The sequence below is a fragment of the Lontra canadensis genome, unplaced genomic scaffold, assembly GCF_010015895.1.
Source record: "Lontra canadensis isolate GAN:19392208 unplaced genomic scaffold, GSC_riverotter_1.0 scaffold122, whole genome shotgun sequence".
NCBI lineage: Eukaryota > Metazoa > Chordata > Mammalia > Carnivora > Mustelidae > Lontra > Lontra canadensis.
Genome location: NW_022631116.1, coordinates 3,327,688 through 3,470,794, shown reverse-complemented (window position 1 = coordinate 3,470,794; position 143,107 = coordinate 3,327,688). Strand labels below are relative to the sequence as shown.

The 143,107-nt window shown below is 45.4% G+C and overlaps 2 protein-coding genes and 1 non-coding gene across 5 annotated transcripts in view; all 3 read left to right on the top strand.

Annotated features, from left to right (window-relative positions):
* Positions 1–2,342, top strand: part of RNF112 (ring finger protein 112) — a 5,074-nt gene extending 2,732 nt beyond the window's left edge. For both annotated transcript variants that reach the window (XM_032841319.1, XM_032841317.1), the window contains 8 exons: positions 269–319; positions 643–699; positions 794–868; positions 993–1,110; positions 1,257–1,423; positions 1,519–1,572; positions 1,682–1,756; positions 1,840–2,342. In XM_032841319.1, the coding sequence (XP_032697210.1) occupies positions 269–319; positions 643–699; positions 794–868; positions 993–1,110; positions 1,257–1,423; positions 1,519–1,572; positions 1,682–1,756; positions 1,840–2,310 (1,068 nt within the window). In that variant the 3' untranslated portion in view covers positions 2,311–2,342. The remainder of the gene's footprint in view (positions 1–268; positions 320–642; positions 700–793; positions 869–992; positions 1,111–1,256; positions 1,424–1,518; positions 1,573–1,681; positions 1,757–1,839) is intronic.
* An 81,866-nt stretch (positions 2,343–84,208) lies between these two features.
* TRNAW-CCA lies at positions 84,209–84,280 on the top strand. The gene has a single exon. It is a non-coding gene; the product is annotated as a tRNA-Trp (tRNA).
* A 7,178-nt stretch (positions 84,281–91,458) lies between these two features.
* Positions 91,459–141,484, top strand: LOC116857337 (multidrug and toxin extrusion protein 1-like). Of its 2 annotated transcripts, XM_032841321.1 has the most exons (17): positions 91,459–91,535; positions 112,695–112,796; positions 113,465–113,533; positions 114,420–114,568; positions 115,414–115,456; positions 116,980–117,024; positions 119,989–120,086; positions 120,411–120,508; positions 120,617–120,730; positions 120,815–120,882; positions 124,667–124,775; positions 124,899–124,974; positions 128,425–128,494; positions 128,972–129,104; positions 137,768–137,862; positions 138,562–138,631; positions 141,216–141,484. In XM_032841321.1, exons 2-17 carry the CDS (start codon positions 112,710–112,712, stop codon positions 141,437–141,439), a joined length of 1,548 nt encoding a protein of 515 aa, XP_032697212.1. In that variant the 5' UTR covers positions 91,459–91,535; positions 112,695–112,709; the 3' UTR covers positions 141,440–141,484. The 2 variants fall into 2 exon arrangements, with proteins under 2 accessions (XP_032697212.1, XP_032697213.1); XM_032841322.1 differs by lacking the exons at positions 91,459–91,535; positions 114,420–114,568 and having other exon boundaries at positions 112,709–112,796.
* The last annotated feature ends 1,623 nt before the right edge of the window (positions 141,485–143,107 follow it).

Here is a 143,107-nt window from a genome sequence, read left to right as displayed (position 1 = left end):
TTGCCCCTGCAAGGGAGAGATGCCCCCAGTCCGGAAGTTCAAAAAGGAAGTCAAAGGTACAGCAGGGGCAGCAGGATCATTCCCGGGGCCTGCCTTCCAGTCCCTGGTCCCTTAGGACCAGCCCAGGCCCTGCAGGCTGCAGAGGTCCCTAGGCAGGTGTCTCCCGGGTCCCAGCCCCACGGTCGGCCTGCGAGCTCCTTCCTCACCGGGGTCTTCCCAGTATCTCTTTGCCTTTGCAGACCCTCTTCCATCTTGTTCTCGGTTCCAGATCCTCAACACCTCCCCAGAGCTGAAGGATACAGACCTGGAATATTTGGAGGTGAGGAGGAAATCTGGTCCTGGGCTGCTGCTGCATCCCTGCCCCGACCATAAGGCCGGGGCCTGGACCAGCTGTCCTGGGGTGCTCTTCACTTCCGGCCTAGGAGTTCGTGACCCGGAGCTGGGCTGGGGTTGCTGGAGGGCAGAGGGTGAAGCACAAGAGCCTGGTTGGGAGAGGCACGAGAGTCCCAGAGCTGGGAGTGTGGGGGATGGGGAGGGTGTCAGGGTGGGGGTGGGGATGCGGGTCCCCCAGTGGGCCCAGAGGGGAGGGAGCCATAGTCCTCAGGGTGACCCCAGCCATGACCCTTGGTGCCTCATCCCCAGATGTTTGTCCATGTGGCCGAGGTGATGGGCAGGCATTATGGGATGGTGCCAATCCAGGTGAGACACCCATTTCTGAACTTGTCACCCCAGACCCTAACCACCCCCTCCCCCCGCCCACTGGCTGCTGGTGTCAGGACTCATTCTCTTCCAGCACCTAGATCTCTTAGTGCGTGACTCATCCCACTCCAACAAGGCCGGGCTGGGCTGCGTGGGTGACATCATCCAGGTGAGGGGTGCAGGAGGGGAAGGAAGGGGGACGGAAGAATGCGGCAGAAGGGGAGGGGCGGGGGGAGGAGGCCAAGAGCAGGAGCCTGGTCCCTAGCTCAGAGGTCTCCGCATCCGTCTCTCAGAAATCCTCTGGCAAGTACCCCAAGGTTCAGGAGCTGCTCCAAGGGAGGCGAGCCCGCTGTTACCTCCTGCCCACTCTGGGGCGGCAGTGGGCCAGCAAAGGCCACGGAAGCCCCGGCGGTGAGTGTCCCCGGGAGCCCTCCTCCAGGCCACCCCCTGGCCCCTGGCCCCAGCGAGCTTCTCCCTCCCTCTGACACCCTTTCTCCTCCCAAAGCCCGGTCCTGCCCAGCCCTGGGTGTCCTCAGCATGAGGAATCTCTTCCTCAGACACAGATGACGATTTGGGCCACCTCTGTGCCTACGTGGCGGATGTGCTGAGCGCAGCCCCCCAGCACGCCAAGAGCCGCTGCCAGGGCTACTGGAGCGAGGGCCGCCCGGTGGCCAGGGGGGACAGACGCCTGCTCACGGGGCAGCAGTTAGCTCAGGAAATCAAGGTGCGCCCCCCACTCCCCCACCATCCCCGCCCCAGGCCCCAGAGAGCCCGAGGACCCCCCTGCCCGCCCTGACCCCTCCCCTGATGTCCCCGCAGAACCTCTCCGGCTGGATGGGGAGGACCGGGCCCGGGTTTGCCTCCGCAGACGAGGTACAGGGGGCAGGGGTGGGGAGGGTGGAGAGTCTGGGGGGGGCGTCCCTGGGATGCAGCCTAGGGCAGGAGCGGGAGGAGGGAGGCAGCCTGGCTTTGCCGTGGACAGATGGCCGCCCAGCTGCACGACTTGAGGACAGTGGAAGCTGCCAAGAAGGAGTTCGAGGAGTACGTGCGGCAGCAGGTGAGCCGCGGCCCCCGCGCGGGAGGCCAGGCCCAGGGGCTACCGGGTGGGCGGTCAGCGCGCTTCCTGTCTCCCCGCTGTAGGACGTGGCCACCAAGCGCATTTTCTCCGCGCTCCGGGTGCTGCCCGACACCATGCGCAACCTCCTGGCCGCGCAGAAGGATGCCATCCTGGCCCGCCACGGGGCCGCCCTGCTGTGCAAGGGCAGAGAGCAGACCCTGGACGCCCTGGAGGCCGAGCTGCAGGCCGAGGCCAAGGTCTTCATGGACTCGTACACCATGCGCTTCTGTGGCCACCTGGCCGCCGTGGGGGGCGCCGTCGGGGCCGGGCTAATGGGCCTGGCGGGTGGCGTGGTGGGCGCGGGCATGGCCGCGGCTGCGCTGGCTGCCGAGGCCGGGATGGTGGCGGCTGGAGCCGCGGTGGGGGCCACGGGGGCCGCCGTGGTCGGGGGCGGCGTGGGCGCTGGCCTGGCTGCCACCGTGGGCTGCATGGAGAAGGAGGAGGACGACAGGGTGCAGGAAGGGGACCGAGAGCCCCTGCTGCAGGAAGAGTGAGGGCGCCCAGGAGGCCGAAGGGGGGGAGAGAGGCCCGGGGGGGGGGGGAGGGGGGGGGGGGAGGGGGGGGGTGGGGGGTGGTGCGGAGGGCCCACCCCGCCGTGTGCCGCACTGTCCCGTTGGAAAGCCCAGTGTCTGGGTGGCTGGCTGAGCTGGACAATCGAGGTGGCTCCAGGATCCCTGGAGAGCCCGCCCGGGCCCAGGAGGTGGTGTGTGGGGGCAAGGAATAGAGTACAGGACCTGTTTCTGGTGGCAGACCATCAACCTGCCGCGTTCCCAGGTCCGCTGGGCCCCAGTGTCTCCCACCAAGAGTGAGGCTCCACGCTCCCCCCTGGCTTATTCCCCCCTGATGACCCCGGACTGTAGGAAGGCTGAGAAGGTGCCCTTCTGGAAGTCTCCCCTGGGGAGAGAGGATTCAGCCCTTTACAGATGGGAGAAGTCCCAGGTGGAGTGACTTTGGTGCTCAGGCTCCGAGCACAAAGGAGGGGCTGGGGGGAGAAAGAGAAGGAGGGGCCACCGGGCAAAACCAAAGAATCCAGGTATGGTGGACAGGGGCCTGAACTCCAGAGTGGAGCTGCTTGATCTGACGACACTTCCCCAAGCTGTCCCAGGAGGATAATGGTGGCCTCCCCCCACCCTCTGCCTCCCCACGAAGGCTACCTGTGCACTTCGAATGGGGGTCCCTGCAGCCGTCCCCTCATGGTTGTGTCCTTTGTCGAGCCTGCTCAGACAGCAGAGTGCCCAGGTTCTTTCTGGAATGCCATCCACGCCATGCGTTAGATGCCAAAGAAAAACACCAGTTGTTGCACTCTGAGCTAAACCAGGCAGCGCTCCCGTCTGAAGTCCCATAAGGGACAGCAAAGGGAACACTTTCCACCCTGGACAAGAGCACGCCCTCTTTCCCAAACCCGTGTCTGCAGGAGACCTGGGTGCAGCCCCCCACAGGAACCCAGAGGGCCCAGCGCCCTTCCATGGGACAGGGAAGTCCTGCTGGAAGACTTCTAGGCTATTACCCTGTAAAGTATTCGTGGGTGCGTTATATGAAAAATAAAATGTGTTTGCTTGAGCCTCAGCTTCCCAGTAAATTATTGACACAGGACTTGAATTTAGCCTCCAGAGGGCTTTGGGGCACAGGGGTCGGGGAGGTAAATAAAGGTGCTCCACTGTGGGGACGTGTGGCCAGGAAGACGGAGGCTAAAATTCAAAAGACTGGGAGCTGAACATTCAAAGCCCCACATGGGGGTTGTGGGAGGGCTCAGGTCAAAGGCCAAGGGCACAGCGATCTTCCACTAGGACTAGGAGGTCCTGCTCCCCTCGTCTCTCCTGCTGCAGATGACCCTGCAAACAGACTGTCACCTGAAATCTATCCTGGCAGGAGCGAGTGGGGGCATAGCTGGGGTTGTCCTTGCTAAAGCCTTGGAGGAAGGAGGAGCCCAGGCCCACCTCTGCGGGGCTCAGCCAGCCAGGCGTTCACCTGCTGCTTCTCCTCTGCCTCAGTTCCCCATCTCAGAATTAGAGCAGGGCCACTGTGTCCAAACCCTGCCTTTTCCCGATGCAAACCCCGAGAGGGGAGTCAGCTAATGCTCCCCACCTGGCCTGAGGCGGAAGCCAGGGAGCTCCAAACTCCCAAGCACGCAGCTGGTGTCCCCCACACACGTCAGAAGAGAGATGTTTCTTTTAAGGTCAGACGTGCTGAAATCAAGATGCTCTTTTTTGGTGATTTCTCCCCCTACTTCTCCCGTTCAGCTCTGGGAAACAGTGTTGTGGGGACTGAGGCAGAAGGACATGGTCTGGGACACATGGCCCAGCAGGAGAAGCTTCAGTTAGGAAACTGGGGACAAAATAATGACACAAAGAAATCCCAAGGCCCGGGTTGGGGACAGGTGGGTGAAGACAGAGTTCTGAGGGTGATTCTAACTTCTGCGGAAAGAGCCAGAGGTAGGGGTAGGGTCCAGACTTTGTCCGGTGTATGCCGAGAAAGGTTTCCTGGATTGGTCCCCTCCATCATGTGGTGGGCCCATGAGCTACAAACCCCCCCAGACTTTGGCGCTGCCAGTCTTAGACCTTTGTGGGGGCCTCCAAAGAGTCCCTGAGGGAGGGTTTTGTCTAGCTAGACTCCCACCTAACAGCGCTGGAAGGAGCTGCCCTGGGCTACTTCACCCTGATCTTTGAATGGAAGTCAGCTGTCAGCCAAGTTGGGGAAGGGCTCGGCAGAAGCGAGATGAGTCACGTTATGTAGTATTTGTCTTGTGCCTTTTAGTTTCAAAGCGTCTTCCTAAACCTCACCTTCCTTAAGTCTTGAAACCATTTCATACCGCCCATAGCGTACCCATTCCTACGGAAGCTCAAAGACATGGCCACTCAGACGTAAGCCAAGACTTGAACCCAAGGCTTCTGAGGTCCGGTTCCTTGCTTAGGTGAGCCCTCACCCCACAGGTCTCTCCGGACTCCATGACCAGGCCACTGGGTCCCAAACCCAATTAGGGGGCTTCCTGGGTTTCCAACATCTGTTCTGGAATTCACAAGAGCCCACATGACTCTGTGCTCAAGGTCCTGATGGGGTACTAAAGCCTGGCTGATTTCTATGACCTGTTGAAAGTCACGGACACCAAGATTCTCAGGTGAAAAGTTTCTGGGTTAGAGATCTGGGGATTTGGCTCGAAGTTCCTGCTTTGGAGGCCAGTCCCAATGTTGGAGATGGCCTTTTTAAATCCTGCTGCGGACTGAACACCACCCCCATTCTATTCATATGTCAAAATCCTAATCCACCATGTAATGGTATTAGGAGGTGGGACATTTGGGAGGCAATGGGGTCATGAGGCTGGAGCCCTCACAAATGGAATTAGTGCCCTTGGAGAAGAGTCCCAGAGAGATCACTAGTCCCTCAGCACCAGGTGGTAGCCAGCCATCTATGAACCAGGAAGTAGGCTCTCACCGGCCACCACACCAAATCTGCTGGCCTCATGAGGTTGAACTTCTGAACCTCCAGAACAGTGTGATATAAATATTTGTTGTCTGCAAGCTAGCTGGTCTTTGGGGTTTTGTTGTAGTAGCCTCTTGATGGCGTGGAGCGGGAGTGCCTAGTTCCCTGGACTTGCGCTAAACCATGCCCTGGGCAAGGAAGAAACTTCTCCTGCATTAAGGGAATGAGATACATGGGTTTATGTATTACTGTATCAGAGCCTATCCTAACCCTAATTCACGTGGAAATTTGCTCCTTGAAATGGGGTAAAAACCTGAAATATCGTGGGCTGGTGGTGGGCGGTGAGGAAACACACGGCTGGCTCCATTTTATGTCCATGTTATGTAACACAGAAGGCAGACTCTTGCACTGTTGAGGAAAACACTTTTGATTCTTTTTTTTTTTAAACATATAATGTATTATTTGCTTCAGGGGTTCAGGTCTGTGAGTCATCAGGCTTACAAAATTCACAGCACTCCCCATAGGACATACCCTCCCCAACATCCATAACCCAGCCACCCTACTCCTCCCCCTCCGACCTGCAACCCTCAGTTTGTTTCCTGAGATTAAGACTCTCTTACGGTTTGTCTCCCTCTTGATCCCTTCTTGTTTCATTTTTTCCCTCCCTACCCCCCTACTCCCTACCCCTACTCCCTCCTTATCCCTACTCCCACCATGACTCTGAAATTCCTCATATCAGAGAGATCATATGATAATTGTCTTTCCCCTGATTGACTTATTTTGCTTAGTGTAATACCCTCTAGTTCCATCCACGTCATGGCAAATGGCAAGATTTCTGGGTTTCTTTGATGGCTGCATAGTATTCCATTGTATTTATACACCACATCTTCTTTATCCATTTATCTATTGATGGACATCTAGATTCTTTCCATAGTTTGGCTGTTGTAGACATTGCTGCTATAAACATTCAGGTGCATGTGCCCCTTTGGATCACTACATTTGTGTCTTTAGGGTAAATACCTGGTAGTGCGGTTGCTGGGTCATAGGGTAGCCCTATTTTCAACTTTTTGAGGAACCTCCATACCACTGTTTTCCAGAGTGGCTGTGCCAGCTTGCATTCCCACCAACACTGTAGGAGGGTCCCCCTTTCTCCACATCCTCACCAACTTCTGCCATTTTCTAACTTGTTAATTATAGCCACTCTGACTGGTGTGAGGTGGTATCTCACAGTGGTTTTGATTTGTATTTCCCTGATGCTGAGTGATGTTGAGCATTTTTCATGTGTCTGTTGGCCATTTGGATGTCTGCATTGCAGAAATGTCTTTTCTTGTCCTCTGCCCATTTCTTGATTGGATTATTTGTTCTTTGGGTGTTGAGTTTGATAAGTTTCTGTATAGATTTTGGATACTAGCCCATTACAGATAAAGGCATTCAGATATGTCATTTGCAAATATCTTCTCCCATTCTTTGGAATTGTTGGTTTTGTTGACTGTTTCCTTTGCTGTCCAAAAGCTTTTGATCTTGATGAAGTCCCAATAGTTCATTTTTGCCCTTGCTTCGCTTGCCTTTGGCGATGTTTCTAGGAAGAAGTTGCTGTGGCTGAGGTCGAAGAGGTTGCTGCCTGTGTCCTCCTCAAGGATTTTGATGGATTCCTGTCTCACATTGAGGTCTTTCATCCATTTTGAGTCTATTTTTGTGTGTGGTATAAGGAAATGGTCCAGTTTCATTCTTCTACATGTGGCAGTCCAGTTTTCCCAACACTGTTTGTTGAAGAGACTGTCTTTTTTTTCCATTGAACATTCTTTCCTCCTTTGTCAAAGATTAGTTGACCATAGAGTTGAGGGTCCATTTCTGGGCTCTCTATTCTGTTCCATTTATCTATGTGCCAGTACTATACTGTCTTGGTGATTACAGACTTGTCATAGAGCTTGAAGTCTGGAATTGTGATGGCGCCAACTTTGGTTTTCTTTTTCAACATTCCTCTGGCTATTCAGGGTCTTTTCTGGTTCCGTACAAATTTTAGTATTATTTGTTCCAGCTCTGTGAAAAAAGTTGATGGTATTTTGTTAAGGATTGCTTTGAATGTGTCGATTGCTCTAGGTAGCATAGACATTTTCACAATATTTGTTCTTCCAATCCATGAGCATGGAACATTTTAAAAAAGATTTATTTATTTATTTATTTATTTTACAGAGAGAGAGAGAGATAGATCACAAGTAGGCAGAGAGGCAGGCAGAGGAGGAGGGGGAAGTAGGTTCCCTGCTGAGCAGAGTGCCCAACGTGGGGCATGATCCCAGGACCCTGAGATCATGACCTGAGCTGAAGGCAGAGGCTTAAACACTGAGCCACCCAAGCACCCAGCATGGAACATTTTTCATTTCTTTGTGTCTTCCTCAGTTTCTTTCATGAGTGTTCTGAAGTTTGCCATGTATAGATCCCTTACCTCTTTGGTTAGGTTTTTTCCTAGGTATCTTATGGTTTTGGGTGCAATTGTAAATGGGATTGACTCCTTAATTTCTCTTTCTTCTGTCTTGCTGTTGGTGTGTAGAAATGCAATTGATTTCTGGGCATTGATTTTATATCCTGACACCTTACTGAATTCCTGTATGAGTTCTAGCAACTTTGGAGTGGAATATTTTGGGTTTTCCACATAAAGTATTATATCATCTGCAAAGAGTGAGAGTTTGACTTCTTCTTTGCCGATTCAGATCCCTTTTATTTCTTTTTGTTATCTGATTGCTGAGGCTAGGACTTCTAGTACTATGTTGAATAGCAGTGGTGATAATGGACATCCCTGCCGTGTCTGACCTTAGCAGAAAAGTTCTCAGTTTTTCTCCATAAAGAATGATATTCACTGTGGGTTTTTCACAGATGGCTTTGATCATATTGAGGTATGTACCATCTATCCCTACACTGTGAAGTTTTGACCAAGAAAGAATGCTGTACTTTGTCAAATGCTTTTTCAGCATCTACTGAGAGTATCATACAGTTCTTGTTCTTTCTTTTATTAATGTATTGTATCACATTGATTGATTTGCAAATGTTGAACCAACCTTGCAACCCAGGAATAAATCCCAGTTGGTCATGGTGAATAATCCCTTTAATGTACTGTTGGATCCTATTGACTAGTATTGTGGTGAGAATTTTTGCATCCATGTTCATCGAGAATATTGGTCTGTAATTCTCCTTTTTGATGGGGACCTTTTGTCTGGTTTTGGGATCAAGGTAATGCTGGCCTCATAAAAATTAGTTTGGAAGTTTTCCTTCCATTTCTATTTTTTGGAACAGTTTCAGGAGAATAGGTATTAATTTCTTTTTTAAATGTTTGGCAGAATTCCCCTGGAAAGCCATCTGGCCTTGGGCTCTTGTTTTTTGGGAGATTTTTGATGACTGTTTCAATCCCTTAATGGTTATGGGTCTGTTCAGGTTTTCTCTTTCTTCCTGGTTCAATTTTGGTAGTTTTTATGTCTCTAGGAATGCATCCATTTCTTCCAGATTGTCAAATTTGCTGGTGTATAGTTGCTTATAATATGTTCTTATAATTGTTTGTATTTCTTTGGTGTTGGATGTGTTCTCTCCTATTTCATTCATGATTTTATTCATTTGGGTCCTTTCTCTTTAGTTTTTGATAAGTCTGGCTAAGGGTTTATCAATCTTATTTATTCTTTCAAAGAACCAGCTCCTAGATTCATTGATTTGTTCTACTGTTCTTTTGGGTTTTAGTTCATTGATTTCTGCTATGATCTTCATTATGTCTCTTCTCCCACTGGGCTTAGGCTTTATTTGCTTTTCTCTCTTCAGCTCCTTTAGGTGTAGGTTTAGGTAGTATACTTGAGACCTTTCTTGTTTCTTGAGAAAGACTTGTATTGCTATATACTTTCCTCTCATGACTGCCTTTGCCATGTCCCAAAGATTTTGAACAGTTGTGTTTTCATTTTCTTTTGTTTCCATGAATTTTTAAAATTCTTCTTTAATTTCCTGGTTGACCCATTCATTCTTTAGTAGGATGCTCTTTAGCCACCATGTATTTGAGTTCTTTCCAATTTTCCTTTTGTGGTTGAGTTCTAGTTTCAAAACAGTGTGGTCTGAAAATATGCAGGGAATGATCCCAATCTTTTGGTACCAGTTGAGACCTGATTTGTGACCCAGGATGTGATCTATCCTGGAGAATGTTCCATGTGTACTAGAGGTTAATATGTATTTTGTTGCTTTGGGATGGAATGTTCTAAATATATCTGTGAAGTCCATCTGGTCCAGTATGTCATTTAAAGCCTTTATTTCCTTGTTGATCTTTTACTTAGATGATCTGTCCAGGTGTTAAAGTCCCCTACTATTATTGCATTATTGTCAGTGTGTTTCTTTGATTTTGTTATTAATTGTTTTATATAATTGGCTGCTCCCATGTTAGGGGCATAGATATTAAAAATTGTTAGATCTTGTTGGACAGACCCTTTAAGTATGATACAGTGTCCTTCCTCATCTCTTATTACAGTCTTTGGCTTAAAATCTAATTTATCTGATATAAGGATTGCCAGCCCAGCTTTCTTTTGATGTCCATTAGCATGGTAAATTGTTTTCCACCCCTCCCCCCCATTTTAAATCTGGAGGTGTCTTTGGGTCTAAAATGAATTTCTTGCAAACAGTATATCAGTGAGTCTTGGTTTTTAATCCATTCTGATACCCTGTGTCTTTTGATTAGGGCATTTAGCCCATTTACATTCAGGGTAACTATTGAAAGATATGAATTGAGTGCCATTGTATGGCCTGTAAGGTGAATGTTATTGAATATTGTCTCTGTTCCTTTCTGGTCTATTATTTCCAGGCTCTCTCTTTGCTTAGAGGACCCCTTTCAATATTTTCTGTAGGGCAAATTCTTTTAGTTTTTTGTTGTCCTGGAAGCTTTTTATCTCTCCTTGTATTTTCAATGACAGCCTGCCTACCTGGATATAGTAGGCTGCATATTTTTCTCGTTTAGTGCTCTGAATATATCATGCCAGTCCCTTCTGGCCTGCCAGGTCTCTGTGCATAGGTCTGCTGCCAGTCTAATATTTCTACTGTTGTATGTTACTGACCTCTTGTCCCGAGCTGCTTTCAGGATTTTCTCTTTGTCACTGAGACTTATAAGTTTTACTATTAGATGACAGGTTGTGGACCCATTTTTATTGATTTTGAGAGAGTTTCTCTGTACCTCCTGGATTTTGATGCTTGTTCCCATTGCCAAATTAGGGAAATTCTCTGCTATAATTTGCTCCAATATACCTTCTGCCCCTCTCTCTCTTTCTTCTTCTTGTGGGATCCCAGTTATTCTAATATTGTTTCATCTTATGGTGTCACTTATATTTCAAATTCTCCCCATGGTCCAATAGTTGTTTGTCTCTCTTTTGCTGAGCTTCTTTCTTTTCATTATTTGGTCTTCTCTGTCACTAATTCTCTCTTCTGTCTCATTTATCCCAGCAGTAAGAGCCTCCATTTTTAATTCCACCTCATCAATAGCTTTTTAAAATTTCAACTTCATTAGATTTTAGTTCTTTTATTTCTCCAGAAAGGGTTTTTATTTTTCCAGAAAGGGACTCTTTAGTATCTTCCATGCTTTTTTTGAGCCCAGCCAGCACCTTGATAATCATCATTCTGAACTCCAGTTCTGACATATTACTACTGTCTGTATTGATTAGGTCCCTAGCCGTTGGTACTGCCACTTTTTCTTTCTTTCTTTCTTTCTTTCTTTCTTTCTTTCTTTCTTTCTTTCTTTCTTTTTTGTGGTGAATTTTTACACCTTGTAATTTTATCCAGATAAGAATAGATTAATGAGAGAACAAAATAATAAAAGGTAGCAACGACCACAGAAAAATATACACTAACCAAATCAGAAGAGACCAGAAACCAGGGGACAGGGGAAGAAGAAAGGAGGAAAAAAAGAAAATAGAACAGAGCCATACACTTGATTTTGGGTGTATTTTGGTCTGTTAGAAGAAACTGCCTCCCAAAATTAAAAAAAAAAAGAAAAACATATATATAGTATATGTATAGTATATATATACTATATAGACTATATATGTGTATATGTATATGTGTGTGTGTGTGTGTAAGAAAAACATATATATACCAAAATAAGGGTGAACATGATGAAGGGATAGAATATGACTGTAAAGGTGAAAATTTAAAAAGATTCTAAAAAAGGAATTGATAAGATAAGAAGTTGGTTGAAAAAAGAGAAAAAAAAGAAGAAAAAAGAGGAAAGAATGTGAACAGGCTGGAAACTAGAACAAAGTCATGTGTTAGATTTAGGGTATATTTTGATTAGAAGAAACTGTATCCTACAATTTTAAAGGAAGAAAAACCTATATGTATACAAAAAAATAAGGTTTAATACAATAAAGGGACAGAATAGGACTATAACAATGAAAATTTAAAAAGATTTTTAAAAAGGTAGTGATAAGATAAAAGTTTTTAAAAACTAGAAAAGAGGAAAATTTTTAAAAAATAAAATAAGAGGGGCGCCTGGGTGGCTCAGTGGGTTAAGTCTCTGCCTTTGGCTCAGGTCATGATCTCATGGTCCTGGGATGGAGCTCTGCATCAGGGCTTTATTCTCCCTCTTCCTCTGCCTGCCTCTCTGCCTACTTGTGATCTCTCTCTGTCAAATAAATAAGATCTTTTAAAAAATAGAATAAGAAAAAATGAAATTTAAAAATTTTAACTTTGAAAGACTGAAGAATCGTGAGAAAAAAGCCATGAATTCTATGTGTTGCTTTCCCCTAGCTCTGGAGTCCCACAGTTCTCATTGATCAGTGAACTTGGTCTTGGTTGGATCTTCTTGCTGATCTTCTGGGGGAGGGGTCCATTGCCGTGATTCTCAAATGTCTTTGCCCAAGGTGGAATTGCCCCGCCCTTGCCAGGGGTCAGGCTAAGGAATCTACTTGGGTTCACTCTTGGAGCTTTTGTTCCCTGAATGCTTTCTGTAGACCTCTGGAGGACGGAATGAAAATGGCGGCCTCCCAGTCTCCGGCCCAGAGGATCTGAGAGCGTGGGGCCCCACTCTTCAGTGCACCCTTGGAGAAAAGCTGTCAATCCCTCCCATCTCCCTGGTCTCCACTGCACTCTGAGCTCACCTGGCCTGTGACTGAGCATTTCTACCTCTGGCGCACACACCCCATTTGGAGTTTCCAAACCCAGCAGATTCCTACAGCACACTCTTCCTGAGGAAGAAGTAGGGGGTCTCTCCAGATCTGCCACTTGTGGAGTCCCTGCCGGGAGAGTAGTGGCCCAATTGCACCTCAGGCACAGTTTAAGGTAACCCTGAGCTGAGAGCTTACTCCTCAGCTCCGTCTCTGCTGCAGGCTTCCCCGCTTTTATACCTGGGGCTCTGCCATACTCAGATATCCCCAGTCTTCCTGTGACCCCGTGGGTCCTGAGACCACACTGTCCCCACAAGGGCTCCACCCCCCGCCTAGCCTCTGGAGAGACTTCCCTCAGTGGAACAGGCTTCTAAAAGTTTTGATTTTGTGCCATGGTGCTCTACTGCTTGCCGGGAGCCAGCCCCTCCCCTTGCGGTCTATCTTCCCGATTGTTGCCTTGGATTCACTTCTCTGCACGTCCTACCTTCCAGAAAGTGGTCAATTTTCTGTTCCTAGAATTGCTGCTCTTCTTCTCTTCGATCTCCTTGTGCACTTGCTAGACTCAACTCCACTCCTCCTCCTTCAACCCCATGGTGGCAGTCCAGCTGGGGAGTGATAGCATAAAAACAGTTTTTTTTTTAAGATTTTATTTATTTATTTGGGAGAGAGAGAGCACAGAGGAAGAGGGAGAGGGAGAAGCAGACTACCCTCCAAGTAGGGAGCCTGATGTGGGGCTCAATCCCAGGACCCTGGGATCATGACCTGAGCTAAAGGCAGATGACCAAATGACTGAGCCTCCCCAGGGGTCCATGAGGAAAACATTTTTTAAAAATAAAATCTGTAACCCAGAAAACCTTCCCTACTAATGTTGAAAGGAATAGTTTTATTACTGAATAAGAGTTAACTCAGAGGGGCACCTGGGTGACTCAGTGGGTTAAGCCTCTGCCTTTGGCTCAGGTCCTGATCTCAGGGTCATGGGATCGGGAGCCCCACATCGGGCTCTTTGCTCAGTGGGGAGCCTGCTTCCCACCCCCCCTGCCTGCCTCTCTGCCTACTTGTGATCTCTCTCTGTCAAGTAAATAAATAAAATCATTTTTAAAAAGAATTAACTCAGATGGGGCTCTGTCAAGGTCACCTGTTAGTTAACTCATAAAATTATTAAGACAGAAAAGAAATCCCACTACTTTCATGTAGCCAAGCAGATACTACTGACCCTCTGTGCATATTCTCAATTATGAGCACTTGTCAGGCGAGAGGACTCATCAGTCCCACTCACTGCACGTGCTTTCAAATTCATTCGGCATTAATTGGGTGAATGATCACTCTGGGGACATTGGGGTGGCCATCTGTGCTAGTTAATGGCCTCTTTCTGAAGGAAAAATGAAAATTCTTGTACCTCTATGATGAGTAGATAGTCAGGGTGCCTCGGCTGGATTCCCATGGTGACAAGGAGATGGGGCACCGTCTTCCTTGATGTTGACATTGAAAAGACAAGGCTCCCAGGCCCTGCTAAAAAATCTTCCTGGGTTTTAATTCTGGTAAGAGGTTTATTTAACCTTTAATAAGATTTGCATGCATATCAAAAGGACAAATACAAATACAAGTTTGATTGAGGAAAGGTTCTAAGAAGAGGAGGGGAAGAAAAGATCTCTTTCCTTTTGGAAAGGAAATTCAATCTTTTATTCACCCTTGCAATTTTCCCCTTTTGTCACTATTTTAACATAACACTATAATTTCCGATGATCTCAATTGCTGCTTCTACCCTTCTCTTTCTCTTGGCATTTTGCAGTCATTGAAATAATCAGTGATTCTGTGGTAAACTGCAAAGCAAATTATCAGTATTATCAGAATCATACTGGGATGAATTAGAAAATTTAGTACAATATGGACTTGCAGAAAAAGTCATCAGATATGTATACAAAAAATGGTCATATTTATTTAAAGCAAATTCTTGATTATGTAAGGGAGGAAAAAATATCTTTTCCTTTCACTTGTTAAAAATAGGACTATAGGTGCACCTGGGTGGCTCAGTTGGTTAAGGGTCTGACTCTTGATTTTGGCTGAGGTCTTGATCTCAGGGTCATGAGATCGAGGCCTGCATTGGACCCCACGATGAGTGTGGAGTCTGCTTAAGATTCTCTCTCCCTCTGTCTGCCCCCCGCCCAGGTTGCACACACTGTCTCTCCCTCTCTCTAAAAACAAGAACATTAACAACAACAACAAAAAACATTAAAAACAAGACAACAGGTGCAAAATGGAGTTGCTTATGCTAAGCCCATGTTACCAAACTGAAACTTAATTAGAATTTCAGCTCTTCTAGAAATTGAACCTTAAACCATTCAGGAATTACTTGATCGGTAACTAGTTAGGCCATCTGCCCCTTGGCAATCCCCTAAAGGAAAATGACCTTCCAATAACAACCTGCTTTTCTGCCTGGTATAACTTCCTTGTTCCTGCTTCCTTCTGCCTATAAAAGTCTTGTGTTTCATACAGCTCCTTGGAGCTCCTTCTGTCTGCTAGATTGGATGCCGCTCAATTTATGAATCTTCAAATAAAGCCAATTAGATCTTAAAAATTTAGTCAGTTGAATTTTTTTTAAATGTCCTTTTCTAAATTCTTGGCTAGGGCCCTGATAGCAAAAGACAGATTAATAAGAGAAACGCATACAAATTTATTTAATATAAGTTTCATGTGGCATGAGAGTCTTCACAAGGAAATGAAGACTGGAGGGAGTGGTTATGCCTGAGTGTTTTTAATGTTAGGTTTGATGAACAGTGGAAAGTTCTGGAAAAGTATGATAGAATGGGAAACTAAGGAAGGCCTGTTCATTCCGGTTCCTCTCCCTCTCCCTTTCCCTTCATCTTCGTAAGGGTGCTCCTTTCCTTTGGGTATAAGGAGGGTGCCTCTCACATGAGAGTTTCATGTCCTGTTTTAGGGGAAGGTCATAAAGCCCCTTCTGAATCTGCCATTTCTCAAATTCCTTCGGCTTCAAATCCTCTATATGCAAAGTTTCCATTTTATGGAAGGGTGGAGGAAGGGGGTAGGGGAGATCAAACCCCATTGATAAGTGATATGCAAAAATTCTCCCTCAGCATACATTAATTTTATAAACTGCCTCTTGATTTTATTATTTGCTCTCTCACAGGATTAACTATTTGGGTATTATTTTGTAGTTGCTCATCAAGTCTTATCCCATCTTAGTGGAAGGTATAGCATAACTCCAGAGCCTGATAATGGTGGGAATGCAAGTTGGTACAGCCACTTTGGAAAACAGTGTGGAGATTCCTTAAGAAATTAAAAATAAAGCTTCCCTATGACCCTGCAATTGCATTATTGTGTATTTATCCCAAAGATACAGATGTAGTGAAAAGAAGGGCCATCTCTATCCCAATGTTCATAGCAGCAATGGCCATGGTCGCCAAACTGTGGAAAGAACCAAGATGCCCTTCAACGGATGAATGGATAAGGAAGATGTGGTCCATATACACAATGGAGTATTATGCCTCCATCAGAAAGGATGAATACCCAACTTTTATATCAACATGGATAGGACTGGAAGAGAGTATGCTGAGTGAAATAAGTCAAGCAGAGAGAGTCAATTATCATATGGTTTCGCTTATTGGTGGAGCATAAGAAATAACACAGAGGACATGGGGAGATGGAGAGGGGAAGGGAGTTGAGGGAAATTGGAGGGGGAAACGAACCATGAGAGACTATGGACTCTGCAAAACAATCTGAGGGTTTTGAAGGGGCGGAGGGTGGGAGGTTGAGTGACCCTGTTAGAGGGTATTACGGAGAGCACGTATTGCATGGAACACTGGGTGTGGTACATAACCACTGAATCCTGGTACACTGAAAAGAAATTTTAAAAATTAAAAATTAAAAAAAAGATTTTATTTATTTATTTGACAGAAAGAGAGATCACAAGTAGGGATAGAGCCAGGCAGAGAGGGGGAAGCAGGCTCCATGCTAAGCAGAGAGCCAGATGCAGGGCTCTATCCCAGGACCCTGAGATGACCACCTGAGCCGAAGGCAGAGGCCCAACCTACTGAGCCACCCAGGTACCCCTGATAATCTAAAATTTTAAGAGTTTTTCTGGTAAGGCCAGTACCTTTGTCCTGAGTTGCCATCAATTGCATGAGTAAACTCACTCTTAGATAATTTGGGTCCTTCGGTAATTTTTCTATCATCCTAAACAATATTTCTTTCTTGTTTTATTAACATATAATGTATTATTTGTTTCAGGGGTACAGGTCTGTGATTCATCAGTCTTACATAATTCACAGTGCTCAACATAGCACATACCCTCCCCCATATCCATCACCCAGCCACCCTATCCCTCCCCACCCCCAGCAACCTCAGTTTGTTTCCTGAGATGAAGAGTCTCTTATGGTTTGTCTCCCTCTCTGGTTTCATCTAGTTTCATTTTTCCCTCCTTTCCCCTAGGATCCTCTGTCTTGTTTCTTAAATTCCTCCTATCAGTGAGATCGTATAATAACTGTATTTCTCTGATTGGCTTATTTCACTTAGTATGATATCCTCTAATTCTATCCATGTCATTGAAAATAGCAAGATTTTAGTTTTTTGATGACTGTATAGTATTCCACTGTATATATACACCACATCTTCTTTATCCATTCATCTGTTGATGGACATCTAGGCTCTGTCCATAGTTTGGCCATTACTAAAAAATATTTCTTTACACAAGATGTCACGATGCCCATGGCCAGTTCTAGTAGTGAAGACTTCTTATGAGGGACCCTTGGAATAGTATAGACTCAGTTTGCAGTGTGTACTGTCTGTGGCTTTAGGTGTTCTAAGTCTCAAGGACAAATTGTTCGCATCAGTCCAAGTCAATATATATTATGATAGCAGGTCTGTCCTGCTGAGCCAGTGGTGGTGTCTCAGAGCAGGTCATAGTTAACCATTAAGCTGCTTTTTCACTCAGCACCTCTGAGAACTTTGTGGTGAGTTTTTCTTCCAGCATTAAATTATTCCCAACGGTCTAATTCCAAATGTCCCCCATTTCTATTGCAATCATATTACATGTTTTTGTAATTGTCCTGAAGCACTGAGTTTATTGGTCAAAGTATTAACATCAAAAAGCATTAGCTAGACCTTGCCTGTTTTATTTCCCCAAAGATTGTATCTAATAGGTTTCTTTGTGTCCTTGGATGGACCCCTTAATAAGTAAATTCCATAAAGGGGGCACCTGGGGGGTGCAAATCCAGTTGTAAAGACTATAAGCCTCAGACATTCTATGTCAAATTTTGGGTTTGAGTATTGACAAAAATTCTCTCCTTGACTGAACTCCATGCCAAATCTTCTGGACTCGCTTCTCACCTAGGCTCTGACTTTTTGGCTTTCATGTTTATCTCTATGTTGCCCAGTTTCAGCAAGCATCCTGCTAAGTCAGTTTAGCCATAACTCCTCACCCTTATATCTAATCAGCTTGGATATCTGATGGTGTTCCTTGCCCCATCACTCCCCGGTAATGTCTGATTACCCTGGCTTCCCTTCACCAAGACTCCTATTAGGTGAGTTTAGCCAGAATCCCCCTGACCCATGATGTTTTCTCTTGGTGATTTAACATTCACTGACTTCTCCCACCCCCATCCCTTGGCTATAAATTTCCACTGTTCTTTTTTGTGTCTGGAGTTGAGCACAATCTCTCCCCCCATTGCAAGACCCCCTTGGCAGAGGTCCCTAGACCTACCCCGTGGTCCTGAATAAAGTCTGCTTTATGGTTCTTTAAGTGTCATGAACAATTTTTTCTTGAATAGTGTCAAGATGCATTTTAGTTTCTTTTACTTTAGCATTATCAAAAATTGCTCATGAAGACAGTCCCAACCTCACTTTGCTGATAATATGTTGTTGGACTGGTACATCCAGACCGTGTCTTTCCTGAGAGTACAATATGGAGCTGATCAGAAACATGTAATTGTGGGGCGCCTGGGTGGCTCAGTGGGTTAAAGCCTCTGCCTTCGGCTGAGGTCATGATCTTGGGGTCCTGGGATCGAGCCCCACATCGGGCTCTCGGAGCCTGCTTCCTCGTCTCTCTCTGCCTGCCTCTCTGCCTACTTGTGATCTATGTCTGTCAAATAAATAAATAAATAAATAAATAAAATCTTAAAAAAAAAAAAGAAAAAGAAACATGTAATTGTGGGGGCACTTGGTTGGCTCAGTCATTAAGCATCTGCCTTCGGCTCAGGTCATGACCCCAGAGTCCCAGGATTGAGCCCTGCATTGGGCTCCCTGCTCAGCAAGGAGACTGCTTCTCCCTTTCTCCCTCCCCCTGATCATGTGCACTATCTCATTTGCTTTATCTCTCTCAAATAAATAAACAAAATCTTTTTTAAAAAAGCAAAAGAAAAACGTAATTGTGGAAACCATTTCAAAAGAAATAGGAATTTTAAAAAAAGAAATAGCAATGTTCCAAATAACATGTTTGTTTCTAGTAAGTTGTGAGTCTTAAAGTAATTGAGATAATCACTACTATGCATAAGACAGCAGGGCTTTTTATGATAATAATAATTTCACTAGAAAAGCTCTAAAAAAAAAAGCTCTTTTTTATCAAGCTCAGTACCAGTATCAGTGATTCTAGAAAACTCGTTTCAAGTCCTTGTGAGAACCTCAGTCCCTTCCTCCTCTGAGATGTTTAATACACATTAGGAGCGTGAATCCAACTGGATTTTTCTTTCACTTTGATAACCATATCAAAACACTTGAAAAGGTGGTGACAGATATCTGTCACCCAGTGTGGTGACAGATACCTGCCCCAGGAACACTTTTATGCACATGAAATCCCCCAGCAGAGAGGGGAGGTTCTCGCAGGTCCTCATGACATTATGTCTCACAGTTTCTAGGGAAAGAAGCCTTTTTAAGTATTCAACATGTTTATGAGAGAATTCAGCTAAACTAGGCACAGAATATGGTCTCAGACCCAAATTCATAGGCCTGTCAAACAATAGTCCCTAAGTTCAAAGGGAGAGACACTGCGCTTTCTGGGAGGGTCACTCTCATTTCTAACAAGGTTGGTGGTAAAGCCCTAGGCCATTTTCACCTGGTTAGACTCCTGAATGAAGCTTTCAGAGTTGGATTCATCCATTCTACTTGTCCAAAGGGCTGAGAGGATGGGGGTATCCTAGCATGATTTGCATGACTCCTGAGGGACAGTGGACGTCAGGACCCCCCGCAAACCATAATGACACAAAAATCTCTTACCTTCCACAGGTGTCAATTCTATGGAGTTGAGCTGCCACCAGGTGCCTCCTATGCCGACCTTGGCAGTGGCCCAGAAAGAATTCTACGGACAGACACCACTGTGCATCTCTGATACATTTTGGATAATGTCATCTGTTTGGTAGTCATGGTAAGAGTCTAGTGCCTTTAAAATCCCTCTCAGATGATTGACTCAGATGATTTTGTTGATGGCACATTATTAACCAAGCAGATGGGAAGTATGGTACAGGGATTATTTTGCTAGTGGGTTCCAGAGTCCAATCAAATTACTTTTAGCCTTTTTCTCAACATATTTGTCCATTTCCTTTCATGATGTATGTTTTTGAAAATGAGCAGAAATTAGTTGCATTAAAAATGGGACATCTGGGGGCGCCTGGGTGGCTCAGTGGGTTAAGCCGCTGCCTTCGGCTCAGGTCATGATCTCAGGGTCCTGGGATCGAGTCCCGCATCGGGCTCTCTGCTCAGCAGGGAGCCTGCTTCCCTCTCTCTCTCTCTCTGCCTGCCTCTCTGTCTCCTTGTGATCTCTCCCTGTCAAGTAAATAAATAAAATCTTAAAAAAAAAAATGGGACATCTGGGATGCCTGGGTGGCTCAGTAGGTTAAGCCTCTACCTTTGGCTCGGGTCATGATCTCAGGGTCCTGGGATTGAGCCCCATCGGGCTCTCTGCTCAGTGGGGAGCCTGCTTTCCCCCTTCTCTCTGCCTGCCTCTCTGCCTACTTGTGATCTCTCTCTCTGTGACAAATAAATCAATAAAAATCTTTTTTTTTTTTTTAAATGGGACATCTAAGGTTGGGGTCCATGTTTTAGCAGGGGTTCCAGCAGCTCTGTCAGCAAAACCATCTCCTTTAGAAGCCAACATTTTGCCCCATGTGAGCACTACAACTGATTGCTGCAAAGCCTAATGACTCAGCCTTTAATTTTCCATGAGGTATTTTAGTTCCCATCTTAGTCAAGAATCCCCTATTTTTCCAAGTTTGCCCTGCTGCTCGATAGACCCTAAATAGATATTTACTTTCAGTATGTAGATGTGCTCTAAGTCCTCAACTGAGAATTATGGTCCTAGTAACTGCTAGCAGTTAACTCCCCTCATGCTGATTTAATTTCAGGCAAAACCTAAGCTGATGAGGTTTGACAAAGCAGCCACCACAGTGCAGGAGGTCTTGTCTTGGCCATTTTTGTCCTTGAGTGTGACCCAGCAGGAAACATGATCAACTCTGAATTTTGAAATGGAATGATAGATAAATCCAATCAGGGTCTAATGTCTAACTCTGTTAACTAGCATACAGTCCTGGCCATCTATTTGATCAGGCAATAGAGTAGCATGGTTTAGGAGGTCATGTTTCCTAAGCACAATGTTGGGGTTGGGTTTTACCTCTTGGTCGGTGCTGGTCTGATGGCACATCTGTTATGCTGGGTCTTCCACATTTGATAGATGGCCCATAATATGCCAAGAAGTCAAATGACCCAAAGAAAGGCTTGGCCCTTTCAATAAGGATGCCTGCTGCCACCACAGCTTGGAGGCATCCAGAAGAACTTGGAGATAATGCTCTTGGTCTAGAGTCAAATGCCAACTATTGAGTTAAATTCTGCTAGCAGTGAGTGCCTTTGTTTCCATGGCAAATCATGTGGAAAGATTTTTGAAAATTTGGAATTCTCTGTGGAGAGACCACAGCCAATTTCAGTTGTTCAAAAGCTTCCTCCAGATTCTAAGGATCAAACAGAAGGATCTAGAGTATTATCAATCAGTTGGTCAGAGGATTTGTCTGCTCTGCAAGAGCTGGAAGCCACTGTGGAAAATATCCTACTAGTTGCCCAAATTGTCTAAGTTGCTTTTTTATTGTTGTTGTTGTTGTTGTTGTTGTTGTTGTAGGCTATTTCTACAGCAAAATTGGCCAACTCCTACATTCTAACACTTGTGGCCTTCCACGACAAATGCCTGAAATATTTGACCCCAGTTTGGCAATACTGCAGTTCGTCTAGTGAGGTCTTACGTCCCTGTGAGGTGAGGAACTGTCAGAAGCCAAAGGATCAGTTTTGCATTCCTCTTTAGTTTCTGAAGTTATCAGCAAATCATCCACATACCAAATAATTATAAATCACTCAGTGAGACGGATTTCCCGAGACAGCTAGGCAAATAGTAGGAGTCCCAAAACTCCCGAGGAATCCTTTGCCATAAACACATTACTTCAAAGGTACAAGCAAATGGGAATTTGAGCTCATTAGTGAGAGGGACAGAAAAAAAAGAAAGAAAAAAGAAAACAGCAGAATGTAAAGAAAAACTTTGTAGACGACAGAATCAAAGTCAGAAAAGTTGCAGGTGTGGGGACCACAGGGCTCAGTGAAAGGACAAATTCATTCGGTTCTCTAAGATCTGGTACAAATCCCTACAGGGGTCAACCCTTTATCTCAAATTCACCTTCCTTGCTTGTTGGAGGTATGGGACTATGACAGGGTGAGTGTCCCTTTTTTAAAAAATGATGGCTTGTTGTCTAATTTTTTAAAAAATAACTGGTTTGATTTCCTCTAATGGAGCCCTTAAAAAAGGATATTTTTTTATACATGGCCATGACTTATTCTTTCAGTGAGCTATTTTTATCTGTTCTGTATCTCCAAAGAAACCAGTATCCTAATTCCCAAGCCCCCAAATTGGTGTCTGGGTTTGTTTCAGCCCGGGTGCTTTTCTAGCATGGTGTAAGAATCCCGCTCTGTCACTCCCTCTCTCTCTCAGGAGCCACAGGGTAACCAAGTCAGTCTTTTGTCAAGGGAGCTCCACAACCACTCCATCGGAGCCCAGAACATGGTAGGTTTCCACCTGCACAGCAGGCATCTCCCCTGTGGATTTCCAGGGGAATCGGGAGAAAGTAAGAACTCCTGTTCCTCTCTCAGGGAGGGAACCACAGAGAAAGAGGAATGGTTGAAAAGAACTCTTTTTGTTATTGGGTGGAGTCTTTTTAAAAAATGGTAATTAGGTCAACATGGTTTCCAGCACTGCTAACCCTTCTAGGTCTGAACTGATTGTATCTACTTGGTTATCAACTAGAGAGAGAGGGGTGTTGAGATCTTTAACTGTAATGGTGGACTCTTTATAAATATATTATAAATCTGGTATAAAAAAGTGGTGGTCTATTTCTCCCAGCAGTTCTATCAGTTTTTGCTTCATGTATTTTGTTTTTGGGATTTTTAAAAAAAGATTTATTTATTTATTTATTTATTTATTTATTTATTTAACACAGAAAGAGAGATCACAAGTAGGCAGAGAGGCAGGCAGAGTTTGGGGGTGGGGGAAGCAGGGTCCCTGCTAAGCAGAGAGCCTAATGCGGGGCTTGATCCCAGGACCCCTGAGACCATGACCTGAGTTGAAGGAAGAAGCTTAACCCTCTGAGCCACCCAGGAGCCCCTGCTTCATGTATTTTGAAGTCCTGTTATTTAGGAATGTCATGTCTTCCCTGAATGTGATGTTATGAAATGTTTCTCTATCACCCTGGTAAAAGTCCTTTTGCAGTCTGCTTTGTCTCATACAGATACAGCTGCTCCAGGCGTGTTTTATTTAGTGCTTGCCTGGTGTATCCTTTTCATGGCTTCATTTTTAGCCCGCTGTGTCTTTATATTTAAACTGTGTTTCTTATAGAGAGCATATTTTGGGTCTTGTTTTTCTTCCAGTCTGATAATATCTGCCTTTTGTTTGCATTATTTAGGCCATTTACATTTAAAGTAATTATTAATATGGGTGGCTCAGTCCATTGGGTGTCCAACTCTTGGTTTCGGCTCAGGTCACGATCTCAGGGTTGTGAGATTGAGCCCATGTAGGGCTCCATGCTCAGCACAGAGTCTGCTTGAGTTTCTTTCCCTCTGCCTCTTCCACTGCTTGCATGCATGTGCTCTCTCTCTGAAATAAATAAAAATCTTTTTTAAAATTAAGCAATTATTAATAGGATTGCCTTGGTGTGGCTTTCTTTATCTTTATTGTGTTTTGGATTTATGGAGCCTGTATCTGTTGGTTTTCATCCAATTTGGAAAATTTCAGGACATTATTCTTTAAGAAAAAAAAGACTTTATTTATTTGACTTTTTATTTATTTGACAGAAAGAGACAGAAAGACAGGGAACACAAGTAGGGGGAAAGGGAGAGGGAGAAATAGGCTCCCCCCCAGTGGGGAGCCCGATATGGGGCTTGATCCCAGGACGCTGGGATCACCATTCGAGCCAAAGGCAGATGCTTAATGACTGAGCCACTGAGGCATCCCTCAGGATATTATTCTTTAACGTTTTTTTCCTGCCTCTTCTCTTTCTAGAACCTCAATGACATGTACAGTGAACTATTTTCTATTGTCCCACAAATCCCTGATGTTCTATTCTCCCTCCTCTTTTCATTCTTTCTCTGTATTTTCTTCTCTGATCTTTACTCCCTAATATCTACTCTGGTGTAAATTCCATCTGGTCTTTCTTTTTAAAATATCTTCTATTTCGCTCCTGATCCTCTGTGTTCCTGAGCACACAGAGCATATTTATGATAACTGTTTCTATGTCTTTGTCTATTAATTCCATCATCTCTGTCACTTAGAGATGTGATTCTATGGATAGATTCTCCTTCCATTATGGGTAGTATCTTCCTGCTTCTTTCCATGACTTTTGATTTTTTTTCTGAAAAAAATTACTGGGAAAATATATGTAACACAAAATTTGCCATTGTAATAATTTTCTATGCCTGCAGTACCATCACCACCATTTAAACTCCATACTCGCAAAGCTGAAACTCTGTCCCCTTTAAAAAACAACCCCCCCCCAACAGCCCTGGAAACCAGCACTCTACTTTCTGTCTCTATGAATTTGACTACTCTGGGGACCTCATATGAGTGGAATCATACAATATTTGTCCTGCTACAGGAGGACATTTAGCATCATATCTCTAAAGTCTATCTGTATTGTAGCCTGTGACAGGGTTTTCCCCTTTCTGAGTCAAACCTACTGATTTTTTAAAAAATATTTTTATTTATTTATTTGAGAGAGAGGAGCAGCATGAGCATGGGGTGGGCAGAGGGGAGAGGGACAAGCAGTCTCCCTGCTGAGCATGGAGCCTGATGTCAGGCTTGATTGCAGGACCCTGAGATCACAACCCAACCTGAAGTCAGGCACTTAATCCACTGAGCCATCCAGGCACCCATGGCCTACTGATTTTTGAATATTGTGACTTTTATATTGTCAGACCCCAAATGTCATTGAACTCCTCTAAAGAGTGTGGGATTTTCTGCTGACAAACAGCTTGAAAGGATCAAATGGATCCCTAGTAGCTTAGCTGTGTTCCAAAACAAAGTACAACAGCCTTTCAAAGGAGACAATATCTAGTCCCATGTATTACAAGCCCTTTCCATGTTGGGATCTCTTCCCAGCCCTGCATGGGTGCCAGTAATTGTTCAGTCTACAAGTTCCAAATTGGATTTTTGGGTTAAAAAAAAACAACCCACAAAACCTCGTTAGGTGCTCTAACCAAAAGGCCAATTTGAAATACTGTATTGGTATCAGTGAAGACTCAAGAAACACAGTCTAATGGACTCCTTCCTATTATAATAAATGATATTTATGCTCCCAATATAATGTAGACTTCACTAGGATATTATTCCTCATATAGACATCAGGCTCATACTGGTCTACCATATTCTAACTTATCGCATGTAACCTGAGTAATTAGAGAGTTATCCAGGTATTTAAAACCACTACCACTCCAGTCAATCATGTGTCCTAAAAAGGACATCCAGGAGTGCTTGGGAGGCTCAGTCAGTTAAACATCCAACTCTTGGTTTTAGCTCAGTCATGATCTCAGGGTCATGAGATCAAGCCACACATGGGGCTCTGCACTCCATGCTTGAGATTCTTTCCTTTCCCTCTCCCCTCCCCTCCCCTCCGCTGCTCCCCCTGCTCACACATTCTCTAAATAAAATCTTTAAAAAAAAAAAAGGATATCTAGAAGCTCATAAAACAAACAAAACATGGATTACTCTTAAAAACTTCCAGAAGGGACAATTGGTTCCCTTTTCATGCATGCCCCACACAATACATCTCCCACAAAGGGAACAAAACAACAAGAAAAGGTGTTCAAACTTTTCTCTAACCTTCACAAAAGTCATCAAAGATGACACTTCTGTTCTGAAGGCCCAACAAACTAATCTAAATGCATTAGCTAAAGTGGTCATGGCAATCATAGCCTTTGACTTGCTCTTAGCCAGCCAAGGTGGGGGGTGGTCCCTAATGCTATACAACCTTGTTACACAACATAAGTGCTATAGGGCATATGGAACAGTCTGACTAAGCTAAAGAAAAAGGTCCTGACTCTCCAAAACTAGATTATGCAACCATTGGTTTGGGGACCTGTCACAAGCATCAGTAGTCATTTTGTTTGATTTATAGATCTTGTCCAAAGTTTTAAATGCTACTGCAGTCATTGTCACATCAGGTGACCCCACAACTCATCCTACAACAGAAAAAAAAAAACAGAGATTAACTTGGGTCAGCTATGGAGTAAGTGTAATACACGTGCTTCTGTTCTTAATCAACATCATCTTGACAAGAGTAAAATCTAGACATCATGAATTAATGTCCTGCAGCCTGACGTCATCTGTCCTTGGCCAAAAGAGAAACAAAGAGGGAAAAAAAAAAGCAGCCCCTGACATCTGGAATTGATCTAATATTCATAGCAAGATCTCAGTGTGATCATGAGCCTGTCTGAGGCTCGCAGCCAGGCCATTTTGTTCTGTTGGACATACGAACCTTCACAGACTATCAGCCTCACAGGTTACTCTGAGACCAGGGTAAAATGAAACAACCCAAAGCTGCTTCATCATTTCATCTTAGAACAGATGCAAATAAGGTCACTGTGCCATCCACAAATTGCCCAATTGTAAGACTGTTCCCTGCTTTCTAATACCATTGGATGTGGAGCAAATCCCTGGCTTCCTTGGATTGGACCCTGCACCAAATCACCCCCCTAGTGCCTGAATCCCATAATAGGTTCCCATGATGTGCATTCTCCTTCCCTTTAGCCAGTATAAACCCTAATTCAGTCAATGACACATATTACACATATGTTCCTCCTAAGCTGGCTGAAGGGCACTGAGAAATTGAATGTAGCCATGAGCACCAGGGCTGTGGGATGGACTTGGCCAAGGTTATGGCTGTGCCACTTACCTGCTGTGCTCCCTCGTCCTGCATACTATTGCCCCCACCCCATGCCTCAGTTTCCCCATCTGCAAAACAGGAGCATTCCATTTCAAAGGGGGTTGGTATGAGGAACAATGAAGAGAGGCCAAAAAATAACAAGACACCAAACGGTGACCATTACCATTCTTACTCCTTACTATCATAAATCATCCCAACCACAAGTCAAGATTTGGGCTCCAGAAATGTACATCTTCCCAGGGGACCAAATTAATTCAGGCCCTGGAAGAGGACTGGCCAGGAACACCACTGTCTGCACTCAGCCCTACCCACTGGCCGTGGTCCTTCCTACTTCTTTCCTGGCATGAGTTGGGTAAGAGTGGGTCAGCAGGCAGCTTGGCCCAGGCAGTGGGCATAGGGCAGTCTGTGCTGACCAAATCCCTTAAGCGTATAGGCACAGCTCCTTGCCAGGCAGGGCCCCACATGCCCACGGCTGCAACTGTGACTCCTTAGGCCACCTAAGTGGGCCAGCCTAGCCCAGGACAGGCTCACCTGCCACGTGTAGGAGAGGGGTTCACAGATCTGTTTCCGCCCCCATCTCCTGTGAAATTCAGCCAGCCTCCCTACCCTGCCCTTCACACCTACCATGGATGGAAGTCTTGCCATTAGCTTTAATGTCTCTATGATCAATTCCTTCTGGGATCTACAGATTATCCTCTAATTCTACAAGAGTGTGACTTTGTTTAAAGGAACAGGGTGGCAGACCTTATCTTCTACTAGAGGCTGAACCTTGCCTGTAACACTTCTTCCCTCACTAGAAGAGAGGGGGTTGCACCAGATGTCTCCTTCCTTTCCAGTACCGTATCTTTTACCTACAACCCAATTATGGATTGCAAGTTGCCCAGCACCCTTTAATACTTTTTTTTCCAGTTAAAAAAGGAATTAATTTATTTTTACAGTGGTAAGATACACATAAGGTTTCCCATTTTAATGATTTTTCCATGTACAGTTCTGTGCCTTGAAGTACATTCACACTGTTGTGAAGCCCTCACCATCATCCATCTCCAGAACCTTCTCCACTATCTCCAACTGAAACTTCAGACCTAAATCATATCTTCCCATCCTTCCCTCTCCCCTGCCTCTGGTAACCACCACCCTACCTTCTGTCTCTATGAATTTGACTCTTCTGGGTACCTCATATAAGTGGAATCAAACAGTATTTGTTCTTTTGTGTCTGGTTTATTTTACTTAGCATAGGGTTCTCAAGGTTCATCCATCTTGTAGCATGTACCAAAATTCATTTCCTGTTTATGGCCTAATAATATTTTCTTGTACATGTATACCATATTTGTTTCTCCATTCATTTGTTGGTGGACATTTGGATTGTTTCCACAATCATTGCCAATAATGTTGCTATGAACATGGGTGTCCAGATATCTGTTGGAGTGCCTATCTTCAGTTCTTTCATATATATACTCAAAAGTGGAATTTCTGGATCTTATGTTAATTTTATATTTAATATTCAGAGGAACCACAATACTGTCTCCCACAGTGGCTGTGGTATCACATTCCCACCAGCAGGATACAAAAGTTTCAATGATTCCCTATCCTTGGCAATGGTGTTATTTTGTTTTGTTTAATAATGGCCATTCTAACAAGTGTGAAATGATATTTCATTGTGGCTTTGATTTGTATTCCCCTAATGATCCCCTTTTCATAGGCTTATTGGCCATTTGTATATCTTCTTTGGAGAAGTATCTACTCAAAATCTTTGGTTTTTAAATCAGGTCATTTGCATTTTTTTGCTGAGTTGTAGGAGTTCTTTATTTATTCTGGATACTAGACCTTTATCAAGTATATGATTTACAAATATTTTTTCTCATACTGTAGATTGTCCTTTCACTTTTTTCTTTTTCTTTTTTTTTCTTTTCTTTTTCCTTTTTTAATTTTATTTATTTTTTTACTTTTAGGGAGAGGGAGAGAGAGATGGGGAGGGGCAAAAAGAGAAAGGGAGGGAGAAAATTCCAAGCAGACTTCCTGCTCAGCACAGAGCCCGAGGTGGGGTTCAATCCCACAACATCGAGACCATAACTTGAGCCAAAATCAAGAGTCAGATGCTTAACCAACTGAGCCACCCAGGCGCCCCTGTCCTTTCACTTTCATAACAATGTTCTTTGATGCACAGACATTTTTAATTTTTATGGAGTCCAGTTTGTCTGTTTTTCTTTTGTTGCTTGTGCTTTTGGCATTATATATAGGAATTCACTGCCAAATCCAAAGTCATAAAGACTTACCCCTATGTTTTCTCCTAAAAGTTTTATGGTTTCAGCTCTTATATTTTGATCATCAATTTAAAACTTAATTTGTAAATCTGTTAAGGCAAAAGAGAAGATGAAATATGCATTTATATAATTTTTTATGATTACAAATACCTTTGTCAGTTCTCTGTTTCTCTCTCTGTTACAAATTTTCATTTGAATTTAGTTGCTTTCAGCCTGAAGAAGACTCTTTAGTGTGTCTTTAAGGTGGATCTCTTAGCAATGATTCTCTAATTTTTTTAAATTTTCTGAGAATATCTTTACTTTGTCTTCTTTTAGGAGAGCCTGGTGGCTCAGTCAGTTGTATGTCCAGCTCGTGATTTCAGCTCAGTTCATGATCTCAGGGTGATGAGATTGAGCCCCATGTCAGGCTCCATCCTGGGCTTTAGATTCTCTCTCTCTTCCTCTGCCCCTCCCCGCCACTAATGTGCACTCTCACTCTAAAATAAACTCTTTTTTTTAAAGAAAGATAGTTTTAGTTTTCCTGAGTATAAGAATCTTGTTGACTTTTTTTTTTTCTTTCAGCATTTGAATATGTCATCTCCCTGCCTTCTGGTCTCCATTATTTCTGATGAGAAATCATATTAAGGTTACTTTGTATGGGATGAGTCATTCTCTGACTATTTTCAAGGTTTTCTCTTGGTCATTCACATTTTTATTGGTGTGCCTGGGTGTGGATCTCTTTGTATTTATCTTTTTTTAAAAGATTATTTATTTATTTATTTGAAAAAGAGTGAGAGAGAGAGAGCATGAGAGAGGGGAGGTCAGAGGGAGAAGCAGACTCACCACTGAGCAGGGATCCCAATGTGGGACTTGACCTGGGACCCCAGGATCATGACCTGAGCCAAAGGCAGTCACCCAACCAACTGAACCACCCAGGTACCCTCTTTGTATTTATATTATATGGAGTTCCTTGAGCTTCCTGGACATGTAAATTAATGCTTTCAAACAAATTAGGGACATTTTTAAAGTCATTATTTTTTCTGTTCCTTTCTCTTTCTCCTCTCCTCTGGCACTCCTATTATAGGTATGTTGTTGTGCTTAAGAATAGCCCGTACATCTTGGAGGCTCTGCTTATTTCTATCCATCTATTCTTTCTCTGTTCTTCAGTTGTATATTTCTATTGCTCCCTCTTCAAGTTTTCTGGTTCTTTCTTCTGCTAGTTCATATCAGCTGTTGAGCCTCTCTAATCAAATTTTCATTTTGCTCATCGTACTTTTTTTTTAAAAAGATTTATTTATTTATTTATTCTAGAGAGAGAGAACATGCATGAGCATGAGGAGGGGCAGAGGGAGAGAAAGGATCCTGAGGGAGAGAAAGGATCCTGAAGCAGACTCCACACTGAGCACAGAGCTGGATGCAGGGCTCAATCCCGGTACCCCAAGATCATGACCTGAACCAAAACCAAGAGTCGGCTGCTCAACTGACTGTGCCACCCAGGCACCCCACTCATATTTTTTAACTCCAGAATTTCCCATTTGATTCATATATGTATTTTCTGTTTCTTTATTATAATTCTCTATTTGAAAAGCCATTTCTCCACCTTTCTTTACTACTTTGAGCTTCCTGGAAGTCAGTTCATTATTTTTCAAAAATTTTGGATGTTTTCAGTAACTAGTTTTTAAAATATTTTTTTGTTCCTTTCTGAACTCTGCATTTCGTGTTGTTCCAAAGTTCTCTGAGGTTTTGTTCTTTTTTTTTTCATTCTTTTTTTCTCCCTTTTTCTCAGCTTCCAAATTTCTCTCAATCTATCCCTAAGATCATGAACTCTTTCTTCTACTAGTTCAAATATACTGTTTAGTTCAAATATACTTCTACTAGTTCAAATATACTATTTCCATCTAAGTGAATTTTTTTTAAGAGAAAGAGCATGAGCAGTGGGGAGGGAAACAGAAAGAGGGAGAGAAAATCCCCCCCCCCGCTTTTTTTAAGGTTTTATTTATTTGACAGACAGAGATCACAAGTAGACAGAGAGGCAGGCAGAGAGAGAGGAGGAAGCAGTCTCCCCGCCAAGCAGAAAGCCTGATGTGGGGCTTGATCCCAGGACCCCGAAATCATGACCTGAGCTGACGGCAGAGGCTTTAACCCAGGCGCCCCGGGAGAGAAAATCTTTAGCAGCCTCCAGGCCTGTGGAGACCCTGAGATCATGATCTGAGCCAAAATCAAGGGTCAGAGGCTTAACTAACTGAGCAACTTATGTCAGTTAATTTCACTTACTGTATTTTCAACTCTAGAATCTCTATTTGGTTCTTTAAAAATAATTTCTATTTTAGTAATTTCAGAATTTTTTGGAAGTCAGACCATTCTGTTGTATACCTTAAACTTATCAATTATATCTCAATAAAACTGGGAAAAATCACTAAAAAAAGAAATTATTGAAAACAAGAATTTTTTGGAAATTTCTCTCTTCACTGATATTTTTTATTTGATGCAACATTGTCATCATACCTTCCTTTACTTCCTTAATCATTAATTTTTTAATTCTGTGGACACTTTTTTTTTTGACTGAACTAAGTGGCTTTATTGGGGAAAGCCAAGATTATAGTGGACTTCAGATATGGCATTGGGGTCCTTCTTCTTGCCAAAGGTGGGCACAACATTGACAAAGCACTAATCCACCAAATGGCTCAGCCTGTCTTCATTTTCTCCTGTTTGGCTACCTTGGGAGTCTGCCCTCTTATTTTCCCAGCATCAGCTAGGGAACTATGGACTTCACCTCCAAGCCCACAGCTGGCTACTTCCAGCGTGGTCAGAACCTCTACTCCACGCTGACTTAGGGTAGCCTCATCCTCTAGGGGCATGCCTGCCAGGGGTATGATTTGATCTTCTGGAGCCATGCCCTTCAGCAAGGCTACATGAGCCTTGATCTGGATGACTCTCTCCTGGCTAGTTACCTTGAGGGTATGTAGCTCCTGAGCGCTGACAAAGAGCTGCCTGTCGGGGACTGAGCTGTGGCCACCACAGCCCTATGAACATATCTATAATGATTACTTTGAAGTCTTTTTCTGATAAATCCAGCATCTTGTCACTCTCACAGGCAGTTTTTCTTGCCTTCTTTTTCTGCTGCATGGGTCGTACTCTCGTTTCCTTGGCTCATAATTTTTTTGTTGGAAGCTAGAAATTCTAGATAATCTATTGGAACAATAACAGATACAACTCTCCCCTCCTCTGAGGCTTGTTCTTATCATTGCTTCTTTATTTTTTAGTTACTAGCTGGATTACTTTACAAAAGTGTAGTGTCTCTCCACTATACACCCAGTGTTAAGCTTTTTCCCTTGCTCCTCAGAAAGATGCAGTTTCATATGGGCCCACAATCACCCTGGGATGATGGTGGTCTAGGTAGGGCTCTCTTCCCCTCTTTTCCCAATCCATCTGTTAAATGTATTAAATTAACATTCGGCTGTTAAATTTACTATTTTTTTTTTCTGATTGCTCTATTGTTTTCAACACTATCTTGGGGCATACATTGTTCTACAAACTAACCCAATCAAATCTGAGCTCCACTGAAATAGTTTCCTATGTCAGTGTTTGATATTTGTTCTGACCTTGGGAGAGGTCTTCCTATATGTACCATTCCCCAGTTCTTGCTTGCAAACTACCCAGCCTTCAGTTTAGCCTGAATCTTCCTTTAATTCATGAACCTCCACCCAACTGTCTTCCCCCACAACTTCCACTGTTCTTGAGAGCATGCTTAGGCTTGAACTTCTCCATGCCTTGTGGCAAATGAAGTCAGTTTGGTGCAAACTGGCTGGGTTCAAGGACCCAAAGCTGGTCCACAGGACTAGTAGAGAGGATCCTTGGCTTCACACAGGACAGAAATCAAGTTTGAGCTGAGAAGTGAGAACACAGTTTATTGAAGGCATAGAGAGAGTGCAAACACAGACAGAATGTCTGGGAGACTTGGAAAGGAAAGAAGGATGAGTCTTGTCTTTGCTTGGAGTCTGGCTTTTATTTTTTTGTTTTGTCTTGTTGTTTTTGAGGATTGAGGTCCAGTACACATGTCTTCTCAGGCATTTAAGAACAAAGATGAGTGTTTAGGTATTCTCCATACGTCACTTATATCCTGGAACCAGAGGTTTTGTTGAATCAGTGGTCTTAGAAAACATTCATGAGGAACCCATTCATCACTCTTTAGATGTTATCTATTGTTCTGGAATACTCCAAAGAAATCATTAATTCATTGAATTTTACAAGGGGGCATACGTTTTCTCTTCTATAAGGCATGTGTAAGACAGAGGTTTCTGCCCTAGCAAGAATAGAAGCAAGGAGAAGGAACCAAAAAAAAGTAGTCTTTTATGGGGTCCCTTTAATTTTCCTGTCTCAAGTTTATTTGAGAGTAGAATAGAAGCTATCAGTTTTATGATCTGCCCTCCCAAATATGTTGACTAGGGCCCTGGAAGTAAGGGTAGGCACTATGGTACTTTTCTCTCTGAGAGACATTCCCACTCGAGCAGCTGTTTGGGAGGGCAAGAAATTAAATCCTTTTTAGCTTCCCTCTTCTCAAGAGGAACCACTACTTCATGAGCTGAGAATAGGGTGTTTAGGGCTCCATTATTTTCAGCATACTTTGCCCAAGATAGAGCCTCCATTCCATGGGTAGAATCTGGGCAGAAGAAGGGATCTTCCAACTCGACTACATTCACATGAGACTTAGCGTCAGGAACAGGTAGCTGGGGGCAGGATGTGAAAAAATGAAATCTTGCACCTCTTGGAAAGAGGACCATCTAGGTGGGAGTTAAGTTTAGAGAGACCCTATATTCTTGGTCCAGGGGAAAGAGCCCTGTATTCTTCACTCCATCTGTCTTGAATAGAGCCTGAGCTAGAAGAGAAAGAAAGGGTGTGGTCTTGGTTCAAACGCCACAGTATCACATTTCTTAACATAGGTTCATAGATTTTCCTGAATATGATTTCCTCATTTGCTGTTCACCCTTAGGATTATTTTCATAGGCTTTGAATTGTTGATTTCTAATTCTTAATAACTTCACCAATTTCAGTGGGGAGTGGGTCAGTGGAGCTCCTCATTCTGTCATGCCAGAAGCTGATCCTCCCTTTACTTCTTTTTTTTTAAAGATTTTATTTATTTGACAGACAGAGATCACAACTAGGCAGAGAGGCAGGCAGAAAGAGAGAGGGGGAAGCAGGATCCCCGCTGAGCAGAGAGCCCGATGCGGGACTCGATCCCAGGACCCTGGGGATCATGACCTGAGGCGAAGGCAGAGGCTTAATCCGCTGAGCCACCCAGGCTCCCCCTCCCTTTACTTCTTTAAGCATGGTTTCCATTAAAAAGATTTGGAATATGTACTTGGAGGTCTTGTTTGCTAACTGTGATATCTGGTAACTTTCACAGACCAAATGATTGCCTGCCTTCTTTCTGTGTAAGGATGTCATTTTCTTATTTGTTTGCATGTCTTTTTCTTTTAAGATTTTATTTATTTATTTGACAGAGATCACAAGTAGGCAGAGAGGTAGGCAGAGAGAGAGAGGAGGAGGCAGGCTCCCCACTGAGCAAAGAGACTAATGCAGGACTTGATCCCAGGACCCTGGGACCATGACCTGAGCCGAAAGCAGAGGCTTTAACCCACTGAGCCACCCAGGCATGCATGTCTTGTTAATAAAACAAATTTAATGGAAATTGGACATTTAAGGTAATACATTGTATTAATTCTGCATGCCGATTACCTTCCCTCTTCTCTGGGGTTTGTTTTTAGTTTTTGCTTATTTGTTTTGTGATTTGGCTAGTCTATTTTAGTGAAGTCTATTCCCTCCATCCTGCCCCCCACAGTGCATAGCATTTGGTATCACTCCTCAGAGGGCTCAGTCCCGAGGGTGTGTACAGTCACCCTGGAATGGCAGTGCTCTTGTCCATTATCTATGCCCTTGATCTTTCTGTTTAACTATGTGACTCATTTTGTATTATACCCAGCCCTTGGGCTGCACTAATTATCAGGTGATTGCTCTAGTGTTTTTGACAATGTCTTGGCACACAAATTGCTCAGCCAGTCCGATCCAATAAAATCCTGGTGGGGTAATGTCTGAGGTTGGTCTCCACGGCTTGTTCTGTCCCCAGGAGGGCTCTTCATAGTTGTTTCTTTACACAGTTCTCTCTGGTTGACCAGCTGGCCTGTGGTCTAGTTTGCCACCCTAAATGAAGAGGAGTTATTGTTTCTGAGAGTGTTTTATGATTACGCTCTCCCATACTCTACTTCAAATAAAGTCAGTTCCTCGAGGGGTTAGCTTTGGAACTCTCTTTTCTTATGATCTGCCTCTTCCCTTGGGTCAGGTCTCTGCATTAGGGACACTTGGGTGGCTCAGTTGATTAAGCATCTGCGTTTGGCTTGGGTCATGATCCTGGGGTCCTGGGACTGAGTCCCAAATCCAACTCTTTGCTCAGCAGGGAGTCTGCTTCTCCTTCTGCCTGCCACTCCCCCTGCTTGCTCTCTCTCTTTCTCTCTCTCTCTCTCTCTGACAAGTAAATAAATTTTTTTTAAAAATTAAATTAAAATAAACTTAAAAAATTAGGAGCACCTGAGTGGCTCAGTCAATTAAGCATCTGCCTTTGGCTCCAGTCATGATCCCAGGGTCCTGGGATCCAGCCCCACGTGGGGCTCCCTGCTCAGTGGGGAGTCTGCTTCTCCCTCTCCCTCTGCCCTTCTTCCATTTGTGCTCTCTCTCTTTCTTGAATAAATAAATAAATATTCCCCTCCTTGGTCATGGCAATCTTTTTTTTAAATTTAATTTTATTTTTTCAGTGTTCCAAGATTCATTGTTTATGCACCACACCCAGTGCTCCATGCAATACATGCCCTCCTTAATACCCACCACCTGGTTCACCCATCCCCTCACCCCTTCTGCTCCAAAACCCTCAGTTAATTTCTCAGAATCCATAGTCTCTCATGGTTCATCTCCCCCTCCAATTTACCCCCAACTCTCTTTTCCTTTCCTTCTCCTAATGTCCTCCATGTTATTCCTTATGCTCCACAAATAAATGAAACCCTATGATAATTGACTCTCTCTTCCTGACTTATTTCACTCAGCATAATCTCCTCCAGTCCCATCCATGTTGATACAGAAGTTGGGTATTCATCCTTTCTGATGGAGGCATAATATTCCATTGTGTATATGGACCATATCTTCTTTATCCATTCATCTGTTGAAGGGCATCTTGGCTCTTCCCACGGTTTGGTGATTGTGGCCATTGCTGCTATGAACATTGGGGTACAGATGGCCCTTCTTTTCACTACATCTGTATCTTGGGGGTAAATACCCAGTAGTGAAATTTCAGGGTCATAGGGTAACTCTATTTTCAATTTTTTTAGGAATCTCCACACTGTTTTCCAAAGTGGTGGTACCAGCTTGCATTCCTACCAACAGTGTAAAAAGGTTCCCCTTTCTCCACATCCTCTCCAAGACTGGTTGTTTCCTGTCCTGTTAATTTTGGCCATTTCCAACTGGTGTAAGGTGGTTTTGATTTGAATTTCCCTGATGGCTAATGATGATGAACATTTTTTCATGTGTCTGTTAGCCATTTGTATGTCTTCTTTGGAGAAGTGTCTGTTCATGTCTCCTCTCCATTTTTTTTGACATGATTATCTGTTTTTGGGGTGTTGAGTTTGAGGAGTTCTTTATAGATCTTGCATGTCAGTCCTTTGTCTGCAGTGTCATTTGCAAATATCTTCTCCCATTCCGTGGGTTCCCTTTTTCATTTACTGTTTCCTTTGCTGTGCAGAAGCTTTTGATCTTGATGAAGTCCCAAAAGTTCATTTTCACTTTTGTTTCCTTTTCCTTTGGAGACATGTCTTGAAAGAAGTTGCTGTGGCCGATGTCGAAAAAGTTACTGCCTATGTTCTCCTCTAGGATTTTGATTGTTTCCTGCCTCATGTTGAGGTCTTCCATCCATTTTGAGTTTGTCTTTGTGTATGGTGTAAGAGAATGGTCAAGTTTCATTCTTTTATACATAGCCATCCAATTTTCCCAGCACCATTTATTGAAGAGACTGTCTTTTTTCCACTGGGTATTTCTTTCTGCTTTGTCGAAGATTATTTGACCACAGAGTTGAGGGTCCATATCTGGGCTCTCTACTCTGTTCCATTGGTCTGCTTCTCCCCCTTCATCTGCCCCTCCCTCATTTTTGCTCTCTCTCTTTCTTGAATAAATAAATTAAAAAAATTTTTTTTTTAAAAAAGGTCTCTGAATTACTACTCTGGATTTTGGGTAAGTGATAGGTTATTGTGTTGTCTGCTTGCCTCTCTCAGTATGGAACCTTTGTCCTGTAAGCAAGCTGGACAGAGGTGATCAGGACCCTAGCTCTCTTGGCTTGGGTTAGAGCTTTCATCCTGTTTCCACTGGGTGGAAAAGAGCCCCTGACTTCTGGGTCGTCAGGAATTTAGCCACTTTAGTCTGAAGTAAAATGAGCAATGCTTGTGGCCCAACCCTCTTGGGGAGATAACCTCTGATTGGCAGCTGAAGAGAGAGCAAGACCTATGTTCTTGGCCACAGACCTGGAAGTTTGATCAAGATGAAATACAAGGGTGAAGGAGAAGAAACCATTTGAGGCTCATATGCCATAGACTCTTGCTGATCTCTCTGACTTCTAGGTGATTTTCTTTCTTTCTTTCTTTTTCTTAAAATTAACATATAATGTATTATTAGCCCCAGGGGTACAGGTCTGTGAACCGCCAGGTTTACACACTTCACAGCACTCACCATAGCACATACCCTCCCCAATGTCCATAACCCAACCACCCTCTCCCTCCCCCACTCCCCACCGCAACCCACAGTTTGTTTTGTGAGATTAAGAGTCTCTTATGGTTTGTCTCCCTCCCAATCCCATCTTGTTTCATTTATTCTTTTCCTACCCCCCAACCCCCCCCCGTTGCTTCTTGACTTCCTCATATCAGGGAGATCATATGATAGTTGTCTTTCTCTGATTGACTTATTTCGCTAAGCATAATTCCCTCTAGTTCCATCCACGTCATCGCAAATGGCAAAATTTCATTTCTTTTGATGGCTGCATAGTATTCTATTGTGTATATATACCACATCTTCTTTATCCATTCATCTGTTGATGGACATCTAGGTTCTTTCCATAGTTTGGCTATTGTGGACACTGCTGCTATAAACATTGGGTGCATATGCCCCTTCAGATCACTATGTTTGTATCTTTAGGGTAAATACCCAGTAGTACAATTGCTGGGTCATAGGGTAGCTATATTTTCAACTTTTTGAGGAACCTCCATGCTGTTTTCCAGAGTGGTTGCACCAGCTTGCATTCCCACCAACAGTGTAGGAGGGTTCCCCTTTATCTGCATCCTCTCCAGCATCTGTCATTTCCTGACTTGTTCATTTTAGCCATTCTGACTGGTGTGAGGTGGTATCTCATTGTGGTTTTGACTTGTATTTCCCTGATGCCGAGTGATGTGGAGCACTTTTTCATGTGTCTTTGGTATCTGGATGTCTTCTTTGCAGAAATGTGTTCATGTCCTCTTAGGCGATTTTCTTTTATCTTGTGGTAGAATATACATGACACAATATTTTCCATTCTAACTCTTGTTTATTATACATTTCAATGGCATTAAGTGCATTCACACTGTTGTGCACCACCATCACTACCCATCTCCAGAATGTTCCATCATCCCAACCTAAAACTCTGCACTCTGTAAATAATAACTTCCTATCCCACCTTCTCCCAGTCCCTTGCATTTTCTGTCTATATGAACTTGTCTATTTTATTCACCTCATATAAGTGGAGACATACAATATTGATCTTATCTCACTTAGCATAATGTCTTCAACATTCATTCACATTATAGCATGCATGAAAATTTCTTTCCTTTTTAGAGCTGATTAATATTCCATTGTGGATCTATACTTCATGTTGCTTATCCCTTCATTTGTTGACAGACATTTGGGTTGTTTGCACATCTTGGCTATTGTGAATAATGCTGTTAGGAGAGCTAGCCCACAAATTACTATTCAAGCTCCTGCGGTCAATTCTTGGGGATACATACTTAGAGATGGAACAGCTGATCCTATGGTAATCCTATGTTTAAATTTTCAAAGAATTATGATACTATTTTCCACATCAGGTACACTATTTTACACTCCAGCAGCAATGCATAAGGGTTTTAATTTTTCCTTGTTATTTTTTTAAATGTTTTTATTTTAAGTTTTATTTTAATTCCAGTATAGTTAATACCAGTGTTATATTAGTTTCAGGTGGACAATATAGGTATTCAACACTTCCATACATCAGCCAGTGCTCATCGCCACAGGTGCATTCCTTACTCCCCATCACCTATTTCCCTCCATCCCCCCACTCACCTCCCGTCTAGTAGCCATCAGTTTGTTCTCTATGGTTAAGAGTCTATGCTATGGTTTGTCTCTTTTCCCTTTTGGTCCTTTGTTTTGTTTCTTAAGTTCCACAGATGAGTGAGATCATATGGTATTTGTCTTTCTCTGACTGATTTATTTTGCTTAGCATACTACTCTCTAGCTCCATCCATGTTACTACAGATGTCAAGATTTTGCTATTTTTTTATGGCCAAGTAACATTCCATTGTATGTATACATGACCTCTCCTTTATCCATTCTGTTGTTGATGGATACTTAGGATGCTTGCATAATTTGATTATTGTAAATAATGCTGCAATAAACATAGGGGTGCATGTATCCCTTTGAATTAGTGTTTTTGTATTTTGGGGGTCAATACCCAGTAGTGTGATTAATGGATCATAGGATAGTTCTATTGCTAACTTTTTGAGGAACTTCCATACCCGTTTCTACAGTGGCTGCACCAGTTTGCATTCCCTCCAGCAGTGCAGGAGGGTTTCTTTTTCTCCATATCTTTGCCAACCTTTGTTGTTCCTTGTGTTGTTCATTTTAGCCATTGTGACAGATGGCATCTCATCGTAGCTTTGATTTGCATTTCCCTGATGATGAGTGATGTTGAGCATCTTTTCATGTGTCTGTTGGCCATCTGTATGTCTTCTTTGGAGATATGTCTGTTCATGTCTTCTGCCCATTTTTAATTGGATTATTTATTTTTGGGGTGTTGAGTTGTATCAGTTCTTTATATATTTTGGACACTAACACTAAATTGGATATGTCATTTGCAAAAGTAGATTGCCATTAAGGTTTTTTTGATTATTTCCTCCACTGTGCAGATGCTTGTTGTTTTGATACAGTCCTATAGTTTATTTTTATTTTGCTTTGTTTTTGTTTTATTTGCTAGGGTCTCCATCAGAGAAATTAATGCCTGTGCTCTCTTCTAGGATTTTTTTAGGATTTCAGGTCCCACATTTAGGTCTTTAATCCATTTCAAATTTATTTTTGTGAATGTTGTAAGAAAGTGGTCCAGTTTCACTCTTTTTCATGTACCTGTCCAGTTTTCCCAACACCATTTGTTGAAGAGACCATCTTTTTCTCATTGCATAGTCTTTCCTCCTTTGTCAGAGTTTAACTGACCATATAATTATTTTTATACACTTTTTATATAATTATTATATAATTAGTTTTATTTCTGGGCTTTGTCTTCCATTCCATTGACATATGTGTATATTTTTGTGCCAGTACTATGCTATTTTGATTACTACAGCTTTGTAGTATAACTTGAAGTTTGGAATTGTGACACCTCCAGTTTTGTTTTTCTTTTTCAAGATTGCTTTGGTTATTTGGGGTCTTTTGTGGTTCCATACAAATTTTAGGATTGTTTGCTCCAGGTCTGTGAAGAATGCTGTTGGCATTTTTATAGGGATTGCATTAAGTGGGTAGATTGCTTTGGGTAGTATAGACATTTTAACAAATTTGTTCTCCTAGTGCATGAGCATGGAGTGGCTTTTCATTTCTTTGTTTTTGTTTTTGTTTTGTTTTTATAATAGCCATCCTAGTGGATATAAAGTGGTTTTGGTTTGCATTTCCCTAATCGTTAGTGAAGTTGAGTATCTCTTCACATGCTTATTGGCTATTCGTACATCTTCTTTGGAGAAATAACTATTCAAAATTTTTGCTCATTTTAAAATTTTGTTTGTTGTTGAATTTTACTTGTTCTTTATATATTCTGGATGTTAGCCTCTTATCAGATATATGATTTGCAAATATTTTTCCCCATTTTGTGGGTTGATTTTTCACTCTGTTGATAGTGTCCTTTGATGGACAAAAACTTTACATTTTGATGAAATCAAATATGTTTTTTCTTTTGTTGCTTGTGCTTTTGGTATTAAATCCAATAAACTATTGCCAAATCCAATGTTGTGAAGCTTTCTCTTTATATTTTCTTCTGAGAGTTTTATGATTTTGTTATTATATTTAGGTTTTTGGCCCATTTTGAGTTAAATTTTCCGTAGGGTACAAATATTCAATTTCATTCTTGTGCATGTGGATATGCAGTTGTTCCACCACCATTTGTTGAAAACATTGTCCATTCCCCGTTGACTCGCCTGGCACCCTTGTTGAAAATCAGTTTGACTGTATATATGAAAGTTTGTTTCCGAGATTTCTATTCTATTCTATTTGTGTATATGTCTTTATGCAGTGTCATGCTATTTAGTTCCTGTAGCTTTGAAGTTTTGAAATCAAGAAGTGTGAGTCTCCAACTTTGTTCTTTTCTCTCAATATTATTTTGCTTATTTGGGGTTCCTTGAGATTCCCACGTAAATTTTAGGATGTCTTTTCATATTTTCACAAAAAATGTCATTCAGACTTTGATAGTGATTGCATTGAATCTGTGGATTGCTTTAGGTAGTATCAACATCTTTATATTAACTCTTCCAATCCATGAACATAAGATGTCTTTCCATTTATTTTTGTCTTCTCTGATAACTTCTGGCAGTTTTTTTGTAGTTTCCACTATACAACTCTTTTTCTTCTTTTTTGTTACATTTATTCATAAGTATGTTATTCTTCTTTATGCTATTGTAAGTGAAAATTTTTTTAAAATATTTTATTTATTTGACAGAATGAGAGAGACAGCGAGAGAGAAAGAGAGAGAGAGAGAGAGAGAGTGCGTGCACAAGCAGGGAGAGTGGGAGAGGGAGAAGCAGGTTTCCCACCAAGCAGGGAGCCCTATGTGTGGCTCAATCCCAGGACCCTGGGATCATGACCTGAGCCAAAGGCAGATGCTTAATGACTGAGCCATGCCGGTGCCCCGGAATTGTTTTCTTGATTCCCATTTAAGATTGTTCACTGTCAGTGTGCTGAAATGCAACTGATTTTATGTCTTATTTTGTGTCCTTGATTTTGTTGACTTTGTGAATTAATTCTAACAGTGTCTTTTTTTTTCAGTCTTTATAAAGTCAGCTTGTTGTTTTTCTTAAGACCATATCATCTGAGAACAGAAATCATTATATTTCCTCCTTTCCAATTTGGATGCTTTCCATTTTTTAAAATTACCTAATAACTCTGGCTAGCATTTCTGATACTATCTCAAATAGAAGTGGTGAAATTAGGCATCCTTGTCTTTTTCCTGACCTTGGGTAAAAGACTTTCAAGTTTTCACCATATGGCATTAGTCACTTGAGAAATTATCCTTCTATTCCTAGTATGTTGAGTATTTTTATCATGAATAGGTGCTGAACCTTGTCAAATACATTTTCTGCCTTAATTTGATGGTCATGTCTTTTTTTCCTTCATTCCATTAATGTGATGTATTACATTGATTGATTTCTATATGTTGAATTTTCCTTGCCTTCCAGAAATAAATCCCATTTGGTCATGATGTATCATCCCTTTAATATTCTGCTGGATTCCATTCACTAGTATTTTGTTGATAAGGATATTCATCAAGGATATTGGTCTGTAGTTTCATTTTCATAGTTTCTTTCTCTGTCATTGATATCAGAATAATGTTGGCCTCATAAATGAGTTAGGGAGTATTCCCTCCTCTTCAGTTTTTGGAAGAGTTTGAGGATTGGTATTAATTCTTGTTTAAATGTTTGGCAGAATTCATGGATTGGAAGAACAAATATTGTTAAAATGTCTATTGTACCTAGAGCAATCTATACAGTCCATGTAATCCCTATCAAAACACCAGCAATATTTTTTAAACAGCTGGAACAAATAATCCCCAAATTTGTATGGAACCAGAAAAGACCCTGAATAGCCAAAGGGATGTTGGAAAAGAAAACTAATGGTGATGGCATCACAGTTCCAGACTTCAAGCTCTATTACAAAGCTGTAATCACCAAGATAGTATGGTATTAGCACAAAAACAGACACAGAGATCAATGGAACAGAATAGAGAACTCAGAAATGGACCCTTAACTCTAGTCAACTATTCAACAAAGCAGGAAAGACTATCCAAAGGTAAAAAGACAGTCTCTTCAACAAATGGTGTTGGGAAAATTGGACATCCACATACAGAAGAATGAAACTGGACCGTTTCCTTACACCATACACAAAAATAGACTCCAAATGGAGGAAAGACCTAAATGTGAGCAGGAATCCATCAAAATCCTAGAGGAGAACACAGCAGCAACCTCTTTCACCTTGGCTGTGCAACTTCTTTCTAGACATGTCTCCAATGACAAGGGAAAGAAAGGCAAAAATGAATTATTGGGACTTCATCAAGATAAAAACTTTTGTACATCAAAGGAAACAGTTGATGAAACCAAAAGACAACCTACAGAATGGAAGAAGATATTTGTAAATGTCTTATCAGATTAAGGTCTAATATCCAAAATCTCTAAAGAAACTTATCAAATGCAACACCCAAAGAACAAATAATTCACTCAAGAAATGGGCAGAAGACATGAATAGACATTTCTCCAAAGAAGACATACAAATGGTCAACAGACACATGAAAAAGTGTTCAACATCACTTAGCATCAGGGGAATACAAATCAAAACCACAATGAGATACCACCTCACATGAGTCAGAATGGGTAAAATTAACAAGTCAGAAAATGACAGATGTTGGCAAGGATGTGGAGAAAGGGAAACCCTCTCACACTATTGGTGGGAATGCAAGCTGGTACAGCCACTTTGGAAAACAGTATAGTATCCTTAGGTTCCTCCTAAGGTTGAAAATAGAGCTACCCTACAGCCCAGCAATTGCATTACTGGGTATTTACCCCATAGATACAAATGTAGTGATCTGAAGGGGCATGTGCACCCAAATGTTTGTAGCAGCAATGTCCACAGTAGCCAAACTTTGGAAAGAGCCCCGATGTCCATCAACAGATTAATGGATAAAGAAGACGTGGTGTATATACAAAATGGAATATTACTCAGCCATCAAAAAATGAAATCTTGCCATTTGCAATGACGTGGATGGAACCAGAGGGTACTACGCTAAGTGAAATAAGTCAATCAGAGAAAGACAATTATCATATGATTTCACTCATATGTGGAATTTAAGAAACAAAAAAGAGGATCATAGGGCAAGGGAGGAAAAAATAAAATGAGACAAAACCAGAGAGAGAGAGACAAAACACAAGAAACTCTTAATCAGGAGGGCACATTATGTAATGGGTACTGGGTGTTACATACAAGTGATGAATCATTGAACTCTACTTCTAAAACTAATACACTATATGTTACTTCATTGAATTTAAATTAAAAAAATAAATGTTTGGCAGAATTTACCAGTGAACCATCTGGCCCTAGGCTTTTCTTTGTTGGGAGGTTTTTGATTACTGAATCAGTATTTTTAATGGTTATAGATCTCCTCAGATTTTCTATTTCTTCATGAAATAGAAAGGTTATGCATTTCTATGGATATGTCCCTTTCTTTTAGGTTGTCCAATTTGTTGGTGTATAATTGTTCATAGTATACTTTCTTATGATCCTTTTTATTTATGTAAAATTGGTAGTGATGTCCCCACTTTAATTTCATAGTAATTTAAGTCTCATCTTTTGAAGTTTTCCTGATTCTAGCTAAATGTTTATTAAGTTTATTGATTCTTCTCAAAGAATTTGGTCTCATTGATGTTTTCTATTTTTTTATTCTCTATTTTATTGTGTTTAATCTTTACAATTTCCTTCCTTTTGCTAGCCTTTGGTTTAACTTATTCTTTTTTTCTTGTTCCTTAAGGTATGAACTTGGATTGCTTATTTGAAATTTTTCTTCTTTGTGAGGGGAGCGCCTGGGTGGCTCAGTCAATTAAGCATCTACCTTTGGTTCAGGTCATGATCCCAGGGTCTGGGATCCAGCCCCAAGTCCGGTTCCTACTCAGCAGGGAGTCTGCTCCTCCTTTTCCCTCTGCCTGCTGCTCTCCCTGCTTGTGCTCTCTTTCTGACAAATAAATAAATAAAATCTTTAAAAACCAACCAACCAAACAAACAAACAAAAACACCCAGAAAGTTGAGTTATAGACACAGAAGAATGCAATTCCTTGACTCACAATGTGCTAAACATAGCATTTCACAGACATAACGCTGTGTTCATTCATTCACACACCTAGATAGGTGAAACAGAATTCAAGTTTATATGACTAACCCATGAAGCACACAAACTGTGCTCATTTGAACACAGTTCTTAATATAGAAAACATCATAGTCATTAACTCACGCAGCTAGCTCAGTTAAACAGAGTTGCATCTGGCAATCTAAACACTGTGTTTAAACATTTTCATGGAAGAATGAATTATCATACCACATGCTTTTAAACACAGTTTTTCACAGAGATGACAGTACGTGCCTTCACACACAGGCTCAGCACCGCCAGACACAGAGTGTAAAACCATAGCCAGAGGAACATACGGCAATCCCCACACACATCTGAACACGGAGTTTCATTGAGTAACAGTACCGCCAGTTACAAATTAGTCCTGCAAACAGGGTTTAATCATGTCACAGAAGGATAAAGTACATAATCACAACTTTTTTTAAAAAGATTTTACTTATTGGACGCCTGGGTGGCTCAGTGGGTTAAGCCGCAGCCTTTGGCTCAGGTCATGATCTCAGGGTCCTGGGATCGAGTCCCGCATTGGGCTCTCTGCTCAGCGGGGAGCCTGCTTCCCTCTCTCTCTCTGCCTGCCTCTCTGTCTACTTGTGATCTCTCTCTGTCAAATAAATAAATAAAATCTTTAAAAAATATATTTTACTTATTTATTTTGACAGAGAGCACAAACAGGGAGGGCAGCAGGCAGAGGGAGAAGCAGACTCCCTGCGGAGCAGGGAGCTCAATGTGGGATGTGATCCCAGGAATCTGGGATCGTGACCTTAGCTGAAGGCAGACGCTTAACTGACTGAGCCTCCCAGACGCCCCCATATTCGCACACCTCTAAATAATGTGTTTCATGTAAGTAATACCACGCTCATTCACGCATGCATCTAGATCTCAGATCTTCTATTTCTTCATGAAATAGAAAGGTTATGCATTTCTATGGATATGTCCATTTCTTGTAGATTGTCCGATTTGTGGGTGTATAATTGTTCATAGTACTTTCTGATGATCTTACGAAATTTTTCATAGTACTTTCTTAGATCAGTGAAACACAGAGTTCAAACTTCTTTCACCGAAGGATGAAATAGATGAATTGCCCTCTTTTATACACAGTGCTTCACAGTGATAGTGAGATGCTTACTCATGTGCACACCTAGCTCTATTTTACGGAGTTTTATTTATTTTTAAAGATTTTATTTATTTATTTGACAGACAGAGATCACAAGTAGACAGAGAGGCAGGCAGAGAGAGAGTAGGAAGGAGGCTCCCCGCTGAGCAGAGAGCCCGATGCGGGGCTCGATCCGAGGACCGTGAAATCATGACCTGAGCCGAAGGCAGAGGCTTAACACACTGAGTCACCCAGGTGCCCCTATTTTACAGAGTTTTAAAACATGGATAACCAAAGAGTGAATTACATGAACTATCCATTTCTTATTTATTTATTTATTTATAAAATTTCTTTTCAGTGTACCAGAACTCATTATTTATGCACCACACCCAGTGCTCCACGCAATACGTGCCCTCCATAATACCCACCACCAGGCTCCCCCAACCTCCCACCCCCCGCCCCTCCAAAACCCTCAGATTCTTTTTCAGAGTCCATAGTCTCTCATGGTTCGTCTCCCCTTCCAATTTTCCCCAACTCCCTTCTCCTCTCCATCTCCCCATGTCCTCCATGTTATTTCTTATGCTCCACAAATAAGAGAAACCATATGATAATTGACTCTTTCTGCTTGGCTTTTTTTTTTTTTTAAGATTTATTCATTTATTTTAGAGAGAGAGCACACGGTGGGGAGGGGCTGAGGGAGAGAGAAACCCAAGCAAACTCTGTGCTGAGTGCAGAGCCCCATGCAGGGCTCAATCTGGTGACCTGAGATCACCAGCTGAGCTGAAACCAAGTGTCAGATGCTCAACTAACTGTGCTACCCACATGCCCCTGAACTACACACTTTTGAAGATAATATTTTTCAGAGGTAACTCTGAGCTTTTTTTGTGCACCTAATTCTGTTCAATGCAATGTTTGTTTGTTTTTAAAATATTTTGGGGGCACCTGGGTGGCTCAGCTGGTTAAGCCTCTGACTTCCACTCGGGTCATGATCTCAGGATCCTGGGATCGAGCCCCAAATCGGGGAGCCTACTTCCCCAACCCCCCACCTGCCTCTCTGCCTACTTGTGATCTCTGTCAAATAAATAAATAAAATCTTTAAAAGTAAAATAAAATAAAATAAAATATTTTTAATTTATTCATTTGAGAAAGAGCACACGAGAGCATGAGCAGGGGGGAGGGTCAGAAGAGAGGGAGGGGGGAAGCAGACCCCCCCACTGAGCAGGAGCCCATCCTGGGGCTCGATCCTAGAACCCCAGGATCATGACCTGAGCCAAAGGCAGACGCTTGGCCCACTGAGCCACCCAGGCACCCCTCAATGCAGTGTTTATAGATGAATCACAGAAGAATGAATTTCACGATCCCCTTACTTCTAAACATAGCATGTCACAGATAGAGCAGTATGAATATTCACTTCTGCAAATAGCTCAGTAAAATAGTTTCAACACAAGCCATTAAAAACAGTTTATGCGCTACACAGTGATAATTGCATCACTTCCCAGAGACAGCACTGCTACAATGAATCCATCATGCCCCTAGCTCTGTCCAACAGAGTTTATACAAATGTCACACCCCACACGTTGCTAAACACACAGTTTCAGAAACAGGTCATGATAGGGAATCAAACATCTAGTTATAGTAAACACAGAGTTTTCCCATATTAACATATTCCCATATGTTATTAAGATGCACCAAACATTGGGGGTGCCTGGGTGGTTCAGTGGGTTAAAGCCTCTGTCTTGGGCTCAGGTCATCATCTCAGGGTCCTGGGATCGAGCCCCGCATCGGGCTCTCTGCTCAGCAGGGAGCCTGCTTCTCCCTCTCCCTCTGCCTGCCTCTCTGCTTACTTGTGATCTGTCAAATAAATAAATAAAATCTTTAAAAAAATTATTTAAAAAGATGCACCAAACATTGATTAAAACGTATTTCACAGGGACACCTAGGTGGCTCAGTCAGTTAAGCGTCTGCCTTCGACTCAGGTCATGATCGCAGGGTCCCGGCATTGAGTTGGGCATCGGGCTCCCTGCTCAGTGGGGAAGCCTCCTTCTTCCTCTGCCTGCCACTCCCTCTCCATGTGCTCTCGTTCTCTCTGGCAAATAAATAAGTAAAATCTTAAAAAAAAAAACTTGCTTAAAAAAAAGCATATTTCACAGAGAAACCATGAAACAAATCAATTGTGTGACTACCTTTTATATTCAGAGTTTCACAACATCTCACTAAAGATGTACAAGCAGCACTCAGTGCTAAACACAGTGTTTCAGAGAGAAATCACGCCACTCCATCTGTCACACACCTAGCCTGGGTAAGTACAATTTTGCAACATGTATCACTATAGAAAAAAGAACACACGCCGCACTGCGCTAATGACACAATTTCAGAGACATTTTTATAAGGACTCAATCATGCACCGAGCTTTATGAAACACAGACTTTCACCGTGGGTGACTAAAATGTGAATATATGCGCCACATGTCACTAAACACCACGTGTAGAGGGGACCCCGGGATGCTGAATTCATCACTCACGGACTTTGGCTAACCAGAGTTTGAACACAACACAGGAAAGCAGCAGATGCCTCATGCTGTTCTAAACCCCCTGTTCCGCAGAGACATCACCAAACTGAGTCATTCATGTACCTCTCTCAGAAACACAGAGCTTCTGCATATGTCACTACAGAGAACACGCACATGCCACGGAGCCCTAATCGCAGCGTGTCACAGAGGTGGCGCGGTTCCGAGTCATGGACGCACCTGCTGTGTGTGGCCATGCGTGGTGCGCGTGTACCTTTCTCCGCGTGTACCTTTCTTAAAACAACCTAGACTGTTTTAAAAATAGCTTTGGTACCTGATTGATTCTAGAAAGGGGAAAACTGGGCAGCGGTGTGTGGTGCCCGTCACCAAGTGACAAATGTCGCCGTTGCAATAACAATCTGGAATAGGTGATTTCGTCCTTAGGGTGACATCCCTGCCAAAGAGTGTGTTTTGCACCATGTGGTGCAGACACGCCTCTCTTCAGTGCTGGAAGTGGAAACTCCAACAGAGCTGGGTGCCTGGACCATTTAGTATAGGGCGTCTGTGGGATGCCTTCCGGGGAGCCCCGTGTGGTATATTTGCTCCTGATTTAGTGACGGATGAACCAATTGTGATTAAGAATTTATGCATCAGCAATGTCCACAATAGCCAAACTATGGAAAGAACCTAGATGTCCATCAACAGATGAATGGATAAAGAAGATGTGGTATATATACACAATGGAATACTATGCAGCCATCAAAAGAAATGAAATCTTGCCATTTGCGATGACGTGGATGGAACTAGAAGGTATTATGCTTAGTGAAATAAGTCAATCAGAGAAAGATGACTATCATATGATCTCCCTGATATGAGGAAGTAGAGATGCAACATGGGGGGTTTGGGGGGTAGGAAAAGAATAAATGAAACAAGATGGGATTGGGAGGGAGACAAGCCATAAGAGACTCTCAATCTCACAAAACAAACTGAGGGTTGCTGGGGGGAGGGGGGCCGGGAGAGGGTGGTTGGGTTATGGACATTGGGGAGGGTATGTGCTATGGTGAGTGCTGTGAAGTGTGTAAACCTGGTGGTTCACAGACCTGTACCCCTGGGGATAAAAATACATTATATGTTTATAAAAAAATAAAAAAAATTAATTAAAAAAAAGAATTTATGCATCAGTATCATTGGGGAACCATGGGAGACTATGGACTCTGAAAAACAATCTGAGGGTTTTGAAGGGGCGGGGGTTGGGAGGTTGGGGGAGCCAGGTGGTGGGTATTATGGAGGGCACATATTGCATGGAGCACTGGGTATGGTGCATAAACAATGAATTCTGTTACACTGAAAAGAAATTAAAAAAAAAAGAATGTATGCATCAGGGCGCCTGGGTGCTTCCGTGGGTTGAGGGTCTGACTCTTGGTTTCGACTGAGGTCGTGATCTCGGGGTCACGAGACGGAGCCCCACTGAGAGTCTTCCCCCCTCCCTCCCCCGCCTCTCCCTCCCCGTTCTGTTCCTCTCCCTGCTTGCCCTCTCTTGCTCTCTAAAATAAATAAAATCTTAAAAAAGAATTCATGCACCATTCACTCTGCTTTAGTGACATTAGCATATAGTTGTGTATGCACTCGATTTTTTTTTTTTTAGATTTTATTTATTTGAGAGAGGAGAGATGGGAGGGGAGGGGCAGAGGGAGAGGGAGAAGCAGGCTCCCGGCTGAGCAGGGAGCCCAACATGGGGCTCGACCCCACGACCCTGAGACCATGACCCCAGCTGAAGACAGATGGCCAACCCACTGAGCCACCCAGGTGCTCCCCAGGCACTCAATTTTTAGTAATAAATGTCGATGACCTGTGTTTGAATGCCTGTGTGCATGAATGATTAAATAGATATCCACAGTGTTTAACATTGTGTGATGCATGTATTTTGTCATTCGTGGCGCGTGCTGGCTCTCAGTGCTTAAGAGAGCTTGGTAAACATTGATTCAGTGTCGGGATATCTCTGTGAGGGTCTGGTGGTACAGATGCTCCTTCCTCTCTTATCGATGCATGTGGGAACTCTGCTCATGGGAGCAGGTGTGCGGTCAACTCAGAACAGCAATGCCATGGGGAAATGTTGAACACTTGTACTCTTTTGCTTAGTGCCATGTGTTGAAACCTGTGTTCAACGAGCTACCCCTGTAATAGATACAGCCTACTGATGTCTCTTATAAACCCCATTTTGGGGGGTGCCTGGGTGGCTCAGTGGGTTAAGCCTCTGCCTTCAGCTCAGGTCATGATCTCCTGGTCCTGGGATAGAGCCCCACATCGGGCTCTCTGCTTGGTGGGGAACCTGCATTCCCCCTCTCTCTGCCTGTCTCTCTGCCTACTTGTGATCTCTGTCTGTCAAATAAAAAAAAGTACATTATAAACTCTGTTTGGTACTGTGCCCTGCGTGTCCAACTTTCTTTGGTGACGTGTGTGTGTGTTGAAACAGTGTATAACTGAGCTATTTGCATGATTGATTTGGGAGTAATCTGTAAAACACTGTATTTTGCAGAAGGTGGTGGGTTACTCTGGTTTAAGGAGCATGTCACTAAATACTCTTACTTAGTATGTGGTATCATATTACATACGCCACATAACTCCGCGTCTAACAGAACAGCGGTGCGTGATTGAATCTGTGCCTCTTTAGTGAAGCCCCGTGTTTAGCACTGTGTTCTGACTGTGCTTATTCTCTTATTTTTTGGTTCGTTTTAAAAATCGAGATGTAGGGACGCCTGGGTGGCTCTGTTGGTTGAGCCGCTGCCTTCGGCTCGGGTCATGACCCCAGGATCCTGGGATCGAGTCCCGCATCGGGCTCCTTGCTCAGTGGGGAGCCTGCTTCTCTCTCTGCCTCTGTCTTCTTGTGTTCTCCCGTGCGCTCGCTCTCTCTCTCTCTCTCTCTGACAAGTAAATAAATAAATAAAATCTTAAAAAAAAAAATCGAGATGTAGGGGCGCCTGGGTGGCTCAGCTGGTTAAGGGACTGCCTTCAGCTCGGGTCATGATCCTGAAGTCCTTGGATCGAGTCCCATAATGGGCTCCCTGCTCAGGGGGGATTCTGCTTCTCCTGCTGACCTCTCTCCTTTCATACTCTCTCTCTCTTTAATAAATAAATAAGATCTTTTAAAAATTGAGATGTAGGGCACCTGGGTGGCTCAATGGGTTAAGCCACTGCCTTCGGCTGAGGTCATGGTCTCGGGGTCTTGGGACCGAGCCCCACATTGGGCTCTCTGCTCAGCGGGGAGTCTGCTTCCCTCTCTCTGCCTGCCTCTCTGCTTACTTGTGATCTCTCTCTGTCGGATAAATAAATAAAATCTTTAAAAAAAACCTGAGATATAATTGACATGTAATATTATATTAGTTTCGGGTGTCTAACCTAACGATTCAATATTTGTATATATTGTGAAACTACCCCCCACAATAAGTCTAATTAACATCTAACACGTCACAGTTACAATTTTTTTTTCTTGAGGACTTTTAAGATCTACTCTCTTAGTAACTTCCAAATATACAACACAGTATATTAACTACAATCACCATGCTGCACATGACATCTCCAATCTTATTTTTTTTTTTAACAGAATTGTACAAACTTTGTCTCCTTCTCCCATTTTGTCCATTTCCTACCACCCACCTCTGGCAATCACCAATCTTTCTCTGTATCTATGGGCTCAGTTTTGGGGTTTTGGTGTGGGTATTTCAGGATTCCACATATAAGGGAGATCATATAGTGTTAGGCTTTCTCTCACCCATTTCACTTAGCTTAATGCCCTCAAGGTCCATCCATGTTGTTGCAAATGGCAGGATTTCCTTTTTATGATGGCTGAATAAATTCCATTGTATGTATATGTGTGTGTGTCACATTTTCTTTATCCATTTGTCCACTGATGGACACTCAGGTTGTTTCCATATCTTGGCTACTATAAATAATGCTGCAGTGAACATGGGCATGCAGTTATCTTTTTGAATTAGTGTTTCTTTCCTTCAAACGGATACCCAGAAGTGGAATTGCTGGATCATATGGAATTTTCTATTTTTAATTCTTAGAGGAACCTCCATACTGTTTTCCCTAGCAGCTGCACCAGTCAACATTCCCACCAACAGTGCACAAGGGTTCCTTTTTCTCTACATCTTCACCATCACTTATCTCTTGTCTTTTTTTTTTTAAGATTTTATTTATTTATTTGACAGGCAGAGATTACAAGTAGGCAGAGAGGCAGGCAGAGAGAGAGAAGGAAGCAGGCTCTCCACTGAGTAGGGAGCCGGATGCAGGGCTCGATCCCAGGACCCTGGGACCATGACCTGAGCCGAAGGCAGAGGCTTAACCCACTGAGCCACCCAGGTGCCCCTGTTCCTCACAAATTCTTAATATATGTCACTAAAGCAGGAGTGTGTTACTCATACAGACCTAAACACAATGGTTGGCAGAGACATCACTAAACTGAATCAAATGTGCACCTATCTCTGGTAACACAGAGGGTCAATATAGGTCACAAAAGAAATGAGTACATTGATTTGCTAACAAAGTTTTCACAGAGATGTCTTTACACTGAATCAGTTGTTCACCTGGCTCTGTTAGAGAATTCTGTTATATGTCAATAAAGAAACTAGTCCATGCATAGCACGATGCTAGGTAGAGTGTTATAAAGTGATATCATTATACTCATTCTGTCACACACCTAAGTTGCCATTCAATGAATTACATAATTACCCTGTTAGATGCATCACGCAGTACTAAACACAGACATCATAGTACTCATCAAATCAAGTATCTCTAGCTCTGTGAGACACAGATTTTAAACATATGTCAACATACAACACATAACACTAAACACTTTCACATGAGGCATAATGTACTCTGTAAAACATAGCTCCATAAAACATAATGTTTCAACAAATGTCACTAAAGAAAGTGTACATACATAACACAGCACTAAGCAAAGTGTTTCAAGAAGATGTCACTCACTAGGAAAGATTGCTCGCTTCTTTTTGAGTGCATAGTCTCAACACACATCAATAAAATGGAGTAGAGACAGCACACACTGCCAAAAAAAAGCTTTCACAGAGACATCACTACTGAGTCAGTCATTCTCTTAGTCCTGTAAAGTGTTTCAACCTACGTCACAAACAACAGTCTCACCCCACGTGACGCTGAGCAGTGTCTCACCATGACTTCCCTCACCTAGCTCTTTTCAACGGTTACCAACCCATGTTGCAAAGAAAGGAGTATATATGTCACACCGCGACAACAAATCTAGTGTTAGGGTTAAGGCTTTTGTCAGAGGCAAGCATGCAAGGAAACACTGGTCAAAACACAAGCTGACAGTTGAGCTGGGAGAAAGAAGCTTCACTGACCACATGCGACAAAAAAATAGTCTTGACAAAAATAATTTGAAAAGTCATTAGATAAACAAATAATCAACTATAACCTGTAACTAGAGGCAAGGACAAACTCTGAGAGTGGGAAAAATCTGATTTCCAGAGTTAGCTACTGTAATAGCTGTAAGCAATGAAAACCAGGGTCCTGGGATTGAGCCCCACATCAAGCTCTCTGCTTAGTAGGGAGCCTGCTTCTCCCTCTCTATCTGCCTGCCTCTCTGCCTACTTCGGCCTACTTGTGATTTCACTCTGTCAAATAAATAAATAAAAAATCTTTAAACAAAGTTTAAAAAACCCTTTAAATAAACTGTCTTAAATATCCTCAAAGAGCTAAAAGAAACCATTGAAAAAGAAGTAAAGGAAACCAGGAAAGCAATGTCTCAACAGACAGAAAATATTAATGAAGAGGTAGAAATTATTTAAAGGATCCTAATAGATAATACTAATAGAATTAGTATTTTTATATTCTTTGGGCAAACACACAGTAGCGCAATTGCTGGTTTGTAAGGTAGGTCAATTTTTAACCTCTCGAGGAAGCTCCATACTGTTTTCCAGAGTGGCTGTACCAGTTTGCATTCCCACCAGTAGTGCACGAGAGTTCCCCCTTTCCACATCCTCGCCAACTGTTGTTTCTTGTGTTGTTGAGTTTAGACATTCTGACAGGTGTGAGGGGATAGCTCATTGCAGTTTAATTTACATTTCCCTGAGGATAACTGATGTTAAGTGTCTTTTCATGTGTCTGTTGGCTACCTGCGTGTCTTCTTCAGAAAAATGCCTGTTCATGTCTTCTGCCCATTTTTAAATTGGATTATTCATTTTTTGTGTATTGAGTTTTACAAGTTCTTTATATATCTTGCATAATAACCCCTTATTGGATATACCATTTGCAAATATCTTTTCCCATTCTGTATGTTGCTTTTAATTCTGTTGATTGGTTCCTTCACTGTACAGAAGCTTTTTATCTCAATGTACTTTGATATTCAGCCATAAAAAAGAATGAAATCTTGCCATTTGCACAGAAGCTTTATATCTTTTTTTTTTTTAAGATTTTATTTATTTATTTGACAGACAGAGATCACAAGTAGGCAGAGAGGCAGGCAGAGGGGTGGGGGTGGGGGAAACAGGCTCCCTGCCAAGCAGAGAGCCCGATGCGGGGCTTGATCCCAGGACCCCGAGATCATGACCCAAGCCGAAGGCAGAGGCTCCAACCCACTGAGCCAGCCAGGTGCCCCCAGAAGCTTTGTATTGTAATGTATTTTGATACTCAGCCATAACAAAAGAATGAAATCTTGCCATTTGCAATGACATGGATGGAGCTAGAGGGTACTATGCTAAGCAAAATAAGTCAGTCAGAGGAAGACAAATACCATATGATTTCCCTCATATGCATTCATATGTGGAATTTAAGAAACAAATGAGAAGGAGGGGGAGAAAAAAAGAGAGTGGCAAGTCAAGAAACAGACCCTTAATTATGGAAAACAAACTGGTGTTTACCAGAGGGGAGGTAGGTGGGGGGATGGGCTAAATACGTGATGGGGATTGAAGACACTTGTGATGGCATCAGGTGATGAATCACTGTATTGTATACCTGAAACTAATATTACAATGTAAGTTAACTAACTGGAATTTAAATAAAAGCTTCTTTAAAAAAAAAAAGGATTCACACACACATATACACAAAACATTCATATAGAAATTTTGGAGCTGAATAGTACAGTAACTGAAATAAAAAATTCACCAGAGTGATTCCAGTCCAGTTTGAGTATAAAAGAGCCAGCAAACATGAAGATAGGTCACTTGAAATTACCCACTCTGATGAACAGAGAAGAAAAACAATGAGGAAAATCAGCAGAACCAGGAGAGAAAATGACAGTGTAAGAGCCTCCAGGGGCTGGTCTCTCCAAAGTCATACCAAACCAACGCATCAACAAACAACAAGTGGGGAAAAGCAGTCAGAACGAACTTCAATGGACTCTGGAAAATAGTGGCTTAGCACAACCAAGCGATGGCTTAAATAGGAGAAGTTGACTGAAACACAATAAGAGAGGTTTGTTTTTGTTTTTGTTTTTTAAGATTCATTTATTTACTTGACAGACAGAGATCACAAGCAGGCAGAGATAGAGAGGAAGGGAAGCAGGTCTCTGGCTGAGCAGAGAGCCCGATGTGGGGCTCGATCCAAGGACCCTGGGATCATGACCAGAGCCGAAGGCAGAGGCTTTAACCCACTGAGCCACCCAGGCACCCCAGTAAGAGAGTTTTGTAACATTTTACCCTTCTAATCTCCCCTTACTATAGGGACACCAGCCATATTGAGTTAGTTGCCCCCCCACACATCATTTAATCTTATTTATTCTTTGAAGGCCATTTCTCCAAATATAGTCATATTCTGAGGTACAAGGGGCTGGGAATTTGATGTATGAATTTTGGGAACCTGCAATTCAGCCAACAAAGATCTTGTAAATAAATTGTGCTTGTCTGTTTTGACATGTCTGAGAGATTCCTGACATACTGATAAAAAGAGGTTTGCCTTTATTTCCCTAACTCGGAATTCTCTTAGGGTGTTGAAGTTATTATGCAGAAGGGCATCCCTTAAAAATATTGAAATAAAAATGAGCACACTGTTACCACCTGTGGCACAAGATAACATTTAATACTAGAAGCCTGGGAGGAAAAGATGGGAAGGAAGTCAGATATTTTAGGTAATAATGGCTTTGAGTGACTCAAGAAATTTCTGAGAAGACCATAATTTTCACCTCTAGCTGATCTTTAGGCTTATCATTAGTAAGACATAAAGACTAAGGCAGAGTTGTAGATAGCCTGGCTAACCTTTGAAGGAGTACCCCAACACAGAGCCAATTTGCTAAACACAGGGAACGTGTTTTCTTTCTCTTCTCTCCAGATGTTTAAGGAAATCTCTGTCAACCAACTAACTGATCACAAATTTAAAGGAACGGTCATGTTAGAAACTACATATAACAAAAAATTCAGACTTTACAAAAATAGTTCAGAAAGGCTACTTTAAAAACCAAACAACTCCAAGTAATAGTACACAACAAGAACAAACTCAGAGGAGATAATGGGATCTGATTTCCAGAGTTACCATATGTAATACTCAAAATGTTCAATTTTCAACAAAAGTTTACAACGCATGCAAAGAAACCAGAAAATATAGACCATTCCCAAGTCTATTCCCAGGTTAAAAAACACCAAATTAACAGAAACTGTCCCTGAGGAAACACAGATATTGGACTTACAAGAAAAAGATTTTAGATTATTTATCTTAAATATGCTCAAAGGGCTAAATTAAATCAAGGACCCCCCCCCCAAAAAAAAACAAAAGAAATAACAGAGAATATCAGTAAATAGAAAATTTTAAGAAAGAATAGACATTTTGCACATGAAAGTACAACAACTGAAATTTTAAAAATTCAGTGTGGGGCGCCCAGCTGGCTCAGTCAGTTAAGTATCTGACTACTGATTTCTGCTCAGGTCTTGATCTCAGCATCATGAGTTCATGATTTTTAAAGTAGGCTCTTTTTAAAAAAAAAAAATCAGTATGGTATTTCAACAACAGGTTTAAGCAGGCAGAAGAAAGGAGCAGTGAACTCGATAGCTCAATTGAAATTATCTAGTTTGAGGTGCAGAAAGAAAAAGAAAGAAGGTAAATTAACAGAGACTAAGAGACCTGGAAGCACCAACATACAAATAATGGGATTCCCAGAGGAAAGGGAGAAAGGAGCAGAGAAAATATGGGAAGAAACAGTGGCCAAACTCACAAATTTGGTAAACCATATAAATCAACACATCTTAGAATCGCGACAAATTCTGAGAAGGATAGACTCGAAGAGCTACTGAGATATATTATAATCAAACTGTCAAAAGACAGAGCAAATCTGGACGGCAGGAAGAGAACGTGACTCATCGCATACAAGATCCTCAATAATATTGACGTTTAATTTCTCATTGGAGATGACAGAGACCAAGAAGCAGTGGAAAGACATTCAAAGTGCTGAAAGTAAAATGTGTCAACCAAGAATTCCACATCTGGTAAAACTATCCTTCAAAAAGGAGAAGTTAAGACATTCTCAGATAAACAGAAGGTGAAGGAGTTTGTCACTAGTAGACACACCTCACAAGAAATGCTATGAGAGTCCTTCAGGCTGAAAAGAAAGGATATTAGACTAACTCAAAGTCATTGGAAGAAAAAATAACACTGGTGAAAGTTTGTTTGTTTGTTTTTTAAGGGTAATTTAAAAAACTCCTCTTTTTTTCCTGGGTGGTTTGAGACAGATGTATAAAACAGTAGTTTGAAGGGCATCTGGGTGTCTCAGCTCAGTTAAGCATCTGCCTTCAGCTCAGGGCACGATCTCAGGGTCCTGGGATCAAGCCCCACATTGGGCTTCCTGCTCAGTGGGGAGTCTCCTTCACTCTCCTTCTGTCCCTCCTCCCACTCATGCTCCCTCTATCTCAAATAAATATATAAAATAAAATTTTGGGGGTGCCTGGGTGGCTCAGTGGGTTAAAGCCTCTGCCTTCGGCTCAGGTCATGGTCCCAGGGTCCTGGGATCGAGCCCCGCGTCGGGCTCTCTGCTCAGCGGAGAGCCTGCTTCCACCTCTCTCTCTCTGACTGCCTCTCTGCCTACTTGTGATCTCTGTCTGTCAAATAAATAAATAAAATCTTTAAAAAAATAAAAAAATAATAAAATAAAAAATATATATATATAAAATAAAATTTTTAAAAATAGTAGAAATCTATGCTAATGGATACAGAATTCCAAAGCCTGATAGCTACTCTGTTGAATAAAACCAAACATTTAAAGGGAAATTGAGACCAATCTTTCTCAAACCCTTTGAATAACACAGAATAATAGGAAACACATATTCGTTCTATGATAACCTGATACAAAAACCAAAGACAGCATATGAAAATAAAACTCAGGAAAATATCTCTTACGAATATAGATGCAAAAAGTTGTCACTGAAAAACTAGCAAACCAAATCCAGCAGTACAATAATATGACTATATACCATGACCAGTGATATTTATCCCAGAAATGCAAGGATAGTTCACATATGAAAATTAATCAATGTAATAGACCATATTAATAGAATGAAGGTTTAAAAAGAAAAGATCATCTCAGCTGATGCAAGAACACATTTGATAAACTCCAGCACACTTTCATGATAAAAAAATGCCATAAGCTATAAATAGAAAGGAATATCCTCAACCTGATAAAAGAATTAACGAAAAAACTAGTTTCAAGCTGAAAGAAAGAAAGCTTTTCCTCTAAGATCAGGAACAAGACAAGGATGCCCGTTTTTGCCACTCTTTCAAAGTTCTACTGGGAGGTTATAGACAGAGCTAGGCAAGGTTAATAAATTAAACCATCCATATTGGAAAGTAAGGGGTAAAATTATTGCTACTTGCAGATAACATGAACTTATATATAGAAAATCTTCGTGAATCTACAGAAAGACTATGAAATCTAATAAATACAATAAAGAGGTCCAATATGAATACAAGATGGACAGAAAAAAATCAATTGTATTTCTATACAATAACAAGAAATAATCCTCAAAAGAAGAAAACAATTGCACTTGCAATAATATTAAAAACAATGAAATACTTAGGAATCAATTTAACCAAGGAGGTGCAAAACTCATACAATAAGAAGTGCAAAATGTTGCTGAAAGGAATTAAAGACCTAAATAAATGGAAGGACACCCCATGGTCATGGAGTAGACCACTTAATGTTGTTAAGATGACTTACCCCCCAATAAGATGTTGACCCAATGCAATTTCTCTCAAAATTCCACTGGTCTTTTTTTTTTTTTTTTTTTGCAAAAATGTAAAGACAGACTGTAAAATTCATATGGATGATGAACTCAGGCTAGGACACATGGGTCAGTGTATGGGTGACATTCACAGATAACCGGTGGGAGATACTTACAAAGGGTTATGAGAGCAAAGGGTGTGTGGTTTGTTCCTTAATGAAAGCAGCATTAAATGTCACTCAAAACAAAAATGAGAAAACATGTGAAGAATGAAGTAACAGACATGGCAGTGTGAGGAGCCCTGCAGACCCACTTTCTAGAGCAACCGGTTAAAATTACAAAAGCACCGCCCTTTGAAGTCTTTAGAAATGGTCTAGGGACCTAGAGAAAATGAAAAAAAAAATTGTTCAAGAAAATCTACTAGAGTTCAATAACAATGCTAAGCATTGGTGGTGTTTGAATTACGACTCACTCACTTCCTACGCCCTCCCAGCTCAGGGAGTTGGAAAACCCACTCTAGACTGGGGCAGCCAAGAACACAGGGTTCCCTCTCACCCCAACTCCCAACCAGAGGGCCGTATTTCTAGAAGTCAGGATCCAGCCTTTCTCATCTAGTCCCCAGCTACCTGCCATGGAACCGTGTTCTGTGCAAATGTGGCCCAGAGATGGGGGCTCCTTTCCTCCTCAAGCTCCACAGATGGGACAGAAGCTCTACCTTGGGCTCAGTGCCACCAAGAATACTCTGGCCCTGATTGCCATCATCTGAGTGTGTAAGGTGGTGCTTCCACATTTGGAGAGGCAAGCCAGGAAGACCCGAGTCTACTCCCCACCCTAACCTCCATCCTGCCCCTGGTCTTCCACTTCATGAATGCTCAGTGCATCCTGTGGGCTTGGCATTCAGAGAGAAGGAGGCCATTGCCTTCACCCTCTCCTCCAGACCCAGGCTCAGAGATTTTTTTTTTTTTTTTTTTTTTTTAAAGATTTTATTTATTTATTTGAGAGCGAGACAGTGAGAGAGAGCATGAGCAAGGAGAAGGTCAGAGGGAGAAGCAGACTCCCCATGGAGCTGGGAGCCCGATGTGGGACTCGATCCCGGGATTCCGGGATCATGACCTGAGCTGAAGGCAGTCGTCCAACCAACTGAGCCACCCAGGCGTCCCGAGATTTTTTTTTTTTAAGATTTTATTTATTTATTTGTCAGAGACAGAGGGAGAGAGAGTGAGCGAGCACAGGCAGACAGAGAGGCAGGCAGAGGCAGAGGGAGAAGCAGGCTCCCTGCCGAGCAAGGAGCCCAATGTGGAACTCGATCCCAGGAAGCTGGGATCATGACCTGAGCCGAAGGCAGCCGCTTAACCAACTGAGCCACCCAGGCATCCCCAGGCTCAGAGATTTTTGCCTAGAGGGCGCATCAGGCCAGAATCCAGATAAATCATAAACTCTTCCCAGAGGAATTGACTTCACTAAGGTAGAATATGGAGACGTGCAAGCTTCTTGGAGGGAGGGTAGAGGGGAAGGGGCTCTCAGGAGTGGATGATGTGATAAAAGGCAATGGAAGGTGATTGGTAAAAATCACTGGACATATAAGCTAAACTATAGGCTAGCTGGTTTGCCCAAGAAAACCAGGGAGGGAGAGAGCTGGGAGGAGTCAGAGATCAGAACAGATCTCCAGAGCTGGCTTCTACAAACATGGGAATTTGATGGGTTTGGTCTGTGGAGCAATTTTTGCCTAGGTTATTGTTGGAACAATAGGGAAATCAGCACTCAATGAGAGCACTCTAACAGCTGGATGTAGTTAGGAAAGGAGACCAAGAGAGCCCTGCCCAAACCAGTGTTATTCTGAAGTGACTGCCTGCAAGCAAACCCCTGCCCCGTGAGAAGTAGTATCACAAAGCTTAATTAACACCGCAGGGATGGGAGACGCTACAAAAATAATCCAACTAGTCGCTAAACGAAAAAAAAAAAACAGGCAAATAACAATAACAGGCCCAGCAAAAGGACCACTACCCAGAGCTGCTACAGTGGATTATCCAAAATGTTCAGGGTCCAAAAAAAAAAAAAATTGTGACATGTAAAGAAACTGGAAAGTACGACCCATATACCAGGAAAATTGAAAGGCAGGCACAGAAACTGCCAGTGAATAAGACCAGATGTTGATTTTAACAGATAAAGCCTTCAAGTAGTCATTATAAATACATTCGAGAAGTAAAGGAAGGTGCAATGACACTACTTTATCAAAAAGAGAACACAACCAAAGACATAGAAATTGTTAAAAGAAAAGGATCAAGGGACACCTGGGTGGCTCAGTCAGTTAAGCATCTGTCTTCAGCTCAGGTCATGATCCCAGAGTCCTGGGATCAAGCCCCACATCAGGCTGCAGGGAGCCTGCTTCTCCCTCTGCCTGGTCCTGCACCCTGCTTGTGCTCTCTCTTTCATTCAAATAAATAAATAAATCTTTAAAAAAAAAAAAAAGAAAGAAAAAGGAGAAAAAAAACAGACCCTCAGAAAACTGTGGGACACTGTTAAGTACATCAGCATACACATAATGGGAATACCAGAAGAGAGGGGAAAGAGAAGGGGACAAAAAAATATTTGAGAAATGATGGCTAAAACTCCCCAGATTTCTTGTGGGGAGGGGGAAGCATGTTCTGTAGACACAACAAACTCAAAGTAGAATAAATGGAAAGAGATCTGCAACAGACTCATTGTAAAAATGTTGAAACAAAAGAAGACGGAGAAAATCTTGAAAGCAGCAAGAGAAAAAAAAAGACATCACTTATAGGAGAACCCCAATAAGATTAGCAGCTAACTGGGGTACCTGGGTGGCTCAGTGGTCATGATCTCAGGGTCCTGGGATCAAGCCCCACATTGGGCTCTCTGCTCAGCGGGGAGCCTGCTTCCTCCTCCCTTTCTGCCTGCCTCTCTGCCTGCTTGTGATCTCTCTCTGTCAAATAAATAAAAGATCTTTTTTAAAAACAAAGATTAGCAGCTAACTTCTTCCTAAGAAATGACTCTAGAAAGCAGTGCAGTAACATTCAACATGCTTAAGAAAACAACTGTCGGGCGCCTGGGTGGCTCAGTGGGTTAAACCCTCTGCCTTCGGCTCAGGTCGTGATCTCAGGGTCCTGAGATCGAGCCCCACATCGGGCTCTCTGCTCAGCAGGGAGCCTGCTTTCTCCTCTCTCTCTGCCTACTTCTCTATCTGTGATATCTCTCTGTCAAATAAATAAAATCTTAAAAAAAAAAAAAGAAAAGAAAACAACTGTCAACCATGAACCCTGAACACAAAAAAGCCTCTTTCAAAAGTGGGAGTGACGGGACACCTGGGTGACTCAGTGGGTTAAGCCTCTGCCTTCAGCTCAGGTCATGATCTCAGGGTCCTGGGATCGAGCCCTGAGTTGGGCTCTCTGCTCAGCAGGGAGCCTGCCTCCCCCCCTGCTCTCTCTCTGCCTGCTTCTCTGCCTACTTGTGATTTCTGTCAAATAAATAAAATTAAAAAAAAAAAGTGGGAGCGAAATAAGACATTCCCATATAAACAAAAACTTGAGAATTTGTTACTGGCAGACCAAACGTACAGGAAACTCTAAAGGATATTCTTTAAGTTGAAAGCAAGTGATCCCAGCTGGTAACTCAGATCTGCATGAAAAAGCGAAGAGGAAAAGTAAAGGTAATTATGTCCTTCTATTTGTATAAATGCCCATTTTACTCCTTTCATGTCTTTTTTAAAAAGATTTTTATTAATTTAATAGATAGAGAGAAAGGGAGAAGCAGGCTTCCTGCTGAGCAGAGAGCTCAAATGCGGGGCTCGATCCCAGGACCCTGGGATCATGACCTGAGTCGAAGGCAGAGGCTTAACCCACTGAGCCACCCAGGCATCCCCTTTCATGCCTTATTTAGAGGGCAACTATATTAAGGGCAACTGTATTAAGCAGTATGTAGATGATATACTCCCAGGTCTCTAACATTAAAATGTGGTACAGTGACCGGCAAAAGGTGTCAAACGTTCAGAAATGATAGAAGCAAAACCATGAATCACCGAAGTAGTAACCAATAAATGTCTCCTGTGCACAAGAAGACAATTTGCAAGCCAGGTGAAGGCAAACCAAAACATGGAATGAGACTCAGCAGTATATTGTGATAAAGCAGCTTATCTAGCGAGAAAGCAGTGATTATTTATTCTTCACAGTGGTTGGTTATAATACTAGAATTTTCTTAAATGATAAGGAATCGGTCAGTGAGGTTACCTCATAACCATCTTGGGAAACAGTTGAAATTTTCTTATGATTTCCAGAGGCATAAGCAAGAAATGACCCGGGTCAACTTAGTCTTGCATAATAAGCTAAATTAAGCTTTGTTTGTATGACTGAAGTGGTTTTGTCTGCTCAGGGGATTTTCAAGGCTGGTCTCCATTTGTTTTTGATTTTAACAGATGTGAGTGGCAAAAGGAAATGACTCCAGATGGTAACTGGAACTTACAAGAACAAATGAAGATAAGCAGAAGAGATAAACAGGTCATTAAGACAAAAGTGAGAAATATGTTTCGCTCTCCTTTCCTCTCTCAGCTTCTTTAAAAGGCATAGAGTTTAATTGGATGATTTGGTTTGGAGGGTGTTGAGTTGTCTAAGTTCCACATATATTTTGGATACTAACCCTTTATCGGATATGTCATTTGCAAATATCTTCTCCCATGCTATAGCTTGCTTTTTAGTTTTGTTGATGGCTCCCTTCACTGTGCAGAAGCTTTTTTTTTTTTTTAAAGATTTTATTTATTTATTTGACAGAGAGGGAGAGAGCACAAGTAGGCAGAGAGGCAGGCCGGCGGGGTGGGGAAGCAGGCTCCCCGCTGAGCAGAGAGCCCAATTCGGGGCTCGATCCCAGGACCCTGAGATCATGACCTGAGCCAAAGGCAGTCGATCAACCAACTGAGCCACCCAGGCACCCCGTGCAGAAGCTTTTTATTTTGATGTAGTTCCAAGGCTTTGGGTTTTTTTGTTTGTTTGTTGCTTTTGTTTCTGTTTGCTTTTGTTTTTGTTTGCTTTTGTTTTCCTCAGGAGACATATCTAGAAAAAAGTTGCTACAGCTGATGTCAACGAGATGACTGCCTGTGTCCTCTTCTAGGATTTTTATGGTTTCAGATCTCACATTTAGGTGGTTAGTCTATTTTGACTTCATTTTTGTGCATGCTGTAAGAAAGCAGCCCAGTCGCCTTCTTTTGCATGTTCTTGTCCAGTTTTCCCAACACCCTTTGTTGAAGAGCTTGTCCTTTTCCCACTGGATATTCTTTCCTGCTTTGTTGAAGATTAATTGACCATAATTGTGGTTCATTTCTAGGTTTTCTATTCTGATCTTTTGCTCTATGTGCCTACTTTTTGTGCCAGTACCATATTGTTTTGATTACTACACCTTTGCAATATAACTTGAAGTCTGGAATTCTGATGCCTCCAGCCTTGCTTTTCTTTTCAAGTTTGCTTTGGCCATTGGGGGTCTTTCCATACAAATTTTAGAACCATTCTCTCTAGTTCTGTGAAAAATGCTGTTGGTATTCTGATAGGGATTGCCTTCATTGAATAGTTGCTCTGGGTAGTAGAGACAGTTTAACAATATTTCTTCTTCCAATCCATGAGCATGGAATGTCTTTCCATTTCTTTGTGTTACCTTCCATTTCCTTCATTAGTGTTTCATATTCTCAGAGTACAGGTCTTTCCCCTCTTATTCCTAGATGTCTTATTTTTGGTGCAATTGTAAATGGGATTGTTTTCTTAATTTCTCTTTCTCCTGCTTCATTATTGGTGTATAGTGTAGAAATTCAATGGATTTCCGGACTTTGACTGTTTTGCGTCCTGTGACTTTACTGAATTCATTTATCAGTTCTAGCAGTTTTTTTAGTGGAGTCTTACAGGTTTTCTATATACAGTATCATGTCATCTGCAAATAGTGAGGGTTTTACTTTTTATTTACCAATTTGCATGCCTTTTCTTTCCTTTTCTTAGAAGTTTTTATTTAAATTCCTATTAGTTAACATATAGTGTAACATTAGTTTCAGATGTACAGTTTAGTGATTCAACACTTCCATTTAACACCAGTGCTCATCCCAAGTATCCTCCTTAATCCCCATCACCTATTTAACCCACCTGTCAACCGTCCTCCCCTCTGGTAACCATCAGTTTATTCTCTATAGTTAAGAATCTGTTTCTTGGTTTCCCTCTCTCTTCCTCCCCCACCATGATCATTTGCTTTGTTTCTTAAATTCCACATATGAGTGAAATCATATGACATTTGTCTTTCTCTGACTGACTTATTTCACTCAGCATAATACTCTCTGGCTCCATCCATGTCATTACAAATGGCAAGATTTCATTCTTTTTTATGGCTGAGTAATATAGGAATATTACTATTCTTATATGTATAGATTTAGAATATTATATATAGTATTATATTATTATATAATACATAATATATATAGGAACATTCCTATATATATATATATATATATTCCTCTATACTATATATATTATATATCCAATATGTTGGATATACATATCACATCCTCTTTATCCATTCATCAGTGGACATTTGCGTCCTTGCCATAATTTGGCTATTGTTGATAGTGCCGCTATAAACATTGGTATGCATGTACCCCTTCGAATTAGTATTTTTGTATCCTTTGGGTAAATACCCAGGAGTGTGATTGTTGGATCATAGGGTAGTTATGGTTTCAACTTTTTGAGGAATCTCCATACTGTCTTCCACAATGGCCCCAGCAGTTCACATTCTCACCAAGAGTGTAAGAGGATTCCTTTTTCTTTTTGGTTCTTTTTTTTTTTTCATAGATTCTATCTCTTTGTTGATACTCTCATTTTGTTCATGCGTCATTTCTCGGATTTTGTTTAGTTGTCTGTGCTCTCTTGTAGATCACTGCGCTTCTCTAACACAATGACTTTGATGTATTTGGTAATTCATAGACATTCATTTCTTTTAGTATGGGCTCTGGAGATTTGTTTTGTTCCTTTGTTTGGAACACGTTTCCCTGCGTGTTCACAGGCGTTGTGATCATTTGTTGAGCTCTATGCACTTGAAAAAACTGCCAGCTCTCCCAGTCTTGATGGACTGGCTTCACACAGGGGAAGACCTTCACCAATTAGCCTGACTAGAGATTCTGGGGGCCTCTGAAACCTTTTGGAAGGATTCAACTTTTTTGGTCTTGTACCTGTAATTTCCCAATTAGAGAGGTTGGCTTATTTCTTCTTCAGGAGCTCCTCTGGGGTCTGTCTGTAGTGTTGCAAGTTCTTTGGTGCTATAACAGCAAGCCAGCCCAGATCTCCTCTGTTCTCTGACCTCCCGTGCTCTCCCCAGGTGCCCAAAGTGTGCCAGCTTACTGCTGGCTCCCCAAGTCGAGTGAGACAGATACCAGGCCATGGAGCAGCTTTCTGCATAGTCAGAACACCAGACTCATGTTCTACTCTCATCTTCCTTCTGAAGAGAAGCTCCCCAGTTGCGTGCCTTCTCTTGATCACACCGAGTTGCCCTAGTCTCTGTCTGTAGCACCACAGCCCCCCTGGTGCTGTAGAAAAATGCTCCCACTCTTTCTTTCTGTAGCCCCTAGTCATCCAAACTATGTTGTGTCTATTAGCCCTCCAAGCTAGGAGAGACAGAAACCAGTCTCTTGGGCAGCCCTCTGAAAGCTGGAATGATGGATGCACATTCCATACTTCTCTACTCTCATCACTCCACCCCAACAAGAACCTGTGCCAGTGTGGGGGAGAGGTGATCGTGGATAAAGTAAATGGCTTTTCTACCCTTCTGGATGTACTTTGCTTTACACTTGCCTGGGGAACTTTGTTTAACTGGTTTCTGGAGTTCTCCCAAAGGTATTTTGGTCCATACCAACTTGGTATCTCTGTTGGGGAGTGAGGGCTGGGACTTCCTAGTCCATCTTTCTGGGATCACCCAGACTCTTCCATTATTTAGCTTAAGAGATCACATGAGGGGCACCTGGGTGGCTCAGTCATTAAACGTCTGCCTTCAGCTCAAGTGATCATGGGACCAAGCCCCACTTTGGGCTCCCTGCTCAACAGGAAGCCTGTGTCTCCCTTTTTCACTCCCCCTGCTTGTATTCCATCTTTCGCTGTCTCTCTCTGTCAAATAAATAAATAAAATATTTTAAAAAGAAAGAAGAAGAAGAGAGAGAGAGATCACATGAGGTTCCCAAATGTATGGAACCAAATAAATACAAACACACTGAATGCAAGCCTGAAGGAGTGAGGCAAACCAAACAAACCTCCTTTAAGTAGTGAGGAAACTAAAGATAAGCAAGGCTATGGGATATGCCCAATGTCCAAGTCTTAGTGTGTAGCAGAACAGCAATCAATGACCCAGAACTTTGGCAAGTAAGAGATAGGTCTATGTTGGGTTGAACAGTGTCACCCAAAGAGTCATGGCCACCAGGAACCTCAGATGTGACCTTATTTGGAAATAACAGGATCATTGCAGATGTAATCAAGTCAGGGATCATAATAGGAGATTATCCTAGATTTAAAGTGGGCCATAAATCTGCTGGCTGATGTCCTCATAAGAGAAAGAAGAGGGATATTTGAGACAGACACGCACAGGGAGAATGCCTTGTGAAGACAGAGGGAGAGGTTGGAAAGATTATGTCAATAAGCCAAGGAACACCAGAGATCTCTAGTAACCACCAGAGGCTTGAAGAGGTATAGAAGAGATGTTTCCTCAGAGACCCCAGAAGAAGCCAACCCTGCCACCATCTTGGTTTTAGACTTCTGGCTTCTAGACTGTGAGAGAATAAATTTCTGTCATTTTAAGCCTCCCAGTCAGTGGTTCTTTGTTACAGCAGCCCAAGGAAACTAATATAGGGTATAGCTTCCCTCTCAGAGCCACAACTTCTATCCCCAATGCCACCATAAGCCATGAGACAGCAGTAGTGTCGGGTGCTCTCATATCACATTGATTAGACAGCTGACTTGTAAAGACACAGATAAATAGAAATATATAGAGTGAACTTTTTTATATACTTTTAAAAAACTTGCACAAATACAGTTTATTTTTATTTTTTTTAAGATTTTATTTATTTGACAGAGAGATCACAAGTAGACGGAGAGGCAGGCAGAGAGAGAGAGGGAACCAGGCTCCCTGCTGAGCAGAGAGCCCGACGCGGGACTCGATCACGGGACCCTGAGATCACGACCTGAGCCGAAGGCAGCGGCTTAACCCACTGAGCCACCCAGGCGCCCCACAAATACGGTTTAAAAGATTGTATTGTATGCATAGTTCAACTTTTTTTTTTAAGGATTGGGGGCAATATATACTTTCTTTTTTTTTTTTTTTTAAGATTTATTTATTTGACAGAGAGACAGAGAGAGAGGGAACACAAGTTGTGGGGGTGGGGAGAGGAAGAAGCAGGCTTCCCGCGGAACAGGGAGTCCGATTCGGGGCTCGATCCCAGGACCCTGGGATCATGACCTGAGCCAAAGGCACATGCTTAACGACTTAGCTACCCAGGTGCCCCCTTCCACTTGTTTTTTAAGGTGTGTTAAGCTTTAGAAATCTACTCAGGTGGGGGCGCCTGGGTGGCTCAGTGTGTTAAAGCCTCTGCCTTCAGCTCAGGTCTTGATCCCAGGGGGGATCAAGCCCCGCATTGGGCTCTGCTCTGCAGGGAGCCTGCTTCCTCCTCTCTCTCTGCCTGCTTCTCTGCCTACTTGTGATCTCCGTCTGTCAAGCAAATTAAAAAAAATCTTAAAAAAGAAAAAAGAAATCTACTTAGGTAACTAAGTATATATCAATGCCATCACTTTTAATTTTCATGGACTATAAAGCCACATAATGTAATGAATGGCAGTAATTTATTTAAATGTTCCCAGTTGGGCGCCTGGGTGGCTCAGTGAGTTAAAGCCTCTGCCTTCAGCTCAGGTCGTGATCCCAGGGTCCTGGGATGGAGTCCCGAATTGGGCTCTCTGCTCAGCAGGGAGTCTGCTTCCTCCTCTCTCTCTGCCTGTTTCTCTGCCTACTTGTGATCTCCGTCTGTCAAACAAATTTAAATGTTCCCAGTTGGTGGGCATATAGAGTATTTCTTCTGCTTTTGCTGTTATGAACCAATAAACATGAATAATCCTTACCTGCCTCTTTGTAGATATGTAGTAATTTTTCTCCAGAAGAGCTACCTAAATACACAATAAATGTATTGATTCTAGTGGCAAAAATATTTTTCATTTGATATAAACAGATTTCCCAAAAAAAAAGTCTTATTTATGTTTAATTTTATGTGTCAATTAACTAGGCCCCAGTGGGCCCAGATATCTGGCTAAGCGTTCTTTTAGGCCTCAATGTAGGGGTTTCTGAATGAGATGAAATCTGAGTTGGTAGACTGAGTAAAGCAGATTGCCCTCCCCAGTGTGGGTGGGCCTCGTCCAACCAGTTGAAGGTCTGAATAGAACAAAAAGGTGGAGTAAGGGAGAATTTGCTCTATTTATCTGCCTGTTTCTGCACTGAGACATTGGTTTTCTCCTGCATTCAGTCTTGAACTTGGACTGGAGTAACGGATTCTCTGGCCTTTGGACTTGGACACTCCTGGGTCTCCAACCTTCTGTCTACGGGTCCTGGGCCTTCAGTCTCCATCACCATGGGAACCAATCCCTTCATTTGAATGCAGAAATTCTGAAACTGGAAGCTCCTTCTTGTAAAGTTAGAGCTTGTGATATAGGGCTTTCTTTGACTACCTTGCCCCAACACTGCAGATTTGGAACCACAAGGTACCTGACAAAATAACACCAGCCTGAGAGGAACCCAGTCCCTCACTTCTCCTAACCCAGGAAACAACTCAGTGGAAACTTTGAAATTCGCAAACATGGAGGGAAATATTTTACATTATGTCTTCCTAATGGGTGGCCCAGTCAAAAAGGGGATGCTAAGCAGATGATGTTGGGTGTCTTAGAGTTCATTGTCCAAATGCAGGTGTGGAGCCATAAGGACAGCTAGAGATGGTGAGAGTGAGGGAGTTTCAATAAGACACATTCGAGACCCACATGAGGGCCAGCACCAGGTGGGGACTGGAATTCAGATGGCCCAGCTCCAGAGCAACTTGATTATTCCAGAGATGTGAGCATTATGTGCTCCAGCTCGTTTTACTTCCCAGAAACTTTGGATTGATTATAGGGGGACAGGAGCTGTGGGTCAGCTACAATGAGCCACACGGGAGGAGAGAAAACTATAATCGTTACTGCTTTCATGTCTTACCGATCTCAGAAATTCCTTCATGGAAACCCGTTTTGGGGACATACACTGTTCAGGTTTTCCAGGTACAACAGACGTTGCAATTCTTATTAATTCTTGTTTCCTCTGTTGGGACGGTGTTCATTAACCCAGTAGCCGCTAACGCAGTCATTTTCTAGAACAAACCGCACAAGACTCCACACCCCTGACAACTAGCTTCTCGTTTCCTGCATTCTTAGGTTTTCTGCCTAACGTTTTTCTTGTGAGCTCACCTGCGCCCTCCTGGCCAATAGACCATGATAAATTCAACAAGAAATAAAAAAATGAACTCGGAGACATCTCCTGAGCTGCTGGACAGGGGCAGAGAGTTTGTCCAAAGGAAGAGGAAGGACTCCTGACCGGCTGAGAGGACTGCCACGGACCGAGTCACGGGGGGAGGGGACAGCAGAACGTCACAGACGTCCCATTATGACGCATGTGGAGACTTAGCTGTTATTGGTCGGATGGGCATAGGGCTGGGATAAAAGGCCAGGACTCTGCACAGACCCTGCACTGAGAGTGTGTGGGGGGAGAGGGGCGCTTTCTCCATCCCTGCTTTTCCCGGGCCTCTCCTCCCCACAACCTTCATTCCCACCCAGAACCCCCATCCCAGTCTCCCGGGTTTTCGGTATAGATTCTGGTCTCCCCCTCACTATCCACATCTACCTTCACTATCCCATGGCAGCTGAAAAAGGGGGAGGGGGATGGGAAGAAAGACACCAAGCTGAGCCCCATTGGGCTGCAGAGGGAAAAACCAAAATCTGGAGTCTTGTGGAGCAGTAACAAAGGGAAGGCCATCGCCGGAATGATCGATGTCGTGAGCTCACTGAGCCTTATCAATATGGGAAATCCCAGGGTTTTAAAATGTGAAACCTTGGAAGGAAACTCAAGAGCTCTAACGAACATATCAGAAGTTCAACATCTTGAAAAGAGAGTCCTGCTGGGTACTCATTTCCTGTAGGGTATTTTCTCCACCCCAGTGATGAACCTGAGTCCGCGATAATGGCTTTTTCATGAGACGGCAGCCAGGACAAAGCCTTTCCCCTCCTGGGATATTAATCATTCCCCAAGCAGGCACACTTAACGAGCTGCGTGTCCTTTGGATGGCCCTATCCATCCTCCTTGTGTTCTGGGACTCCCCTCTGATCAGGTAAGGCCTCTGAGTCTACAAAGACCACCACTGTTAGGATTGTCTCCCACCGTGCGTAAGTTCTGCCTGTTCTAGAACATCGTATTTGTGGAATCATACAGTATGTGTTGTGTTGGGTAAGGCTGCCTTCTCTTGACCACGCTGTTTGTTGTCTGTGTCAGGAGCCTGTCCTTTTTACTGCTGAGCCATATTCAATTCTTCTATTGCTGGAAATCTGCCTTGGATATGAATAAAGCTGCCTTGGATATCCTGGCACATGTCTTTTGGTGGAGTTGTCATAGCATTTGGAGGCCAGATACTTTTCATCATTTATGGGGAGTATAAGGACCCGTGGAAAACCTGACCCAGGGCCACATAACAAGGCTGGGAGCATCCAGGAAAGCAGTCTCTGACATCAGTGGTCCTCCTGGCACTGTTTGGACAGTTAGGGTTGTTGAACCTTTTTACCTCATCATCTCAGGTTCCCTATAACCATTTACAACCTTGAGATTAGCTCCCAAGCTTCTGGAGGTGGCAAAAGGGGACCGGTTTTCTTGTTTAACCTTTAGCCTGGGCTCAGGCTATGAGAAGGTGACAAAGAGGCAGTGAGATCAAATTTCTGATTCACAGCTGGGAGCCGAACATGGGCCTTCCCTTCCAGCATCATCCTGTGCCAGTAGGGATTGGCTCCATTCTGGGGCTCATTTTGGGCCTGACAGTCCATGAGTCCGACAACTACACCCTATTAATCAGTGATGGTTAAAGTGAAGACTGGGGGGTGGTGCCTGGGTGGCTCAATGGGTTGAGCCTCTGCCTTAGGCTCGGGTCGTGGTCTCGGGGTCCTGGGATCCAACCCTGCATCAGCCTCTCTGCTCGGTGGGGAACCTGCTTCCCCCTCTCTCCCTCTCTTTCTGCCTGCCTCTCTGCCTACTCGTGATATCTCTCTGTGTCAAATAAATAAAATCTTTTTTTAAAAAAGTGAAGACTGGGGTGTCCTTTCCCCTATCTTCTCTCTCCAGTCACTTGAGACCCCAGAGTCACCCCTCCATATAATTCCAGAGGTGACCCTGCACGTTTCCCTTGTCAACCTAAAATTATTAGGAGGCAATGATTAAGCAAGAACATTTATATGGGATTGAAGAATTGCTATTTGGGGTACACAGACAGGGGTCGCTAACCAAATAGAGTCCCATTAGAAAGCAAAGGTCAAGTTTTTAGAGCCAAAAGGGAACGCTTGCATATGTTGTTTGCAAAGAACTTTTGTGTTGGCGTAAGAAAGCTAATCTTTGATGAAGATAGTTGGTTCCTATGAAATCAGTATCCAGAGTCTCTTACTATAGGGAGTCACAGGTGGTCATGCTGAGTCCTTGGAATGTTTTCAGTCTGGCTCAGTTCCAAAGTTCATGGTTCCACTGGTGAGAGCATAAAGCCCATCCCGTTAATGGCCTCCAGCTTCATTTTAGAACCCCTGGACATTAGTCACGCCATTTCTCTTCACCTTTCAGTCCCAGGGCCCGACTCCCATGACAGTCAGTGTTTTAAAATGTACCCGAGATGTTGGTTTGATTCAGGAATGTCGAGGCCAGTGGATTGAAAGACGATCGCTCTGTGTGGGTGCCTGGGTGGCTCAGATGGTCAACTGTCTGCCCTCGGCTCAGGTTATGATCTCCAGGTCCTGGGATCGAGGCCCATGTTCGGCTCCCAGCTCAGCGGGGAGTCTGCATCTCCCTCTGCCCCTCCCCCTGCTTGTGCTCTCTTCAGCTCTCTCTCAAATGAATAAATAAACTCTAAAAAAAAATGATGATGACTGCTATTGAAAGACAGTGTAGTTACAGTCCTCAAGAGGAGGGGGCCATGCCACACAGGCCATATGGGGAGGCACTCAGGCCAGTCAGGAGGCAAAAGGAGCAAGGGAGAGAGCAAGGGACAGAAGCCTTTAGTTTTTGCTGGAAGGATTGGGTGAAATAGGGAATACAGGCTTGGGATTGGCTAGTTCCAATACCTGCAGCGGCTTTGGGGCGTGGGGACTGTCCCAGGTTGTCTGGTGCACGGACCTGGGGTGATGTAAGGCAGGGGGATAGTGTCCCACACTGCCCGAGCTTGGCAAAAGAGGTGCTGGGGTTTGCTTTGCAGATCAAAGGTGTGCTTAAAGGCCCATTATTTACTCTCTCTAGGAATTAGCGGACTCTGGCAGGGGCAGTCCCTTCCAGGTCCACAAGGCCACCAGGATGTCAAAGTATCATAAAATACAGAAAATTTAAGACACAATACTGTCAGGGAAGGGTCGGGATGCCTGGGCTGACACTACAGCCTTCTTGGGATATTCTCCCAGAGTTTTGCTCCATCCCACTAACTGTTGGACCCACATGACTCCTGGGACATACTCAAGAGCTGGGTTCCTGGGGTGTCTGGGTGGTTCAGTGGGTTAAAGCCTCTGCCTTCGGCTCAGGTCATGGTCCCGGGGTCCTGGGATCAAGCCCCACATCAGGCTCTCTGCTCAGCATGGAGCCTGCTTCCCCCTCTCTCTCTGCCTGCCTCTCTGCCCACTTGTGATCTCTGTCAAATAAAATCTTAAAAAAAAAAAAAAGAGCTGGGTTCCTGCCCCAGGGCAGTCCCTGGGGCTTCAGGGAGAAGAAATAGTGTGTGTGTGTGTGTGTGTGTGTGTGTGTGTGTGTCTATATGTACCAGTGTCTGTGTGTACTTTGTGTTTGCACCTTCTCAGCTAATTCCTGTTATTTATGTAGTATCTGCATGGTCCAATATTTGTGAGGCTCATTCAGACGCCAGCTGAATATTTCTAACTAGACCCAGGAGACTGGGGAGCCCTTTCCATCCTGGGTGTCCCTGCCCCGTCCCTCCTCCCCCTTGGGAATATGCAGAGACACTCTTAGGGTGAGGGAGACACAAAGCTGCTACTTTGGCAAGTCATGTTGCAGGGACCCCAGCAGGAAAAAAAAAATCCTTCCTGTGTGAACCACCCGAATGGGGCAGGGCACTGGGGAGCACAGCCAACAAGCCCATTAACTTCTAGCAGCGTCTCACGCAGATGCCCCTCGTCTTTCCTCTGCCTCCCCAGGACTTCAGTTCCAATGACCAGACACGTCAAAGAATTTCAAAGAGAATCTGCAGAGACCTGCCTGGAACTGTTTGCAGCTTTCCAGAAAACAGTCACTTGACTGGAGACTGATTTAGGGAATGGGTTGGAGGGTTTGGAAGAAAATTATGGCACTTTTTTTTTTTCCCCCCAGCAAAAGACAAATTTCTTAATGCCTTGATTAGTTAAAACCACAAACCCAAACAACTCCATACTGAAGAGAGCAAATCCCGGATGGGCTCCTCCCAGGCTGGGGCGCCACGCCTGATGCCCCCAGCAGGACTGGCCAGGGTGGGCGCCAGGACTCCACCCACCTAGGGCCCCGTGGAAGCTTTGGAATGGTTGTGGTTATTAAGCCTAGCAATGCATGGAGACAGGGTTCATTCCTTTGTCTGATTTCGGTCCTCTCAACAACCCAGAAAAATCTGCAAACTCGGATGATGACAGAAGCTTCCCCCTCCCCCCAGCAAATATGTGCACTCCAGAAATCTGAGCCAGTTGTGACGTCACACACCATCCATCCAAAATTTCCACTCTACAGATAGAGAACCTGTGGCACAAGGCATGGTCGTCCAAGATCCGACTATGGTTCAGGATTTGGGAACAGAAAAGTATGGTCGTGTATCGGATGTCCGCCCCCTGTTACAAATCCTGCACAAGCCCAGGGGCATAAAATCTTTCGTACCCTTAGAACTTTGTTTGGTGGCTTCCTTGCCTGGGCTCACCCAAGGGAAATGCAGGAAACTGCAGACTTCCCTGCCTGAGATTTGGGGCAACTCTATGCCAATGGGTCCCCAGTTCAGGGTCTGCAAGAACAGTATAGGACTTCTTTCTTCTGTGCCTGGAGTGCCCCCTGGTGGCTAGTTCGGTAAAAACCCACCTCTGAAGTCTTAACGTTAAGACATGACCTTGTCATGAAGAAGGTCCTACCCCACTCCTCTTTGGAAACTTTCCCTCCCTCATCAGCGCACACTTGGGGAAAGCACGTACCAGTAAAATGATCCATGAGGATGAACGTTTTTATTTGTCTTGTTTAGGATAGTGGTGTCCATACCTATCCCAGGGTCTGTTCCGGTGCATTATAGATAATGAATACAGAACAGCTGAATGAGTCACGAGCCCACTCTGCACATGAACTTCTCTCTTGTGACAAATTCTCGAGATTTTCAATCAACATTTATGAACGACTTTTTGTGTGCAATATTCCATATGAAGTCACAGAAACAAACAGACAAAAAAACCCCACCACACTGTTCTTGTCGAAGAGCGATCATTGACTGCTCAAGACAAGCCGTAAGTCTGTAACAGTGCAGCTAATGTGGCAGAGACAAGAGAAGGTGTAGGCAAAGGCACAGGGGACAGAGTGTCAACCATGCCACTAGGGGTGGCCTCCTTGGGGAGATGGTGTGTGAGCTGAGGCTGAAGGAGAAAGAGAATTTCAGAAGTGGAGGAGGGACGGATTCCAGGGAAAGACATGCGCGGCAATGCCTTCCTCAGTCTCCCTTCTTGTCCTTGCATTATTCCTCCTCGTTCCTCACTCTTGTGGGGGCTGAATCCTTGGATGCCTGACATTACGCCTCTCCTAGAGGTCTCAGTGGCTAGTCCTGCCTGCCTCCCCAGTCCTTCCCTCCCTGGCCACATCCATCTCTTGGAAGCTTCTCCCCACCCAGACACCCCCACACCCCAGCCCTGACCTGAGCACTGACTGGTGGTCAGAATCCCGCAGTGGCCAGCCCTGAAGATGGACTCAGGCAGCCAAGATGTTACTGGAACATCAGCAGGAGGGGGTACCCAAGGGAATGTAGCTCAGCCTGTGACCTGAGAAAGAAAAGTCATATAGGATTTAAGAACCACAGTAAACTTTGTTTATAGAAACTTGTTCTAGGGGCACCTGGGTGGCTCAGTGGGTTAAAGCCTCTGCCTTCAGCTCAGGTCATGATCCCAGGGTCCTGGGATCAAGCCCCGCATCGGGCTCTCTGCTCAGCAGGGAGGCTGCTTCCTCTCTCTCTGCCTGCCTCTCTGCCTACTTGTGATCTGTCAAATAAATAAATAAAATCTTAAAAAAAAATAAAGAGACCGTTCATGTGCATACACAATTCAGTGGTTTTAAATATTTCTGGAGTGACGCGACCATCACCAGAATCAATTCTAGAACATTTTCTTCATCTCAAACAGAAACCCCACAAACTTAAGCTACTGCCCCTGAATTTCCCACCTCCACTGCTGCCCTGGGCCTCAAAAATCTGTCTGTTTCTGTATGTTTGCCTGTTCTGGCAGTCCTTTGTGAAATCTTCATCTTGGACTTCTAGGCTCCAAAACTGTGAGAAAATAAATTTCTGATAAGCCACCCAATCTGTCGTACTTTGTTATGGTGGCCTTAGAAAACATAATGCGATCATTATTATTTATTTCTTTTATTGGAAATGCTGCAGGAGTTCTGATATTTGTGTGGGTAACTACGCCAACTAGTCACCAGGAGTTAGCAATGGGCAAAAGTTTAGCCTGTCTGAAAATAACCCAGACCTTCTCATCAGCTGGCTTCCTCCTACAAGGATATTGATAGGAAGACAGTACAAACTGGAAAGATTCTTGTAGTTCACAGCACTGACTGCATATTGGAATCATTTCAGAAATTCTTTTTTCTTTTTCTTTTTTTTTTTTTTTATTAAAGATTTTATTTAGGGCGCCTGGGTGGCTCAGCGTGTTAAGCCTCTGCCTTCGGCTCAGGTCATGATCTCAGGGTCCTGGGATTGAGCCCCGCATCGGGCTCTCTGCTCGGCAGGGAGCCTGCTTCCTTTTCTCTCTCTCTCTGCCTGCCTCTCTGCCTGCTTGTGATCTCTGTCAAATTAATAAATAAAATCTTAAAAAAAAAAAAAAACACCTTTTTGCGCCGAAGACGTCTCAAGAATTCTTTCTTGGCCATTGGCTGCAAACCCCAATATTTTTCTATATCACATGTAGCCCCTACTCCTTAAGCCACAGTTGCCATCCAGTTTCTTTGGTGAGCATTAGTAAGCATGGCTTTGGGGGTTAGGAAAAGCTCCAGGGACCAGTTCAAGGAACAGCATCACATGAGGCAAAGACAAACTGAGAAAGTCACATTTATTGTCACGTTGGGACTAGTAATCAGGACCCTTGACTCTTAATAGCCGTGCTCATAGCTGATACCCTAGTAGACCTAAAAATTTCTGCTTCTGGAATTCCATTTCTCCAATGTAAAGGGTATCCACCATGTCCCAGTCTCCTCTGGTCCTGAAAGTGACCAAAAGTGACAACCTAATTAAACCGCTGAAAGATATTCAAGCTCCGGGGGCACCTGGCTTGTTCAGTCCATAGAGCATGTGATCCTTGATCTCAGGGTAATGAGTTCAAGCCCCACGTTGGTCATAGAGCTTAAAAAAAAAAAAGAAAAAGAAAAAAAAATTCAAGTCCTGACTTGTCAGGCAAGGGTCCTTGGGGTCAACAGAACCACCTCAGCAAAACTAAAGCCTAGCAGGTCACAGAAGCTTTAAAGGAGGGAGGGGCAGGGAGGGAAGAAGCAGCAACTGTTTCCACTCCTAATCCCTTTGGATTTTCACATTTTAAGGGAGGGTTTCTTTCATAACGAAGGTTTTGAGGCACAAAGAATGGAAACCTAGGATCAAAGCAAATTATCATGATAATCAAAATGCCTACCAGAAAAAAAAAAAATCGAAGTGCCTAAGGTTCACACACTCCCCAAATCTGCTGTCTTTTTTTTTTTTTTTTGGCCTCTATGCAGTGACCAGATTCAACTTCCATCTCCCCGCCTGCCCACACCCCCCACCCCCGCCCACCCCGCTGGTTTAGGAGGGTCCTTTCACATCAGGTCATCAGGAGGCTAGGGCTCTGGATTATGCCACACTGCGTCCCAGTGAGTATTTCTGATGAAATTCTAAATGTTCCAGCAGTTCCAAGGGTGTTTGTCCTTTTGAAGAGGGGAGAAGTAAGCAGACAGCTTCCCGCTGTGAGCCTTTGGCCACCACACCTTGCTGCCATCCGCCTTCTGTCATTGTCTTCTGATGCAGGGGGTGGGGTCCTCCCACGGGCTGTCTTTGTTCTGAGCTCTCTCCACGGGGTGGCAGAGCGGCTGCCAGGGCTCCATCACAGCCTCACCGCTCCCCCCCATCCCCCTCCAGTTCACCTTCCTCCCCAAAGCCATGCTTCCTCCTCTCACCAGAGTTCCTCCCAAAATACCTTCTTGGCTCTCCTCCCAGTCTCCCCCTATGCTTCCCAAGAAGCCAGCCTGCCCCAGAGCTGCATGATAGAAAAACGCACTCCACAGAGCACCACCACCCTTCTCGGGCCTCTGTTTTCAAGTCGCTATTGGAATGTGCTGGAAAAGGAATGTGTCTGTCAGAAAGATCTAGGACATCTTTGATGGGCTTTGGGGAGTTGGAACATTTTCAGTCCTTAGGAAACAAAGCCAAGGAAAAACTTTTTCTAAGCGATAGCTCAATTGCCTGGGTCTAAGCAGAGACTGAGAAGCCAAAGTTAACATTTTTCTCAGTGGTCGGGCAGCCCTTGGCATAACACTGGCAGCCTTCCTTCTCCACAGCAGTTCCTTCTGGACTTCTCCCTTCCACACCTCTTTATTCAAGAGTCCCTGATGTTCCCTCATACAGGCACGCATTCACCAAAGCCAGCTTCCCTGCCTCGCTCCCTTGGAAATCCACACTGGGCTTGGACCATGGAGCCATCAAGATGGCGCCCATCGCTTCCTTATTACACAGTGTTGATGAGAACAGCCTTGAAGATACAGCTGTGCATTCATTCTTCACTGTTTGGTACTGTAAGGGCCTCTTCAGCCAGAGCAGCCCCACCAGGGTTGAACCGCCATTTTGTTGTAAAACTTAAATTGACCTTGCACCCCCCACCCCACAGGGGAACTTACTTAAAAGCAAGTCCGGGAAACCAGTCCCAGGTAACAAAGTCCAAATACAAGGGTGGGTCAGGCCAGGTGGAGGTATTTAATCAGTGGGGGCGCAGACTGCCTCCTAGCTACCAAGGAGTATGGGCCCCGCCCTTTGGGCACCTTTTGGGCGCCAATTCTGAGCTAGGTGATAGGCTGGTTCAAATGTCTACTAGGGTAAATTCTAATTCAAATGGTCACCTAGCATCACTGGAGTTTCCTGTGTGTGTTAAAATCTCATTGGCCACCTGTGTGTGGCCAGGCCCAACCACATGGCCTTTGCTCTATAAAAGTTAGTCTGGAAAGCAGGGAGGGGTTGTCCTCTCTGTAGGGGCGGCCCCGACCGGTCTGTTTGGCGGTCAGTCTGATTCCTTTTTTTTTTTTTTTTTTAAAGATTTTATTTATTTATTTGACAGACAGAGATCACAAGGAGACAGAGAGGCAGGCAGAGAGAGAGAGAGGGAAGCAGGCTCCCTGCTGAGCAGAGAGCCCGATGCGGGACTCGATCCCAGGACCCTGAGATCATGACCTGAGCCGAAGGCAGCGGCTTAACCCACTGAGCCACCCAGGCGCCCGGTCAGTCTGATTCCTGATGCTTGCAGCGAAATAAAGCTGTGCTTGACCTTCGCTTTCTATCAGTCCCACTCTTTTAATCACGGACCCATTATTGGGGTACCCAATTTTTGGGGGACCCAACAGGTACATATTCTCTGCAAGAGAAAATGCCTGGACAGAAGGATTTTTAAAAACATTTGCCACATCACAGTCCACACAGTGTTACCAATCCACACATTCTTTTCCAGTGTTGCATGAAATCTCATAGATCTTCGTTTTCCCCACACCCTCACCAATGCTGGCACTACCTTTTTTCTTTTGGTATTTAACTGGACATTGACTGTCACGTAGTTTTGAACTTTTGTGTATTTTACGGGGGATTTTTTTGTTTCCATTTTTTCTTGTTTTTGTGTGTGTGTGTTTTTGTTGTTGTTGGTGGTGGTGGTGTTTTGAAGATTATTTATTTGACAGATCACAAGTAGGCAGAGAGGCAGGCAGAGAGAGAAGGGGAAGCAGGCTCCCTGCTGAGCAGAGAGCCAGATGCAGGGCTCAATCCTAGGACCCTGAGATCATGACCTGAGCCGAAGGCGGAGGCTCAACGCACTGAGCCACCCAGGCGCCCCTGTGTTTGTTTTTAATAAGAGTTTAGTTCTAAAATAAAGAAGCAGTGTTTTGTGGTGTCTGGGCAGTCCCAGAATTTCAGTGAGCCTTGGGCTGGGATGAGGGAGAGACCAGTGAGGCCCTCTGCTGGGGGCAAAATGCAAGGAGTGTGGGTGGCACCAAAAAACTCGGTAGTCAAGATAAAAAAAATAAATAAATAAGAGGCTTTAGCTCCTCCCATGGGCATGACTGCCTCCTTCCCTTCACTTTGGTAAGGCCCTGACAAGCAAGAGTCTTTTTTTTTTTTTTTTAATCTATTTGAGCGAGAGTGAGCAAGAGAGAGCACAAGCCAGGGAGAGAATCAGACTCCCCACTGAGCAGGGAGCCTGGAAGGTTGGTCAGTGGTGGGCCTCCATCCCAGGACTCTGGGATCATGACCCGAGCAGAAGCAGATTCTTAACTGACTGAGCCCCCCCAGGTACCCAAATCTTACTTTTAAAAAGGACCCTATAACCCTACCTGCACAAATCTCTTTAATCCCTTCACCTGATGATATTACCACACTGTAGTTTAAAATAAAAACTAGCTTTTGGTTCCACATCTGGGGAGAAGGGCCAGGACATGACAGGTATATCTAAAAATCTGTGCAGGGCTTTCAAGAGTGTCTCTGGTCTTTCCTTGGGTGTGAAGCATCCCTTCCAGTAGATTCTGCACTCTTGACCTCTGTGGGAAAGGCACTGGCTGTTCCTCACAGTGACTTTGCTATGTGGCCAGGGCAGGAGGTCCTCAAGAGGGAGCAGGGAAGGAAGTTCATCATCACCGGGAAAGAGAATCCAAACCTCAGAGTTCTGGCATTTCGGTCACTTCTTAGATCTCTGAGAAACATTTCTGTCACTCCCTACCTCGCCACACCTTCCCCTAATCAGGGTCCAATTCACCTCAGGCCATTAAGAGCAGTAAGTAAGGGACTCTTGGCTGGATACTTGTAGAGGCGATCAGTAATCTTAGGCTAGCTGACTCTCCCCCTGTTGAAGACAGGGATAGAACCTTCTGGTCTCTGCTTCTCTGACAGCCTTCCAGCAGCTGTCTCAGGACTCACAGTTAACCCCAAAGCCTGCTATTCTCACACTTGGCCATAAACACAAAATTTGACAAGATTCCTACCCAAGATTCATAGAAGCTCTGGTGGCCTTAGGTGTCCCGAAGTAATCAGGATGGTGAGAGAGCCCTTCACCCCCCACCGGCTTCACTGAGAGCCCCAGACACACTCACTCTTTCCCTCCTGCGAAGAGTGAGGCCCATTCTGGATCGTTCCTTCCCTGAAGAACATCAGGCCCTTGTGGGGAATTGTATTTATTAAAGTAATTGTTGCTTCATGTTCTTAGATCAGGATAGTGCTCTAAAGTATTAATGGCTTAAAAAAAAATTCAAAAGCTTATTTACTCACTTATTTAATAATTTTTTCTTATTTAATAAAAAAAGGAAAAAGTACTGTCCAAAAGGAGGGACTTCAGACTCCCACGAGGTGGACAATGAGCCGCTTAAAATCATGCTAGGAAAAAATATTAACTAAATTATGTGCACAGTATTATGACAAGCGAGGTCAATGACAAATGGTTGTGTCCAATACGACCGCATCTCAAAAACGAATTGGAAGCCACCAGAAAGGAGGGGGCGGGGTGGTAATGTTCACTTTCTTGATCTGGGTGCCGGACACACGCGGTTTTACACTTCGTGAACGTGTAAGGATCCTTTTCCCTATGGGTGCCATCCCTCAATTCAAAGATCAAAACTTACTTGGGATTAGACCCGGCCCGTAAAACTGCAAAAATAAACATCGCGCACGATCACGTATGAGCAGGCGACCTCCGCCGGGTTAGGTTTTCAAGGACTCTGTCTTCCCGATATTGCGGTGACCCTCATCAAAGAAAAGGTTTCCTTTTACGCTTTGCAGAGAATGAAAGAGCGGCGTCTTCCCAGCCTGGGGAACGATGACCCCCGGCGCCGGCTCGAGGCGGGGGAGGGGGGGCGCCCGCCCGCTTCTCCTTCCCCGCCCGACCCGCCCCGCGGTCTCTCCGGCCCTGAGCCGCGGCGGCTGCAGCTCCTGTGTGCGGAGCGGGCGGCGGGCTGGGCGAGCCGGGCCCCGCCGCCACCCGGGCTCCGGAGGGGCGGGGCGGGGCGGGGCGGGGCGGGCTGGGCTGGGCTGCCGCTGGGAGATCCGGCTCCGCGGCCCCAGCGCAAAAGCTTCCCGGAAGCCGAGGAGTGGGGCCGCTCGCGCCCCTCCCCTTCGGTGTGACCCCAGCGCCGGGCCGGGCGGGTGGTGGGGGAGGGACCGCGCCTCTCAGCCTAGGTGTCTCGAGCCGCGGGACCGTGCCGGCGTAGCGAGGTCTTGAGCGACGCGGAGTCGTCTGCTCGCTGTGACCTCGTGGCGCAATGGTAGCGCGTCTGACTCCAGATCAGAAGGTTGCGTGTTCAAGTCACGTCGGGGTCATGGGTCCTTTTTTCCTCCTCCGCAGCTCAGGGGGCTGGGAGAAGCCGCGTGGGAGACATTTGGCATCAGACGACTGTTGTTGTACTTGCAGCCGGCAGAAAACCCCGCTCTTTTTGCCTTGCATCGCGAGTCCGGGGTTTACGCAGGCGACTGCGAGAGGCAGACGTTGCTTCTGGCGACCGGTAGGAGGTGTCGCGCCCAGCTGCGCTCTGATTGCGGCCCTGCCCACGCCGCCCAGCCATCCACACTGGCCCCTGGGGCTACCGGCCCTCACCCTTCTCCCTGCTCCCCTCCCCCAAGGCACTTGGGCACCTCGGAACACCACCTGCTGGAAGGTTGAATGCGCCACCAGAAGGGTCTCTCGTCCAGGAAGGGGCCCCTCTGTCTCAAGAAAGACTGGGTGCCTTCTGCAGGTGTCTTCTTGCTCGCCCTGACCATCTTTTTTTTCTCTCCCCCTCCAATGTTCCCTCTCACCTGGATTGTTAACACCACTTGCAGAATCTCTGTGAATTTAACCACAGCCTTAATTCCAGGATACGCCCCTCAATATTGTTTGCTAGTAATTACCACCACCACCACCCCCCCAAATCCAGAAAGTGCTACCTGTCTACCAGTAGAGGGATGTCTGGGGGGAAAAAAGCAAGTTGCATAAAAATGTCAACACATACTGTATCTATTAATGCTACATATTTACTATAAATCCATATTAAAATATGGATGGGAATTTTTTGCACCAATTCTGGGAGAGTGGTTACCTCTGGGGAATGAGGAAGAAGAAGGGATGGAGGCAGAGTCTCTTTTTTTTTTTTTTTCTTTAAATAACCACCTCCAAAATGTTAACATTAATTAAATCTGATTTGAGGGTACATAGAATCTAATATGAAACCTGGGTTTTGGGTCAGAATTCACTCTACCTGCATAGTCCCAAAACCTCTAAGTCAAAAAATTATTTTATAATTTCGTAGGTCAGTAGGACCCACAGCATGCTGGTAGGAGCTGGGGTACATTCTCTCTGAAAGAAATACACCCTCAAAACAGGCCTTCTAGTTTTAAAGGACCAGTCAAAATACACTCATAAAAAGAGGGCTAAGAAATTAACAGAGGGCACCTGGGTGGCTCAGTGGGTTAAGCCTCTGCCTTCGGCTTGTATCATGATCTCAGGGTCCTGGGATTAAGCCCCACATTGGGCTCTCTGCTCCCCTCAGGGAGCCTGCTTCCCCCTCTCTCTCTGTTTGCCTGTCTGCCTACTTGTGATCTCTCTCTCTCTCTCTGTTAAATAAATAAATAAACTCTTTAAAAAAAAAAAGACATTAACAAAAAGGGACAGTAAGAATGATTCGGTATGTTTTAAAATAACAAAAGAGAAAATTCTAGAAATGAACAGTTTAATATTTGATATTAGAAACACAGAGGTATATTATTCAGCAGATTAGACAGAGTGGAAAAAAATAATTAATGAAATAAAATTTTTGTGCAGTTCAAAATGTGTTTGTAAATCTTGGCATTCCCTCCAAAAGGTGATGCCTAGTTCTCGTCCCCTTGAGTATGGGCTGAACTTGATGCCCTTCCTCTAACAAACGGAGAAAGGATAAGTATGGTGTGTGACTTGGACACTTAGTCAGAAAAGAACTGTGGATTCCTGCTTCTCTCTTGGATGACTGCAGCCCCAGCCAACATTTTTTTTTTTTAAGATTTTATTTATTTATTTGACAGAGAGAGATCACAAGTAGACAGAGAGGCAGGCAGAGAAAGAGAGAGGGAAGCAGGCCCCCTGCTGAGCAGAGAGCCCGATGCGGGACTCAATCCCAGGACCCTGAAATCATGACCTGAGCCGAAGGCAGCGGCTTAACCCGCTGAGCCACCCAGGCGCCCCGCAGCCAACATTTTTATTTGAACTTCATATGAGGCCCTAAGACACACCTTGAATTTCTGACCCTCAATAACTGTGTGAGATAATCACTGTTAAGATGCAAAGGTTTGGGGTTAATTTCCCATGTAGCAATAGATAACTAATACAAAGGTAGAATTAAAGGAGCTACACCAAAAGCAAATAAAAAGGCAAAGAGATACAAAATATGGCGGGGGGAGGGGGGATGAAGACAATGAAAATGTCTAATCTCAGCCTAAATGGAGTTTCCAAGGGTTAAAAGAGACCGTAGGGGAGAGGTAGTATTTGGAGAAATGGTACAAACTTTTTAGAATTAATGGGGAGACGTGAGTCCTCCCTCACAAGAAGCACTTTATTTCCTAAGTATGATAAGGAAAGAGACACCCATACCATGAGGAAACTGCCCAATATAGAGAACAAAGATTTTTAAAACAACCAGGGGATTTACAAAAAAAAGGCAATTATCTACAGAAAAATAAGAGTTGGACTGAAGATGAATTTTTTTTATAAAAGATTTTATTTATTTATTTGGCAGACAGAGATCACAAGTAGGCAGAGAGGCAGGCAGAGAGAGAGAGGAGGAAGCCGGCTCCCTGCTGAGCAGACAGCCCAATGCAGGGCTCTATCCCAGGACCCTGAGATCATGACCTGAGCCGAAGGCAGAGGCTTTAACCCACTGAGCCACCCAGGCGCCCCTGACGATGAATTTTGAGCAGCAACAATGAAAGCCAGAAGCACACTATTAATTCAAAACCACTGGGTAGCCTGGGTGGCCCAGTTGGTCGAGCCTGGGAATTTTGGCTTCAGCTCAGGTTATGATCTCAGGGTGCTGAGACTGAGTCCCATGTCCGGCTAGCACTCAGCACGGTGTCCGCTTGGGTCTTTCTCTCTCTCTCTCTCCCTCTGCCTCTCCCCCAACAACATAAATAAATAAATAAATCTTTAATTCCAAAGCACCAAAAGAAAACAATTGCCAACCTAGAATTATATGTTTGGGAAGTTATCTTTCAAGAACAGAGATATTTTTGAGTGCCTGGATGGCTCAGTCAGTCGAGCATCTGCCTTCAGCTCAGGTCATGATCCTGGGGGCCCCGAGATCGAGGCTCATGTCTGTTCCCACTACATGGGGAGTCACCTTCTCCCTCTGCCCTTCCCTCTGCTCGTGCTCCCTCTCCCTCTCTCTCAAATAAATAAGTGTAATCTTAAAAAAAAAAAAAAAAAGAATAGAGATATTTTTGGGTACCTGGCTGGCTCAGTTGGTAGAGCATGCAACTCTTGACCTTGGGGTTGTAAGTTCGAGCCCCACATCTGGTGTTGAGATTACTTAAAAATAAAATCTTAAAAAAAAAATAGAGATATTTTCAAACAAATGGAACCACCAGCATCTCTCTCTGAAGGACTCTCTGGAAAGCATACTTCAGGGAGAAGGAAAACCCTCCCAGACAGAAGGTCTAAAAGGCAAGAAGGACCCAGTGAGGGGCACCTGGGTGGCTCAGTGGGTTGGGGCCTCTGCCTTCGGCTCATGTCATGATCTCAGGGTCCTGGGATAGAGCCCTGCATCGGGCTCTCTGCTCAGCAGGGGGCCTGCTTCCTCCTCTCTCTCTGCCTACTTGTGATCTCTGTCAAATAAATAAATAAAATATTAACAAAAAGAAGAAGAAGAAGAAGAAGAAGAAGAAGAAGAAGAAGAAGAAGGACCCAGTGAGTAAAGGAAATGGTAAACATGTGGATTAGCTAACAAATCTCGACCATACAGAAACAAACAAACAAACAAACAATCACAAATGTGTGGATTTGCAAAACAGAACTGCAGTACTGGATAAGAATAACATGGAAGCCAGAGTCAACATACTCTGGGAGTAAAGCCTTTTAAAGTGATTGTATTTTTTGAAAGGAGGGATATTTATGAACCAGAAGACCCATTAAGTATATTAAAATGTAGGATAATCACTAACAGTGTAGAGGTAAGTGGTTGAGTATGAAGACAAAAACATCAGCTAAAGATATTAAGGTTTAAATAACAGATTAATGAAGTTGGTCAAATGCACATAGGTAGAACTCGGCACACAGCAATTACATAACAGCATTCTTGAGTCCGCATGGAGCATTGTACATAAATGTGAGCATTTTCTAGACCATGAAGGAAATCTCCACAAACTCCAAAGAACAGGTATCATTCAGGTCACTTTCTCTGACCCAATTACCACTAATTTAGAAACCAGCAAGGAAAGGCATGCTAAAATTAGGAAGTGTAAAAGCACTTATAAATTACTTCATGGATCAAAGACAAAAGCCAGACACTTAGACAAAAGAAGAAAATTTGGGTTATGGACATGGCAAAGGAGGAGCTAAAATGATCACTGTTTGCAGATGATTCAATCACATAACTGGAAAACCTGAAGGACTGGGCTGAAAAATTACTAGAAACAAAAAGAGAAGTCAGTAAGATAGGTACAAAATTAAACGTACAGAAACCAATAGTTTTTAGAAAATCAACCAACAACTGATTAGGAATAAGGCGAAAGGGGGCAGACATAGGAACAAAGCATTTCACATTCATTTTATATGTTGTTTAGATTTTTTTTTTTTAAGATTTTTTAAAAATTTATTTGACAGGCAGATCACAAGTAGGCAGAGAGGCAGGCAGAGAGAGACAGGAGGAGGAGCAGGCTCCCTGCTGAGCAGAGAGCCCGATGCGGGGCTCGATCCCAGGCCCCTGAGATCATGACCTGAGCCGCAGGCAGAGGCTTTAACCACAGAGCCACCCAGGCACCCCTGTTGTTTAGATTTTTAAATATATGAATATATGAATATGTTATGGATAGATGAATATATTATGATTATATTACCTTGTCAAACAAAAAAGTTATGAACATCAGTGAGCGTTGTACTCCTTGAGGATACAGACAGACCTTATAAGGGACATTGGTGCATGGATAGTTTTTAAGGGCAGGGTGTCAGGCAGGCATACTGAGGGACCTGGGACAGCTAAAAGGTCAGGAAGAGAGCAGGTTCCTAGAACAAAATCTCTGACCTCAACATCTAAGAGCTCGGGGATGCGATGTCCCTGGTGGTGGCTTATGTGGCAGTGAATGGAGTAAACAGGGGCTCCCTTGCAGGCCCCCTATGACCACATGTGTGAATTCTGTATGTCACCTGTGTGACCCACTTGTCCTAATGTGACTTCTCTTGTGGGTGCCCCAGTTATTATGTCCCATTCATAGCCCATATGTGTGTCTGACCCAGTGTGTGACCTTCCCATGTGTCTCCTCTGTTGACCCCATTCATGCGACCCTTGCCCTCTAGCTTCCAACTGAGTTAGGCTGATGCGGCGTACCAACTGGGGGAGGAAAGGAAGAAGCATGGACAGAATGAAGACCAACGAAACACGAAAGCAGGGCCACATGCTCTGAGCTTGCTGTAGAACGGAGTCCGAGACCAGCACCTGTGTTTCAGCGGAGACCCAGAGGCGGGCAGGGGGTGGGAGGAGGGCTTTACAAGTGGCTTGGGGAAGCTGGAAACAGGCTGTGTGATTGCTCACAGGTGCACTTTGCTTTTCTCTGGCTGCTCCTAAGTCGGAGGCAGGGACAAAATTCAGGGCAGCTGTGAGTGGTTAATCAAGTCCTGCCATTTGGGGCTGATTGTTCTAGAAGTCATTGCTTGGCTTTCTGGATTGCTGTTGGAGATAGCAGTCTGACTTCCTACAAGTCCCACTTACAGCCAGTTGCCTTCCTGGGCTGGTTACCGTCCTGAGTAGTAGATGGTGTGTTGGAGCCCCCCCCCCCTTTATTTTCTTAAATAATCTCTGTGCCCAACATGAGGCTCGAACTCACAACCCTAAACTCAAGAGTTGTGTGCTCTACTGAATGAGCCAGCCAGGCGCCCTTGGGGTTCTACTTTGATATGGGCCTGGCATTGTCCATTCGTATATTTATTCTCTCAAAGGCTGTTTATCCCCCAGCTGCTTCCCTATGGGGTCACTGCAACCTGTGGCCTCAGCGGAGGTTCACAGATCACATCAGGTGGCCTCTCTGCAGGGTCCCCTGGGTCCCCAAGTGCAGGTAAGCACTGCCTCCCCTCAGGTCTGCAGGCCCCAGGCTCAGAGACCCTGGTGGGACTCTCCAAGGGACTCATGAGTGCGTCCTGTCGTCCTTGGTTCCAGAGAGATGGAATATGGTTGGGCATCAGAATCTACTCCTTCAGGAGACAGAGCACAATTGCAACCAAAGCTTTGAGAATTCGGCAGTGAGCCCGGTTTCTGTTTCCTCCCCACATCCCATTTGAACTTGGTGCTTCAGAGGAGGGCAGGGGGACCAGGGGGACCTCAGCCCAGGGGCACACAGCAACATGTGGAGGGGTCCCTACCAGCACATTCCCCTGAGCTGCCCTTACAGGGGAAAATTCTAGAAGCTGAATGTCAGAAAGAAACAGAGCGACATCTGCCACCTTTATCTTCAAGAGATGCGGAAAACAGACAGTGGCAAAGAATAGACACAAAAGTGACCGGGGGAAACCCAGATGTATTTTGAAGTGTCCCGAGCACGTTCTAGAAATAGAAGGTCTCTCATGTATCAAACAGAATGATAAACCCACACACTCACACATGGGACTGGAAAGGAACATGCTGAAACACTAGCCAGTGATTATCCCTGGGTGGTGAGAGGACAGATTTTTATTTTGTCTTTGTGCCCATGTTTCTCATTTTCCCCACAACGAATGGTAAAGAATGGTGGCAAGTGTGCCAAATGGGGTGGGTCTGAGGGGCTGCTTGGCTCCACATCCTGGTTTTGTCTCTGATCAGTTGTGTGACGTGGGTGATTTATTTTATTTCTTTTTCACTGCTCAGTACCCAAAACCCTCCTCTGGAGAATGGGAACAATAAAGGTTCCTACCTCATAGGGTTCAGTGAGTAAATTTATGGAGAGTGCTTCAAACAGCGACGGACAGGCACAAAGTAAACACCACAAACTGTGGTGCTGGGTATTATTATCATTATTATTCCAACACTTACTATATCCAAAGCCAGAAACTTCTGGTTAGATTAGTTGGTAAGGGAAGGTCACGTGAGTCCAGCACTCGGGACGTGAGAGCATTCGGCTGCCTGTCTGACCGGTGATTCTGTGCTCTGTGTGCTGTGAAGGGATCATGCAAATCCACATGGGTCTGGCCACAGTGGCAACCACAGGCAGCCCGACTCTGTGCATAGCCCCCCTCCCCAACCTGCGCGATCTTGACCCTAGCCGGGAACGCAGAGAACAGAAAGACAGCGCTGCCCTCTTAGAGACGCGGCTCACCAGCAGAGGGCGCAAGCGGCAAACCCAGGAAAAGTCCGGCCGAGAACTTAGAAAATCTTTTTCCTCTGACACAGTGAGTACTTTTGAGATTTTCTGTTTGAGTACCCCTAAAAGACTTTCTGGAAATCAGTGTAACCTTTGCATATTTTGTAGTGGGCACCTAACACTTTTTGTGATAATTAAAAACCGTTTCAAGAGATGGCATGTTATAAATAGTAATGTGTTAAAATCTGTAGTTACATCATTTTCTAAATATAGCCCGTGAAGTGTAAACACCGTCACGATTTGATACTCTGATGCATTTTAAAAAGACAAGAACAAACTCCTATGTGCTGGTTCCTTTTTCTCTTTGTATGTCCCTGTTCCTCCCTCTACAAATTCAGGATAATACGCACTTTCCATGCTGGATGACTTTTTATTTTACCCCCCCCCCCCCGTCATACTTCTCTCCATAAAAATGCAAATATAAGTTGAAAATTAAAATGCCTATTTCCTGAGACTTTAGAGGTCTAAGCGTTAACAACTTTTCTTTGGGATGGAATTATCACTGATTAGTATTAGCGCAGCGCTCAAACAGCACAGATGTATTAGGAGTTTTGGTAACAGAGCTTGAAATGGTCAGATTTCAAGTTTTTACACCCTGGGGCAGTGCACCGTAGGGAGAAGGTGGGTTTTCTGGTGATAAAGACCGAACAGAGAAAGGGCAAACCAAAAGAACACTCAACCCACGGTGTGCTTTTCTCAGGCAGGGTGCTTGTAACAAGGAAATGGAGAGTCTGGAAAACCAGTTCCTTAAAACTGATCTTGTCACAGATTCCCTTGGAAAGTCTTCCTGTGTCCTGGGGTGTGCTGTCAAAACCTATTATTTAGAAAATAGAAAAGCCAAATAAGTACATTGGCCACTGGACTGGGGTGGGGGTGGGGGTGGGGGTCTGTGTTGGCCCAGCTGAGTGAATAAAGTAAGAGAGAGATAAAGTAAGAGAGAGATAAAGTAAGGGAGAGCACATTGCAACATGCTTTCATTATAATGAAATGTTCGTGGCCCACGGGGTGGCTGGATCAGAAATCACTGATTGGAGGGGTGCCTGGGTGGCTCAATCTGTAAAGGGTCTGCCTTCAGCTCAGGTCATGATGCCAGGGTTCTGTGGTGGAGCCCCAAGTCAGGCTCCCTGCTGCCGTGGGGCGGGGGGGTGGGTATGCTTCTCCCTCTCCCTCTGCTGTTCCCCCTGCTTCTGCTCTCTCTCTGTGTCAAATAAATAAATAAATAAATAAATAAAATCTTAAAAAAAAAAAATCACTGATCACAGTCAACCCAGAGGAAGCTTCAGGACCAACTCACAGACAGCATCTGTGCAAAGGGATGAAAAGAAAATTTTCCTAGTGACATTGTTCTTTTACTACAGGGAATGGCAGCACAGCTAGCCAGAGCTATGTCTGTTTTAAATGTTTTACATTATTTTTAAGAGTTTATACTACATACTATAAGCATCATACGTGTCTATAATCTATCTAATGGCCTTACTTTGCTCACTGAAATAGTTTACAGCTCTTCAAATTCTGTTTTTAGCAAGTCCTATAAATAGAATCTGAAGGTGAGAAAATGAACATATTTGTAACTCACCTGTTTGTTTTAACTTGTAAAAATAGGGGTAGTTTGTGATTGAATGGAGCTTCAATCCCTTGCTTTTTTGATCACACATGATGTCTGGTCTTTGAGATTTTAAAATAGATGAAATGCGTGCTTCTTAGTGGAAAGGATAAATTTTAATGTTTGACATGTTTACACTTGAATCCTAGTTTGGCCAGTTGCTTTTTTTTTTTTTTTTTAAGATTTTATTTATTTGTTTGACAGAGATCACAAGTAGTCAGAGAGGCAGGCAGAGAGAGAGAGAGGAGGAAGCAGGAGCAGGGAGCCTGATGGGGGGCTCGATCCCCGGACCGTGGGATCATGACCTGAGCCAAAGGCAGAGGTTTTAACTGACTGAGACATCCAAGCGCCCCTGTCCTATGTGTTGAATGCGAGGATTTTACTGGCAACTAGTTATAACCCTTCCAGCATTAATACTCTCTACTCATTGCTCTCTCAAACTTCACTGCTCTCGTGTGGTCCTCTGACCTAGATTAAAGAGATTTGAGGCACTTTAGAGAACAAAACTGCTGGATTCAATATAAATGCAGAAATTTCATAGTCTCTTGGGTCGAGCCTGGTCCTGACAACATGGAGATGTTGGGTGCCTTTTCTGAACCCCCACATCTGAAAATATGGGATTTCTTTGTTTTTGTCACTGTGTGCCTGGGGACAGCAGGCTCGACAATGCATTTGCTGGGTATTCCTGTCTTTCAATGATCGGATATTAAATTATGACCTTCTATTTTCCCGCTGTCTCTGGAACCAGTCCCCTTTCTGCACTTAGTCATCACTTACCCTGGGGCAAGTTACTTAGCCATTTGAACCTGAAAGGAGGCCCTCTGAAGAAGTTAAGAACGGCTCTAGGATTGCTGTGAAGATTAGGAGATAATGGATGAAAGCACTGAGCATAGCCCCAGAATATGTGGCTAATGCTATTACAAAAAAAGAAAATGTCATTATGTCAAATTATGGGTAATGACATGACATTTTTATGGTTGTTGCATTAGTCAGCTTGGGCTGCCATAACAAAATACTATAGCCTGGGAGCCTAAACAACAGAAATTTATTTTGTCTTGGTTCTGGATGCTGGAAGTCCTAGATCAAGGTGCCAGGTGGCTCAATTCCTGCTGGGGACCTGCCTTGACACTCTTGGATGGCTGCCATCTTGCTCTGTCTTCGCATGGTCTTTTCTCTAATGCATGCCGTCTTTTTATAAGGGCACCAGTCCTATTGGATTAGGCCCCACCTTTCTGACCTCATTTAACTTCAATTACATCCTAAAAGCCCTACCTCCAAATATAGTCACCCTGGGGGTTAGAGCTTTGACATGGGAACCAGGGAGGGGACACAATTCAGTCATCATTGTTATTAATATTCTTGGGGTCAGGGGCGCCTGGGTGGCTCAGTTGGTGAAGTGTCTGCCTTTGGCTCAGGTCATGATCCTAGGGTCTTGGGATGGAGCCCCATATCTGGCTTCCTGCTCTGCAGGAAGTCTGCTTCTCCCTCTGCCTGCTGCTCCCCCTGCTTGTGCTCATTCTCTCTAACAAATAAATAAAATCTTTTAATTTTTTTTTTTAAGATGCTGAAATGGCCAAAAAATATGTGAAAAGAGAACAGATCTCATTAATGCTTAGGGGAATGGAATCAAAAGCAAAATGTTCTACACACACACACACACACACACACACACACATGCACACACACCAGGATGACCAAAATGAGAAGATTGCACACTCTGGTGAGGAAGTACAGCAAATGGAAATGACCTGCCCTGCCCACAGGCATTTTCTGACAGTGGATTAGCACAGAGTCATAAGAACGAGCCAACTTCCGCCGCGCACCTGAGCAGGGATAACCCTCAGCGCTGAGAGAGAACACTGGATGAGAGAAGTCACACACAAAACATGCGCCCTCACTAAATTCTTTTTACGTCAGTAGAAAACAGAGCAAAGCGGAGCTTGTATTCATTTCCCAGGGTTGCCATAACCGTTGATCTCTACATACTCCATGACTTTCAACAGAAGGAATTCATTCTCTCACAGACAGGAACCTGGAAGTCCAAAGTCAAGATGTCGGCTTTGTTCCCTCCAGAGGCTCCAGGGGAGAACCCATGGTTACCCCTTCCGGCTCCTGGCGGCTGGAGGAATACCTTGCCTGACCCCATCATGGTGGTCTCCCTCTCTGTCTTCTCCTTCTCTGTCTTCCCATGCCCTTCCCCATGTGGGTCTTTTCCCTCTTCTGTCTCCTGTAAGGACACTTGTCATAAGAGCCAGAGCCCATCCGGGTAATCCAGGATGATCTCTTCTCCAGATGGCTAATTTAATGACACGAGAATACCTTTTTTCCAAATAAGGTCACATTTGTGGCTTCTAGGGATTCTATTTTTGCAGAGTGTGGGGGAGGCACAGTTCAGTCTGCTACCACGCGGGATAGTGGGTTCATTTGGGGAGATTAGTGACTAGAAGGCCACAAGGGGGCTTTGGAAGGCTTGGTAATGTTCTGTCTTTAATCTGGCTACTGGTTACGGAGGTGTGTTTACTCTGTGAAAATTCACCAAGCCGGACACCATAAATAAATACATTTATTTATGTATGTTGAGATATGGTGATATGATGATTCTTTCTTTTCAAAAGAACGCATCAAAGGGGTTGGTAAAGATTGTCTGCTCTTTGCCGATCTTCCCAGCTTCCTAATGAAGGGAGTTTGGGGTTTTCTGAACAGACCATCCTTAGAGATGACATCTCAACTTTTGTCAGATATGGAGGCTTCAGTAGAAAGAGGGTCAATGACAGATCACACACTCCAGAAGAAACTACAGAATTTTTTTTTAACAGAAAAAAATACAGAAGAAAACACATCCTTGACTCAGATCATTCTAGAACTATCATGTGGGAAGCAGAGAAGCCACTCATCATGTGAGAGCAGCATTACGACTGGCCGGTGGGGATTTTATATTATGTCTCGGTGTAATGAAGAGCCTCCCCCTTCTGGGGTACGTTAGGCAGAAGAGAGGCTCCCAACCATGTCCATGCCTTAATCCCTGGACTCTGTGAATATGTTAGATCCCACGGCAAAGGAGAATTAAGGATGCAGGTGGAGACGGATGTGATTTGACAAGGACTCCATCTGCGTTGCTAGCTTTGAAGATGGAGGAAGCCAAGAGTCCAAGAAACAGGGACAGCTCACTTCCTGAAGCTAGGAAAGGTGAGGGAATGGATTCTTTCCTGGGGCTTCCCAAGAGGAATGGAGCCCAGCCAACACCTTGATTGTAGTCCCACGAGACCTACTTTGGACCTCTGACCTCCAGAACTGTGAGATAATACATTGGTGGTTTTTTTTTTTAAAGGCTTTATTTATTTATTTGACAGACAGAGAGATCACAAGTAGGCAGAGAGGCAGGCAGAGGGAGAGGAAGGGAAGCAGGCTCCCTGCTGAGCAGAGAGCCCAACACGGGGCTCGATCCCAGGACCCTGAGATCATGACCAGAGCCGAAGGCAGAGGCTTTAACCCACTGAGCCACCCAGGCGCCCCTGCATTGGTGTTGTTTAAACCACTAGGTTTGTGGCAACTGGTTCCAGGAGCCCCAGGAAACTGGTAGAAATCATGAGACCCATCACTGAAGGTGTTCAAAGAAAGACTAGACGGTTTGCCGTCATGGTCATAGAGGACACACAGAGCAACCTAGAGATTCTGTAAGACCCCTTGTATCTTGGAGAGGAGGAAGGCTCCTGTTTGCGTCCTTCAGTAGAGTTCGTGGTGTGCTTTTATACACATTTTATCCTTTGAGCCTCTCAGTAAGTTTATGGAGATAGAGGGGCACCTGCCTGGCTCAGTCAGTAGAGCCGATGGCACTTGATCTTGGTGGTCGTGAGTTCGAGCCCCACATTGGGGAGTATAGATGACATTAAAAAAAAAAAAGTTTATGGGAATATACGAAGTAGAAATTATTTTTATCATTTAGCGGCAAGAATGTTGAAATTCAAGATGCGGTGGCTGGTCTGCAGTCATGCAGCCAGGAAATGGCAGAAACAAGGCCAGAACCCTGGTCTCCTGATTTGCCGGTGGGTGGCTCTTTCTTTCTTTTTCTTTTTTTTAAAGATTTTAAAATTTTATTTATTTGACAGAAATCACAAGTAGGCAGAGAGAGAGAGAGGAGGAAGCAGGCTCCCTGCTGAGCAGAGAGCCCGATGTGGGGCTCGATTACAGGACTCTGGGATCATGACCCGAGCTGAAGGCAGAGGCTTTAACCCACTGGTGCCAACCCAGGGGCGCCTGGGTGGCTCTTTCCACTCAATGATGCTGCTGCTTTCGGAAACTAAAGGTCTCCGTTGGTGGGGAACCGAATGGGCTTATTTCACACTGTCCCAGAGAAAGACCTCGGGTGTCTCCTTTTAGCCTCCAAATCCAACCCCCATCCAGGTCTGCCCTGCACCCTTCCCCCGCCCCCTGCCCCAGGGCAGCGCTGAGTCAGTGAGCTTCTGACTGGTTTGGGGTGTTGAGCTCCCTCGTGGCAGAGCAAGGCCTGGCCTCGGAGCGGCCAGCATCCTGAGCTCACTAACGCAGCAGCTGGTACCGGTGTTAACCTCTGGCCTTGCCCAGAGTTTGTTTATCTTGATCGTAAGGAATGGCAGCCACACCTTTGTACACTGGCTGGCTGGGCCTAAAATCTCAGGGTGCGACATCAGGTCCCCAAGGTGTGGGCTGGGCGGGGCCAGCAGGCATTCCCTTCCAGGTGTACGTGGGTGTACCTGCTTGGGGGGTAATGCAGAGCTCCAAGCCCAGGGGAAGGAGAGATCCGCCCTCTCCTCTCTCTGGGGCAGGAACACTGGCTTTCGCTGAGTACTTCGGACCAGAAGATACTCGCCTCTAGTTGTCTGTTCTGTACCCGTTCCTCCCCCTTCTATGCCAGAGGAACCACACAGTGCTTTTAAGGGATCATTTCCCACCCCTCTTTCTCGACCACGGCCTGAACTCCATCCTGTTTGAAGAGGTCGCCCCTTGGGTGCAGCATGAAGGCTTAAGGCACAAAGCTCGGACACACAGAACAGCACCCAGAATCGCTACAGAGTGTGTTAGCCTAAATCAGTCACCAAGTCTGGTTCTCCCAGCCTACCACAGAGGCCTTTCTGAGGACCCTACTGGGGAGGGAGTCAGTTTCCCACTCTAGGCAAGATCAGGTTCTACCACTTAAATTTTACTTTTTTTTTTAAAAGATTTTATTTATTTATTTGAGAGAGAGAGAGAGAGAGAGTGTGAGAGGAGAGGTCAGAGTGAGAAGCAGACTCCCCGCTGAGCAGGGAGCCCGATGCGGGACTCGATCCTGGGACTCCAGGATCATGATCTGAGCCTAAGGCAGTCGCTTAACCAACTGAGCCACCCAGGCGCCCCTTAAATTTTTACTTTTCAGGTGATAGGGTGACCTCGGGGCGACTGGGTGGCTCAGTCAGTTAAGCGTCTGCCTTCAGCTCAGGTCATGATCTCAGGGTCCTGGGATTGAGCCCTGCAACAGGCTCCTTGCTCAGCGGGGACTCTTCTTGTCCCTCTCCCTCTGCCCCTACCCTCCCCCACTCTCTTTCTTAAATAAAGAAATAAAGTCTTAAAAAAAAAAAAAAAAGAAAGGATGACAGGGTGCCCTCAGCAGGTTGGACAGTTTGGGGACATCTGAGTTGCTAGAGTTGTGTGTACACGTGGACTGGAAATATCTTGATTCTGCCACTTTGTGGAGTTCACCGTTGTCCCTTCTGTAAGTACTCATCCATACGAGCACCCCCGTGGGGTAAGATACCTTCAAAGCTATTTCGATGCATCATGGATCCTTAAGGCACAAAGCTCAGACACACAAAACAGCACCCAGATTCGCTAAAGAGTGTGTTTGCCTTTACAAAACCCACTGGGAAACGGTGAGGGGAGATAGGGAAAAACACAGGAGACCTGGATTCAGAGGCCTCAGAGTTTGTAAGAATTTGGGACAAGTTACTCTGTTGGTAGTGGTTTCCCGGTCAGTGAGGACCATTTGGCTGCGCTAAGGAAGCTTGTGAATGAAGGGCACCACAAGGTCAGAAGCAACTGAGGGAGGACCTGATCTCAGACAAATTCTAGTGAAATACCGAAATTCCAAAGATAAAGTCAAGATTGGCCATATAAGGAGGAGGAAGAAGAAAAAAGTCTTTTATTTATCTGTTTATTTATGAGAGAGAACGAGCAGGGGATGGGTGGACAGAAGGGGAGAGAGGAGGAAGCAGACTCCCCAATGAGCAGGGAGCCCGATGCGGGACTCGATCCCAAGACCCGGAGATCATGACCTGAGCTGAAGGCAGACGCCCAACTGACTGAGCCACCCAGGCGCCCCAGACAAAAGCTTTCTGTATTAATTAGGCTGTTCTCCTCAGTGTGATAGATACAGTTGTGCAAACTGGACCAGAGTTAGACATGGAGGAGACCGAGGGAAGGAAGGTTCAGGCATACCCATCAGGGCTTCTAGAGTTTATGTTCTTAGGGAAAGCAACTCTGATTGCTGACACTCTGCTAACACGGTGAGTGGGTGCTTATGTACATGTCCTAGGCAGGAGCAAATCAAAAGCAAACACTTTGTACCCTGAGCTAAGCCAAACCAAACCCCAACCCACTCTGTCAAGTTCTGGTTTCCCAAATTAATGAGACCTGAGTCCTATAAATTGTTTCCTCCCTGACCTAAAACCCTTCTCCTCAACATTTGTAATGTCGACATCTGAAGACATGTGGCCAATTTTATGGATATGATTTTCATGTGAAAATGTGTGTGTGTGTGTGTGTGTGTGTGATGGACAGACTTGGGAGATCACGACTTTTTCTCCTCTTCAAATACCTGTAGTGTTTTCTTATTTGGCAATCCATTCTCTCACGGCGGACCTTGGAACAGTTTTGCAGACAACATTCTTCTCTTGGTTAAAATGCATCTGTTTCTAGGTCTCCCTGTCACCTTGGAAGGGTCCTCTGTGAGCTGAAACCGCCAGAGCTAGGGAAGCAGCGTTTCCGAGTGTGGAGTATCCTGACTGGGTGGGGGCTGGTGGCGAAGGCGGCCTGGGTGGCTCAGTGGGTTAAGCCTCTGCCTTGGCTCAGGTCATGATCCCAGCATCCTGGGATCGAGCCCCGCATCAGGCTCTCTGCTCAGCAGGGAGCCTGCTTCTCCCTCTCTCTCTCTTCCTGCCTCTCTGCCTACTTGTGATCTCTGTCAAATGAATAAATAAAATCTTAAAAAAAAAAAGAATATTGGAAAATTAGCCACAATGACCGCCATGGTTCCTTACAATAAAAGGAATCTGAGCGGTTTTGGATTTTTCATCTGTAACACACAGTGCTAGAAACAAAGGATACCTTGCACATCCTTTCTAAAACATGGCGACCTGAGAAAATACCCACTATATAATGAAGAGTTCATCAGAATAAAGAATCAGGAAAACCAGAGACATGTTGAGAATATGGTGAGTGTGGGACGCAAAACAGTATTCCCCACAGATGGCCACTGCGACCCTAATCCCTGCGACCCCTGGGTCAACCCCTTTTGCCTGGCAAAGGGACTTTGTGGACAGGCTTAATTTAAAGATCCTGCATGCAAAGATCACCCTGGATTATCAAATAGGGCCAATATAATCTCAAAGTTCCTAACAGGAGGAGAGCAAGAGGGTCAAAATCAGAAAAAGGCAATGTGGTACTGAAGCAGAGGTTGGAGCAATGAACTTCAAAGATGGAAGAAGGAGGGGGCGCCTGGGTGGCTCAGTGGGTTAAAGCCTCTGCCTTCAGCTCAGGTCATGGTCCCCAGGTGCTGGGATCGAGCCCAGCATCGAGCTCTCTGCTTGGCGGGGAGCCTGTTTCCCCCCACCTCTCTCTGCCTGCTTATGATCTCTGTCTGTCGAGTAAATAAATAAAATCTTAAAAAAAAAAAAAAAAAGATGGAGGAAGGAGCCATGAACCAAGAGGTGTGGGCAGCCTAGAAATGCTGGAAAAAGCAAGAAGATGGATTTCCCCCAGAGCCTCGAGCGGCATCGCAGCCCCGCTCACATCTTGCTCTTACCCCACGAAACCCATTTCAGACTTATGACTGCTGCAAAATAAAGTTTTTGAAAGAGGACTCCACCAATCTCCATGTTGACCTTAACATCCTAACTGATTAAGTTCTTCTTTCCAGCTTATCTCTTACCTCAGGCAAAAGACCCAGTGGGCAAGTCACCTGGGCTGGGAACCGAACTATCCACCCAGTCAAGCCATCAACAACAGTCCTGAGCCAGCGGGACCCCTCCCGCAGGTGACTGACTCCAAGACAATGATGGACCAGATCTTCACTGCCCACTTGTGGGGACCCACCGACCTTCGTCTCTTAGGTAAACCTGGAAGTATTTCCGGCACTTTGGAGACAGTCTCTGAAATTGTTCTCCACTGTCTCTCCACCTTTGGATTTTGTCAGCAGTAAGCGGCTGAACCTGGTCTCGGAACCTTCGGACCCTACCTGCATTCTCTTGTTTCGAGCCACTAAATTTGCGGTCATGTGTTACAGCCGTAATCCACGAACATTTATCATTGGCCAAAACCGATTCAAGAAGAGGTAGAAAATCGGAATATACCAGAAACCTCGTAAAAAATAGCAACTTGCTCCCTTTTCCTTTTTTTCTTATGTTCAAACAAAATATAGCCCCTAAAAGGATCGGCCAGTCGTCTAGACGAATGCCTTCAAAACTTCGAAGAACAGATAATTCTTTTAATTAATTAATCAATTTATTTGACAGAAAGAAAGCGTGGGCACAGGCGGGGGAAGCTGCAGGCAGAGGGAGAGGGAGAAGCAGGCACCCCGCTGAGCAGGGAGCCGGGCGAGGGGCTGGATCCTAGGACCCTGGGATCATGACCTGAGCTGAAAAGGCAGACACTTAATGACTGAACTACCCAGGCGCCCCAAGAACAGATAATTCTTAAGATATTTTAATACAGAGCATAAAAACAGAACTGATTCTACAAGGTTATAGCCTACGTTGGACAAAGACGGGAATACGGATAAAAAAGAGTCTAACCTATGCACACAGATATAAAAAATCCTGAATAAAACACTCATAATAAATTCACCACCATAGACCAATGATACCGTGTCATAATAAAAGGAAACTGATTCCAGGAACCAGTGATGGTTAATCATTAGGGAAGCTAGGATGAACTTATATTAAAATCCTAAAAGAAGAGGGTTTCCTGGGTGGCTCAGTCAGTAAAGCATTTGTCTTCTGCTCAGGTCATGGTCTTGTGGACGTGGAATGGAGTCCCGCATCCAGCTCTTTGCTCAACAGAGAGCCGGTTTCTCCCTCTCCCTCTGCCTGCTGATCCCCCTGCTGTGTTCTCTCTCTCCTAAAAGAAGAGAACGTGATTTCTTTGGTGAATACGGGGACAAAAAGGAGAAAAATGTAACTTCAATACATTTTGTAAAAAAATCTCTTATCAAGAGCCACATATTGGGGTGCCTGGCTCACTTGGTTAAGTGACTGCCTTCGGCTCAGGTCATGATCCTGGGGTCCTGGGTTCGAGCCGCACATCGGGCTCTCCTCTCAGTGGCGAGTCTGCTTCTCCCTCTTCCTCTGTGATCTCTTTTGCTTTCACTATGTGTCAAATAAATAAATTAAAAAAAAAAAGAGCCACATATGAACGGAATAATGAAAATTTGTCAAACGTCACCAGCAAAGTCAATACATTACTCCTCCAGGGGAATCAGAAATGAGTTGAAGTAGGGATATGATTAACCGGGAAGGCTCAGTATCTTAATGAGGTACATTCTTTCTGAATAAATGTCAGTCAAAATCCCAGCACTGTCCAAGTTAAGCATGCTTTCCCACAACTGTTCATGAAGTAATCCTTTACTTCTTCATTGACTCCAATAGCCCTTTGTAAATATGACTTTTAATTTTTTTAATTTTTAATTTTTTTAATAAACATATAATATATTATTAGCCCCAGGGAATATGACTTTTTAAAAAAGATTTTATTTGTTTATTTGACAGAGATATCGAGAGAACACAAGCAGGGGGATTGAGAGAGAGAGAAGCAGGCTTCCTGTGGAGCAGGCAGCCCGATGTAGGGCTCGATCTCAGGACTCTGGGATCATGACCTGAGCTGAAAGCAGCTGCTTAACCGACTGAGCCACCCAGATACCCCTAAATATGACTTTTTAATGTAAGAAAAAGCCTATCCATAAGGAACATCTCTTGGCTCCCTACCATTTCCTTGATCAACTTGTCTAGTCTTTGCTGCATATTGTTTTAAACTGATGATCGACTAACAGAACTTCTCTCCCCACTACTTTCCTTTTCCAGAAAAACACATATTTTTTCATATCTTTGCTTCTTTACATTCCTAAATGCTTTTGAGTTATTTTAAATTTTTTAAAGTATGACATGTACTGCAGTAGACTAAAACCTGATACATTACTTGGAAAAGACTGGTCCTCTTCAAGAACATCACGTCTCTAACTGATTCAAGTCTTTTCTAAAATTCACAAAGACATGCCCTGTCTATTTCCTATTAAGATTACTCTTAGGGCACCTGGGTGGCTCAGTTGGTTAAGCCACTGCCTTCAGCTCAGGTCATGATCCCGGAGTTCTGGAATCGAGCCCTGCTTCAGGCTCCAGCTCTACGGGGAGTCGGCTTCTCCCTCTGACCTTCTCCTCTCTCATGCTCTCTCTCTCTCTTGAATAAATAAATAAAATCTTAAAAAAAAAAAAAGATTACTCCTAAGCTTTGTTTTTGAGGACCTGCCACAGCCCAAGAAATGCCTGGGCTCTGGTCAGATTGCATTAGCTTTGGTTCTCTTTATCGGTTGGAAAACTGAAGAACACGGAAACAGACGGGCCAAACAGTTTCATAAGCCTGTTATTTATTGCCCAATAAAGATACTTAAAAGCTACAAGCGTTGCTTATAGTTCTCTGCAAGGGGAAAACTTCCAGGTGTCCCCCAAGCTCCCAATTTGCCTGCCTTCGAGAATCCAATCTATTTGTTCTGTCCAATTCTATCTAAACAATAATTTTCAGGAGCTGAACTGATGCGGATACATTATTACTAACTGAAGCCCATACTCCATTCTGATTTCCTTGGTTCTTACCTGATTTTCTTTTTCTGTTCCATGATTCCACTCAGGATACTGCCTGACATTTTGTTGTCCGGTCTCCTTAGGTTCTTCCTGGCTGTGACAGTTTTTCAGAGGGTCCTTGTTTTTTGTTGACCTTGACCATTTTAAGGAGTGTTAGGTGTTTCATAGCATATCCCTCAATTGGGATTTGTCTGGTGTTTTTCTGATGTTTAGACTTGAAGTGAGGAGGTTGTGGGTTTCGGTGAGAAGACCAGAGGTTAAGTTCCGTTTTCATTCCATCACATCAAAGGTACTATGCTTGGTTAAATAGCATTATCTCCCCCAAAGGCCTGTCTACTTGGACTTTCAGAATGCGACCTTAGGGACACCTGGGTGACTCAGTTAAGCGTCTGCCTTCAGCTCAGGTCATGATCCCAGGGTCCTGGGATCAAGTTCTGCACCAAGCTCCTTGCTCAGCGGGGAGCCTGCTTCTCCCCCTGCTTTTGCTCTCTGACAAATAAATAAAATCTGACAAAAAAAAAAAAAAAAAAAAGAACATGACCTTATTTGAAAAGAGGGTCTTTGCAGATGTGATGAAGTTAAGATGAGGTCGTAATTAGAATGAGTCCTGATCTCATGACTGGTGTCCTTACAAGAAAACAGAGACATAGAGGTAGACACACAGGGAATGCCATGTGGTGACGGAGAGAGAGATTGGAATTATGTTGTCACAAAACAAGGAATGCCAAAGATTGCAGGCAGCCCCCAGAAGCTAGGAGGGAAGCGTGGAAGAGATTCTCCCTCAAGCCCCCAAGAGGGAATCAACCCTGCCGAGTCGTTGATTTTATTTTATTTTTAAATTTATTTATTTATTTGAAAGAGAGAGGAAGTGGGGAGAGGGGCAGAAGGAGAGAGAATCTCAAGCAGACTCTGTGCTGAGCATGGAACCTGACATGAGACTCGATCCTGAGACCCTGAAGTCAAGAGTAGAATGTTTAACGGACTGAGGCACCCAGGCACCCCTAAGTCCTTGAGTTTAGACATCCTTCTGCCATTAAGTTTGTGTTAACCTATCACAGCAACCATAGGGACCTAAGACCGTTACATCTATCAATATGATTTTGACAATGACCTTGATCGTCTGGCTAAGACAGCATTTGGCAGTTTCCTCCACTCTGAAGGTATGATTTCCCCCCCTTTGCATACTGCGCTTTTTGGAAGGAAGTCACTGTACATAGCCCCTCTAAGGAGGGGATTCTGTTCTACATCACGAGGTACTACTACTTTGAGATTTCTTCTTCCAATATTTTCATATATGGTGTTACCAATTTAAAAAAGACTGATATTATCTGTTGAAGAACTTGCTACTGTAGCAACTTGTTAAACCCTGTTACTTACTCTGTTAGCTTTCCTTCCCATTTGCTTTATTTGGATTGTGTGTAATTCTAATTGCAAGCTCTTGCCTCCTTTTCCTAATATTTATATATTACATTTGTTATATGTCTAATTGCATTGGCCAGAACTCCATAAGGCTGTTCAAGTCAAGAATAGCAATGATTGGAGATCTAGCGCCCAGCCTAGGACTTTTGTCTGGTGGGGACTCATGCCTCCTCCTCCACTCCCTACATGAAATTCTGGTGGGTCTATTAGCAGTTACAGTGGTGACATTTGGAAGCTTTTGGGTTTGTGAGTGGACAGCTAAGAGAGAATTCTTGAGATGTTTTTGGTGCAAAAAGGTGATTGTATTATAGCATGGGGACAGGACCTGTGGACAGAAACAGTGGCACTGGTTTTGTGAAGTGTTAAAAAATACTTTTTAATTAGCGGGGCTTAGGAATAGCATAAATTTCTAAGGAATTGGAAAGCAAGGCTATCGGGACCTTGAAGGGCTAGCTGCTGTTAAGATAAAGTCACTTTTATTCTTTTTAATAAAACAGAAACCTTAAGGCAGGAAGGCAGCCATGAATTCCTTGAGGAAGGTCACACTCCGTAAATTTCAGGTATTTATCAGTGGGATGCAAGCTGGAAGGAGATTTAATTTCAGCCTCATTTGTCTTGCCTTTGTTTCCCTCATCAATAGCACCCAGCCCTTTTGGGACAGAGCTGAGAGCAGGGTACCCTCCAGCCAAACATTCCACCCTATTCCCTTGCCCAGGATGATTGTTTCAAAGTGAGCAAGAAACCTACATATGAAACCTACAAACATAAGTTTCCTCTCTGCTTTTTTGTCTGTTTGTTTCCATCTAGAAAAGGGAGGGTCTTATTACCGGGCTTAGTGGGTGGAAAAGAAAGGGGTGAGTGTTGCTGAAGGTCGCCCTGCCCCCTCCAGGGAAAGAAAGGTTGCCCACAGAGAAAAATACGAAACTGGGGAGAGAATCAAAAAACGAGGGGAGGATGAGGAGAGTGGAAGGGGGGGGGCGAGGGAGAACACTAAAGATCTTATTTTAAAATCCCCGAATCCAAACTTTCTGGTTATGTGAGCCCCCAAAGTTGAATCACTTATTATAACCAAAGGCATTTCGACTATTAGGGAAATCATCCTGTCCTAGGGACTAACGTCTGCTAGGCAATTACTGTTCAGCAGGCTGAAAACCAAGGGGTCCACCTTCACAAGCTTACGGAGTCCTCCCAAACCAGTGATGGAGAGGCCATTTCAGTTTTACACAGGAGGGAACTGAGGCTCTGGGAGGTAAGCAAGTTGCTCTGCTCTCCGGGTGGCAGGTGTCTCCTGAGTCCGAGTTTGTTAATGCTCTCAAACTTTAGTTCCCCCACTTCAGGCTGATGGGTAAATAAATAAAGAGGCCGGAGGTACCCGCATAGTTCTATTTGGAAAACGTGGGCTTGTTGCTCTATTTTAGTAGATACTAAGTTTTTCAATACAGTTGGTGGGCGAGGAGGAGTACGCATGTCCCAAACGCAGCCTCAAAAAGCGCGTGTTGAGCGCACTGCGCTGAGCGAGTCCCGCCAAAGCTCAGGTGCCCGCGATGCAGGCGAGCGCCCAGCCCGCGCCCCTGGCCAACCGCCCGGGCGGAGTGAGAACTCGAGGCTCTTCTTTGCCACACGTTTTACAACCTGAAGCTCTCGGCGCAAGGCCCAAGACACGGGCAAGCCGTGGCGTCCGAGGCTCGGAGGCTCCAGGCGCCCAGAACTCTTTCCCTCTGGTCCCAGACCTTGTGCAGCCTCTTGGCTTCCCAGTCCGGGAGTCCGTGGGCCTCTGCGAGACCCGCGGGCGTCCACGCTCGTGCGTAGATGCAAGGGATGCGCCCAAGGTCGCGGCCGGAGAGGCGGCACGCCCGGCTGGGCCCTGGGCTGCTGGCTGGCTCGCGACGCTAGGCAGGCGGCCCGGGGCGGGGACTGGGGCGGGGGCGGCCCTGCGTCCTCCCAGAGGCCGCCTCTGCCCTCCCCAAACACAGAGCGCAGAGGAGGCCCTGTGCTCTCTCAGAGGCCGCCTCTGCGCTCCTCAAATGCAGAGCGCAGAGGTGGTCCTGCGCCCTTTCACAGGCCCCTTCTGCGCTCCCCAAACGCAGAGCGCCAGGCGCATGGAGGCTGTAGAGGAGCCCCGGCCGGGAGTTCAGGGGGCCGGCCCGGGAGGCCAGGGGGCCGGCCCCGAGAGCCCCGGGCCGGGAGGCCAGGAGGCCGACCCCGAGAGCCCCGGGCCGCGCTGCCCGCTGCTGTCGGGCTTCCGAGAGGAGACGCGAGCACTCCTGCTTCTGGCGGGCCCCGCGGTGAGTAAGGCGGTGTCGGTGGGAGGTCGGCCCCGCGCGTCGGGGACCCGGGACGCGCGTGTGGCCCCGGGTGACCGGGGAGTGGGGGGAGGGAGCGAGCGAGCTGGCGGCCGGCGGGCGGGCGCCGGGGGACGCGGTGCCCAGAGAGAGCCGGGCAGGCGCGCGTCCAGGTGCCTCCGCGTGTGTCCCGGGTCTCGCGCTCTGCACCCTCGCCAGGGCGGACCGCGGGGTGCGGCTGGCACACTTGGCACAGGGCGCGCCGCTGGCACCCGCCCGGGCGTGGGGAGCCCCCAGGGAGCGGGCACCTCCTCGCCTCCAGGCTCTCCCGGGCGCATTCTCGGGGTGCGGACTCCATCAAGCAAATAAGTTCGCCGAACCGTTTGACATTGTTTGAGAACTAGCTGTCGAGTTGGGACTTCAGGTAGCTAAATTCACCCAAGACAGGGTAATTAAATTAGCCGTTTAGTAACTAGTAATTAAACTACATTAGTAATTAAGATAAATTATCCTCCGTGAGGCAGGGAGGAAGGGGGTGAAATTGTCTGTCCTGGATCAAGATCTCCTAAACCTTCAGAGTTACTCAGACTCTGCAGAAGGAAACCAGAGGCATCCTTTTCTGCCCCATATTCTCCCGTTAGTGAGTTTATTTTTTTTTAAATGTCTTTATGTGGTTCTCTTTGAGGTTGAGGTTTCTTCCCATCATTAGGTTAGGGTTTTTTCTGGTTATCTAGTTGAAAGTTATGTGGGTTTTAAAAACCACAAGAAATAGAATCCCGTCCCTGTTTTCCTGACCGTTTGGGTGGTTTTCGAGTAAGCGGAATGAGTCATTTCATTGGACAAGAAGAATCCGTTGTGGTTTTAAGGGATAAGTTTTGGGCGGCTGCGTAGATATTCCGCACTCGCGAAGGTTAAGGTGGGCTGGTGCGTGTTCCTGGCACGGTGGCGCCGCTGTTGGTGGGATCGTGTGATACCTGCTGTGCTGTGCAGGGGCCAAGAGTAACGCCAGGGAGAAAGCCAGGAAACGAAAAATCCGTCCACCAAAAAGGTGTTTGTGAAGTTCTCTTGCAAAATGGAAAGAATGCATGGTTTGGAATCTCCATTCTCCATACCTGGGGCCCAGTTCCCTGCTTTGATCTCAGAAGGCAGGTTAGGAAACAGCTGTGTGACCTTGAGTAATTCCCTGTCCCTACCCTCTTCTAGCCTCTGCTTTTCCATCCATAAACTGAGGCTCCTAATCCGTGCCCAGATTTCCCTCGCAGAGCAGCTGTGAGAAAGTTCTCTCCATAAGACTGTTACTGATGTAGTAAAACAACAAACACCACAAGGCAGCTTCCTGAGACCCTGCCTCTCTGGGGACCAGTCCTTTGTCTCTGCAGGTCCCCAAAGTAACCTGGTACCCCTTGATGCGGGAGACCTTCTAGGTCTCCAAGGACGGGCACCAGCCTGACATGCTTGGTTCTTTATGTTCGTGCGTGTACAGTGTAAAGATGTATGGGACTGTGTTAGTTATGAATGTAATTAATATTTGTCCTTGTAGGAAAAAGACTAGAAAACCCAGGCAACCAAAGGAAAACGCCACAGAGATAATTTGGGAATGCATTTTCCTTCCAGTCCTTTGAGAGTGGATTTGTATGTGATGGCTTTACCGAGTGACGTCCTAGAGTTCTGGCACCTGGTCAGTTTCTTGTGAATTCTATATGGAGCCCCTCTTGGTCTTTCTACAGCTCTGTTTCCATCTGCTGTGAGCATTCTATTTCCTGAGGGGCTTGGAGGGGGAGGAGATAGATGCCTCCTTCTCCTGTGCTCCGTGTCCCATACTCTGCTCTCCAAGGATCTACCATCAGTTAGGTGGGATGCCTGGTCTGAATTTCCTCTCTCTGATTTTGTCTCTGCCATTCACGATCTGCTTTCCAGGCCTCTCGTGTGAACATGGGCCCTTGAGATCTGAGATAGGCTTCAGGCTTAGGTGTTCGGACTTCCCTTACCCCTCTCCCATCTCGCTTTCGGTGAGGCCTGTAGAGAGAATATTCCTAACACAAGGGAAAGTGGTGCATATCAGGACACACGTCGCTACGTGTTCTAATTGTCGTGCAGAAAACGTATTTGTGTGAGAGAGACGTAGCTGGTAGTACCTAGGCTTGGGCATTTCAGTCATGTTTCCTTCTGGTCGTTAGGATTTTTTTTTTTTTTTAAGATTTTATTTATTTGACAGAAAGAGATCACAAGTAGGCAGAGAGGCAGGCAGAGAGAGAGGGGGAAGCAGGCTCCCTGCTGAGCAGAGAGCCCGATGTGGGGCTCGATCCCAGGACCCCGAGATCATGACCTGAGCCGAAGGCAGAGGCTTAACCCACCGAGCCACTCAGGCGCCCCCCCCCCTTTTTTTAAAGTGTTTTACCTTTATCACGACTCAGGTAATATGACTCAGGTCAGAGTCCTGAAGATAATCCCAGAGAGGGATGGCACTCTGTCCAGGAGCATGGGCTGTGCGCTGCATTGCCAAGGATGGAAACAGAGTGGAATAGCTTGGGTCCAAACTGAGAGAGTTCGTTTCCACCCGTGTGCAGAAAGGACTGCCTGAGAGGGAGCCGGAGAGCCTTCTAGGGCTGCAGGGCAGGAGGACCAGAGCCGGCCCCGCAGGGTGAGGGGCGGCTGGATGGACGGGCCAGACTAAACACAAGGCATGCAGGCTAATGGCTTGATTTTTATCCTAGAAGCAGTGGGGAAAGTCCTTGGTGACATATGTAGGGCTCAGCAGAAGCAAGCTGCCTGCCACAGGCACAAGATGATCTAGGCTTAGGCAATAAAGGTCTCCAAGAATGAGAGGCATTTCAAAGGCTGATGGGCGTGGGGGAAGGTGGGCGGGGGAGGCCTGGGGGTCCTTACCTCCCCTCCGCCATCCATGCTCCATGCCTGGACCATGGCAGCCTCCCTCTGCCCTCTCCCCTTTTTAGCTAGGCACCCTAAATGCTCCATGTGGAGCCAACCACCAAAGTCCTCTTTGGGGGGGATGTGCGTGTGAGCTTGTCACCCCTCTTTTGTTGGTCTAGTGAGGTCCTGTGGGGTTTGGCTCCTATCAGGAGTTTGGTTCTTCCCCTCAGCCTTGCCTCAGACCCCACACCTTCTTGCTGCTCTGTTTCCTCTGCCTGGAACATTTTGCACAGAGGGACAGCCCACCTTCTCCTGCCTGTTCACCATTCAGGTGTCTGTGGAGCTTCATTTCTTCCAGGCCCTGGGGAGCTCCCTTCCAAAGCCTGCAGGTGGCAAGACTTTTGTTTATACTGCCAGGGTAAAAACACGAGCGGGGCGTCAGTGGCGGGAAGAAACCGAGGCATGGTCTCAGTCTGATGATTTCGCTTGCGCATATGACTACAGCTAGACCCTGCCAGTCAGGCTGTTGCTGAGACAGCCATCCATGAGGCACGTGGGGGGAACAGAATTGCCTAATTCCTCAGGCATGGCAGCGGGCCCCGTGATGGGTTTCGTCCTTGACTGGGTGTGTGGATGCGGTGGGTGTGGGGGTGTTGAAAGGTAGATCCCACAGCCCCAAAGACGTTTGGGATGTCTCTTGAGCTAGGGCGGGGCATCGATGGGCTGAGCAATGTCCCCAGGGGCCCCTCCTGTGCGGGAACCACAGTGCGATGGCCAAGAGCCCACCCAAATAGCTTGAAACCAGGATTTGAGAACAGGGACTCGCAGCTAGCGAGCAGAGACGTCTGTTTCCCTTGAAGGAGTCAGGAATTAAAGGTGCTTGGCAGACTGGGGGATTCTCACCCCACAATTTCCAGAACCCGCTGATCTTCTGGTTGAAGAACCCCATTTTTTAAAAGGTTTTATTTATTTATTTGACAGAGATCACAAGTAGTCAGAGAGGCAGGCAGAGAGAGAGGGGGAGAAGCAGGCTCCCTGCTGAGCAGAGAGCCCGATGCGGGGTTCGATCCCAGGACCCTGGGATCATGACCAGAGCCGAAGGCAGAGCCATTAACCCACTGAGCCACCCAGGCACCCCTCTTGCTGACTTTTGAAGGCTGTATTCCCTCTAGGCCTCCTTGGGAATTTGAGATAATGAGGGGGTTATCCCAGAAGGCAGCCTCTGAGAATTTCAGAGAAAATAGATCTGTGATCTCCGGCCTGAGAATCCAAAGTGAAAAATCAACTCAGAAAACGGGCAAGTTCTCAAAGATGTGATACTGATCACAATTGCAAACAAACTCTTTAATATCCTTCAAGAAAGCTACCAGAAGTTGTAAATTTGCCTGTGAAAGTTGGCAGAGGCTCAATGATGGCAGAATTTCTTTACTTTTTTTTTTTAAATTTTTTAAATTTTTTATTTATTTGACAGAGAGATCATAGGCAGGCAGAGAGAGAGGAGGAAGCAAACTCCCTGCTGAGCAGAGAGCCCAATGCGGGACTTGATCCCAGGACCCTGAGATCATGACCTGAGCCGAAGGCAGAGGCTTAACCCACTGAGCCACCCAGGCGCCCCTTTACTTTTCTTTTTTTTTAAGATTTTATTTATTTGACAGAGATTACAAGTAGGCAGAGAGGCAGGCAGAGGAAGAGAGGAGGAAGCAGGCTGCCCGCTGAGCAGAGCCCCTGATGCAGGGCTCGGTCCCAGGACCCTGAGATCACAACCTGAGCCGAAACCAAGAACCGGATGCTTAACCAGCTGCACCACCCAGGCACCCCTGTTTCTTAACTTCTGACTAGAGTTGATTTTGGGGGGGCTCCCGCCGGCACGTCATGCCCTTCTCCTGCTGTGATGGTTGGGACTCACCTGCGGCTCCTTTTCTGTCTCTTGCAAGTTCTTGGCACAGTTGATGGTGTTTCTGATCAGTTTCATAAGCTCCGTGTTCTGTGGCCACCTGGGGAAGCTGGAGCTGGACGCGGTCACCCTCGGGATCGCGGTATGTATAGGACTTCCTAACATGCCTTTCTGAAAGCTGTCCTTATGGGTTTCCTCTTGCTCCTTCCCATCCTTTAATGGCTTAAACCAGCACAGTTCATTATCTTATGGTCCTGGAGGTCAGATGTCTCAAATGGGCTTTGCTGGGCTAAAAGCAAGGTGTTGATTGGGCTGTCCCCTTTTTTCTGTTTGCAACTCTAATTCTCCTTTGCCATGTAATCTCACATTTTCCCAGGATCCGGGGGTTAAGACCAGACATCTCTGGAGGGCCGTTGTTCGTTCTCCCAGATCAGTGAATTTGTAATCCGTGGAGCTCTGGCTCCCGTGCCCACTTCCATCTCCATGATACAGAACTGGAAGGTGAAATCCTGGTGTCCGAACCTAAAATTGGGAGGAACCCCAAATTGGGGATCAAAATGCCCAGGGCTTACAGAAGGAAAGGGCTTGGTAATGACCTCTGGCTGAGACTTTTTCTTCTCTCTCCAAACTTGTGCCCGTCCTTTAGTGGGCCCAGCGGGTTTGTGCAAGGGCTCCAGGGGAGGGACAGGGCTGGGTCAGCTGACTTGGGAGGGTTGCCGGAGGTACACAGCAGCCTCTGATCTGGGCGGACAGAGAAATCACCTTCCTGCCTCCCTTTTACTCTGCATGGCCGTCTTCGTTTCTTTCCAGGTTATCAATGTCGCTGGTGTCTCCGTGGGCTTTGGCTTATCTTCTGCTTGTGACACCCTCATGTCCCAGGTAAATGGAAACCACAGGTGACTCTTCCAAGTGGGAGGGCCCTACTGGCAGGAAGGGAGGGTTTCGTCCATAGAGGGAGGGACTCCAGGACAGCAAGCCCTCCATTCCGCTTTCCATTGCCTGCTTTCTTGGAAATGTGGCCGGGTGCCTTGTGGGCTTGGGAAGCCGTATTTATCCTTTTGACTGCAAAGGGGATACTTTGTACAAGTCCCAGTACTTTCTACATTCCTGAGTTTGACACTGTCCTGTGCTTCTCAAACTTGAGTGCCCACCTGAGCTACCTGGGAGTGGTGGGGGGCTTGTTAAAACAGGCTGGGGGTCTCCCACCAGTGGCCTGCTGGTAAATGTTGAATGTCCAGGTCTTGGGCGGGAGGAGGGAAATGTCCTGACCTGCATGGTTTGCTCGTTGCGGTGGCAGAAGGAGCTACTTTCTCTGGAGCCCATCTCAGGCTGCCACACAGACATCACTGAACGTGGCCCTGGGAGAGACTTACACAGTTTGGCTTTTGGAAGCCTATGGAAGCTCAGAGTTTCTGCTCTGAGCTTGGGGGGTAGGCAGCAGGATACTGCATCACTAAGAGGTTTCCAGCTGACCAATAGGTCATTAGGATCTCATGGGGAGCTTTCAAGAATGACTGCTCTCTGCGGCCCCACCTTGCAGGTGTTAAATCCTGACTTGTCTTTGGTGGGACCGTGGCATCGGGGTTTTCAGAAGGCCCTCCAGGTGATTCCAATGGGCAGCCAAGTCTAAGAACCACGAAATCCTAAGGAGTGCAGCAAAGTCTTAGGACCATCTTTATGGATCCCAATTGCAGGCCTTTGCGGGGCCAGGGGTGTGGGGGGTACCATTCCTCTGCTAACGGGTTTGTTTTGACTGCACCCCTAGACATACGGGAGCCAGAACCTGAAGCATGTGGGGGTCATCTTGCAAAGGGGGATCCTGGTGCTTCTTCTCTGCTGCTTCCCCTGCTGGGCCCTCTTCCTCAACACCGAGCAAATCCTGCTGCTCTTCCGGCAGGACCCGGCTGTGTCCAGGTCAGGTGGGCCCGCGCCACGGTGGGGTTGGGTCACTCTGGGCAGAAAAATGGATCTGTCCTAGTTTAGCCTCTGGGAATTACAAAGGCCACCCCTGAGAGCGGGAGGTCCAAGGATTCCCCCCAGCTGGCTTCCACCAGGCTGTGGTGCTGTCCACACCTGGCACCCAAGGTCTACACCGGTCCTTACTTGAGTTGACTTCAGGGTAAAAAGTCAGGAGCAAAACAAGACTTGCAAACGTTCTCCACTTGACGTAGTAGTTTGTGGCGTTTGTTCACGGTTTGTGGTTCTTGACCTTGGCTGATAATGCAAGTCACCTGGGTGTTTGAAAAACCCACCCATACCTGGTCGCCCTCCCTTTCTTAGCATTCCCCTGGGGGGCCAGTGTGAGCATTAATATCTTTCAAAGTTCCCCTAGAGGATTCTAATCTGCCAAGTTTGAGGTCTGCTGGTTTAGTTCAAATAAGTTCTTGTCCTCGACCAGTGGCTGTGAACCTGGGGACATTTGGCAATGCTGGGAGGTACTTCTGGTTGTCAGAACTGGTATAGGGAGAAGCCAGAGAGAATACAAAACCTCTTTCAAAGCACAGTAGAGAATTCTCTGGCCATCGTGCTGAGTTTGAAAAACCCTTTCCTAGGCTTAAAGATTTGGAAGAACCAAGAGCGGTCATCTGGGATCTAAGTTGATAAGGTCTATGTGTCCATTTCCACATTCACGCTAGCACGATAAGCCCATTAATTCCGAACGAGCCAAGAATGGGAGAGGTGGTGTTAGTTAGCTTAGCCTCCCTACCCTGGCCTTGGAATGGAGACCCCTGCCACCTTTTTCTCTTTTCATCATATAGGCTTACCCAGGACTACGTCATGACCTTCATTCCAGCTCTTCCTGTAAGTCTAAGGGTTACAAGGCCCCCTTCTTGAGGTTCACTGGTAGAAGGCAGCTGGGACACCTGGGAGCTCAGTGTGTTGGATCAGTCTGGGTCAGTCCTAGGGGATTTGCACACATGACTTTGGCTCCTTCAAGAAGCATGGCTTTAATTATGCCCCTGAAAGGCATGGACGTCTGTCCTTCAAGAAACACCTGGGTCAAAGCAAGTCCAGGGGGCCCTGTCCTGAACTCTTAGAGCCGGAGGGACCTTCCGGAATCATCCACAGAAAGGAGTTCAGACTTTTTTTTTTTTTTTTTAAGATTTTATTTATTTATTTGAGGGAGAATGAGTGAGAGAGAGCATGAGAGAGGAGAAGGTCAGAAGGAGAAGCAGACTCCCCAAGGAGCTGGGAGCCCGAGGCGGGACTCCATCCTGGAATTCCGGGATCATGACCTGAGCCAAAGGCAGTTGCTCAACCAACTGAGCCACCCAGGCACCCTTTTTTTTTTTTTTTTTTGGTGTGGTGGTAAATTCTTCCCTGTGTGGAGCCCTCGGGCCTGTCTCCGAACTTCTAGGTTTGTTTCCCTCACGGTGCGTGATCACACAGACCCCTCAGTGTGCGATGTTGTTGGACACAATAACGCGTGGTCTGTGACAGTCAGAGTTCCTTTTATTCAGCTGGGTGGTGAGGCTGTCTTTGGTTTGCCTGGGTGGTCATAAAACAGAGCTTAGACTGGCTGGCTCTAACAACAGACATCGATTTTTCTCACACTGGTGGAAGTGGGCAAGTCCAAAGTCAAGGTGTGGCCGGGTTGGTGTTCTCGGAGGCCTCCCTCCGTGGCTTGCAGACGGCCTCCTCCTTGCTGCCTCTTCTCATAGGTGTTCCCCTGAGCAGGGGCAGCCCTGGGGCCCACCTAATGGCCTCATTTTAACTTACATATTTATTTATTTTACTTCTTATTTTTCACTTTTTAAAGATTTTCTGTTTACTCATGAAAAACAGAGAAATAGAGGGAAGGGGTGAGGCAGAAGCAGAGGGAGAAGCAGGCTTCCCACTGAGCAGGGAGCCTGATATGGGACTCAATCCCAGGACCCTGGGATCATGACCTGAGCCGAAGGCAGAGGCTTAACCCACTGAGCCACCCAGGCGCCCCTGTGGTCTTGAATTTATCCTGAAATCTTTAATGCTTAATATTCTTTAACTGTTCCCCAAATAGGTCTGTTGTCTCATCTACATGAGAGGGGTACCTCCCCTAGAGTTTGCCCAGGGGTCTCCTTGACAGCCTACCACCCCCAGAAGAAGTGCCATGCACTCAAGGGAACCAGTCTCCCAGACCCTAGGGTCTCTTGGATTGTGTCCATCCATGAGAGATGTTTGGAACACCCTGGGCCCAGACACCCTGGCTGCCGCCCCCATCCCCTTCTGTCACGGTGTGTCTCCCTGGCTCCATGTGGGAGCCGGGGGCAGCCAAGCCGTGGCTCCCAGCTCACGCCTGCGTGGCAAGGCCAAAATGTTAATCTTCATCTCTTGTTCTCTCGCAGGCAACCTTTCTTTATATGTTACAAGTGAAATATTTACTCAACCAGGTAATACAGACTCTCTTCTCTCTCTGGCGGGGGAGCTCATGGGAGTTCATGCAGTTGGGGAGGGGTTGCCCTAAAATACTCAGGAACCATCGAAGTCTGTTTCCCTGTGTTGAAGGCGCAGGACTTTGGTGTGGAGAGGTTTATGAGGTGAAATCAAGGAAAGTATACGTTATTGTTGGCTCTGGAAAAAATCTTATCCGATTCCCCCTTGGAAATATTGCCATTGGCAGGATAGGGTTAGCGCTGGAGCCGTCTTTGGCTCCCTAGAAGTGAGGGTGTGTGGCTGTGCGGCCTGCAGAGGGCGCCTTTCGTGCTCCAGGGTGCCAATGTCTCTGCTCCGATCTGTCCAAAGGGCCCTACGCTCCTCGGTGGGGCATGAAGGCCCATGTTGTAATTATACCTCACGTTGGTCAGACCTCCACATGTGACTAGCAGCAACAGCCAAAGACCCGGGACGGGAGGCATGGATTTGCGATGCCTGGGTATGAGGGACCAAGGACTTGATTCCAAATGGATCCAGGTAAACGAGGGTACCTGACAGTGGGTCATGGCCATGGAAGCAGGCTCTCCAGGATGCATGGAGGGGCCAAGGCAGGGAAGAGAGAAGGGAGGTGGTTTTCCAACTGTTTAGTGTTCTTAAACGTAAGATCTCACCCTGTGAAGGAAACATTTCAAATCTTCATTAGCGTCTGTAAAGAGGTAGAAGACTCCATGTCTGGTGTCAGCCTGTAACCTTGCCCGAACCCACGTAAAGGCCTTGGCCTGCTCAGGACCTCCTTTGTGTCCGATGGTCTCCCAGCAAACGCGGGGGCTTCTGACCGCAGGCTCCAGCTCGGTCCAGTGAGCAGACTGGGAGTGACGACCCCTCTCTCTGATCCTCGGAGGGACAGGGAAAGACCTAGAAGGAGGAGCCCGGAGCCAAGAAGGGCCAGCAGGCATTTACTGGGCTTTGGAGAACACGCGGGACTCCCAAGGCATCTGAGTCACCGAGGGGTGGGAGTGCCAAGGCCACGACCACGGTAGAGGGACACAGTGGAGGACAGAGCCAGGGAGGTGGGTTGGCCTGGGCTCAGCGCGTGGGGCTCTGACAAGAAGGCATGTCCTGTGGAACCAACAGAAGTCCTATGTTGGGGTATTTCCTATAGAATGAAATGACCCTCAGCTAAAGGGACCGGCAGGAGAGCCAAGAGTTGGGTGTAACCCAGCTTCCATCCTGGGGCAAAGCAGCTGGGCTGGGGACAATGTTAACACTGTTGGGGAGGCTGGGAAGAGCCCTAGATGAAACCAGGGGGCTGCTTAGACTTTCAGCGGGGAGGGTTAGAGAAGGCGACCCCGCCAGCTTCCGCTGACCTTCTGCGGGAAGCTGTCTCTTGGATGTTTTCGGTTTCCATCTGTGTGTCCATGGCTCCCGCATTTCCAGCTCGAGCCACCAGTCTTGCCCGCTGCCCATGGGAGGCCTGTGCACATAGCGCCCTTGACCTTCTCATCCCCCAGGCCTGCCTCTCCGCTTCCCTGCCTTCTCTCCTAGTTAGTGGCCTCCAACATCTTTTCTTCGGGTAACCTGGCCTCACGTGGCACTCCATCCTTTCCTTCACTCCCACAGCTCATCAGGGATGGTCCTGTAGGTCCTGCCTCTCCCCTCCTTACCCCCCGCCCCCCACTTCAGTTCCTCTCTTCTCCTCCTCCTTCCTTCTGTGATAACTGCAGGAGCCTCTTACCAAGCCTCCCTGCTGCCACTCCTTCCCTGGGCCAACCCCATCCCATGCTACTTCCTTTACTTTCTACCTGAAAGGTAGGTGTGGTCACCTGCCTACTTTGCTAAAAACTAAGCAGGTCACCTGATAAGTTGGTGACCCATAGTAGTGGTTGGCCATGATCCTTGCCTTGGTCCCTGAGCCCGGGACTACTGAGACCACTAGAGACAAACACGCAGCAGGACAGAGTTGTGGCAGCCGTAGCGGAGGTCAGAGGAGGGTGGTTCTCACTCAACAAAGGAGGAAGAGAGCTGTGATTCTGTAGAGCGGAGTTTAGGAGCAGTCCAAGGGAGGTAATGTTTTGGTGGGCTTCGATCAAAGCAGGAAAGGGTCTGCCCTGCCAAGTGGACCTAACTAAGTCCTCTCTTCCTTGGGGAGCTCAGCTGCAGATGGCCGTGTCCAGAAACCCATGAGAAGCCTGCCCCCACTGAGATGGAAATCAAGACTGCTCTTTGTGTGTGTGAGAGTGACTTCAGTCCCCCAGGCAGCTGAGGGATCTTTGAGGTCTACTGAGTTGACTTCAAACAGCCAAATGTCCTGTGCTCTGGGATTTTTAGAGAGCCAGGTTTCTCAGAGAGAGAAAAAGCATTCAGAGAAGGGGCCGGGGTGACCTGTTTGCAGCCGGAGAAACAGCACCTCCTGTCACGGTCACCGCTGGCTTCCTGGTGTCTGCAGCTCTGTCTCGATGCTCGGCGGCCGGGTTTGTACGTCCCCAGCCTGTGTATGTCGTTTTCCCCTTCCGCTGGAAGTCTTCGATTGAGATGCCAGACAGCCTGGAATTTTCTGCCCTGTACTTGCAGGCAGAGCAGGTGTGATGGAGTGCTTCCCACGTTCTGGGTTTGTGAGGGCGTCCTAGGTTTTCTTACATCATCGAACTTCATTTGGTCAAAAAAGCGCTGAGCTGTCACGCACCATCCAGTGCTGAACGTCACTTGTTTATACTCCGTCCCTGTCAGTCCTTGCGCTCTGGAAGGCCAACTGATTTGTCTCCCAGCCTCGTTTTCACCTGCCTGCCTGCCGGTGGCCAGAGCTCCGTGCTTCCCGGCCCTGGAAGAAGGGTATGGGAGGCAGGCAGGTAGGAGCAGCGAGGAAGGGCATCCAGTTAGGTCCTTGGGGCATGCCTGTGGCAGCCCTCCATGCCTGTGTGTTTGGGGACAAAGTGGCAGTCCCGCTCCTTGGTCTCCAGCGTGGGGTGTGGTCTCTCTTTCAGGGAATCGTACTACCCCAGGTCCTAACCGGAGTAGCAGCCAACCTTGTCAATGCCCTCCTCAACTATCTTTTTCTTTATCAGCTGCATTTTGGGGTGATGTGAGTGCTACTGATTCTTGGGACCAGGGGAAGGAATGACCTTGGGATGGGGGGAAGGAGTGACCTGGGGACTGGGAGAAGGAATGACCTTGGGACGGGGAAGGAATGACCGTGTGGCTTTTCCAGGGTAGGATGGTGGGAGGGGTGGAAACCTAGACCTGGTCAACGTGTCTGTGTGTGGTCCCCTCCCTGGGCCACTCTGGAATACATTCTCCGGGATGGACAGTGAGGCTGCCCCAGAAAAAAGACGTGTTCAGGGCTTACATAGGGGTCCCAGCAGCATGGAGGATGGGCACCTCCCCTCACTGGGACTGTTCTTTCCAGGGGATCGGCACTGGCAAATACCATTTCCCAGTTCACCCTGGCACTCCTCCTTTTCTTCTACATCCTTGGGAGGAACCTGCATCAAGCTACCTGGGGAGGTAAAGACCGCCGTTTGCGTTACAAGTTGGTCAGGGGTTTTGTCTTGGGTTGAGGTCTGGCCCAGCCACTTGTATGTCATTAATAGGTCTGTGTCCCCACTGTTACAGGGTGGTCCCGTGAGTGTCTGGAGGACTGGGCCTCCTTTTTCAGCCTGGCCATCCCCGGGATGCTCATGCTGTGCATGGAGTGGTGGGCCTATGAGATCGGGAGCTTACTGAGCGGTCAGTGTGGGGGCAGGTGGTGATGGCCGGCGTAAACGCGGGGCCCTGTCCGGAAGTGTGGTGTCAGCTGCCTCTCTCCGCCAGGTATCCTCGGCATGGTGGAGCTGGGAGCCCAGTCTGTCCTGTACGAACTGACCGTCATTTTGTACATGGTGAGTGTCTGGGAGCCAGTTGTGGGGAGGTGCTAGATGTTTCCCTTGAACAAAGAGTCTGAAGAACAAGCATAGGCATTCCTCCCATGAGTAATTTTTATTTATTTATTTACTTATTCATTCATTTGACAGAGAAAGACCTAGTGAGAGAGGGAACACGAACAGGGGGAATGGGAGAGGGAGAAGCAGGCTTCTTGCCGACCAGGGAGCCTGATGCAGGGCTTGATCCCAAGACCCCAGGATCGTGACCTGAGCCAAAGGCAGACGCATAACGACTGAGCCACCCAGGTGCCCCACAGTAATTTATAGACTGATTCAGGAAAGTAAAATTACATCCCAGAGCCTGGGAGGGTCCATTTGGAACGATGGGGTCTTCCCTGGGAGCTCTGGAAAGTTGGGAAGAATGAGGTGCTCAGGGTTGGTCAGGCACGTCCTTGATTGCCACACTTGCCAAACATGATGAATGTTTTCCAGTTGTCACTATTCAAATGCCCAGGGTGGGGTACACGTGGGGGTCTGAAGGACAATGGTGCTAGGTGTGTGGCAAGAAGAGCCTAGCTCCTGTGGGTCCCTGAACTCCCCTGCTGCCTGGGTCTGAGGCTTCAGACCCCTCATGGGTTAGACCCTAAAGACATGAAAGCAGGGTCTCCAGCATTGTTCACAATAGCCAAAAGGTGGCACCAACCCAAGTGTCCATCAAGAGATGGACAGAGAAGCACACTGTGGTCGGTCCGTACAATGGACTATTACTCAGCCTTGGAAAGGAAACATCTTCATGTGCTAGAGACGAATCCCAGTTATTAGAGGCTTTTCTTTGACTTTGTTTTAAAAAGATTTTGTTTTAAGATTGAAAACAGCAACTGGAAATTCTGAAGGGCTTTTGTCTCTAGCCCAGTGCCCTTAGGGAGAATTGTAACGTGGAAGGGACTGGAAACGGCACACTAATGCTTAGCACTCCCACCCCCCGCCCCACCTTGGGTCTGGTTATGTTTAAGAATTATGTAAAACACGTATTTACTATTTTTTTTAAAGATGGATCTGTTTGAGAGAGAGAGAGAGCATGCACTTGAGGGGGAGGGGCAAAGGGAGAGGAAGAGACACTCTTAAGCAGACTCCGCGCTGAGCACGGAGCAGGACTCGGGGCTTGATCTCACGACCTTGGGATCAGACCTGAGCCAAAACCAAGAGTAGGATGCCTAACTGACTGTGCCACCCAGATGTCCCCGTATCTCACATTTTTTTTTTTTTTTTAAGAATCAATCTCCCAAGGAACTCTGATTTTTGTTTTTGCTTTTATTCCATGTTTGGCGGAATTTCTAAACCTGTATTCATCACTTCAACTCTTGATATTTTATATATATGTTTTTTAAATTTTAGTAAGTTCCGTACGTATATCCAAATCAAAATGTGTACCAGTGTCTCCTTATGTGTATAATTTTTAAACCCATCTCTTACTGCGAAATTAAATACTCTGTGCTTTAGGACAAAGTATCTTTACATCCTTCCTTAAATTCCTAAAAGTGAAACTTAATTACAGTTTTATGTCTTTCGCATATATTGCCATATGCTTTCCAAGGCTTATAAGAATTTACACTTGTATTTCTCTAATCAAAACAAGAGTTTGTATCCTTTACTCCTGTTCCCCAGCTGTTTACATTTTGGCCCGTTTCCTCACTTTATCAATCAATCTATGTATCTACCCATCACCTCCGCATCCTGTATTCAAATACCACCCATTGTTCTGATAATGTCCTCTAAAACTACTTTTCTTTTGGAACTAAAGTGTTATTATGCTTTTCTAAAAAAATTAATTAACTTGAGAAAGAGTGCATGATCGGGGAGGAGAGGGAGAGAGGGAGCAGCAGACTCCCTGCTGAGCAGTGAGCCTGATGTGGGACTCTATCCCAGCTTCCTGGGATCATGACCTGAGCTGAAGGCCGATGCTTAACCCACTGAGCCACCCAGTTGCTCCCTCTTAAAAAAAAAAAAAAAAAAAGATTTATTTGAGAGTGTGCAGATGTGGGTGCAAAGACAAGCGAAAGTGGGGAGGTAGATACAGAGGGAGAGAACGTTGCAGACTTCTCCCTGAGCGTAGAGCCCAACGCTCTATCCCATGACCCAAGATGACGACCCTGAGACCGTGATCTCACCCAAAATCAAGAGTCAGAGCTCAACTGACTGAGCCCCCCCAGGTGCCCCTAAAGTGTTAGGCTTCCTTAATCTTCTTTAATCTAGAGCAGATCCTCAGCCTTCATCTTTCTCGACCTTGACCTTTTGAAGAACAGAGGCACCTTATACAGACTTGTATAAATGAGACCCTCAATGAGTCGAGCTGACACTTCCTTGTGAATGGTTTCCGAGTCTGCATTTTTGGCAGGAATACAACAGAAGTGTCGATGTCTGCTTCTTGCATGTTCTGTCCAGTGACCTGGATTTGTTCCACGATGGGTGATACTAACTCATATCGTGGTTAAGGTGGTGTCTGCTCTTTCCCTTGGTAGTTAATACATGATCAGTGGGAGAGCTGTGTGTCCGCTAGTGAGTTTCCGGCGGGTACTCAGTCTCGCAGGTCTTCTGTGTTCCTCACTCTGAGATTTCTGTCATCCTGCCCCCCGGTCAGCCTGCGCAGGAGGCAAAATTCATGTTCCAATGGCTGATGACTTTTTTTTTTTTTAACCTAATCCTGCTTTCTCCAGGGGTAAATTTGTAGGTACTAGTAATGACTAATTTTTATTGAAGAGCTACTACACGTGAGGCCTTGTCCTAAGCAGCTAGCATATATGGACTCCTCTAATCCCCACAGTAACCCTACAAGCTAGGCTCTGTTAGAGGATCCCATTCACAGCAAACAACTGAGGGCAAGAGAGGGTGAGTAACTCGCTCGGGGTCGCCCAACAGATAAATGGCTGCATCAGGACTTGAACCCAGGCAGCATGGCTTCAGAAATACCCATTCCTTGGGGCGCCTTGGTGGCTCAGTGGGTTAAAGCCTCTGCCTTCGGCTCGGGTCATGATCTCAGGATGCTGGGATCGAGCCCCGCGTTGGTCTCTCTGCTCAGCATCCCTGCTTCCCCCTCTCTCTGCCTACTTGTGATCTCTGCCTGTCAAAAAAATAAATACAATCTTAAAAAAAAAAAAAAAGAAATAGCTATTCCTAACCACTGTGGCATCCTGGCCTTCCTGGGTCTGCTTTAATACACTCTTAATCCCGTCCTTCCCCAACCCAACCCCCCCCCAACACACAAGGGTAGCCTGCTCTCAGCTTGGTATGCATCTTCCTGTTTTCTTAAGTTCCTTTTTACCCAAGATTTGGGGGAATGCGGAAGGGCACCTGTTTAGGATTCTGTTTTCTAAACTTTTTTTTTCTTTTTTAAGATTTTATTTATTTATTAGAGAGAGTGAGAGAGATCGAGCACCAGCAGGGGTAGGAGCAGACTCCCTGCTGAGCAGGGAGCCCCATGCCAGACTCGATCCCAGGACTCCAGGATCACGACCTGAGCGGAAGGCAGACGCTTAGCCCACTGAGCCACCAGTTGCCCCTGTCTTCTAAACTTGGTCCATGTTGGTCTCTCAGACTTAGCTTGGGCTCCTGGCGGTCCCCCCTCCCACACGAGGAAGGAGGAACGTAAGCCTCCATTGCATATTTTATAAGCCCTGTAAGTGACGCCTCTGTCCTGGAGAAGGTTCACAGTTGGGCTCAGAATGGACTCCGGAGGCAGGGCTGCCTCTCTGCTACCTGCTCGCTCTTTCCTTGTCATTACTGTATGTTTCTTTTTGTATTTCAGATACCTTCAGGCTTCAGTGTGGCTGCCAGCGTCCGGGTGGGGAACGCGCTGGGCGCGGGAAACATCCAGCAGGCCAAGAAGTCGTCAGCTGTCGCCCTGCTGGTCACAGGTGCTTAGAGTCTCTCGTCAGCGACTCAACCGAGCACGGGTCTTTGCACGGGAAGCCCAGCTGCCCGGTTCCCAACAGCCTTCCCCTCTCACTGCGATGTCTCTCTGCCATTTTTACCTCCAGGACTCTTTGCTGTAACCTTCTGTGTCCTGATGTTAAGCTGTAAGGATCTCGTGGGGTATATTTTCACTACCGAACGGTGAGTGCAGAGATTGTCTTGAAATGTGAAATCTGCGGTAAAAACATGGTTAAAAAAAAAAAAACAAAAAACGGTTGGGTAGATGCCCTCCTGGGAGAGCTGCCTCCCAGAGCGTCCCTGAGCCATTCAGAAGATGAGAAACGCGCTGCCGTTACCTGGGAAGAACAGGTCCGCTCTGGGAGCTAATTTATCATCCAGAATCTGCTGATAGATGCTGCTGGTGTTTGGGATATGCATGTATTTTATTTTATTTTATTTTATTTATTTGTTTTTAAAGATTTTACTTATTTATTTGACACACAGAGAGAGATCACAGGTAGGCAGAGAGGCAGGCAGAGAGAGGGGGAAGCAGGCTCCCAGCTGAGCAGAGAGCCTGACATGGGGCTCGATCCCAGGACCCTGAGATCATGACCTGGGTTGAAGACAGAGGCTTAACCCACTGAGCCACCCAGGCACCCCGATATGTGTGTATTTAAAAGATTTTATTTATTTATTTGAGAGAGAGAGAGATCACACAGGGAGAGGGAGAATCAGACTCGTCGCTGAGCAGGGAGCCTGATGTGGGGCTCGATCTCAGGAACTGAGATTATGACCTGAGGTGAAGGCAGATGCTTAACAGACTGAGCCATTCAGGCGCCCCAGAATATGCATGTGTTTTAAAGAAGGAAACCCCTTTTGGGTCCCATCGATAACATTTCCAGTTAAATATTCTGTTCCCAGGGACATGCATCATTTTGGTGTCTCAGAATCTGCCCAAGTGCCTGGTCTGGACGAGTTGGGTCATATACTCGTCAGTTCAAATTGAAGTTAAAATCCCCCTAATGAATCGTCTCAAAAAAAGTCACATTATCAGACTGATCACTGAGAATTCTTGTAAGAAATGGATTGGCTCTGTGGTTCTTGGGTTCTGTTGGGTTGGTTGTGGTGTGTTTTGACTACATGGATATATGTGAAGGTTAACTCTGATTTAGGATTATTTTTTTTTAACATTTTATTTATATATTTGAGAGAGAGAATGAGAGAGATCATGAGTGCAGGGGGCGTGGGCGGTGGCGGGTGGAGGGTAAGGGAGAAACAGGCTCCCAGCTGAGCAGGGAGCCCGATGCGGGGCTCAATCCCAGGACCCTGGGTTCATGACCTGAGCCAAAGGCAGACGTTTAACTGACTGAGCCCCCCAGGAGCCCCTGATTTGGGATTCTTTCATCAGCAATTATAAGATGAAAAATTGACTTTTCCTTCATGGATTTAAAAAGCAGCTGGTGGACAGGTCTGCTGTTCCCAGTTCATTCTTTGGGTATTTGTCTGTTGACTTTTTTTTTTTTTTTAATTTTAAGATTTATTTATTTATTTGAGAGAGAGAGAGAACGAGCGGGAGGGGCAGAGGGTGAGGGAGTGAGACTCTCAAAAAGACTCCACTCTCAGCACGGAGTCCCAACATGGGGCTCGACCTCATGACTCTGAGATCATGACCAGAGCCGAAACCAAGAATCGGACTCTTAATTGACTGAGTCATCCAGGCGCTCCTGTCTTTTGCCTTCTGGTCTTGGGTTGTCCTCTTTCAGCCTCAGCCATTTCGCTGTGGGGAAATACAGTGTTTAAGTGTCCCTCCCTTGAGAGTGAATGGAAAGGCAACCGGAAATCATTCTTGTGTTCTTAAAAGGGAATCAGAATTAACATTCTCAGATGTGTATGTGCTGATGGTTTCAGTAGACACAGGGCATATCTTGGATCCTGAGTCTGTCCACTTCTGGAAGCCGTGCAGGGCAGGCAAAAGCATGGAAAACAAAAAGGCCCACAAACCATAGCCTTGATGATATGAGACAGAGAAAACTCAGAAAATCAAATTACTTACGAGCTTGTGGGGATCAGCGGGAACTGGCCACATTGGCGACATAGATTTTTAACAACAACATGGACATTTAACCTAATCAAAGAGGAAACAGGGAAAGAGCTCGATGCAAAATAAGAAAGGAGGAAATTATTAAAAGAACTATAATTTTTTTAAACCATGAGAGACTAGTTTGCATGACTTTTGCAAGTAAATTAAAAAAAAATCTGGAAGGAATAAATAACGTTCTAGGAAAATAAGTTACCAAAACATACCTTGGAAAACATAGAAGGGCTAACTGGACCTATTTCCTTAGAAGAAATAAGAAAAGTTTATTTGAAAAATCTCAAAAAAGCACTAATCCCTGCATGTTCCAAAGGAGAATTTTATAGAACCTTTAAAATGTAATTCCAGTGCTGTTGTACTGTTGCAGAGACCAGAAAAAGGAAAATTTCCACATTCTGTTTAGGACTAAGCAAAAGTAGAACATCGGTACCAAAATCCGACAGTTTGTACAAGAGAAAAAGAAAGTTGCAGACAAATCTCTCTTACTAACTTCTGTCTTATAATCCAGAAGAATATATTGTGGACCACATTCAGCAGCACATAAAAGATAATACATTTGGTAGACTATGGAATTGAATATAATCTATCAGGTAGACAAATCAAGTTGGGGAACACCGTGTAGAGAATGCTAGAACATGAAATGATGGAGGCTAGAAGGGGAAGATAAGAGTGTGCATTTGTATCTGGACAAGGACAAACAAGGACAGTACCAAGGACTGTTGCCTCATCTTGGGGGAGGTGGTGGTAATGGGTGGGGAGGGAACAGAGTGGAAGTAAGATTTTTCTCGATATCCTTTTCAAATTGTTTGATTCCTCTTAACTGTTGCATATTCAGAAAATAAAACTCAATTTGAAGAAAAGAACTGTGTTTCTGTCCTTTTTTTGGAGGGGGAGGGGAGCGATTGTCATGGTCTGTGCTGGATTTCTTGTTTGTTTAATTCATTCAACAAATATTTATTGCTAGACAACGTTCTAGGCTTATTTGTTAATCACTTGAAAGTATTACAGATTTTTTTTTTGCCTCCCTGGGTCAGAGGCAACATTTTCTAGTTTCTCCTTAATTGTAGGCATTAAAATCAAAGTCTTCAGCTGTAGAGGTTAGGGACGATTTCTAGGAACCGTGGATAATTCCATAAACTGTACCCATAGCCTTTATAATTTGCCTACCTTGGTTCCACACGGAGAACCTTAACCACTCCATGGTGGTTTCTCCAGACACATGGAGAGATACACATGGAATCATGTTAAAAGAAGGATGGCACTATAAACCAAATTTTATTTTTTTGTGGGGGCAGTATAGTACCAAATCATTGAACTGTCTGCCTTGGCTGACTGGACTAGATATTTCTTCTACAAGTCATGCAATGCGTTGACTTGGGTTGGTTTCCGCTGTGGGCCAAGAAACAGAAGGATTGTCCCCAAATTGGGTGTTGGCTGGAATGCACAAGCCCGTCCAGTTGTATGCGGAAGCCAAGTGCCCTCACCTGAATCACGTAGTCTGGTTTTTCTCACGTGTCTGTCTCCTCCGATCACCACGTGCTTTCTTTTCCTAACAGAGAAATCATTGCTCTAGTGGCTAAGGTGATTCCGATCTCTGCTGTTTCCCATCTGTTTGAAGCTCTGGCTGTAAGTATTCTGCAATATTCCCTTTATTTTTTAAAAGATTTTACTTATTTATATTTGAGAGAGCAAGCTCACCAGTGGGGGGTGGGCAGTGGCAGAGAGAAAGAGAGTGGGAGAAGCAGATCCCCCACTGAGCAGAGAGCCCGATGAGGGACCTCATCCCAGGACCCTGGGATCGTGCCCTGAGCCAAAGGCAGACGCTTAACAGACTAAGCCCCCCACGTCCTGCGATACTCCCTTTAAGCAACTTTATGATCTAAATGTTCCTTCTGTTGGTGGTAAATTTAAGCAGAAAAGAGCAGCTGGGGCGGGGGGCAGGTAGGTGATACTGAATATTTTTAGCATATTCACTTGACAAACTGGTTTGTGATGATGGAATTTTAAGTCCGAGTCTTTTGGGGAAGGGACGTGCTCAGGGATGGCTAGTCTTTCTGAATACTTTGGGGAACGTTCTCACGGTTGGATGGTTTCTGCCTACAGTGCACAGGTGGAGGCATTCTTCGGGGGAGCGGTAACCAGAAGGCTGGGGCCATTGTCAACACCATTGGGTATTATGTGATTGGTCTTCCCATCGGGATTTCGCTGATGTTTGCAGCCAGAATGGGAGTGGTTGGTAAGCCTTCACCACGGGCAGACGGGTCTCTCACTCATGGGCCCCAGAAATGACCGCTGGAACTGTAGGCTTTTTTGGGAGACTTGGCTTTGGAAGTTCATGCCCCTCCTACCCCACTGGGCCCTTTTCCACACTGACATACTTGAGTGGAGCCGGGCAACCTTTCTGCCTCCTCTCCCTGTCCTGTGTCATCAAGTTCTCACTTCTTCCAAGCTGGTGACAGCAGGAGGGCTGAAAAAGCATTCAGAAGTGTACTTTTGGTGGCCCCAATTCTGTCCTTTGGTGACAGTCCTTTTATAGTGGGACCCTGGGGGTGAGTTGAAGCCATTACAAATTGGCCCTATTGGAGTGTGTGGTGTGAGGCAGGAGAAGCAAGGGATCGGCCCTGCTGTGATTCTTAACAGAACTTCTGACAACATACGTGGTATGGTGGGTATATATGTTCTAGATCGTGCCTGCTGTGGCTTAGCCCATGTGGGACCTGGAGCTGTGCTCTGGAGGTCACCTTCATGGCCATTCTGCACCTTCCCTCTCCTGCCTTAAGCCGTGTGTCTTCTAGACACCCCCCGAAGGGCATGCGTGGGATGTGTGTGAACATCACAGAAGGCAGGGGACTCTATCACCTTACCACCTGTGGAGGAAAGAACTTAGTCCACAGGATCTGGAATGACCAGAGCTGACCTTTAAAAGAGTAGGGAAACAGAAAACTGCTCAGCTTTGATTTCTAAAATAATAATTTGGAATACATTGGCAGTTTATAGAAGATTCTGTTAAAACCCGGACACGTTATCTTTGGGTGAAATAGAGACTTATTTACCCATCAGTACTTGGCAGGCCCCGAGAGGTGAGAAGTCATCCCAATATCTCGAGTGACCTCCCCATCCCATTACACTGCCTGTTGTTCTCAAGGTCAATAATATTTTAATAAAAAATAGGGGAGATGTTCCAAGATTGGAGTTGCCAACGCAAAGTTCACTGGACTTTCATCGTGGTGCAAAAAATGACTTAGCTGAGTTTCTGGCATTACTCCTATTTTGGATTTGCCGGTGGCAAAGCTAAGGGAAATATTGGAAAAATCTACTTAAAAGTACAGATCTAAAAAAACAAAAATAAGAAAATAAATTTAAAAGAGAAATAAAAACACAGATCTACCTGTGTTCCCAGTGCTGGATGAGGCCCACTTGCTCATTTGACAAAAGCCTACCTAATATGCGCAGAGTCAAGGGAGTCAAGACTCCCTTAAGGGAAGTGCTGTGGTAGAAAATTCCAGTTACAAAGTTCGTTGCTGGAATGTGTAGCATGGTGGCTATAGTTAGTAATACTGTATTGAACGTTTGAAGGTTACAGAGGGAGCTCTCAAAAGTTCTCATCCTCAGAAAAAGAACTTTGTAACTATGTGTGGGGAAAGGTACTGAGATTTATTGTGATCGTTCTGTGATATATATGAATATTGAATCATGATGTCACACGCTCGAAACTAATTGTTATATCTCAATTTAAGAAATGTTGGGAGCTCTGGGCAGGTGAGCGCTCTGTGAGGAGACTGTAGTCCGTCCCTGCCACTCACCTCTTCCAGAAAATAAAGTTTAAAACTAACTCAAATTTCAAATACTGTGTCACCATTGGTAGGATATGCAATGGCGAGCATCACACCAGTTACCCTTAATACCCTCACGGGCAGCTCCCGCAAATCAGGAAGTCCCCATCTTGATCTCCTGGGGAGGCTTTTCAAATACATACATTCCTGGGGGATTCTGACACTCACCTTATTTTGGGATTCCTACGTTGAATCCAATAAATATTTTAAATGGTATATAATGAATTTCCTGGAAATATCACCCATCACTTTCAAATTAGGTAGAGATATCTAGTTACTTTCTGTTTAGGGTGATTATGGTAAGCTGGTAGTTTTTATGGATCAGGAAAACTGGATTTGAACAAGAAAGCATATATGTATATATATATTTGCTTTTTTTTTTTAAGATTTTGTTTATTTATTTGACAGAGATCACAAGTAGGCAGAGAGGCAGGCAGAGAGAGAAGGGGAAGCAGGCTCCCCGCCTAGCAGAGAGCCCGAATGTGGGGCTCGATCCCAGGACCCTGGGATCATGACCTGAGCCAAAGGCAGAGGCTTTAACCCACTGAGCCACCCAGGCGCCCCTGTATTTGCTTTTATTAGTCCATTATAGGAATGGCAGGTGGCTATCAACTTTATTCTTCTAAATATTGGGCTGATCACTCCTGAAACATGTGACATGGGTGTGACTGCTGGTATCAAGGAGCAGATCCATAAACCATGCACCAAGTCTGGCCACCCAAACCTGTAAACCCTGTCTTGCCACCTTGCCCTTATTGAGATCTCAAAGGCTGTGGAGATAAACCGAGACCAGCCAATGGGAAAAGCAAAGGCTGTTTATTCTGAGCTTGCCCCAGCAGGGGACTTGACCACCATCACTAAAGTTTTGGCAGAGACCCCAAGGCAGGCCGAGGAGTGGGAGTGCTTCATGGTGGAGAACAGGAAAGCGTCAGGTGGACCCTGATGGACGCCGGTGGCCTGGGAAAGAGGTGGGCTAACCGAAGTGGGGGGTCCTGTGTGGCTGATCAGGCGGGGTGCAGCTTTGGTTTTCTCTGCTTGGCCCTGAGCTGGAAGCAGGGACAGAAACGGAGGAAGCTGTCAGTTATTGATGGTGTCCTGGCCATTTGGGGTCGGCTGTTATGGAAGTTATTGTTGAGCTCAGTGCAGTAATCCTAGACATAGAAGTCTGGGCTCCCGCAAGTCTGATGGGTAGCAGGCTCGCTTTTGGGGTGCTTATGGGGGGTGCTCACTTTTGGGGGGTTTCCTGGGTATGTTGCTACAGGTGGGGGTCATATTTCTCTGATACATGGTGTGGCCATTGTCTGTGTATTCAGTGTTTCAGTCTTTTTTCAGGGAAAACTAGAGACTCTGGGAATTCAGGGAAGGCTGGAGAGCCAGATCTTTACCACTTGGGATTATAAAGTCATCTCATGGTCCACTGTATTGCAAGATCTTCTCGAGCCCCTTGATGGTGTCCATCATGGTGGTCATCCTCGAGGAGAATGGCTGCACAGAAATATTCCAGACTTGGGAGAAAATGCAGCCAGCCAGCCTCACAAGCCCTGATAGGGTCCCTTCCAACAAGGTTCAGGAGCAGTTTCCCTCTGCTGTCTCTTCTAGTAGATGAAATGTCCTGGCTAAAGATGATGAAGAAGTTATTTAGGAAGATGTTGTGGGAAAGGCAGGCTTAAGCGTTGGCGGTAGGACCCTGGTGAGAAGACTTGGCATGTAGCCAGTCAGTCTGGTCAGTCTGGTCAGTCTGGTGTTGGCTGAAATCCCTAGACATAGGCCTTCCAGTTCCGAATGCATAGGGGCCGCTGATGTGTCCTCGCGGGTGGTGACTGTCTGTTGTATATGGTGTGCAAAGACTATAGGGAGTACCTTTGGCCAAGGGAGCTCAAGGGTTGCTCAAAGTTTTGCTAATTTCAGTTCAAGGAGGACATTGGTCTTTTCTCCTTTTCCAGGACTTTTCCCACACATGGCGGGTGAAGAGGACAGGATCGTTTTTGAGTGAGGGGCATTATCTTACAGAGTTTTTTTATATGGTTCCCGTAGTGGGTGTGTCTCAGTCACTTGATAAAAAACTTGGAATGTCTCAGGTTGGAAACAAAAAATCAAGCATCTTTTTAGTGATGGTGAGGATTGGAGCTTTTCAGCAAGGACATGCTTCAGTCTATCCTGGAAAGAGACACCGTTTTAGTAATTTAGTAATAAAATAAGTTTTTATTACTAAACTTATTTATTTAAGATTTTATTTATTTATTTATGACAGAGATAGCAAGAGAGGGAACACAAACATGGGGAAAGTCTAAGAGCGAGAAGCAGGCTCTGGGCTGAGCAGGGAGCCCGATGTGGGACTCGATCCCAGGACCCTAGGATCATGATCTGAGCCGATGGCAGACGTCTAACCGACTGGTCCACCCAGGCATCTCGTAATGTTGATGTTTTATGATGGCCTCTTTGAACCCTCCAGAGACTGATCTTTTGGGGCCTCAGATAGGACCAGAACCTGGTTAAAGCCGCTTTTCTGGCATCAATGATATGGAAGCGTTTCCTTCAGCGCCCACATTTTCTTGTCTGACCGGGGCCATGGCTTTAGAACAGCCTCCCGTCTGGGTAATAGGAGTGTATTTAAAAGCTTGTCGGAGTGCCTCAGTGATACAGTTGCTTAAGCTCCCGACTCTTGGTCTTGGTTCCTGTTCTCAGGGTTGTGAGATCGAGCCCCACGTCTAGCTCTGAACTCAACATGGAGCTCGCTTGGGCTTCTCTCTCCCTCTCCCTCTGTCCCTCCTGCTCATGTTTCTCTCTCTCTCAAATAAATAAATCTAAAAAAAAAAAGTTCCTTAATTTGCTGTCCATCTATGATGGGGGTTCCAGCACAAGAGAGCAACCCGCTCTGTTTCCCAAGCACCCCCCAAACCAGGGGCTGCTTTTCCAAAGCGTGAATCTGCTGTCTGCACAGATGTTCCCTATCTGGTCTCTGGTGGCTTTAGGAAGCACAGCAGGGTCCGCCGTCTGGGCTGATTGCAGGGGGAAGACTGTGGTCTGAAGGAGAGCTCACACTAGGGCTAGCACATCCTGGCTGATAACCCCCAGCTCCCGAGCTAAGGCACGACTCACCAGTGAGATAACATGAGGTCAGAGTCGTCAAGAGGGCTCTCGGATAAAGCTGAGTGAGGTACGGAGAGTTCCCTGGGACAGGGAAGACAGCCACCAGGGTCGCCTTCTTCTGGGAGTTTCGGAGAGTGACAGGACTCTCAGGCTGTTGGAGTGAACAGTAGTGGGAGAGGAGGGGACACACAGCAACAGAATCTTCCAAGCGGTTAATCCGCTGGCTGAAGAATGCCGTGTGTTCCCAGCAGTGGGATCTGGGGTGGGATTTGCGGGGGAGCCTAGAACTCGCTCATCAGAAGTTTTTGATGCATAGAGAACCTGTTGCCTGAACCTGAGAGGTTGAGTTAAAAACCCAGGGGCTTATCCAGATGGCTCAGGTGCAAACCGACAAAATGGGGTTTTTGGTAGTTAGGGATGCCTGGGCTTGAAGGAGGCTGTTGAGGAGCCTTCGTCAGGTTCCAGAAGCCCGGGGCCTCCTAAGCGGAGGGTCTGTCCCTATGGACTTCGTCAGTTCATAAAGACGGATTGCGATCTCAAGGAAATTTGACGCCCATTTTCTACAATATCCAGCTAAGCCTAGAAATCCCAGACTGAGGTCAGACCCTAAATGAGCTGTGTTCTGGCAAAATCGTGATTTTGCTGTTGAAACGAGGTCCCTTTTGTGCCAAGGCTACGAACCTGAGAACAGGATTTGTAAGGTGGGCTTCCTCATTTTCTGCACCAGGAGCTCTGGTGCTTAATGTAGGAGATCGGAATCACAAGGGAAATTTAGATGTTTACGGCTCTTGATGGAGGAACTGACAAAAATAGGAGGGAACCTGACTTTACAGACCCACTGTTGTCCTCCGCAGCAAAAGCAAAGAGTTGTTGGCTATCCCGGTGTAGAGGCAGCTGCACAATGCAGACCAAAGACCCGCCTTGTTGTAGCAAGTGGCTTCAGGCAGAATTGATGTCAGGATGGTATTGGGTTAAGTATTAGCGGCAAGTGAGGGATCACAATTTCGTTGATGACCCTGAGGTCTTGGTAAATCGATAGCCTCATCCATTTGATTTTTTTTATTTTGTTTATTTATTTGACAGAGAGATCACAAGTTCATAGAGCGGCAGGCAGAGAGAGAGAGGGAAGCAGGCTCCCTGCTGAGCAGAGAGCCCAATGTGGGGCTAGATCCCAGGACCCCGAGATCATGACCTGAGCCGAAGGCAGTCGCTTAACCAACAGAGCCGCCCAGGTGACCAATTTCCCAATTTTTTTATTTTTTTCTTTTTATTGGCAGCTACAAGGGCCCATCTGGGGAATGAGAAGACCTCTGGCTAAGACTTTCAGCTCTGGGCTTGATTCCCTTTGTTGGCCTTGAAGGAATGCTGAGGAAGGTTAGGGAGCATTGGTAGGAGCGTTCTGAACTTTTATGCATTTTGCTACAAATACTTGGCTCTGTCAGTAGAATATCAAGGCTGTGGAGTATCAGGTACAGGGTCAAGTTCCTTGTCTGGAACCCACCATCCAACGCAATAGAGGAGGCGAGATCTATCTGGAGCGGCCCCGACTTTATTATGAATACAAGAGTCGTCTGATGGGATGCCTGGGTGGCTCAGTGGGTTAAGCCTCTGCTTTTGGCCCGGGTCGTGATCCCAGGGTCCTGGGATCCAGCCCCACGTTGGGCTCTCTGCTCAGTGGGGAGCCTGCTTCTCCCCTCCACCCCCCTGCCTCTCTGTCTACTTGTGAGCTCTGTCAAATAAATAAATAAAATCTTAAAAAAAAAAAAAAAGAGTCGTCTGGGACCTCTAGACCTAGTTCCCTCTGCTGTGCCTTTGATACCATAATTTTGTCTGCAAAGTCCGTCTCTGCCTGTGACATTCCGCAGGGCTGTTAATCACAGCGCAGGAAGGCGTGTTTCTTAGTCGAGGGTTCAAGGGTCTCCGTTAAAGACTGGGAGATTGGGGAAACCTGTGGCGTATTTGGAATGCCAGCCACCTGTGTGGTATGTGGAGGCTGAGGCTGAAGGTGGGCAAGGGTGGCAGGTGTCCACCCGGTGTCGATGAGAATGACTGCCTATATTTACAGTTAATTCCCCTGGAGGGTCTAATGAGTGCTTTTGGCTTCCTTGAGGACTCTCGCTGATCCAAAGTGAGAGACTCTGCCTTGCCTTGGTTTATCTTTCTTTTTTTTTTTTTAATTTATTTGACAGAGTGGGATCACCAGTAGGCAGAGAGGCAGGCAGAGAGAGAGGGGGAAGCAGGCTCCCCGCCAAGCAGAGAGCCCGATGCGGGACTCGATCCCAGGACCCTGAGATCATGACCTGAGCCGAAGGCAGAGGCCTAACCCACTGAGACACCCAGGCGCGCCCTGGTTTATCTTTCTTAGCATCCTTCTCTTTGCAGTGTCTACCAGTGTCCTTGTAGTAGGTGGCTGGCCGGGGGGTGGGGTGGGCCCCCTAGCTGTCTCTCTGCGGGGCCCCTCGTTTACTTTGGGTCTCATCTCCTTTTTGTCCCAAAGTCCTTTCCAAATGTTCTTCCAGGTGTTGTCATTTGGCGAAAGGGCTATTTTTCATATCAGGTTCTGTTTTCATATGAGGGCTCCGATTTCAGTTTTCACTTTCTCACGGATGTAAGGAGACGAAAGGGCGGCGATGGGGACACATCAGCACTTTCTTGGACTCCGGAACAGCAGGTGGCATGGGCGGGCGGAAAACCAGAGAAGAATGCTCTCTGGATCAAAGCCAAGGTCTCAGGACCCGAAACTGCAACAAGAGAACCTTGTCTGGTTCTTGGGGTAACCTGTAGCAAGAATTGGTCCAAATGGGCCCCCATTGGGTAAGAACCACAAACTCACAGGTCTAGGAGATGGGCGCATGTAACAGGCCATGTCCTGGCCTCTAATTCTCCTTCTGTGACAATATTTGACCCAACACCACAAAAAGAGAGAACAAAGCACAGCAAAAGGGATGAAAAGGAACCCCGATCCCACCAAGGATGGCAAACACATGGGAAGCAGTGGTACCCAGGCACCAAACCAATGAAGATACAGCCTAGGCAGTCACGGTAGAGAGACTGGGGTGTGGACCCCAACTTATGACGTCCCCTTGGACTGCATGCGCCACGAGCAGAAAGGCACAAGGGGCCTCTGCGGGTCCCACATCTGGTTGGACACTGGCATCCATGATGTTTGGTCACGTAGGCCAGGTCTCGGGGGGCCTCCATGATGGGCTGTGGAAATAAAGACCAACCGGATGCGAAAAGCAAAGGCCATTTATTCTTTGGCAGAGACCCAGAGGCAGGCAGAGTGATGGGTTGCCGTAGGCTATGGATCAGTGTTCTGTTTTTGCCTATGGTCTGACAGTTGCCCATTGGTATATTCACTTTCTCACTGTTGACCAAAGAAACCCTCCTAGCTTGGGGCCTCCCTCTGTGTCCGGTGTGGGTTTTCTAGGTGGAGTGTGATGGGACCTTGGGATCCACGTGGCCCTTCCCATTTTCCATTCCCACTCAGCCTCTCCTTTGGTGTGGTCCTCTCTCTCTGTGGACAACCCTGTCCTGGGAGCTCTGGAAGTCTGTGCCCAGAGCCAGTGAGGGCCTGCAGGAAGTGCCAAGGGAGAGAACGTACAAGGCGGATGTTGTATTCTGCATTTTGAACATGTTAACTGAGGAAAATAGAACATAGCAGTTTAGAAGTAGGAAATAGTTTGTCCTGGGAATCTCCTCTCCTTATAACTGGTGAATAGTTAGACTCCCAAAGACCAAAAAAGGCTCTGAATGTCAGTTCTGAGATCCAGAAGGCCTGGGCAGTGACTTGCCCTGGGCCTCCCAGAACCTTCTGGAAACCAAAGGAGAGAGCACGTGCGAGGTCTGTGGCTCACTGTGGGTTCCACCCTGGGGTCATGAAAGCAGATTCTCAGAAGTGACAGGGGACCAGCTTATTCCCCAGGGATGCCTGTTTTCCACGGAATTAACCTTTATTACATATTTTCACTTCTAGGTCTGTGGCTGGGGATCATCATTTGTTCCATCACACAATCTCTGTGTTTTCTCGGCTTTATTGCTTGGCTAAATTGGAAAAAAGCTTGTGAAGAGGTAACTGCTCGTTGCTGGCCGGGTAAAAATTTCTCTCCTAGAAAACAAAATCAGCTCAGGCGATCTCTCTCTCATTTCGGAAGGGGCTTTCCCCTTTTATCACCAGTGCTACTTTATTGTTTTAGCTGCATTTAATTTGGATGTGAAGGGCCAGATGACCCTGGATATTACCTGTTTATCCATTCCCCTTTGTTTTATTCAGTGAATTAAAAAATAGGGTTTCCTTTCTTTCTTGTGTCCCGTAGTAAGCTACCAGCCTTGTGCCTGGAAAACCAATTTCAGGACAAGATCTGGACTGAAGAGACAGTGGGATGCCAGCAGATTCATCCTGATACTGTTTTTATGATCCCCAAATATTTCACTAGGATGCCTGCGTGTATCTGTCTCTCCAACTTGCTAGGGTCAGTGTGGATCTGAAATAGTAGGTAAAGAGATAAAGGGAAGGGAAAGAAAGGAATTTTATGATTCTGGGCCACGCCTTCCCCTTAATGTTGTGGCTTTCCATCCGTCCTTCCCCCACCCAGAGACGCCATGTCAATCATTCGGAAAGACGATTGTGTACTTGTAAACTAGAGAAGCTCCAATTACATGTCAGTTAAAGAAAATGGCTTGTTTTTTCCTAAGCCGAGTGGTCAAGTCAATTTCCTAACACTATGGTAAATAAAGCCTCATGAATTTACTTCCAGTTTCATCTTCTAGGCTCAGATCCATGCCAATCTGAGACTAAACATGGTCCAGGATGAGCCTGCAGCTGCCTGCCAGGACCCAGGTATGGAAAACTGCCTCGGCTCTGGGAACAGTTTCCTCTCCGGGTGGTCCTGAAAGGGGCTGTCGGTGGGACGCAAACAGATTGGCTGCCGTGAGTGCCCCCTGAACTCGGGCAGTTAAGTTTCAGAAACAAATGATAAAGTCACACCAATTTGAGGTCAACAGACTTGGAAGTTTGTTTGCTTTGCATTCCGGGTATTAATACACTGCTCTAGATGGTTCGAGGCTGCTGGTCATCCATGCCTTGGATGTAAGCATCTCACAGGCATTTCTAATGCTTGATCCTGCGTAGGGACCCTTATCTTGGAGACTGACGTGAGTAAGTTTATGTTCGTGGGGTTCCCCCACTCCCCAGGCCAACACATAGGTGGGCTTTAAACAGATTATTGGTTTTTTTTTTTTTAAAGATTTATTTATTTGACAAAGAGAACAAGTAGGCAGAGAGGCAGGCAGAGGGAGAGGGAGAAGAAGGCTCCCTGCTGAGCGGAGAGCCTGATGAGGGACTCGATCCCAGGACCCTGAGATCATGACCTGAGCCGAAGGCAGAGGTCCAACCCACTGAGCCACCTAGGCGCCCCCAGATTATTGTTTTTAACTATCATTTCTGGGGAGCAGGGGGCAACTGTGGGTATCATTTTCCTCTGTCCCATTAGTAACCCCCCCCCCCCCGCCCATTCCCAATTCCTCGGGCAGTGAGTCATGGACTCAGACTTGTTCCTTGCTGCTTTCTAAGAGAATCCCTTTGAGCTCACTGGCTGGTGAATTACAGCTCCCATTAGTTTTCGTTCATCTCGTGTGGTCCCCTACGTGCCTGGTTCCAGATCTTGTATTTGAACACTGGGTAGAAGTATTTGGAGGCTGACGACGGTATCGGTCTTCAGAGAGGATTTTCCTTTGGTTCTGTCAAACTCTTAGGGTTACCAGCAGCGTAGGGCGGTTTCAACAACCCAGACTCCTGGCCCATCCAGCTGACTTGGCGGTAACTGGGGTGAGGGCTGGTTGGCTTCTGGTCCATCCTTAATTCTTGGATGCAGCCCTTGAGGTCCAACCTGAAGTCAGAGGGGTTTACCTGGGTAGGGACTGAACTCCTGAAAGCATTGATCCATCCCGATGGAGAACTTTCAGGTCCAAAGAGGCTCCAAAGGCTGGCTTCCAGCTCTGGGCCTCCAGCTTCCCCTAGATCTTGCCCTGATGATTTTTCATTATGTTGGTAAGCACTCTTGACACCTTCGAGATGATACTTTTCAATTATCTTGTCCAGCTTTTGTAATTGTCTTCAGAGGATGGTTGGTACAAGTTTTCTCCTGTCTGCCATTTATAAAAGCAGAGTACCAGTACTTCCTAGTACCTCATGCTGTTGTCTTGAGAGGCAAGTGAGCTTCGTACATGTGAAGGGCTGAGAACGATGCCTCATGTGGAGAAAACACATTTTTAAAAAAAGATGATTTATTTGAGAGAGAGCATGAGGAGAGGGGAGGGGCCGAGGGAGAGGGAGAAGCCCACTCCCCTCCACCCCCAGGAGAAAGCATCTTGTAAGAGTGAGAGCTGGGGTTACTCTGAAATTCCTTTCTCTCACAACTAATACCTACTATGTGTACTAAGAGGTCTGATGCCCATCTTATTCTTTTTTATTTATTTATTTTAAAATTAATTTATTATTTTTTTTAAGATTTTATTTATTTATCCAACACAGAGAGAGAGAGATCACAAGTAGGCAGAGAGGGAGGCGCAGAGAGAGAGGAGGAAGCAGGCTCCCCACTGAGCAGAGAGCCCTACGCGGGGCTCGATCCCAGAACCCTGGGATCATGACCTGAGCTTAAGGCAGAGGCTTAACCCACTGATCCACCCAGGCACCCTTACCATCTTATTCTTGTTCCATTAGGTTAACTGCCTTTATTTTTCCCTCAGGAAGTGTGGGAAGATGACATACGTCTGTCACAATCCTGGGGATGCTCAGTAGGCCTTCTGACTCGATCCACATCTCTCTTCAGTTCTAGGGATGCCCTTGGATTCTTTCTTTGGTTATTTTCTCCTCTGTTGGCCTTGTTCTCCTTCGGGACTGCTCATTAGACGAGTGTTGGCCCCCTGAAAACGTACCCTATGAACCTTCACTTTGAGAGGCCCCGTATTTCTCTAGTTCCTGTGGGGTGGGGGACGAGCTCCCTAGAAGACCCAGGCAGACAACAGTAGGATCCAGTCAGAGTTTGTGAGGGAGTGAGCGGAGAGGGACTCTGAAATGGAATTTCTTTTATGTATCCAAGGTAGCAACTTCTTCCTGAATAAACTTGCCTCTGACAAGTAACACGTATATATGGCAACTTTTTTTTTTTAAGATTTTATTTATTTATTTGACAGAGAGAGATCACAAGTAGGCAGAGAGGCAGGCAGAGGGAGAGGGGGAAGCAGGCTCCCTGCTGAGCAAGGAGCCCAATGTGGGACTCAATCCCAGGACCCTGAGATCATGACCTGAGCTGAAAGCAGAGGCGTAACCCATTGAGCCACCCAGGCTCCCCTATATGGCATCTTGTATACCTAGGGAAAAAAAATCCTTTTGGAGTGCTAACTAAGTTCCTTTTTCCCTTTAGGGGGACCCGGGAGCCATAGAGGAATTTCAGTGAGAGCTGTAAGGAGAAAACACGAGACCCGATTGGACCAGCACGGGCGCCAAGAAGATGTTCAGGCCCAGCCAAGGGACACGACTCACCTGACTGGGAAACATTTGGTGCTGTGGCGGGGGCTTCTGCTCCTGGGGGGCATTTTGGTCTTGATCGTAGGGATTTTAGTGAGAGTGTATGTCAGAGTTGAGTGATAGGCAAAAGAGAGAGAGAGTCAGGACAAGTGATATTTCTGAGCTGACAAATAATTCATAGGTCCCACGGTGGGAATTTGTTTTCAGTTTAAGTTAGTTTCAACTGGGCTCGTGGGTTTGAAGAATTACGAGTTCCAAGTTGTGTTTTCTCATAAAGAAAAGGAACTAAGGTACAAATTAGGTTCCTGTCCAAGACAGTGTCGGAAAGTTCAGAGTGACGATGATTCAGTTCATGTGCCATTGTCTTAACCAAGGACCACTGTGTACTGACTGCATTCAGGTAGGGCTTTGCCGGTTACTTGTTATGCTGAATGTTTCTTTAGTTAAAACCCCTGTACTGAGTGCTTCAGGTTTCCTACTGTCTTGAGTTTTTTTAAATATATTTTGCACTATATCTTTCCTCGTGCCTTCAGTGATTATGCAACGGGCCAATGGCATTTGTTAATATCTAGATCACAGGAGCTGTGGGCAGTGGCGTCGCTTGAGAAACTGGAAGGGGAGAAGACGTAGATTAAGCAGAAAGGAGTCAGAGGGCATTGATGAGCAAGCTTCCTGTCTTAAAATCTGTTTTAATTTTGAATTTGTTTTAAATTTGTTAAACTTGTTAAAATTTGTTTAAAATTTGAATACAGGGTTTGAAGAGCTCATTCAGGCAAAGGAAGAAGTCGGACTGTTTCTCATGTTGATAGAGGGGGCGGGGGGGATTGTTAAATTGGAAGGTAGAAGAAATGAAGAGGGGGATCTAGGAGAGGGGAGGCTGGGTCTTGGGTGGGCCCTTTTCATCTTCTGTTTGGGTCTTTGTCTTTAAGAAGGTGCCCCAGCTGGGCACCAGGGTGGCTCAGTTGGTTAAGCATCTGCCTTTGGCTCTGGTCATGATCCCAGGGTCTTAGGAGCAAACCCTACATCCACATCCAGCTAAGCAGGGAGCCTGCTTCTCTCACTCCCTCTGCCAGCCACTCCCCCCACTTGGGCTCTCTGTCAAATAAAATCTCAAAAGAAAAAAAAAGGCACCCCAGCTTTGGTGGCAAGCATGGTGTATCCAGGAAGTTTTGTGTGGTTCTGTCTCAAAAGGGTGAGGTTTCAGTGAATGCTCCCTTCTTCCCCTGGGGCCTTGGAGAATAGTTAGGGAAGTCTTTGGAGCTGTGACAGTCCAAACCATTGCTCATTCCTCTCAGGGGAATCAGGGCACGAGACCTCAATAGTGGCCTTGGATTAAGCAGTGGACACGTAGAACTTAGGACTCAGCCTTCCTGGGGTGGGGCCCACCCCTTAGCGCAGCACACTGGGTGCTTGGATGGATACAAAGAGCTAGGCCTGGTCTTTGCCCTGGGAAAACAGATAGTGGACCAGATCTGAAGTTTGCTACCACGAGTAAAAAGTACCCAGCGCCACCTTAAGGCATCTCCACCTAAAACGCTTGCTTCTTAGAGGATTTTTTTTTTTTTTTTTTTTTTTTTTTTTGCGGGGACCAAGATAAAGGGGGCCCTGAAGGTTGGGCCCCGGCAACATCCCCTCTTCCCGCTCTCCTTAGCAAGTTCATACACACCCTCTTCATTTGGTCCCCGGACACCTACTCCCTAGCCTTCTAGGGACTTCTCACGGAGTCTGCCCTTCGTCCGGTACGAGCCCCCAGGATGGGGGGTGGGGAGGCTTATTTCCCGGTCCTAA

Bases quoted from the DNA above. Each gene is read 5' to 3' on its own strand.
- LOC116857337 (XM_032841321.1), top strand. From the start codon at position 112,710: ATGGTGTTTCTGATCAGTTTCATAAGCTCCGTGTTCTGTGGCCACCTG. The intron at 120,731-120,814 runs GTCAGTGTGGGG...TCTCTCCGCCAG, and splicing joins GATCGGGAGCTTACTGAGCG to GTATCCTCGGCATGGTGGAG. The intron at 137,863-138,561 runs GTAACTGCTCGT...TTCATCTTCTAG, and splicing joins GGAAAAAAGCTTGTGAAGAG to GCTCAGATCCATGCCAATCT.